Source organism: Chenopodium album, chromosome 5 (assembly GCF_948465745.1).
Source record: "Chenopodium album chromosome 5, dcCheAlbu1.1, whole genome shotgun sequence".
Taxonomy (NCBI): domain Eukaryota; kingdom Viridiplantae; phylum Streptophyta; class Magnoliopsida; order Caryophyllales; family Amaranthaceae; genus Chenopodium; species Chenopodium album.
The window spans coordinates 14,349,749-14,471,644 of record NC_137838.1 but is presented as its reverse complement, the minus strand read 5'-3'; the positions used below and the strand labels follow the sequence as shown (position 1 = coordinate 14,471,644).

The 121,896-nt window shown below is 35.5% G+C and overlaps 8 protein-coding genes across 10 annotated transcripts; 3 read left to right on the top strand and 5 right to left on the bottom strand.

The window, feature by feature from the left end:
- The first annotated feature begins 13,167 nt into the window (after positions 1-13,167).
- LOC145630494 (1-Cys peroxiredoxin-like) lies at positions 13,168-15,582 on the top strand. Its single transcript, XM_081682760.1, has 4 exons — positions 13,168-13,326; positions 13,850-13,998; positions 14,160-14,306; positions 15,035-15,582. Exons 1-4 carry the CDS (start codon positions 13,209-13,211, stop codon positions 15,278-15,280), a joined length of 660 nt encoding a protein of 219 aa, XP_081538886.1. The 5' UTR covers positions 13,168-13,208; the 3' UTR covers positions 15,281-15,582.
- A 5,563-nt stretch (positions 15,583-21,145) lies between these two features.
- Positions 21,146-22,190, bottom strand: LOC145630493 (uncharacterized). The gene is made up of 2 exons (XM_081682759.1): positions 21,808-22,190; positions 21,146-21,471 (listed from the first exon to the last, which is right to left on the bottom strand). The coding sequence occupies exons 1-2, from the start codon at positions 21,962-21,964 to the stop codon at positions 21,251-21,253; spliced, it is 378 nt and encodes a 125-aa protein (XP_081538885.1). The 5' UTR covers positions 21,965-22,190; the 3' UTR covers positions 21,146-21,250.
- Positions 22,191-24,194: 2,004 nt separating this feature from the next.
- Positions 24,195-30,587, bottom strand: LOC145630492 (uncharacterized). The gene is made up of 10 exons (XM_081682758.1): positions 30,325-30,587; positions 28,314-28,427; positions 28,045-28,113; positions 27,910-27,929; positions 27,787-27,839; positions 27,653-27,683; positions 27,266-27,344; positions 24,810-24,949; positions 24,675-24,728; positions 24,195-24,590 (listed from the first exon to the last, which is right to left on the bottom strand). Exons 1-10 carry the CDS (start codon positions 30,503-30,505, stop codon positions 24,543-24,545), a joined length of 789 nt encoding a protein of 262 aa, XP_081538884.1. The 5' UTR covers positions 30,506-30,587; the 3' UTR covers positions 24,195-24,542.
- Positions 30,588-32,762: 2,175 nt separating this feature from the next.
- LOC145631953 (ATP-citrate synthase alpha chain protein 2) lies at positions 32,763-36,896 on the top strand. The gene is made up of 12 exons (XM_081684190.1): positions 32,763-32,973; positions 33,688-33,864; positions 33,947-34,108; positions 34,208-34,288; positions 34,544-34,595; positions 34,899-35,013; positions 35,111-35,192; positions 35,556-35,651; positions 35,749-35,850; positions 35,949-36,065; positions 36,161-36,277; positions 36,546-36,896. The coding sequence occupies exons 1-12, from the start codon at positions 32,875-32,877 to the stop codon at positions 36,615-36,617; spliced, it is 1,272 nt and encodes a 423-aa protein (XP_081540316.1). The 5' UTR covers positions 32,763-32,874; the 3' UTR covers positions 36,618-36,896.
- Positions 36,897-50,046: 13,150 nt separating this feature from the next.
- LOC145631952 (protein GFS12-like) lies at positions 50,047-61,375 on the top strand. Of its 2 annotated transcripts, XM_081684188.1 has the most exons (16): positions 50,047-50,334; positions 50,439-50,524; positions 51,570-53,717; positions 53,865-54,192; positions 54,272-54,487; positions 54,579-54,651; positions 54,750-54,955; positions 55,046-55,108; positions 56,802-57,010; positions 57,112-57,223; positions 57,326-57,847; positions 58,796-59,103; positions 59,196-59,430; positions 59,499-59,572; positions 60,324-60,459; positions 60,824-61,375. In XM_081684188.1, exons 1-16 carry the CDS (start codon positions 50,209-50,211, stop codon positions 60,971-60,973), a joined length of 4,992 nt encoding a protein of 1,663 aa, XP_081540314.1. In that variant the 5' UTR covers positions 50,047-50,208; the 3' UTR covers positions 60,974-61,375. The 2 variants fall into 2 exon arrangements, with proteins under 2 accessions (XP_081540314.1, XP_081540315.1); XM_081684189.1 differs by lacking the exons at positions 50,047-50,334; positions 50,439-50,524 and having other exon boundaries at positions 51,628-51,766; positions 51,906-53,717.
- A 529-nt stretch (positions 61,376-61,904) lies between these two features.
- LOC145630491 (pentatricopeptide repeat-containing protein At3g06430, chloroplastic-like) lies at positions 61,905-64,269 on the bottom strand. The gene is made up of 2 exons (XM_081682757.1): positions 63,854-64,269; positions 61,905-63,458 (listed from the first exon to the last, which is right to left on the bottom strand). Exons 1-2 carry the CDS (start codon positions 64,208-64,210, stop codon positions 62,331-62,333), a joined length of 1,485 nt encoding a protein of 494 aa, XP_081538883.1. The 5' UTR covers positions 64,211-64,269; the 3' UTR covers positions 61,905-62,330.
- A 2,260-nt stretch (positions 64,270-66,529) lies between these two features.
- On the bottom strand, positions 66,530-74,070 carry LOC145631951 (squamosa promoter-binding-like protein 1). 2 transcript variants are annotated; one of them, XM_081684187.1, is made up of 11 exons: positions 73,907-74,070; positions 72,556-73,785; positions 71,566-71,717; positions 71,119-71,481; positions 70,466-70,540; positions 70,274-70,381; positions 70,073-70,190; positions 69,727-69,865; positions 69,366-69,513; positions 67,807-68,406; positions 66,530-67,231 (listed from the first exon to the last, which is right to left on the bottom strand). In XM_081684187.1, the coding sequence occupies exons 2-11, from the start codon at positions 73,328-73,330 to the stop codon at positions 66,788-66,790; spliced, it is 2,922 nt and encodes a 973-aa protein (XP_081540313.1). In that variant the 5' UTR covers positions 73,331-73,785; positions 73,907-74,070; the 3' UTR covers positions 66,530-66,787. The 2 variants fall into 2 exon arrangements, with proteins under 2 accessions (XP_081540313.1, XP_081540312.1); XM_081684186.1 differs by lacking the exon at positions 73,907-74,070 and having other exon boundaries at positions 72,556-73,882.
- Positions 74,071-103,882: 29,812 nt separating this feature from the next.
- LOC145631950 (squamosa promoter-binding-like protein 1) lies at positions 103,883-111,152 on the bottom strand. The gene is made up of 10 exons (XM_081684185.1): positions 109,737-111,152; positions 108,398-108,549; positions 107,951-108,313; positions 107,243-107,317; positions 107,042-107,149; positions 106,840-106,957; positions 106,526-106,664; positions 106,187-106,328; positions 104,932-105,549; positions 103,883-104,589 (listed from the first exon to the last, which is right to left on the bottom strand). Exons 1-10 carry the CDS (start codon positions 110,509-110,511, stop codon positions 104,146-104,148), a joined length of 2,934 nt encoding a protein of 977 aa, XP_081540311.1. The 5' UTR covers positions 110,512-111,152; the 3' UTR covers positions 103,883-104,145.
- Positions 111,153-121,896: the final 10,744 nt, after the last annotated feature.

Sequence of the window (121,896 nt, the reverse complement as noted above, 5' to 3'; positions counted from 1 at the left end):
AGACTTGGTGTTGACTCTCAAACCACAATCATTCAATCAACAACAAATATTCAATCAATCAAACACGCCAATTTAATTCTTGAATAATTAGTGACCCCACAATATTTAATGTTGAACCCTTTTTTAATTCTACCACAGTGTCAAAGACACCTTCAACGCATAAAGCGCCACAAGACAACAAATCATCACTTGTGCCACGAATTATGCCACGGGAATTGCAAATTCAATTCATGGCATAATTTCGATTAGCCACGGGAAAAAAAAAACTATGACACAAAACCTGAATAAGAAGAATAATTTATGCCACGAGTATTTATTTTCCCGTGGCAAACTTTACATTATTGCTGCGAGTTGTTTTTTTTTCGTGGCAAATTTTACACTCGTGTTATAGGTAATAATTTTTTCTTCACAAGAATACAATATTTTTTGACACAAGCATACAATATTTATGCCATGATTTTTGCTAAAAATATAAAAAAATTGTAACTTGATCTACTCATGACATGGAAAGGAGGAAATCATATCATATTATAACTAGTTTCTATAAAACCATAATACAAATTAGAGGTCAAATATATTTATATTTCTAATACAAACTTATATTTTCTTTATAAATAAGCTTGATTTATTTATTTTCGTGCAATAACGCAACAATTGTATATCACTAATCACTTGTAGAAATTTTTTAAAAGACTCCAAATAAATGCACTGGTTTATAAACTCCGGTCCCTATATTTAAAATAAAAAAATATTAATTATCATGATATAAAATGGGCAATAGTTTTTTTTAAAGAATTTTGCCTTTTAACATGACCTTTTTTTTTTTTTGAAAGATAACATGGATCTATTTCTAATACATGGTTAAATTATGTTTTTCAGCGTAATGGCAATCAACAAGTGCATATGACTAATAGAATTTTTTTTAAATTCACCTAAAGAATGCATTAGTTTTATAAAAACCTCAATTCCGATAATCTATATTATTAGCCATATCACCAGTCGCGTGATAAAGTCACTATAGAAAATTATATTTATTACTGGTACCAATCAAACTTAAAAAAGGGAATTGAGCTTCAATCAATACCAATTAAATAATACATTTTCATAAAATTTCAATAGAGAAAATATACTGTAAGAAATTTTAATATTGTTTCCGATTTTTAATTTATTCGTCTGCATTCACAAATGAATTCCCTTATTTCTATTTTTATATTTTTTTTAATCTGAAACCAAATGACTTCCCTTCTTTCTGTAAAAGTTTTATTAACAGTCAACTTGAGTAAATAAAAAACTACCCCAGTTTAACAACCCCCCAAATGATCCGTGCTCTTGCTGTATTTTCCCCTTCTTTCTCTCTCATTTTCCATTGAAACGCACCTATAGTTCTCCATTGAAGCAGTTTCTAAGGTAAAATTTTAATTTCTCTTTTTCATTATCCAGTTTCAATTTCTCTAGGGTTTTATATATCCTAAATTTAATTCACATTACACACAAATTGAGGGTTCTCCCAAGCTCCACGACATCCTCCATTTCTCGGCTTTCGATTCATCATCCTCCACCGTCGTCTACAAGTTCTGGATTCAATTTGTGCGATTTATAAGGTAGAATTCGTTGAACTTTCCTCAAGAACGAAAATATTCAGCCTTAATTCTGAAAATTCAAAAAATTCTAGACTAAATTTTGAGCCAATTTAAACGATTTTTCATGCAATAATTCAAGCTACAGCAAATTCAAATCAATTTCGAATCAAAAATCAGAAATTTGAGGTTAGGGTTTATGGGTTATTTAGCTTTGCAATATTTTTTGCCTTTTTGGTCCAATTATTCCTGTTAAATGCTTTGATTTCTTGGGTTTAATTTGATTTGATTTCACTGTAATGCTTATTTGATATCAAATTAGTTCCACTATTTGCAATTAAACTTACAATTATTTTTTAAGGGCAAAATTCCCTGTTTTTTCTTCTTAAATTGGGTTATTTTATTAGGTACTTGCTCAATTCTTATCTACTGGATTAATGTATACAATTCTAAGCATTTTTGTCTTCTTTTTTTTTTTTTAATTTATTTATTTATTTTTATACTTTTTTTATCTCTGTGATTTTTTTTTTATTTATTCAAATATCTAAGTTTCCTGAATTTGGTTGATGGATGTTTGTTATGTATACCTGCATATTGAATATAAATTATGGTCATTTGTGATATAAGTGGTTGTTGATGAGCAATTATTGTTGAAAACTAGAAATCATGCCTTCACATTGTACACTTTATGAGTTTGTGACATTAGTTTGATTGTAATGTATTCTGTAACAATATGTAAAAAGCTAGTTTGATACCTTAGTTTGATTATTATTATGTATTTGAAACCAAAATAAATTGTGGGTGAAGGGTGAATATTGAGAGTCACTGTGATCCTTGCTAATGCAAGATTGATGATTCGAGCTTTTAGTAAAACCAACTCCTTTTAATGAAATTGTTTGATGAGGAACATGTTAATTGAAAGGGGATGTGATCTTATGAGTACTAATAAGATAAGGAACTTAATTTTGTTGCTATAAAATTATGAGCTTAATTTGATGTTTGAATAAATTTAGTGGATGCAACTATGTAATTGGGGCTTTTGTTCTAAAAAATTATGAGCCTAGTTTGATAATTATATCAACTTTTATTGCTAATATGTTTCAGAACCCTTTAAAGTTAAGATCTGGGTACATGGTGAGTAATGCCCCTTCTGCCCTTTTGAAAAGTTGTTTAACTTGCATTAACTGGGGTATTGTTTGTGTTGTTAGTATATTAGCCATCTTAAAGTTGCAGTTGGGTAATGATGTGTCTAATTGTCAAATCTCAATCATGGTTCGTTGATGTGGATGTCCTATAGGTGTATTTCTGGCAGTATGACTGATTAATATGTATAATATTTTAATAGTTGTAAGCATATGTTAGTCAAGAACTCTGTTAGTACCTCAGTCCAATGTATATGTGATGGTTATGTGCATATTACTTCTGGTGTTAAGTTTTCATACCGTAATAGTACCAAGTATCTGACGGCAACTATTGTAAACAAGTTTATGGCCACTTAGGCCTCTAATATATCTCTTCGTAGTGTGTTAAATATAAAAGGGATTGTAATAGCCACTGTGACTCCACAACACCTTGTTCTGAATAGGAACTCTCTCTTCCAATGAGCCACATAACTACTATGTGCTTTCAAATCAGTATTGAATCAAAATATTAAAAAAAACTTCTTTTTTTGGGGGTGAGATTTTAGATAGGGTGTGTAGTTTTCTAAGACTAATCAGGTGAAGAAAATCCATGACGTTTGCTCTGATGTGTCTTTAACATGAATTCATGTCTTTTTCTCTATCTCTAGGTGGTCTGATTATACCTTTTGGTTGTACATGCTGGACAGACACTTGTTTCAGTTGTAAGTAGTGCGAGTAAAAAGTATTTTCTTGGGACTCGCAGTGCTCCTCATGAGAGGTGGAAGAAAGAAATGTTGTGGATATGCTAGAATCGTTGCTAAAATTGGGCGTTGCTGCTCTCTGTTGGAACACACTGCTACTGATTCTGCTTTGCTGATTGTTGCTGCTCCAATTTAGTGTATTCTAATTAATTAATTATTCTTTTTCAATTTTTGTTTGGATGAACATTGTAAATTTACAAGTTATTAATGAAAATATCTAAGTTTAATGCGTATATATGCACTATGTTTGTTGATCAATTTGGGTGAAAAAAAAATTCATATTCGTTGCCTTTAAACCATTTAGACACGATAATATTAATAGCAACAGATTTTATTAGCCAAGGTAGTATTTAGGTAAACAAGTAAATTAGCCACGGTAATATTTGTGGCAACAACGTTTATTAGCCACGGTAAAATTTGTGGCAAATAATTTGTTAGCCACGTTAATATTTGTGGCAAGTGAATTTGTTTGCCATGTGAATACCCGTGGCATAAAAATTAGAATTTGCCACGACATTCATATTCCCGTGGCAAATTCCTAGCCACGGCCTCTTGTGCCACGGGAGTAAAATTCAAAATTCCCTTGGCTAATTTTCATAGTCACGGGAATTTTAAACTTGGGAATTTTAAACTTGTGCCACGATTTTACTTGTGGCACAAAGGTCAATTTGTTGTAGTTAAGTCCTATCCCTCGGTGTTAAAAACACCTTAAGTGCACAAAGGCACCAACATACAATATATTTCTCGTATACATAGACACTTATATAGCTCCTTTCTTATGCTTAAAGCATCAATAAAAATTATATGAACCATAATAAAATTCCTTTTCAATATTCCAAGCCAAATTAAACATGTAGTTATTTTTTTTTTTTTGTGGAAAGAAACGGGGTTGTGGAATTTTATTAATATAGCAAAAATTACATAACATCAATCTCCGCCAAGGCTAACAGACCTTGCAGAATAGAGTCCATAAAAATCTGATCAACACCATTACTAGCCTCTAATCTAGCTGCTAAATGTGCCACATTATTCCCACATATCTTGACATGATAGCAATCGAAAGCATCAACACTGTTGCCAACTTCACGAACATCTTCAATTATAAGGTCGAGAGGAGCTCTTCCACCTGTTGCCTGCTTGATCAACTTAACCACTCCATTAGCATCACACTCAAGTTCAACTTTGTGATATCCTAGTGTCTTTTCCATGTTAACCCCAAATCTTGCTTCCATTGCTTCCCCTTCCTTCACCGAAAAACCACCAGCAACACGGTGTACACCTGCTGCCATGATCTTCCCCTCATCATTACGCATCACAACACCCAGCCCAATCATAGATTCCGATAAGACAGCCAAATCTGTGTTAACCCGCATCTATCCAGCACTTGGTTTTTGCCAGGAGCTATAGGAACCCACCTCTCTACACACACTCAAACCCCCTGTAGCAGCATTGTACATTTTATAATCTTCCACCAGCTTAACATAGCCCATAGTACTCACCACACAGCAGCTCCAAGGTTGATCAAACACAACGGAATTTCTATATGCCCACGCAATTGCTGCAAATTTGCACAAATCATTCTTGTCTATCTTCGATTTCATCCATAAGAGAAGCTCAGCAAAGGATGTAAGTGGTACATCCTTGAAAATTTCAGAGAAGGACGAGCAACTCCAGATTTTTTCGACATTGGGACATCCAATAATTGCGTGGCATATGGTTTCGGGGGCAGCATTGCATAAAGAGCAGCTATTATCATCACGGATATGCCTGCTGTACAATCTCTCTAGAGTAGCCAAGGAGCCAGAACAAGCTCTCTAAAGGAACTGACGCAACTTTGGGGGGCCTTCCATGTTCCACACCGTCTTCCAAACCTCCTCACCTTCCCCACCAAACCGTTCCTCCCAACCTCGAACATGGCCTAAGCGTCCTAACCAATACCCTGATTTTGTGTGTAGATACCATCTTCTGTAAGCCACCAGTATCGGATATCTTTCGGGCATCTGGAGCTAAGGGGAATCCCACCAATCCGGTTAGCATCCCCCTCGAATAATTGCAGACGGAACTTATCCCAGTCCCACTCCCCCTATTGATGTGCATTAAATCCGATACCCTCATATATAGACCCCGTACTCTCCAAATTAGGAGTAGGAACAGCCGTAGAGTAGCTTCCCGGTAGCCACGCATCATCCCAAATGTTGATACTCTCACCATTACCCACCCTCCATTTCAAGCCCTCGAGAAGAAGAGATTTTGCTCCCCAAACGCTTCTCCAAACATAGCTTGGATCGTGGCCTCTCAGAGAAGAAGAAAAATCACTATTTTTAAGATACTGAGCTTTCAAAATCTGGTGCGCCAGGGAGTTAGTGTCACAAAGCAACCTCCAACCTTGCTTGGAAAGTAGTGCTTGGTTGAAAATTTTGAGGTCCCGAAAGCCCATCCCCCAAGAGATTTAGGGAGACAAAGCTTCTCCCAACTTAGCCAATGCATCTTTCTCTTCTCCCCATTCGAACCCCACCAAAACCGAGCAAGCATCGAGTGAATTTCATCCAAAATTCCATCAGGAATTCTAAATACACCCATCATATACGTCGGTATTGCTTGAGCCACCGATTTAATCAACACCTCACGACCCGCTTGTGACAAAAGTTTCCCCTTCCACCCTTGCATTTTCTTCCAAATCCTCTCTTTAATGCAATTAAACACCACTCTCTTCGACCTTCCAATAATTGTCGGCAACCCTAGATATTTTTCATGTTTATCAACCTCTCGAACACCAAGAATATCCAAAATGTCATCACGTCGTCCTTGCTCCACACTCTTACTAAAAGCAACCTCAGATTTCTCAAAATTAATCTTTTGTCCCGATGCTCTCTCATAAGCGCTAATTATATTAGCAATTTTAGAGCATTCCTGAGTCGTCTCCCTAGCGAACAGAATACTATCATCCGCAAAAACCAAATGTGAAACCCGTTGAGCTTCTCTGCATACCCTAGCTCCATGAATCAACCACTCATCCGCAGCTTTCCTCAGAAGACTAGAAAAAGCCTCCGCACATAACAGAAACAAGTATGGGGAGATAGGATCTCCTTGTCTAAGCCCTCTAGTCGGCACAACACAACCATCAACAACCCCATTCCATTTAAAAGTGTATTCAACACTTGATAAACACATCATAATTCTCCTCACCCAGACATCACAAAAGCCAAACTTGCGCATCACCACATCAACAAAGCTCCACTCCACCCGATCATAGGCCTTGCTCATATCAAGTTTGAGTGCCAGTGTCCCCATTTTGCCTTCCCCTCTACGTTTCATGGTATGAAAAATTTCAAACGCAACAACATCATTATCTGTAATTAATCTACCCGGCACAAAAGCACTCTGGTGATGGGAAATAATATTTGGCAAAATTACTTTGAGCCTATTTGCAAGCATTTTAGAAATAATTTTATAAGCAACATTACAGAGACTAATGGGGCGGAACTCACTCATACGATGCGGTTCATTGCATTTGGGGATGAGAACTATGCAAGTCTTATTAATATTTGAGATGTCAACATTGCCATGCCACCATCCTTGCACAAATCTGACAACGTCCGGACCTACTATACTCCAACACTTTTGGTAGAAAAGTGCATGCATCCCATCGATCCCCGGTACCTTGTTTGGATGCATATTCGAAAGGGCCTCAAAAACTTCCTCAGAGCTAGGCACTCTAGTCAACTCGGCATTCATTTCATCTGACACAACTCGCACAATGCCAGAAAAAGCCTCATCAAAATCCGTGGGCAGGCTTGAAGTAAAAATATTCTGGAAATAGTCACAAATGACCCCTTGGATCTCATCATCATTATCCCACACCACCCCATCCGCGTCCTCCAGGCTATCTATCCGGTTTCGTTGCTTTCTCTGATTGGCTTTGTGCTAAAAATAGGATGTATTTTTATCGCCATCCTTTGCTCATTAGCTCTCGCACGGGCATGCCAAAAAGTCTCATCTAAACGGTGTAATTCATCTAGCTCAGCAACAATCTTCTTGCACGCACTAAGCATAGCCCTATCAGGTTCACAACATTGCCACTCACCAAGCTCCTTCTCTTTCTCACTGATCTTCTTTCGTATATCCCCAAAAGATTTTCTTGCCCACACACGCAAATTGGATGCACAACCCTCGATCCTATCTTCCATCATAAGACCCGCACGTTCCTCCCACACTTTCTTAATAACCGTATGGCACTCCGGCTTAGCTAACCATAAAGCTTCAAAGTGGAACCTTTTTTTCCTCCTCCTTCTACGAATTCGTCCCTCTCTTGCAACAAAATGGGAGTGTGATATGAAAGATACAACGGCAGGACCTGCACATAGTGACTGGGGAAGAGGTCCAACCATCCTTCGCAAGCAAAAAATCTGTCCAGCCTTTCTCTGATTACCCTTCCCGGGTCATTCCCTCGCTGCCATGTAAAAATACATCCTCTGTACCCCAAATCAAGAATATTACAAGCATCTACCACCTTACGAAATAAATCCATTTTTCTTTCACTTCAAACCGCACCACCATACTTCTCTTTCTCAGCCAATAACTCATTAAAATCACCAAAAAAAGTGATAGGCACATCAATACTTTCCTTCAACGACTGCATTAGCTCAAAATTAAGGGGTTTTTGTCCATTCTCCAGCCACCCATACACCCCCACCGCTGCCCAAAGAGGCACATCTAACTCATTTCGAATAACTACTGCAATGTGATTATTAGAATAGGAAAAAATATGAGCATTAACTCCTTGCCACCAAAGACCCACACCTCCCGAATTACCATTACTACTCACACATAAACTATCTTCAAAGCCACACCTTCCTCGTATAGTCTCAAGTCTATTCGAATCTATCATAGTTTCCATCACAAAAACTATATTTGGGCGGTCTCTCCAACACCATGATTGGAGTTTACGAACTTTCTGGGGGTTGACCAAACCCCGGCAGTTCCAACTTAGGATTTTCATTGTTGTTCGCGGGATTGGGTGTTTCCAACCTCCGCTACTTCAAGATTTGTGAGCATATCCGTACCACCTCCCTCCATCCTTGACCTCTTTCTTCCTTCTGACAACATCTCCATAACTTCCCCTTCTTCACCATCACCTTCCTTCCTTTTTTCCCCCACCCGAGCATAATTTGATACATCCCCAGTCATAGCATCATCATCATTGTGACGAATAGTCACTTTCTTCAACTTCCTCATCATTTTCCCCACCTCCTTACACTTTGTATTGCTCCCCTTCGCACCCACCACAAAGCTAACTGGTCCTCCCCCTTCATCGAGTTGGAAAGCACCACCTTGCTTAACTGAATCCAAAACAGGTTGTTCAGGCATATTCAACCCATCATCACATGCCACATTTCGCAACGTCCCTACATCCAGAGTCTCATCATTTGCCCCAGGGGATATCTGCTGATAGGCACCAACGTTAACAGCCACAGAGTTAGCTATTAGTTTCCTGCTTGTCGTGGTTTTTGCAATAAAAAGTTTTCGTGCACAGGTTTTACCTCTCCCATTACCCCTCTCACCCACTAAACCTTGCACCTTCCACGGAGAAACCACTCTCAGAGCATCACTAAACCTCCTCCGAGCAATCACATCACCCTCATTCTCATCACAATCCTTCTCGCCATGACCAACCTTACCACAACAATAACAGAAAAGTGGCAAATTTTCATATCTCACAATCACTTGCTCCTTAACTCCACCCCTAATCTTCAACAGAATTCTATCCTTCAGTGGCTTTCGGGCATCTAGCAACACCCTAAGCCTTAAGGATTTGGTAATACCTTCAGCAACATCATCACCTAGGCTCATAAACGTGCCTAATTTGTTTCCAGTAGCTTTTGCATTCTCAGCATTATTCCTCCCGCTAAAAGGCAGATCATAAATCCTAACCCAGAAGGGGATAAAAAATAGCGGTATCTCAGACGATTTTACATCCCCTTGCGCATCATTAAGGATAAGGGCATGTCTATCAAAGTGCCATGGTTGTGCATCCATGACCTATGCTTTGTCTCTCCAATGGTGAAATTGGAAAAAGAAAATATTTTTGTCAATACAATTCGCCTCCATACCATGCTTAGGGTTCCAAACTCGTTTCATCATGGTCATAAGGGCATTCGCATTCACATGTCTATCAGTCCAGACTCGGCTAATCACACCTAGCGCAACCTTTGCTTCCTCTTCATCCCCACCATCAACCACCCAATCGATCTCGTCTTCATCATCAGTAATTGGTGTCTCGTTAACAATTTTGTCACAATTATCATTGATTAGAGCCATAATCAATCTCGGAAACCGAGATCAAAAACCCCCTAAAGAGGAAGAAAAACCTAGCAAAAAACTAGAAGAACCCTCCCAAGAGTCGGCACTCTAGAGGGAAAAAGATACTCGTTAATTAGTAACAAGTTATCTAACAATTAAACATGTAGTTTAATTAAACATGCATTTTAACATGCCATAAATAAAAGTATGGTCCATATCATCATGCCAAAATATAATTTTCCAATCCATAAACCATCACAAATAAATCATGCTTCACAAATCACCAACACCAATGTTTCACAATTCTAAACATAGACCTTAGCATGATACTACTTGTAATTGATTTAAATCAAGCCTAGAATGATACTACATCACCAAAATATACTAAGTACGCGAACATGTACCTCAAATAAGCCCTTAAAGTACTCGATTACACTACAACAATTCCCGAATCAAGTCTCCTACTTAAAGGGACAATAATACTTTATTAATTCTCCTTGTATACACAATTTCCAGCAACTTAAATTTACTTTAGACTAGTTAAAATAATCTGAAAATTATTTAAAAACCCCTAATTAAACTCCTCTTTAATGGGTAATCACACCCTTTTATTAAAATCACAATTATACTACTCTAAATAAAATTCGTGTTATGCATCTTCATTATCTAGGGCTACACTCGCTCATTAGATTTCTAATGTTGAAGACGACAAAAGCCGGGTAGGAGGGGTAGTTTGAGGGAAGAGGAGGAGGGGGAGGTGGATGGACGTCATCACTGGCATTGGTGGCTGTAGGATGCAGACATGACATGGTGCGTGGACGGCTAGGCTATAGGATTGATTAGGGTTTTGAAAGAAGAAAGAAGAGAAACTCTGATCTAAAAAGAATCTGATACCATGTACTATTGTAATTCTCCTTGAGTGGAGGCTTCTCATTCATTGAATATATATAGGTATTTACAACCTAATCATGATCGAGATACATAACTAAATTACACAAAATATATCTTTACAAAATATTGACAAGATAATATAAACCTATTATCTATCATCGTTGCTAGTGGATGGGCACATCGTACACACGAAGAATGATACAATAGTGAATTGAATTAATATCTCAAATTTTAGTTGGCAAAAAAATGATAATTTCCACATATTACTTTTTATTTTCTATTAAGCTTGATTTCGAACCCACATAACTAAATTTCTGGATCTATCACTATAGACTAAGACCCTATTCTTTTGAGCTTCAGGTCAGAGCAGAGCAGATTTCAGCACCACCACCGCCACTACTACTACTACTACTATGAAATGATGCAGGCAATATAAAGAGCATCTCCAATGGCAAGCTACAATATATTGTAGCTTGTTTTGCAACATCAGATTTTAAAACCACAAAGGTTTAAGCTACAAAGTTCCACATTGGTTGGCTACATTACTTTGTAGCTTGCCTCATTAAATATTTGTTAATTTTTTTTTATATATGTTTAGTATTTTAGTCTTCAAATAATACTACCAAAAAAAAAATGCGATTTATGACTAAGAAAAATTAAAATGTTTAAAAAGATGATGATAAAGATAGACCCCTAAGAAAATGAAATACATCATACATATCATGATATCAAGTACTATATATTTCTATTTGGAAAAAAAAAAAGTACTGTATAATTTTATCTATTTATTAGCGTTTTGCATGCCAAGCTATTTCACACATAGTAGTATTTCAATTGGTGGAAATTGATTTGTAACACATAGTAGTGTTGTTCATCCAAGCAAGACTGTCAATGTTGTTCCAATGATGAACTTTCTGTTTTTATACTTTTTAAATTTGCAAGCAAGTCCTTTTAATAAATCATTGGAAATGCTCTAAAATGATACGAAAAAACAAAAACAAAAAAAAAATTTTAAAAAAAAAATACGTAGCTTTTTTTTTTTTTTTTAAATAAAGGATTGTAGGTTTTTTTTTTTTTTTTTTTATTGATGGAAGCTATTTTTTAGAAAAATGAAGGTAGGTTTTTTTTAAAAAAAAAATAATAATAAAGAAAATAAAAGATGAAAGGAGTATTTTGGGAAAGAAAAATTTATCACCCAAAACCTCCTTTCACTTTATATATTACTATAGATAATCATTAAATATTATTATTATAATAATTATTATTATAAAATAATATTTAATTATTATTTTTATTGAAAATTAATAATTAGTATTATCAATAAATATTAGTTATTATCTTTAAATATTAATTTTTATCATAAAAAATCAATTATTATTATTATTATAATTATTATAATAATTAATATTATTATTAATAAGTATTATTATTCCTATTATCATTACTATTATTATTAAATATTAGTTATTATTATTATAATTATTAAATATTAATTATTATTATTCATAATACTATAATTATTAAATGTTAAATATTTATTATTATTGTTATAATTCAATATTAATTATTATTTTAATAATTATTAAATATTAATTATTATTATTCATAATACTATAATTATTAAATGTTAAATATTTATTATTATTTTTATAATTCAATATTAATTATTATTTTTATAATTATTAAATATTAAATATTTATTATTATTAAATATTAATTTTTAATAATATTATTATTCTTAAATATAAATTATTTATTTATTATTATTATAAAATATTAATTTTTAATAATAATATTATTATTAAATATTAATTATTTATTATTATTAATATTAAATATTAATTTTTAATAATAATATTATTATTAAATATTAATTATTTATTATTATTATTATTAAATATTAATTTTTACTATTATTTTTATCATTAAATATTTATTATTTATTATTATTAAATATTAATTATTCATATATTCAATATTAAGTATTATTTTTAAGTAGAGCAGGGCAGAGAAGATTTCAGCAGAGCAGAGCAGCTCTAAAGAACGGGGCCTAAATTCTCATTAAATTGACAAAACCACGCAAATCTTTTTCTCTTTTGTTTCTTTGTATTTGTATTACTAAAGGCATGTTATCTTTAGATTATCTTCATTTCAGTTCAGTTCAGTTTTTAAATTCCTTCTCTCATAAAATATTCATTTCATCTTAATTCAATTCAATTCAATTCAATTGAGTCAATTAGAACAGGTCCCAAATCATCTTATATTCATCCATATGCATTTTCACATGCATAAACTAGTTTGATGATTATTATCTTCGGTCGGATAGAAAAAGTATTTTCGGAATGAGAAAAATAAAAAATCGACACTCAAGACCATGCAAAGGAGCCACCACACATCTACATCCGCCACGTTCCCTACATGCACCTAGCAATTTCTTAGCTTATACCACGTTATATAAATTTCTCTTTTACATATATATGTACACCAAACTCTTAGTTTGATCAACTACAATTTAAATTCAATAGTTTGGAGTACAACAAAATTAAAGAGAGAAAAAAATGCCAGGAATAACAATAGGAGATGCGGTGCCAAACCTTGAAGTGGAGACTACCACTGGCAAATTCAAGCTTCATGACTACTTTGCTGATAGCTGGACCATTCTCTTCTCTCATCCAGGTTTTTTTCTATTTCTTTGCTGTTTTACTAACTTATTACTAGTTGTTGTAGAGCTGATCAGATCATAAGTGAGATGGGGCCGGGCTAGGCTAGTCTAGGCGAGACGAGCACCCTAGCCCGGTTTCAGCCTAAATTTAGGTATACTCGAGAGTATAATAGATTATGTTGTTATCAGATAATTTACTACCTCTGTTTAATATTTTTTTGCTGCAAATAATAAAAAAGCAAGAGGTATGATACACTGATAGTAGACAATTTAGTTGAATAAAAGAAGTGCATGCATAGATTAGTAAGATCACATTAAAAAATTTTATGACCACTTGAAAAGTTGAAATAGAGGGTCATGGCTAGCGAGTAATAGATCAAATCTTGGTTTACGTAGCCAACAATATTTTTGGGATATGATTAAGGCTTTGATTGTTGTTGGTTCTTGCTCATGTATTTATTCAATTTGAGTCATTATTGTTATTTCTAAATAAACTAATTATGTATGTATGTACTTAAAATTGTGTATTTGAACTAGGTGACTTTACACCGGTTTGTACCACGGAACTAGGAATGATGGCAGCTTATGCTGATAAGTTCTCAAAGAGAGGGGCCAAGCTTTTGGGCTTATCTTGTGATGATATTTCCTCTCACAAAGAGTGGATCAAGGACGTCGAAGCCTATTCCGTATGATTTTTTTATCATTTATACTCTTATCGTCTACACGTGTTTTAATTTCCGTTTAAATTTATTTGTCACGTTATTCAGTTTAAACTACACTATCAACGTGTCTATTAATTTAATTTAATTTGGATTGAGTTGAGGGATTACGTTTTTCCATTGATTAGGGAGGACATAAGGTGACGTACCCAATAATAGCAGATCCAAAGAGAGAGATAATAAAGCAGCTGAACATGGTGGATCCTGACGAGAAAAGCTCCAATGGACAGCAACTTCCTTCTCGTGCTTTACATATTGTTGGTCCTGATAAGTTGGTAAATTTTTCTTACTTAGCTTTCTTAAATATTATGGATGAATAGAATTATTGTGTCTTTGGATTTTTGTACATGCATTATTATGATACGATATGTAACAATTGTTTGACGAATGGGGGTAACTAGGGGCAGAGGGGGCCTTCCACCGGAGTCCTTCTTATAAAATATTGGGGTATAGGATTAGTTTTGATATTGGGATATAGGATTAGTTTTGAGCAAGAGGCAAAATATTTGAAACCTGGCCCCCTAATATTTTCCGCCAAGATTCTCCACTGATGTGGGGTGTCAAAAGACTGCGACTTCATAAAATAAATTACATGTGAATGACGCTAAAATGCATCATTTTGTAAGTATAAATTGGTAAGACTGCGACTTCATAAAATAAATTACTTGTGAATGACGCTAAAATGCATCATTTTGTAAGTACAACTATAAGTACTTCATATTACTTTGCAAAAAAAAAAAAAAAAAAAAAAAAACACTTCATATTAAAATTCTTAAGAGTTTAGCTCAGGAAAAAACTCTTTAAACAAGGAAATTGGTGTTACAAATCTAACACTGTAATAAGTATATGTCGAGTATATGTCGATTAGTTTAGCCAGTTAATAGCCTAATAACTGGCAGTAGTCTGGTACCTATAATTTGGCCTTGAATGTCTTTTATGAGTACTCCCCTTTATCCTATAAGTCTATAACAATTGATTTTATTTGTGTTAAAAATGAGTGTAGGTTAAGTTAAGTTTCCTATACCCAGCAACAACAGGGAGGAACATGGACGAAGTGGTGAGGGTATTGGACTCGCTGCAGAAGGCAACAGAGCACAAGGTTGCCACCCCTGTTAACTGGAAACCCGGCGAGAAGGTTGTGATCTCTCCAAGTGTCAACAATGATCAAGCCAAGGAGATGTTTCCTCAAGGGTTTGAGACTACTGATCTTCCTTCCAAGAAGGGCTACCTTCGCTTCACTAAAGTCTAGCCGTACATCGTCTAGCATCGTCAAGAATACGCAAGCCACAACATCCTAGCATATATATATGCATGGAAGTGTGATGAATATCGGTCTATATGAATAATGTGTTCGTAGTAAGTTACTTTTGACGAGTATAGTATGGTGCTATATATATTATGTTTTTTTATAAACGGTAAAAAAAAAAAAAAAATGTATCTTAATGTCAACCAAACTACAAACGATTGTTGTAAGTTGTATGGTATGTACCTAAGAGGCCAAAGTAGTTGTCCTTCCTACCTTTTGTGCTACATATAATTATGAAATACGACCTTGGAAGTACTAAGTACTACTTTGTTAATGTGCTATGCTGTTATTTTTATTGTTATATACTTATACATAGTCGGATATATGGTGCAAGGTATTTATTTGCTCATTTAATAATAATACATGAGTAAATAATACCCTTAGGTACATGTACTTGGGGGTATATAATAATTTTTCTACTAAAAGAGACATTTTAAATGATCTGATTAGCACTTACAACAAAATCATTAATTTTGATAGTATAAACTTACATTATATTGCTGTAAAATTTCAAAAACATAGCTAAAGTTGATTAATTTTTGCTCTACGAGTAAAAAACAAGCTTATGCACGCATGTTCAGATCATTAGAACATTTAAGTTAAGGTTTGGGTGTGAATGGAACACATTAATTGTCAAAAATAAGTCAAAAAAGTGGGGAGAAATTGCGGAATTGCGTCCCTACCTTTACGAAGATAGCGTTGTCTTTTATCTTCTGTTTATTGCAGAGTTTAGATTGAAAATAGGGCACCTTTTTGGCTTCTAGTGTGGCGAGATAGTTCCCAAGCTTGTTTTTGGTTATATGTTCAGATGCAAATTCAGTTTAGGTATGGTTGAGTACTTGAGTTGAGTGGCTCATAGGGCATGCATTTGCTCACAAGATATGGGCCACTTGTTAAGAGTAATTTTGTAGTTGCGCTTAAAATGTTATTTCGTACATATTTTTTTATTTAGTGATCGTTTGGTTGCACTTAAGATGTTATTTCGTACCTATTTCTTATCTTTGCAATTTCTATGTGATTTCTTGATTGAATGAGTATTGCTTTCTTGAGCATTAGAAGTTGTAATTATTATGTCAAATCTATTCATCAACTCTTAAAGCATTACGAGAAAATCATAGCCACTTAATGTAAATGATGTGATAAGTGTTGTTTGTTTGAATGTAAATTTTTATTTTTATTAGAAATATAAACAAAGTTATAAAGAATAGTTTGAATCTAATATAAGATTGAAGTGAAAAAATTATATTCTTAAATTGAGAGAGAACAAAATAAATTACTTGTACTTTTTACAATATATTGATTCCTCCATGGCCATGGCCCATATATCAAAGTGGGTTGGGGACGAAAAGAATACACTCCATCAAAGAAACTTTCACAAAGCTCAACGCAACACATATTCATATTATTGCTGTTCTCCAATACCACGACAACCTATATACAAATTCAACACAAATCTATGTAATTTTTCAACTTTTCACCTCTTTTTACTAGTCTAGCTTAATCATACTAATCCCTTTGTATCATTTGTAATGGTTACACTTTAGTCGTTCACGCTTGGTTAATGTAAAAATCTTAAATCTATTAATTTGCTAAATTTAGGGCATATTCGGTAAAATATAGCCGTGAAGGTAGCTGTGAGTTGTCAACAAGTTGTTAGTTGTCAACAAGCTGTTAGCTGTGAAGATAAATAATTTCCATATGAGTATTCGGTAAAGTAACAGTTGACTAGCTGTTACATATAAAAATCAACATTTTATTTTTAAAAATATAGATTAAATTTTCAGCAGTTACCTTAAAAGCTACCTCCAATTTCAAAAGCTAATTTTTCTAACTTTTCATAAAAGCTACCTCCACCACTAAAAGTTATCTTAACCATTACTTTGCCAAACACCCACATTTTGTGTCAAGTAGTGATCTGACTTGGTCAAACCACTAAAAGCTACCTAAAAGCTACTCAAAAGCTAGCGCCGAACACGCTCTTAATGTACTAGTAAAAATAATGTAAAATTTATAGTATTTGAAAAATATATTATGAAACGAAACTAATAATTACACTTTATTTACATACGGAGTAAAATCACAAAGAATATTAATTACTCCCTCCGTTTTTAAATATTTGCTCCACTTTTCTTTTCCAATTGTTTTTTAATACTTGTTCTATTTTCTTATTTGAAAAGATTTTACAGTATTTAATTACTTTCCCTCACTTAGTGGACCCACCATGAATCATATTCTATTAATTCTATATTCTCTCTCCTTTAATTCTCCCCACTACTTTTGTTTTTTACAAAAAAATTTTCCAACTACCTTACTACCTTCATATTTTATTCCTTTCTCCAATTTCTCTTAAAACTTTTTTTTTTTTGACATAGAATTTCTCTTAAAACTTCGCTAAGGGAGAAATGAAGCAAGTATTTTAAAAACAGAGGGAGTAAAACTTAATAAAAAGTGTCAAATTCAAAATGCAACCATTATACCAAAACCAGGTTCATACATTGTAAGAACCACTAACTATTTTCAGCAATAAAAATTTGATTTCAACAATTTCAAATAGTGAAATATCCTTTCAAATTCAAAATCTGGTACTAAAAACAAACCCTTTTGATGAGTGGTGAACAATCTCTTTAACAAATACTCTTAACACTTTTCACACTTTTTAACATTACACTCTCAAACAAGCAATGCATAATCCTCTCCACCCCACATCTTCCCTCACCCTTCTCCTCACCCTCCTCCTCTTCCTCCAACTCCTCACCCCATCCTCCTCGGAATGCCGCTCGCAATGCGGCACGATCCCGATACACTACCCCTTCAGCATCGACGACGGGTGCGGTGCACCGCAGTTCCGCAACATGTTCACATGCAACACCTCGTCCACTTCCCTCTTCTTCATCACACCAAATGGTAATTACAAAGTTCAGTCCGTAGACTATAAGTCACAAACTCTTACGGTTTACGACCCGGATATGTCTACATGTACCGTACTACAACCTCATCATGATGTACGTCTTACGGATATTCAGTACGCTATTATCCCTCCTTCACCTGATACTGTGTTTGCTTTATTGAACTGCTCTATTGATTCCCCGATTCTTCATCGGTTTAGCTCTCTTTGTTTTGAGTTTGCTGGTCATAAGTGTCAGGAGTTGTACTCTTCTTGTAATTCGTTTCGTATTTTTACTACTGGTGGGTTGGTTAACCCTGGTGCAAGTAATAATACTGGTCCTGCAGGGTACTTTTATGGTGGTGGTGGTAATAATAATAATAATTTTGGTTCTAATAATAATACTGGCTTTGGTGGTAGTGGCGGCGGCTATGGTGGTGGTGGTGGTAATATGGGGCCAGGAGCGGGAGTGGGTGTGGGAACTGGGGTTGGGGCGGGGCCGGGGGTGGGGAAAACTGAGATGGAAGGAGAGCCGGGGGCATCGGTTGGGGAAGGTGGGATGGGGGCGGGACCAGAGGTAGGGACCGGAGCAACAATAATTGGGGGAGGCGGGATGGGAGCTGGACCCCCGGCACCAATTGGAGGAGGTGGGATGGGGGCAGGTCCGGGGGGAGGTGGGATGGGGGCAGGTCCGGGGGGAGGGACGGGGGCACCAATTGGGGGAGGTGGGATGGGGGTAGGGACAGGGACAGGGACAGGGACGGGGGCACCAGCTGGGGGAAATGGGGTGCCCCCGCCCCCATGTTGTTTTACGGGGTATAGTACCTTAAAGGTGATGAGTATGGATATACTAGATTGTACGCATTTTACAAGTTTTTATGACGTGGATAAATTAAAAGGAGCGTCGCCTATGGATTGGTCATACGGGTTGAAGTTTAGCTATAGTGTGCCGGATATGGGGTGTGAAAGGTGTACAAAATCAGGAGGGAATTGTGGGTTTGATGTTGAAACTGAAGCATTGCTCTGCCTCTGTCCTGATTCTAACAACTCTACTAGACAATGTGGTATGTATATATTATTGCTTACTCTTCTGTCCTAATTTTTCTCATTACTATATTGTTTTGTTGCCCTTCCCACTATTAACCTTTTGATTTTGAGTAATCACAATTGAAAATTTGAATTAGATACAATTGTTGCTACTTGCTACTGTTGTTAGTGAACTTTATCCGATCCTAGCTAGCGTGCCGGATTTTGATGATTATTGACTTTACTTTAAGAGAGAAAAGGGTTCCTAATAAAATGTCTTTTCTAAATCTCCTATTGTTTGTGCTTTTATCAATTCCTCATTCATTTGCCCTAACCAAAATTGATTTAAACTGATCTAATGAAGTATAAGCTTAATCTATGTAGTACCTCTATTATGCATTCGAGTATATCTGCCTATCTGAAGATAGGGTTATTTTAAATACAAACTTCGTATATTTTTGCACATTAGTAGATTTCAATTAAGCAAATGAAAAAAAAGGTTACTTTTTAAATACTAAATTAATCCTACCTTAAAAAAAAAAAGTTAACCTTGAATTTTTATATCAAACTTTTGAGAATCTAATACTTTATCGCAGTGGTGATTTACAATATAAAACTAATCTATTAATTATATACAAGTATGTATTAATGAAAACAATATTTTTCTTGACCAAAAATCTTTGTTTATTTTAGAAATCCACAAAGATGGACAGTTTCTTTCCCGGTGAAAGGATTATGTGTATGTGTGTGGGTGTGTGATATCAGATAATGTTTGATCTAGTAATAAGAATTGTACTATCTTACAAGGTTGTAGGATCAATCCCACTTTGCTTGCCAACTAGGTTGATCATGAAAAAGAAGTTAACTTCAGGAAAATTTAAGGGCTATACTAGTTCAATTTGAAGCTAAAATAGTTAAAGAAAATTCAAAATGAAACAATGAAATATTGAAAGGGTTTAGATACATTGTAAATTTGTGATTACTCCGTATTTGTTAATTAATTGATTTAAATTTGGATGGCGGGAACATTAAAAAATAATTAGATATTGAAAGGGTTGCCAGCAGGTTGGGGGCAACATAATGAAGAGGCCAACATCCAATGCACTTACTAATGCAATTTTACTAATATAATCAATCAAAAAAAAAAGTGCTAGATAACATGCACATATATTCTTAATATGAGTAATAATTTTGCTTTCTTGCTGGCTGGGTGCAGGTAACGATACGGGTGCTGCTGGTAGTAGTTGGGTGCCATCAATCATACTTCAGGCGATTATTATGTGTTTGGGAGTCCTGCTCCTCTGCTGATGCCCTGTATCAAATATTCAACTCATTATGCAGCTATGCTGTTCACGGTGGTCTAGTCGGATTTAAGTCCTGCTAAATTAGTGTGCCCACACGATCACTTTGGTTTAGGTTGGGTCTAACTAGGGTCGGGTCAGTTTTTGACATTTCTTTGTAAATGTACGGCATTAAAAAGTTCAAATGTAAACAATTTTGTTCTTAGGCTCTTAGCTAGTACTGTAAAATATAACTGCTATCTACTTTTTTGAACGTACGTTTGTTAACTTCAGGATGTTTCAAGATAATCATTGCTTCTTTCATTGTTAGGTAAGAAACTTGGACTAGATTTGATGCATAAGTAAACCAGACTAATTCATAATTCTAAATTATAGTACGAAATTGTTACATTTTTTATGAAGTGATTGAGTACTAATTCATGGTTGCTTAAAACGAAATATCTGATAATACCAATTATCACTAAATACTCCATAATTCATTGTGACTTATGTTTAAAGACTTTAATGGTCAAAAGTCACAAACTTTCAGAACATTTTTTACGATTTTGTATTGAATCTGTTTTATTTGCAGAGCACTATTTAACAACACCTACATCGTGATCAAAATTATAATAAATGGAATATAAAATTAGTATATTATGTACAATTTAATCATGCATCATCTAACAGTACTTGATGTCCATAGTTTACATAATCGTCGTTTTAGTAGATGAATGGTAAGGTCTCAGACATGATGTCCACGGTCCATCTCTCTGCCCCTTGTTCGAATGGTTGTGCTTGTGATGCTGCAGTTTGCTGGACTTCTGAATCAGGTGATACTGCTGGCTCTGCCAGTGGCACGTTTCGTCTATTGATTCCGTCAATCAGCACCAGCATTCTTCTGTACTGTCTTACTGTTGTTCCTTCTTCATCACTAGGCTTATCTGAAAAGAAATATTCAAACAATTTAGCACATCATATAATAACACATACCAACAAAAGTTAAATACATGTTAGCAAAATAAAGTTTTGGTAGAGTTTTGGGTTCACAACGCACATATTTTTATAGCAACTAACAAACAATAGAGTAATGCTCACCCCTTGTTAGCAACATAGAGTTTTGGTTCAAAACGCGCATATTTTTCATAGTGACAACCTATTATAGAGCTATGCATACTCTTTAATCTTTAGATATGTGTACACTATAACTTAAACTGAACCACATTATGCTGAAGATGAACAACACACTAACAAATTTTAAAGGGTCACTCCATATATACCTTCTATTGAGGGCGCGGTAGCCTGATTCTGAACTTGAGCCTGAGCCTGGGCATGAGCCTCGTCAGCAGCAACAAAGGACCATTGAACAAGAGTAGGGGTGACAATGGTGATGAAAGCCCAAACCAAGAATATGAGTACATATGCACCCTTCTTCATTTTTTGTAAGAAACAAGAGGAAAAATGTATGATTTTAGTTGAGAAACGTACGCAAAGGTTTGCAAGTAATAAGGGAAGTATAATTAGTTGGTAAAAAGAGAGAAGAAAAGAAGGTATCCTTAATGAATTAGCTGGCCATGTCTAAGGAGTATGTTGGTTAGAAAAATCAAGACTCCCTTGCATGATAAGGCAATAATTTTCATTTGTCATCACTAAAGTTTTTTCATTTAACAATTAATGTAGCAATCAATTATGTGGTCGTAGCAGCATAGCTCATAGGACTTTAATTATATACTACTCCGTATTAGAAAGAATCAAGTGAGGGTTTAATGGTAGAGCTCTCACCTTCCAACTGTGAGTTCAGGTTCAATTTCAATTTCATCATCCCAACTTTACAGTTGATGGATTATTTTTTATGGAAAATCACATAAATAGGTTTCAGTGTATATTATTAAAGTTTTCTTGAATTCTTGTTGCTTGAGAATTTGAGATCCCTTATAAAATTGTGTAAAGAAAAAAATAACATTCATCCCTAAATTCCCTTTTTACTCTTTTATCTTTTTTATTTTTAAGCTGTACATCCTAATTTTGACTCTGCTTTTATTTTAATATATATATATATACGATCCCGCTCTCTAATCTACTTATTTGTCACATTTCATTAAAAAAACAATTACCTAATTCTCAACGCATCCACTTAAACAACAATTAATAATCAAATACTCCGTATTAACTTATTTTCTAAAACTATGCTACATGATAAGTATCAAGAATAGTAATTATACATTTATACTATAGTCTATGAGACGAAAAGAGATAGACTATACACTTTTATATAGGACCATATGATACCCAACATCCCAACGTTTACATAAATGTCATATTATAATGGTTGGAGTTGGTGTGACATTTTTAGTGGGGATTGTCCGACCTTTTTCTTGTATTACATACATATCATTATCGTTACAGCCAAGATTCATCAATATAATGTTCCATCATTCATGATTACTTGATTAGTATTGGTAATTTGGTATTACGCTATTACTCTATAAGATTAGAGAATAAAGTGAAAACTTGACGACAATATTGTTTAACTTAAATAATTGGATACAATCATATATTTTTACTTCTCATCATTTATTTATTTTATATAATTTGCAATATGCTCTTTGTATTAATAAAATACGAAAAGCTCTAGTGCCAACCTTATTTTAGCTACTTTGGTTAAGATTCTTGTGATGCCTAAATTAGTAAAGCTGTTGACTTTTGTTAGAATTTATAAATAAACAATTGTACGGGAGAAATTTTAAATTACAGGTCTAAGATTACTTTCTCATTTCCTTTTTTTTTTTTATTTTTTTTTTTTATTACAACGTTCAGAATACCATTTTAAAAGAGACATTAACCATAGTATATATACCAATTTATAGAAAAAACATATTTGTATGAGATCATGTTAGATTTCTCTCAATATGTAGTTTCAAATAAGTAACCTTTCAACAATTGAAAATATTGCTCCGAATATCAATCCAATTGGTCTTATATGAACCCGGTCTACAATAAATTATTGTAGACCCAAAATTTGACACTTTCAAATAATATAATCACATTCTCGATGATATAATCGTTTTTTTAGATGATATAATTATCTTTTTATGAGTTATATTTTGAATTACATAATCTCATATTAAACCATTTAATGAGATTATATAATTATCTTTAGGATGATAAAATTTAAAAATCATGTTTTGAATGATGTAATTTACTATTTGATACTTTTTATAATGATAAATTCACTTTTTGAGTTATACATTTACGTAACAGTTTCAAAATGATATAATCACTTTTGTAATAATATAATCACATTCGTATGGTATACAACAAGGTTGGGTCTACAATAAGTTATTGTAGATCGGGTCTATTCTAGTCTTTGTAATATCCATATTATGCATAAAAAATTATGAAAACTCAAATGGGTTAAATATTATGGAATATAGAGTCTCTACCAGAAATTCAGAATCCCCCTAAACTAGTTTTTTTTTTTTTCTTTTCCTTCTTCGAAAGCCCTGTAAATCCTGTAATAAATCCACAATATCGCAAAAAATCATCGAGAATGAGCAAAAATACCAACTCCAAATATCGAATTTTCACTACACTACTCCAGAAGGTGAGAAATCACACTCCAAGACAACCAAATATTAAGGTGCAAGTGAGGAAGAAGGAATAGGCCTGCCATGCAAATCTACCAAGCCTTTATAAATATGATAATACAATATAATCTAACGCGAGTCAATAATTTCATACAAGTATTCAGCTTCACTCTCATCTAAGTCTGTGGAGGTCCTTTCTTCTCTATATACGAATTCAATATATGCATATGAAATTCGACATAAAAATCATCAGAAAAGATATAAAAATCAACTGCAAAAGCTCTAACAACACAGATAATCTCAGCTGTTTCTAGCTCTAATTCTTGCAACACATCAGTCAGGCAGATGTACATAACAGGTACAACTGGATGCTACCGTAGAGTTTTAGAGTATAGCTAAAGCGCTCCTGACTGAGCACAAAGATTGTTTCACCCATTTACTGACTCGTCTAATTGCCCATGTTCCAAAGAATCATCCTATTATAGAAAATTGTTAGAAATCGGAAGATGTAAAAACTGGATTATCATTAGAAAATCTCTGAGGCAGTGCTAAGAACTCACTTTAATACACCCATCTACTGAGTCGTCTAATTGTCCACGTTCCAAAGAATCATCCTATTGGAGAAAATTGTTAGAAATCAAATGTAGAAAATGAATTATCATTAGAAAATCTGTGAGGCAACTCTAAGAACTCACTTTAATACAAACATAAACGTAATGAACATCTGGACTGGCCCCAATGAAATCTTCCAAGTTTTTCCCCTTCTGATTTAGGGGAATAGGTTTTGTAAGCTCCCATTTCTGTTTTTCCTCTTTCACTCCAGGAATTGTTTTTTCTGCATACGCATGTTCGACAAGTGATGTAAAATAGTGAAAACAATAAACTTCTCAGGTAAGCGTAGCGAATAATAAACAACACTTTCTTACAACAGAATGCTCAAGGAAAATGTATATTCATAATTTAGCTACAAAACACGCTCCATATGGAATGCTCGACAGCAATGAAGTTACGGCTTCAACGTAACTTTTCTTTAAAACAATGTATTGTGTGGTTGAATGGATATCCAAATCTTTTATCTCTATGGACCAGCAGAAAACTAGCAGAAGCAGGGCAAATCCTTTCTATGCTGAAACTCAGTTCTTAAGATATACAGATACTCCCTCCGTCCCCTAATGATAGTCCCTTATGGGCAATTTTCACGGGATTAATAACTATAAATAAGAAGTAAAAGTACATAAGAAAGGTAAATTTACATTGGGTATGCAAAATAGTAGAGAGAGAAAGTAATAAAAGTATATGGAAAAACAAACTTTACATGGGAAAGTTAAATTTGCACAAATATTGCTGCAAATTGGAGGGAATCTTGATAAAAAATTAATATCAATGGTTGTTGGAAAAAACAAATGGGGTGAACATTTTGGGACTAAAATTTGGCCAAAAAGGACTATCAATAAGGGACGGAGGGAGTATTCTTAAACAGCTAAAACAGCAAAGTCATTATGAACAAACAATACGTAAATGCACTGGATTGATCAGTGAATCTTCACATCACAAAACACCAACAGAATTTAAGTTTTACAGATATCCCTCATGAGAAGTCCTCTATTGAATTAATCTTATTAATTGTGCTTATTTTAAGTGGAAATAATGTAAAAAAATCCTTATGCATTGATGCAGAGCATTGGAAAAGATAAAGAGGGGTGAAGAAGCCATTTTTTTGTCTTCACTCATTACTATATCTTATGTCTGTCGCGACTCATAAAAGTATTTTGGTACATGTATTAGCGTTAGTATGGTGTGTTATGCCCCAGCACACAGTCTATACTCTATAGAGCTTTGTTCATAAATATTTTTCTTATAGATACACTATTTTAATTGTATCAAAACACACTGCAAGGCAATGTGTAGTTATTAATGTTTCCGCGACTCATAGCCATCTTCTAGCTTAGCTAGTAACTGGCTGCATGAGCACCAAAGCCACCAAAAGCCCTTCAAGTAATTTCTTGAGTCAATAAACATTTTGGCTAGCTTCATATTTAGACACAAATTTTGGTACTTCGGATTGTTTTAGAAATTTTAGGAACATGTCCTAGTGGAAGATAGTTATTACATTTCCTTAGAGAACACAAATTTTTCTTATTGCCTAAGGAATAAGAATTTTCTGTTTTAAGGCTAATTTAAGATCCTTTTGCATGTAGGATTGCATTTTCAAAATTTCAGATTATCATCTAGTTCTAGAAGCTAGAACCCCCCCCCCCCCCCCCCCCAAAAAAAAAAAAAAAAACCCACCCTTTGGCTTAGTGTTGTGATTTCAATGTCTTTAGTTAGTTGATATTTTCAACTTGCCTTGGACTGGTGAGTGTAAAACCTTTACAATATGAGTTGAAGCTAAAGTCATTATTCCTTAGCTGGCGATTATTCTGTAAAGTATAGCCTTTCCAATTAACACATGTGTCTCACATTGATAAAAGAAGAGAGTTAATCACTTTATAAGGCTAAGGACTACTATGGTTATATGGTTTTGGGATGGAATCTTCTTTGGACTTATGAAGTAGATTCTCTCTCTCCGTTTGGGTTCTCTCTCTCCATATTTATATGCACTTCTTGGTAATATTGTCTTTTGAATAATTGTTAGACCTTGTAACATACTCCTATGCCATATGACTAACTTTTCTTATCAATGATATATGCAACTTCATAGAATGCACTATTATTCTTCAATACATAACAAAATACCAATACTAGTCCGTTTAAAAATCAATGCTTAACTTACTCCTTAGTCCCAAGCGAAACCATTAAGTTAATATCTTCAAGTATTATTCATTCAAGTACACAATTTACCAAGGTTTTGGCAGGTGAACACAATGGTAACTTCAAGTTTCTATAAATATCAAGCACAGATGTAACAAACCACATTTAATACAGCCTGGCTTAAAAAAAAATCAAAAAGAGAGAGATAGCTTTAAAAAATTAGACCAAAGTCTCATTTGAAGCAAATCTTACCAATAGATTCCAAAGACTAGATGAGCACATAACATATTTACACAAATAATACAATAAGTATGCAAATGAATATATAATGACCAATAACTGCAAATTTGCAACATAAGAAAGATAAATTTTAGAACATTTTGATAAAGATTCTGCCAACCTATCACATGGAGCTTTATCTTCCACTTGCACGAATTCTTCAGATAACATAAGCGGTATGAGGGTGCTCCATATGTAACCTACAACAGTAAAGAGAATGGTTAGGAGCCTAACAATAGGTATTGAGATAATAATGCTGTATTGATGTGAATGTTGACAAACGACAATAAGACAAATTTCAACTATAGGTACATCTAAAGGATACCGAAAGCAAGGGCTAGTTTGAAAGCCTATATGTGTACTTCCAACAAATTATATTCCAAGATTTTAATGAAGAAAACTTTTAAGAAATAAATCTAACTACAAACAAGAAACGAAAATTTAATATTCAAATAGCATTTAAATCTTTGGTTGAAGGGAAAGGAGAAAGTAAAGAAGACAAGATTACCAGTATATAAACCCCTTTATCCTTGAGGACCCTATAGTTTATCAAATAACTGCTTCAATATATGATCAATGTATACAAAACAAAATCAAACAGAGAACAACAATAGTTCTTTACAGCTTTGATAATATACGTACCGCCCAACTTCCTCAAGCATTTTAGCGGAGTTTGGTTTTGAGTTGTTTCCACACTGTTGAAAGAAAAGCTGTAAGAAACTGGCCCTTGATGAATAAAAAAATTACTTCTCAAACAACACTTACCAGAATAGTATCAAGTGTTCCTGGAAATGAAGTATCAATAAGCCAAATCAGAAGAAAGAAGAGACAAGTATTTCAGAGTTATTCATTTTTTATTTTTTGACAACTGTGATACTTTTCAGAAAGTAAAACAAATACCTTTGTCAATTACTGCATCAAAAGAGCCTGTTTTGAGGGCATCCATTTTTAAAACATCCATAGTAATGTCTGCCAAGTTGTTAAGTGATAGCCAAGTAAGACCCCTGAATTTACCTCACATATATCCTACCACACTTTGTTACACCATCAATAACAAATACCCCGAAAACTCGTACTGTTATTATTTTAAAATACTAAACAAAATAAATACAGTAAGTGTTTTTATTTATAAAAACTAAACAAAAATAAATATAACATAACAAGGATACACTTAAGTTGTGGGTGATCCGAGTATTTTTTCTGCATCTCTTCAATCACGACAGAAGATATATCAATGTTGACAATATCCTCATATCCATCAGCTGCCATTTTTTCACTAAATGCTGCAAAAACATAGAGAAAAATTTAAGAATACACTTCGTATATAATACCAGGCAAGTTCATAGGCAATTTCATGAAAGAGGTCTTTAAAAATACAGAAACGCGGGACAAAATGTGATTCACATAAACTAATGAGAGAATACATTCTTTAAGATTGTCAAATATTCTCCAAGCCCTAAGTCCTAATGTATATCTCTATAAATGGAAAAGACTTTACTGACAAAGAAAAAGTGGAGTAGGAGAAGCCAAGTACTTGAATGTCTCCAATAATGGGGATTCACTGACAAACAGCCTGTTTTGGATCATATATTGCGCTCTTGGATAATCAAGGAGATGGAATTTTCCTCCGTCACTCAATGAGAAAAGGATGACGACTGAAGAAGTGAATACCAACTTTCGAAATAAGTTTGATCGGGTGATAACACAACCATTATCTGTGATAAGTGATTTTAAAGAGGCTAAAAAGTGGAAGAAGAGGACCTTGAGTTAGAGGAGTCTTACACTGGTTTCATAAAAGGGTTTTTTTCCCATAAAGTGTTGTTTGGAAAGCCAAAAAAAAAAATTAAAAATAAAAAATCATCTTGCCTAGCCTAAAATGAGGAGGAAAATCTATGAAGAATAAGGGGGAGCTGATCATTGACCTAAGTAAATCAGTTATGTCTTAGGTACTCGGTAAGAATTACTGGGTACTCTCGGCAGCAAACTCAAATTTATGAGGTGTCTTTTCCATAATGTTGTCCTTTTCTAGTCATTTTATCATCATATCCATATGTTTGCCTCTCTCGTTTCTATCAAATATACGTTAGTTACCATCTATAATAGCTACCACAATGATTATGAACAGCCATATAAGTGTAACTTTTAAAGCAACTCTAAGGTTTTAGTCATTTGAGGAAAGCCTAGCCAGCAATAGCTCTATCAAGCTAGGATTATGGAACAATCGCTAACATATAGCAAATATATTTGGCTTTAGTAACACACATCACCTTACTTCAGCTAACAATACCAGCATTACAATGTTATATACTTGTACTGTTTTTCCTATTTCCTTGTTACCATTGATTTTTCCTATTCCAATAACGCCTTTTTTCTTTAGAAATAGGGAAGTCAATAAGCAAATGGAAAAATTTAGGTGAATTAAGGCTTCAAAATCCTTCAATGAACTAAAAGTTACAAATGACAGGTGAGTTAACTTTGCAACTTAAATCCTTTTAACCCCGGTATTTTTCTAATGGATAACTAGATCAAATTACACTATCAACGTGACTATAAATAACGAATGGATGGAGTAATAATCAACTTAAGCTATCACATGCTTTAGCATTGATTTTTGCAATAGTAATAAAATTAAGCTCTCACAAGCTTAACATTCATTATCATTCGGTCCTAAAATGAAAATATTCAAGCCTAAACATGAAAAACCGAAAATCATTTACCCAAAAAGGCATCATAATCCAATTAATTAAATGATAATCCAAACAAACAATAACAAAATTTGAAATGGGTGTAAATTTCAAACACTTACTACCTCTATTTCTTATTATTTATTTGCAACAAAATATAGGACATTATTTGCGAGACATAAAACATTCCTTTGTTTCAAATAATAAGAAATGGAGGTAGTATAAACAAAATCAATAAACCCACCATCATCAGAATTCTTACATCATACCAAACAACAAAAATTCAACAAAATTCATCAAAATTACAATCAATAAATCAAACCCTTAATCCCATAAGTGGGGTCGGCTACATAAACCAAAATTGATTATTCCGTATAGTCATCCACAAAAATCTTTCTCCTCCCTCCCTTACGATCAAATGTCTCACAACAAAAACAACAACAAAATTATACAATTACTGAAATTAAAATTGGATAAATGGGTGAAGAAGACATACAAGAGTTACCGCAACCGACGACAAGAAGACGGCGATGAGGAGGAGAACAATAGAGATGAAAAAGAGGAGCCAAAGAAGAGTAATTTTGGTACCAATCAAAAGGGGTTTTATCTTGTTTGTATCTTTTATCCCAATATGATGGATCACCATATTTATGTGTTTCTCCCATACCCATTGACATCTCTCTTTCTTCTCTCTAAAATTCAGATGAATTTCTCTCTCTAGAATTGAAAATGGTGGGATTGTTCAGGAAGAAGAAGCAAAGTTAGTTGAGTTGAGGTTGGCGACAAGACAGCCGACAAATGTTCTAATTTAACATGTTTCACTGTTTTGTCCTTTGATCTATTCAGGGCTCTTTGCTATTTATCGTTTTCCGAGGGTAATTTGGTCATTTAGTTGCTTTATACTTCGTACGAGTATGTTCTTTTGATTGAAAATAATTTCAGTATTTCACGTTATTGTTGAGTCTTTGGATCATTGGATGGACACGTTTGTGTAATCAGAAATTGAGGAGAATGAAGTTTTTTTTATATTGGGATTATCCCAAAATAGTTTGTAATTAATAAGCAAAATCAAATGAAAGTACTCCGTATTTGGTAGCGTTGATATTGTACTCCCTCCGTTCCTTTTTTTATAGTTCCTTATTGATAAATTTTAGTCCCAAAATATTTATCGTATTTACTTTTTCAACAACCATTAATATTAATTTTTTACTAAAATTCTCCCCAATTTGCAATAATATTCGTACAAATTTAACTTTTCCATGTAAATTTGTTTTCCCATGTACTTTTATTACTTTCTCTCTCTACTTTTTTGCATACCTAATGTCAATTTACTTTTTCAATGTACTTTAACTATTCTTATTTGTATTTATTAATTCTCGTGAAAAATGCCCATAAGAGACTATCAAAAGGAGACGGAGGGAGTACTAGTGTGGAAAAGTGTAGTCAAAATTCATAGTGTATTTTGAAGGATTTAAAAAGAAAATGTATTTATTTATTTACTCTCTCCGTATTTTTTTAAGTGTTACAGTTTGACCGACACATAGTTTTAGAAAGTTTTAATTGAATTAAATAAAATAAGAGGCGGGGTAGTTGGAGCTTTAAAAAATTGTAAAAAAAATAATGAGGTTAAAAATTTATTAAAAAGTAATGAATGTGAGAGAAAATATATAATTAAAAAAAAAAGTAGAATTGGGTTTGGGTGGGAACCATGAGAGGAGAGAGATTTAATATTTTATTGTAGCTTTTTGCCAAAAAATAAAGTGTAACACTTATTAAAACATGGCCGAATTTGATAAGTGTAACACTTACTAAAACACGAAGGGAGTAGGAAAAAAGGAATCAAAGAGAAGTCATCTAGATACAGATGATGTCAACGGCCTTTTATTTTTAAGTGCAAAAGTACTCTATAATAGTTATAAATACCAAGCCTCGAGTTTTAAATTTTACCATATCAATGCAAAAAAATGTACCAAAAGCCTTTATTGACGAATGTCTGTCAACTCCCAATTTAACTAACCCTAAATCTTCTTTTTATTTCTCAATAACCTCAATTAATTAAGAATTTTTTTTATATGGTATCTAGATATTTTAGTTTATCTAAATCAATCAAATATTCAAAGTAAGTGTTGGCTTAGTGGAATCTAAAGGATAGGGGATAGGGATAATGAGATGGCGAGAACACAAGTTTAATGTTGGTTTGGGGAGGGGGGGATTAGAGGAGGGATAAGGATTGGGAATTAAAAATACACACCATATATGCCTTTAATGAAGTAAGGAAAGGAAAGTAGAAAAGAATTAATAAGGGTATATTGGTAACTTTACTACATATCTCATTTTTTTTCCTAACTCGTAGGAATTTTCAAATATTAATAACGTGTCTATATCTTTTCACTTGCAACACTTTGATTCATTCGCATACTTTACTTTGGCCTGTTTCAATGATTTACACGTTGAGAAAAAACAGTCGTGTGGATCTTGTTAGATTCGTTCAGTTTATGTTTTTCTAATTTAACTTTTTTTTTTTTTTTTACTATATCATTTTTCTTTATTGGTAATTAAAGATATTTGTGATTGAAATAATGTATTGACAAATGTGAAATCAAATGTGAAATAATGTATTGACAAATGTGAAATAATATTTGTACATAGTATCTTTATCCCACATTAATTTCCTAACTTCAATTCATAATTTTATTTCTATCCATATCCTTCATGCCAAATACCAATAAAATGAATTGAATTTTGAAAGAAGGTGAAGAGAACAAGTCTACACTTTGTCAACACATCTCAGATGTAGATGGATCATGATTCATGGATCATGGATGGATGAGTGTGATGACCCAACTAACCAAATCTTATTTTAACACACAGCTAACAGCTTATAGCTCATCTACCTTGCTTCCTCGCAAATATATGGAGTAAACTTTGAATAATAAATCACTGCACCTAACAACTTCCGCCCGCTCAATCTTCACCCACAATTCCCATCTACCTCTCTCTATTTCTCTCTTTCTCTCTCCATTTTCCTGTAATTTGTGATTTGAAGATGGCAAGAAAGAAGATCAGAGAGTATGATTCCAAGAGACTTCTGAAGCAACATCTTAAACGAATTGCTGGCATTGATTTACCCATTTGCTCTGCTCAAGTATAATTCTTTCTCATTTTTTATTCTATTCTTATTATATTTGTGTTAAATTTTGATTAAAGATTGAACCTTTGATACCCTTTTGATGTTTTGTTAATGTGGGTAGATCAATATGTTCTTATGATTGTTTTGGTTGATGGGGTGGTTTGATTTGACTCATTTGATTTGATCTGTTGTTTTTTGCTTGAATGTTGTGGACGATTGTTGGTTTCAATAATTCAATTTGGATTGGGGTTTCATTAGGATTATATATATGCATAATTAGGAATCTATGCATGATTTGATCTGGTTAGAGTTAATTAACATTTTTCAATTTGGTGCTTGTTTGGTGAAGGAAAGTTCAGGAATTTGTTGACATTTTTATTTTCTTCAATTTGTGTAACTTGTAGATTTGATTGTATTAGATGTGTTATAATTCTGTAGTTGTCACTCTTTTTGAGAAGCATTGAATTGATGTTGAGTTATGAGCTTGAAATTGGCAACTGATGGATTCAAATTTTCAATTATTTGTGAACTTGTACTCTAATTATACTGCTAGAAGGTTTTTTATGGAGAACTGTAGAGATGGAAATGGAATGATCTGTAGGAAAATGCTTAAGGCTTACTTTGATTCATCAGTGTTAATTGGTGTAGAGATGGAAATGGAATGATCTGTAGGAAAACGCTTAAGGCTTACTTTGATGCATCAGTGTTAATTGGTTTGTGATTATCCAGGTAACAGGATCCACAGACTTCACTCAATTAGTGAATGACGAGACATGGCTTTCGTCTTCAAGATTGGTTGTGAAACCAGATATGCTTTTTGGTAAGCGTGGTAAGAGTGGTCTCGTGGCTTTGAATTTGGACTTGGCTCAAGTTGCCGAGTTTGTGAAAGAACGAATTGGGAAAGAGGTAAACTGCTACTTTTGTACATGCTCATTATTGCTTCATATGTAAGGTATTTTTCTGTAACACGGTCAGCAATTACTTTCAGGTTGAGGTTGGGGGTTGCAAGGCACCTGTTACCACCTTTATCGTTGAACCATTTATCCCTCACGAGCAAGAGTTTTATCTCTCCATAGTATCTGAAAGGCTCGGTTGCACTGTTAGCTTCTCTGAGTGTGGTGGTATTGAAATTGAAGAGAACTGGGACAAGGTACACTATAACCTGTTAAGCTAAACTTGGGCTCCTTAATCAATCACAGTATCCTCTACTAAGCATCTCATGTAAAATTATGGTGCTTGAAATGTGCAGGTTAAGACCATCTTTTTGCCAACAGAGAAACCCTTGACTAGTGAGACTTGTGCTCCACTGATTGCTACACTTCCTTTGGAGGTAGGCCGGTCCCTTCACATCAAGTTTCTGCCAATTTGAAAACTGGAAAGATATGATTTTATGTTTTGAAATAAATTTTTATTTTATGCCATCTGTGTAATCATGTTTTTGATACAATTGTGTCAATACTCTATATTTCTAGTGAGTTACATAACGAAGACTAAATTGTGCTTTTTAAGCTTTTGTATTGTGCTAGACTGTTTTTCATGTGTTGATTTACCTTATTTTGGCGCTTATTATCTTTATTTCTTACAGACACGAGGAAAAATTGGCGATTTCATCAAGGGTGTCTTTGAAGTTTTCCAAGGTATGATATGCATTCATATTTATCTTTGCTGAGTACTTCTACACAAATAATCAAATGTTATTTCATTATTTTTGAATTTTTATATAGTTTTGTGCTCTATGGTATGATATGCATTCATGTTTATCTTTGCTGAGTACTTCCACACAAATAATCAAATGTTATTTCATTATATCTTTGAATTTTTATATAGTTTGTGCTCTATCATTTGCTATAATTTTTACTGTTGTTGGATATCAATATTATGGGACTTTTCGTAAGAATCATTTATTTTTCCTTATTTTCATTCATTTATTTGACTTACAGATCTGGACTTTAGCTTCCTGGAGATGAATCCCTTTACATTGGTTAATGGGGAACCTTTACCATTGGACATGAGGGGAGAACTCGATGATACTGCTGCTTTCAAGAACTTTAAAAAGTAGGCTAAGTTTTCTTAATGTACATCAATCAAGAAATCCTGGGTTTTATCTTCAGAAAACATTTTTTTCATATGTTTACTTTCTTCCAACTTGTAGGTGGGGCGACATAGAGTTCCCATTACCTTTTGGCCGAGTCTTAAGCTCTACTGAAGACTATATCCATTCTTTGGATGAGAAGGTATGTTCCATGATATTTTATCTACATTTTACTGCTAGAATACTGTCTTTTGGAATGTCTGTGATAATACGTTATTTTCCCTGTACTTCCTTATTTCATTCATTTACTGCTAGAAATTAGGTTAATTTAACGACTTTTTACTAACAAACCCATGTTTAGAGTCATATGGCATATATAAGGTTAGGAAGTACATACCTTAAGCCATATGGTGGTTTGTTGCTAATGTTACCATCAGAATTGGTCTTATAATTGAGGACTCTAAAGGATTACATGTCCCCTTTTTCCGAGATGATATTCTTTTCACTGCCTTATTTTAGAACTGAAGTATCAATTTAAGTATATAATGCTTCCTTTACCTTGCAGACAAGTGCATCTTTGAAATTCACCATTTTGAACCCAAAAGGACGCATTTGGACTATGGTTGCTGGAGGTGGTGCAAGTGTTATATATGCTGACACCGTAAGTTCATAACTAAAATATCGTCTCTGCAACTTTCTTTGTCATTATTTTGTACTTTTGTATATGTCTAGGTGTTTATGCCTTTAAATTTTACCAGGTTGGAGACTTAGGTTATGCATCAGAACTTGGTAATTATGCCGAGTACAGTGGTGCTCCAAATGAAGAAGAGGTCCTAAACTATGCTCGAGTAGTTATTGATGTAAGAGTCTATCATAAATTGCTTTCATGCTAGTCGAATACTTTATCATTTTCTCTTGGTGTTCTGTCAAACAAATAAGAACAATCTCTATGCTGCAGTGTGCCACAGCAAACCCTGATGGTCGTAAAAGGGCTCTATTGATAGGAGGGGGTATTGCTAACTTTACTGATGTCGCTGCTACATTTAATGGAATCATTAGAGCCTTGAGAGAAAAGGTAATCCCAAATCTCATATCCCAAAATCGGAGCACTATGTCTTTGTTCTATAGTTCTTACAATCTGTCCCTTCTTTTCGGGGAACTATCTGACAGGAATCCAAACTTAAGGCAGCAAGAATGAATCTTTTTGTTAGAAGAGGTGGTCCAAACTATCAAACAGGTCTTAAAAAAATGCGTGCACTTGGTGAGGAGCTTGGGGTCCCTATCGAGGTAAGCTATTCATATCTACAGTTTACAGTGTTTTTCAGTCTCTGAGTTGTGAAATTCAACTTCTCTATACTGCAAAGGGAATGAATCTGGGTAACATTTTTGTTTTAAAAACTTAGGAATTTGCAGATGTTATAGATTTATTAGTTGAGCTTAGACCACATGACAATGGTCTGAACTATAGCCATTGTGTAGTACACTTTACACCTAGACCAGTAACATGATTCGATACTCTAAATTTTCTCTTTTCCTGAACGATCTATATGTGCAGGTATATGGCCCTGAGGCAACCATGACTGGCATTTGCAAGCAAGCAATTGATTGCATTATGGCTCAGGAATAAACAAGTGTTTGCTATGTTTAAATGAACAATTTTATACATCTTTTTTAAAAGGGATAAACCCGATACAAACTGAGAAATTGTTCGAGAACATGAGTTTTCTGTCAATAGACTTCATTACTCAAGTGTACTACTTCGGTTGTAACTAAGTGATGCTTCTATATTGGGAACTAGTTTTATGATTTTGTTGATTGATGGAGGAAAAGGCCTAGTCTATGAGCAAGCTTGGTTTTGTTATTTCAATCCAGTGCTTTCTTTGATTAAATTTCTCCATTTTTATTACTTGTACTGCATATTTCTTAAATTTAGGCTCTGGCTCATCTGATTTTGTCTGAAATTTTGTTATTTGAACTTATCTAAAATTATGTTGTACTATTTTGTATGAACTTATCTGAACTTATATTCTTTTGAATATAAGTTTAAATAGGATAACCCTTTTTTTTTTTTTTTTGACGGGATAAATAGGATAGCCCTTAGTACCATAATTTTGATTCATTCTCACCAACGTCTTTGCATTTTGTACAATATTCATATATAAACTTTACTCATATTTTTTACTAATATATAATTTATCTATAACTAATACTAAAGTAGCAACCGCTGACATAATTCATTTATCCATATTGTACAAGTGTCAACTTCTCCGTTAATTTTTTCCCACCAAAACTTTTTTTCTCTTTTACATTTTTTTATGGAAAAAACTAAATATTAACTCCAAAATAATTTAATACAGCATACTATACAAATAACTCTTCACAATTTTATTTTTTTGAACGGTTTCACAATTTTTTTTTTAATAAACCTTTTGACAACCATTTACCCAATGAAATATTAATTTATGTTTTTTTTAATGGATTATTGTTTTATATAGCTCTTTTTTCACTATATATGTGTATCGCACGGGAGCTAATCTAGTTAACAAATATTATTATGTATTATGTTGTTGGATTAATCACAATATCTACTTTTAAAAATAATTTTTTTTAATTAACAGTTTATTAAAAATATTGATGATTAACATTGTGTCTTGACAAATGTGCTACTTAAAATGATGCATTTAAGCGCAATACTACTTTCATCTCCCCCAAAGTTGATGGATGGTCGCTAAAGTGCTCATGCATATGATATGCTTGATCGCTAGAAAAAATGTTGGTCATGAGGAAAGAGAACTGCAGATTTGCATTAATATTTGAAAAGAAATAAAAATGGCCAAATTGGGCAATGACTAGGGCTTGCCCATGACTAAAATCAAGCTGTTAGGCAAAGTTTCCTAGAGCGCCACGTGGATGTTGAATGGCTTGCATCCCCAAGTTGTTAAGGGACTTTGTTGCTAAAAACAAAATAACGATAAAATGTATGGGGGTAAAAGTAAGAGAGAAACTTTATGACCAAACTTTTTGGGAGCAATTTGGCAAAAAGGCTACACATACAAAGCAAGTATGTGTAGGCCCACATACAAAGCTTGCTGGCAGCTTCTCATTGGGTTACTTAATGGGGCCCACTCTCACCCAAAAACCAAATTTCAGCCAAAAAATTCAGCTAAAAGTTCAAATTTCACCCAAATTTTCAACCTGCATATTTTGAAATTGAAATTTTTTTTTTTCCTTTTTTTTTTGTTCAATTTTTTTTTTTTTTTAGCATTTCAAAAAAAAAAAAAAAAAAAGGGTTTTGTTCTTCTCTGTCGCCGCCATCTTCTTCAATTACTCCAAATTTTTTTTTACAACTTCATCTTTTTTGCTCGGATGTGTAACCAATTGATCCTGTTGTTCATCCTTTCATATTGAAAGGCCTTTTTGTTGAATTTTTATGGAAGCTTTGATGGTGTTCACTCAGAATAATTGAATCTTTTTGGGTGTATAATCAACGAAATTTACATTCCAAATAATAGTTGTGTCTAGTCTTGAACACTGATTTATGGTCATGTTATTAATTTATAGTGGATTTGTGTGTTGTATCCATTAACAATCGACAAATTTTTCCCCCAATGTAAAAAGATAAATTTCCCCAAATGTAAAAACAAAAATTGTGAAATTTTACATTGTTGGAAAAAATAACATATGATTCGTCAATAATGGATAAGATTATAATTGACCTTAGTCATTCAATATTCAAGCTTGAAGGATCATTCCGGCGATTAAAATGGCTAAAATGTTGATTTGCAGGGAAGACGACGAAAAGGACAAGTCGAACGCCGTATTTTGAAAATTAATCAGTAACAAATACTGGAAACTTAGTAATACAATTCCTATACGTTGACAACTTATAAATTGTTACTAAATAATTTTTTAAACAAGTACATAAGTGTAACTTATAACGAAAATAATAACTACATAAGTACCGCTTGACCACTCACACATCGGTACGGCTTTATCGTTTAAGCATGGGATCGGAAAAAAAAAATTCAAATTCGCCAGCTCGAGCGGTTATGAGTTTGAGAGGGACCAAGGAACGCGGATGAATTTATGGTCATCGAGAAACACCTCCACGCGGTTTTCTTTTTTCCAATTAACGTCTGCGGTAGGATACGTGTGCCATTGTATTGAGTCTATGAAAAGTGCGGGGCAACCCCCCCCCCCCCCCCAAGTGTGGGCCAACCCCGTATCAATCTATATATGAGACTCGATCCCTACACAATTTATTGTATCAATCTGTGAATATTACGGTTGCATAAACTCAAATCTGTAATACCAAATCTTTAGCATCGGATTCAAGCCTATATATGATATGTATTCCACGCGGTTTTCTTTTTTCCAATCAATGTCTGCGACAGGTTACATATTCCTTTGTATGTTGCCGATAACAAGTGTGGGGCAACCCCACCCTCTGTTCGATATGTGCCATAACCGTCATGAGCGTTTAATCTATGCACATGTGTTTACTTCCTGATAATCTAGTGTAAGGCGTTTCATTCGGAGACTTATATCAATTTTATCTGTCGGTGCTTGCTTAGCCTAAGCTTTGAGTAATCATCTCAATACTTGTCTCCTTTATGACAAATAATTTTTCTTTTTTCTTGAAATTGTGATAGTTATAGCGCGAATTGAACAAGGTAGGGTTGGCCCACACTTATTATTGGCTGAGTGAAGAATATGTTTGAATTTCTCCAACATAGTACAGTACAAGATCCCATTAACAGGAATCACACCACCAGCCTCTCTCCGGCTGTGAGAAAATAAATTGGTGGGCACCGCTGTTTAATTTATTCTCTTTATTCAATATTTACAAGTAACAAAAAAAATGTTCAGCGAGACAGACGACATCATGTCGCTTATTTGTATAATAGTGTCCCTTGTGTAGTATTATTTGCACGTAAATGTCTATGCCAATGTTAAATTTTGTATTTTTTTTATTGCACCTAAAATATTTCCAGTTACTGGACTACAAGTATTTTTATCAATCTATAATGACTAGTTTCCGATTAAACCTTATTTTTACCTATTTTCATTTCCTTTATATATATATATATATATATATATATATATATATATATATATATATATATATATATATATATATATATATATATATATATATATATATATTTATTTATATATATATATATATATAGAAATGGACCTCATTTTAAAGAACTCTTTTTACCAATGATTTATATGACGGAAGTAACTACATAAGTACCGCTTGGTAAGGGAAATTTAATAGTTTTAGGCAGGTACCGAAAACCTTAGTGTGCCCAGCGGTGTGCATACAGTCCGCTGCACGTATTCCGTAGGGATAGTTTATATTCTGTGCCCTTTAGTTGGGAGTAGGTCTAATCACTTAAACGAGCGACGAAGCTGATTATCTTCAATTCCGTGCCATTTAGATGTGGTCACAATCACGAAAGCTTCGGGTTTAGTATCCCTTTCCCCGGAATTGGCTTAAAATTTTAGTCCGCGACCAAGTGAAATGGGTAGTTCGGCAACAACATATGCTTTAGCGGTAACATCATAAGTGTCGCTTGGTAAGGGACATGTAATCGTTTCATGCAGGAGCGACAATGAATTCAAAAAAGCAGTGTATTCCGAAGTTCTAACCTATTCTAGAGGGTCGCCACAGCTGGGCCCGGAGGCGTAGGGAAGGTCGTGAAACACCACATCCGCTTATTTCCGGCATACTACATTAACGAGCGATGCAGGCCCGGCTGCCAAACTAGCCTTCTCACATCCACCCCTAAGTGAGTGTCGAGTTTCTTGGAACATTTAAGGAATGCCGAAAGCAGTCGAAATCGCTGAGAGGGGTGCTTGGGAACGTGTTCACTCCGTCTACCTTGAAATCCCACCGACCCCCTAACTAAATGCGATCAAGACTCAGCGTAACAACTTCGTTCGAAAATGAAGATGTACCGTGGAAACTCCTATTTTTAGCCAAACACACATCGGTACGGCATCATGTCGCCTATTTGTAACTAGTATGCATCATGTCGCTTATTTGTATAATAGTGCTTTCAATATTTCTCACGTTTGCAGAGGAGAAACCACTGTTGCTCAACTATTAGCAAGGTGGCGGGATACTCGTCACAGTTCAGAAATTATTTATGTTCACTCTATTCCGCAAGGTGTCTTAACCTTGGCGAATGGCAAGGATCTATTTAGAATAAAATGTCATGCTTCCCTCACATACCTCAAATTAAAATATTTACCTCGGACATGGGCAATTGTGATGGTGGTGATACTACAAAATACATATTTGTTACTAATGAAATATTAAACGTTCCACTGTTTTCAAGGATTATGGAATAATGCATACTAAAATTATTTTTTCAATTACAAACTTGATAATCAAAATACATGAGGATTTCTTGATTTCATGAATACCAAAACTTAATTTCACAGAATGTTGCTGTGAACAATCCTTGAAAACAATCCTAATTGGGAAGCTATGTACTAAAAGAAATTACAACGATGATGCTTTCAAAAGAACTATGCAATAGGTGTAGGCGCTGACTCATAATTTGATTATTCGCTCAATTGGACCAAATCTCCATGCCTTTCAATTCTTCCATTGTAGGGTAGGGATAAGGAGAAAGCTCTTAATGGACTACCATGGTGTTGGGAGAACCACCTTCTGATGTTGAAGGAAATTACAGGAGACAAACAACCCAAAAGTATTCCCTTAACGCACTTGCCTTTCTGGATTAGAGTCTTCAATTTGCTTTTTAATTGTGCATCGGAAGATATAAAATCCCTAAGAACGGATTAGGGGAATATCTGGAAATCGAAGACGATTTTTTGGGTTAAATCGTTTCCGAAAAGTTTGAATCATGATTGATGTTCGTAAACCTCTTAGACAACATCAATGGATTAAAGATAAACAGGGAAAGGAAGTGAAGGTGGAATTTAAGTATGAAATATTGCCATATTTTTGTTTTGCTTGTGGTATAATTCACGAAATAACAAAATGTAACATGAATTGCAGATTTAGATATTGAAAAAAAAAAAATTAAACATGAAACAAGAGAATCCATCATTTAAATAAGGTGAAACACATGAATAATTGTCGAGATGATGATACTACAAAAGTCGGTGTGGTTACTAATAAATTATAAAACTTTACAAAGGAAGAGCTGCGCCAATTTAGGAGGGAAGTCTCCTGCCTCCAACGCTTGAGGGCGCCAAATTTCCCTCCTCTTTTCCCCCTCTTTTACCTGTTTTCCCTCTCTTATTTCCCCCTCTTTTTTTTTCTTCACTTTTGACATGGCACACACCCATTGGTTTTGTATGTGGGCCTTATCTTGTACACTGGCTTCCCATTGGTTGAAAGGGATTTTTTTTTTTTGTGGGTCACCCTCATTTTCATTTGAATTTCAAACCTTGTTTCTAAAATTTTAAATTTTGAAATTCAAACTTATTAAACCTTTCAACTACCCAAATTAATATAGTATATAATCCCAAAAAAATTATCTCTGGTTTTTTTCCCCTCATTTTTTTTCTCTCTCCTAAATTTTTTTCTCTCTCCTAATTTTTTTCTCTGTCCAAGTTTTTCTTTCTCCATAACGAATGAAGAACACTGAAAAAATCTTATATTCTTAGTTTCTTCATGCAATAATTTGACTCCGGTGCAATTTTTATTGATTTCTTCGGTGAATATTGGAACGTCATCGGTGAATTTTATTTTTGCTTCTTGTTATTTCCGGTCGTACTCGCAGTTGGTTACAATTATTAAAATGAACTAGCTTTTTGGCCCGTTCAATGCACGGGTTGTTACTTGGGTTAATTATTTTCATATGTAGGAAGATTGTTTCATTTCTAAACTTAAAAGAAAAAAAAAAAAAAAAGAGGGTAGAACCGTGAAAGAAGATGAATGAATATAGTTAGATATATACACATGAAGATTGTGGGATATAAAATGACATATTATTTTAAATTATATTTAAAGTCTAGGAGATGGAAAGACAATTTTTATTATAATTTATATGTTTATGTAATGTGTATTAATTAAAACATTATTTTATTATGGCGGAAATGAAAAGCTTCATTTTCTTACTTGAATTTTCAAGTTGTATAATGCATGAAGACTTAAACATAAATATTAAGGAAGATGCATGATGTGTGGCATATGGGGTGAGTAGTGACTTGTGAATTGTGATGCCATGTGTCATAAGAAAAATTTGTGATTTGTGTTTTTAAATACTAAGTATAGAGTATAGATATAGATTTTAATAATAATACTTATGAAAAATAAACTTACTTGAATACAAGTTTGGTTGATGTTTCAGAAAAAAAAAAATAATAAATTGGAACTACATGCTGTAAGTAAATTACTCCCTCTGTCCTAGTTTACTTGCAACATTTTGACTAAACACGCTTGCCGATGCACATATTTGATCGTTGATATCTTTTATTATATAGTTATATAAGTTATAAAAAGTTTATATTAAGTAACTATACTATAAAATAGACCTAACAACATCTTACATGATTACATTGACTTTCATATAATAGTTAAAAAAAATGGTCAAAGGGACGGAGATGTGTGAATAGTGCAAAAAGTCAAACCGTTACAAGTAATTTGGGACGGAGAGAGTAATTTGGTTAATGCTGATATTGTAAAATTTTCGTAGAAATTAATCCTGGAAATCGGTTTAATGTTTGCTGCCGGAAATTGAAATTGGACACACAAAAATTTGCCGGAATTGTAATTGACATCAAAGTTTCGCCGGAATTGTAGTGAGAGACACCAAAGTTTCATCGGAATTGCCATAGATACATTTTAATAAATAAATTTCTTTTCACATAATAAATGTGTTGATACCTCTTAGTCCAATGGTTTAGAATACAAGCTTCGTGTGTATATGTCTACAAGATACCACAGTTCGAAGGTACATATTTTTGGTTTAACTTTTCAATTTTACAGAATCATATCTAATTTTAAAATATCAAAATAACAAAAACATAGTTTTTATTTTTTTTATTTTATTTCTGTGAAGGAAACAAACTTATACTTTTACATTTAACTTTTTTATATTTAATAACTATTTTTTTTTTCTAACAAAAATTTTAAAAAGTAAAATTTTTCAAATTTGAGAAATGTAAAAAGAGAACCTATTCATTTATTAATATAAATTAATATGTAATCAAATGAATGTGCTGATACCCCCTTAGTCCAATGGTCTAAACATTATCAAAATAGCGTATTATACAAAGCCATTCAGTGTTCGAACCTTGCAACCTTGAAACCCCCCCCCCCTTTTTTTATTTTATTTTTTTTACAATTTTACGAAATCATATTGTATTTTAAAATATCTAACATAGCAAAACATACTTTTTTTTTTTTTTCTTTGAAGGGAACAAAGATATACTTTTAGATGTGTAACTAATCTTTAATAACTATTTTTTTCTAAAAAAAAAATATTTTCCAATGGTCTAATAAAAAAAACTCCTTGAGTTATGATGGATAGTCATCTTGTGTTCGAATCTTGTGGAGGTACAAAAGAAACACATCTTGCTTTTTTATTTTTTTTTATAAATTTTCATTATCAGTGTCTTTTTTGTATATAAAAAATCACAAATAATTGTTATCAATATAATTTTAAAGGAATCATATTTGTATATATAAAGTCAAAACATACACCATATTTCGAAGTGAAAAAAAAAAAATCAAATAACTCTTTTTATTTTAAATGTTTTGCATGTAAATTATTTGTATAACGTGTCCAATCAATTATTTTTGGGCATAATTTTTTCTAGAAAATAGAATAAAATAATAAGCCATGAAATTTAGTCTAATGGATACACTATAAAAATTAATTTGTTTTCATTCAATGTATGTGTTGATAACCCTTAGTCTTGTAATAAACAAACCCCTTGAATGACTATGGATAGTTGTCCTGTGTTCGAATCTTATGGAGGTATACAGAAACACGTTTGATCTTTTATTTTTTATAAATTTTCATTTTAAGTATCATTTTGGTATTTAAAAACTCAAACAGAATTAATATCAATTTTAAAGGAATCATATTTGTATTTGTAAAATCAAAATTACACCGTATTACAAAGTCATGAAACTTATTGGAACTTTGTAACACCTTATCAAACTTATTATACCTTATTGAACTTCTCAAACCTTACTAAACTTATTTGAACTTATTGTTCCATATTGGACCTTATTAGTACGGGTATCCATCATTCGGATTAAAATTCGAAATTTAATCAAATCAAAACTGAATTATTAATTCGGATCGGATCCGAACTTTAAATCGAATTGGATCAGATTGAATTTTTTTTAAAATTCGGACGTTTGAATTAGATTGGATTGACCTTGTTTGAATAAAAAAAACGAAATAAATTAAATATGAAATCGTTAGTTTATGAATAAGTATTGTTAATATAATCATGCTAAACTATTATTATAATTATTACTATTTATCATGTAACTTACCTACGTTTTCAATACTTCTATTAATCGTGTACAACTATACTTTTAAGAATTAATTTTTATTATTGCATTTTAATTTTTATTTTCGCATTAGGCCCAAAATATTTGTAACGTATTTTAATTTGCACTTTCGTATCGAATCCAAATAACCAAATTTTAAATCGGTTTGAATCAGAGTGGATTTGGTGAGGAATTCATATCGGGTTGGATTTTATAATTGAAAATCAAAATTTATTTCGGAGCGGATTTGATTTGGGCTAAATTCAAACCAAAAACCGAATGGACACCCCTACTAATTAGACCTTATTATTAGACTTGATTAGAATTTATTAAAATTTATTAGACCTTATTTAATTTAATGTAACTTATTAGACCTTATTTAACTTATTGGACCTTATTATAACTGATCTGAACTTATTAGACCTAAAACTTATTTTTATAAGGTAAAGAGAACAAACCCTTAGTGAATGACGGTGTACAATTGAAATAGTTTTAAATTTGACCGCCTATAAAAATATCTCACTTTGATTAATATATTTAAGATTGACCGCCCACTTGATTATACTCATAACAACTTTTTAACCCCATTTTAAGTGTATTACGTAGTATAACACGTGAGGTTCAAATTTCTTAAATAGCGTGATAAAGTGCGTGTTGCAACTATAAAGAAAAGGATGAAGTAATACTTATATATTCAAATATAAGATGCACCCAACTTATAATAAATATAACCCATGTTTATGGATATGAATCCAGCAATACAAAAACGATTATATTAATTACCAAATGATTAATATACGTAGGTCACTTTAGTGGATGTGTTTTGAATATGATGAATTTAATACATGTATGATTTCAAACCAAACTTAAATAAATGAAAACTAACTTAGTAATTAGTAACATAGAATTTATATAAGGAATACTTACAATTTACCTCTCTGTTAATACTTATTATTATTATTATTATTATTAAAAAAAAAAAAAAAAAAAAAAAAAAAAAAAAAAAAAACCTTTCAATTTGAACTCCGTGGTAATAAAACGTACAATTATAAGTTACTAAACGAATAACACATTTTTTTAAAAAAAAAATTTAAACAATAGAAGAAATAGACTAGAATTAACATATCAAATAGAAGAAATCATTACAATCTATAAAAGCAACTGATACATCTGTTAACTAATCCATTTAGAAAGTGATGCACATAAGTGACCTAACACAACAAGTATTGTAAAAAACTTCTTGCTAACACATATTCTTGTTGAAACACATAATTAAATTAAACAACAACATACAATACCATTATCCTAACATTTATAACCCAATAAAATTTTATCTCTAAACCCTTAACCCAACCCTAAGAACATTTATATGCAACAGTAATCATCATAATATATTAATAAGCGTCCTATTAACATTTAAGGAATCATATTGTCTTTAATATAATCATCCAATATATTTGACATAAATATAAATAGTACAAATAAATAAATAATACAATAACATACGTGCTGATACCCTTTGGTGTAGTTGGTGAATGCTTTCCTATTATGTATGAGTGATCCGTGTTCGAATCCAAACTACACTTAGACTTTAAATACTAATGATACTAATTATCAATAAAACAATTTGAGTCATGATTGATTTAAATTCAACGTACCAATTATTATTATTTTTGTTTGCATTTTATTTTTCATTCGCCTATTACCCATAAATAGTAATGTCCTAATAAAAATTAGTACTTTTACATACATACTAATGTTACCAATCGTCAATAAAACAATTCGAGGTCTGATTTCTTTAAATCCGAAATTATGAGACTCTCACTACAAAACCAAAATCTTTCCGTATTTTCAAGCATCAAATTCCATAAAACAACATCTTTTCAAATTTAAACAGCATCAAAATGGTATTATTAACATAATCAATATAAATATTTGCTTACTGATTCATATCTAATTCATATAAATACAAATTTTTTCTCAAAGGCATACATATGGCAAAACCTTGTAAATTCTTCACCGCTTGCAAAATACATACCCACAGCCGGAGTACGATTGGCTTGTTCTTCTCCGTTTGACCGATTATGAGAATCATCATGGTCATTTATATTGTTATTAACCTCAACCTCAACCACTCTTCATTACCAATGTTATTAACCTCAGCTTCTTCATTAAGATCGAATGACATTGCTACTTCTTCTTTTGTTACATCGTTCGTTTCTGCATCTCTAACTGAGCTAATCATATCGTTTATCACTTCATTAAGATCAATGTTCAAACAAGGGGACAAGTCTTCGCTTTCCATTCACTGCCACAATGTCAAACACACTACTGTATTTTATTTCAGATTCTACAAAATAAAAAAAGATACTATAAAATTATGTTTTAATTTAATATTGAAAAAATGATCCTACGTATAAAAAACATTTCCTATAAAATTATTGACAACAAATAAACCTCAATTCCATTTAACAATTGCTTCCATTACAATGGAACCCAGAAAACTTCTTCAATTAAATAAAATCTCACAAGAAACAAAACCAAAGGCAACATACAAATCAATTTAATAATCAAACGAATAACCCTTTCAATTACATCTTTACATAAACCTAATTTTTACCCAAAAATCATTTACTTCAAAATCATACAATCAAAACCCTAAATTATCATTGTCATATAATTAGGAATTTCAAACAAATTAATTAAACAACTAACAAGATTACCTGCAAATACTAGTACGTGATTGACGAAATTTATGTCCACACTTGAATAATTTCTTCACAATTCATTCCCTTAATCAAATTGGATGTGTTCTTCACCAAGGAATTTTGGGGGAAAAGATGAAATTTTGGGGAAAAAGAGGGGAAGTTTTGATGATTAATTGGGAAATTAATGGTGTATTACCCATTAATCGAAGCATTAATTGTTGCCGCCTACCCAATACTTTGCCGCCCATCTTCCTCACTTAGCACCCAGCCTGAAAATAATACCGCCCAAGTTTCCCTCTTCTTTTTTTTTTTTATCCTTTCCCTCTTCTTTTTTTAGTTTCCATTATTACATTGATGAGTTGTCGTTTTTTTATTAGTGGTGTACAAAAGGGCTTTGTACACTTAGTGTACCCCTACCCTTTTACAAACTTTCTTGAGCAACCATTGGGGCCTTGGGAGTATTAAAATGATAGTGGTCATAGATATTTTTGGTCATTCAAAGGTGGAATAGATAATAATTATACTTTGTAAATAATTTCATGACCAAAATAATTTGGTCAGTCAATGGTCTTGCTCTAAAATTATTTATGGAATAAATCATGAGTTTTAATAATACATATAAATTAAAAATTAAAAAAAAAATCACACAGGTGCATTAATAATTATACATTTAACAAACAACCTCATGAATCTTTTCAAAACACAAAAATCGATCAAATTTAATTCATCAACCATTATGCTCATGTAAGACTTCTTCCCATAATGCACAAGCTGCTTAAAGAAGGAGGAAAAACAATTTACTCAATTGCATTTTTTTTAGACAGTGGCTACAAAGAAACAAAGAAACAAGCTATCCTCTCCTCATTTGTACTACAGCAACATGGGCTGGCTAAACTATTTCTCGTTGTACTTTGATGCAAAAGAAGAAATCTATCCTTCCTGCCATTGTTCTAATTTCTTCTGCTATGCTTCTTATTGAATCGCCTTAACCACCCTTTCGCAATCTGTTTTGATAACTATTTCTCGTTGTACTCAATTGCATTGTCACTACTATAAATCTTTAACAACATGTGCCCTTTTACTTTAAGAGGAAATTTTAAATTTTAAATGACATGAGTAAATTAATAGATAAATATATCTAATAATGGATAAATTATCTCAACAAATAGCTTATCTTACACTCCTTCTATTTTGAAACAGTTTTCACTCTTCTTTCTTTTGATTGTTTTATTAAACTAATTGACATACTATTAGAGTAAGGGATAGCTCAAGTGGTTAAAGCTTCTCTCTCAATCTCAAGAGATTTTGGGATCGATTCTCATCACCTATTGTTGTGGCTTTCTAAACACAAAAATAAACTAATTGACATATTATCATAAATGGTAAGAAGTTGACCATCTGACCATCACTTTTTTTTAATTATGTATACTATGACCCATTAACTTTTCATACTCTCACTCTCACTCTCACATGTATATATTTTCAACATTAAAAAAATCGCTAATTTTACTTATGCTCTTTACGAAATATTAAAGAACTAATATATATAGTTCCCACTAATTAATTTCTTAAACTATAGACGTCCAAGAAAGTGTGTCAATTATTCTGAAACACAACATATAGCGTTAGCTTCAATATGTAAAATTGCATATTGGTTACTTTGTTCAAATAAGTTACGGAGTACTTTAACTATAGTGATAAGTTATTCGATTTGGGACAATTTGGTTCGGAGTATATTTACGGAGTTCCATTTATCTAATTTTGGTTACTATTTAGGTCTAAGTCCACTATTTCAACACCAACTTGGTTAATCGACCCGAGCCGTCATGGCTCATTGGACAAATCCGGCACCTTCCCAAACTAACCGGTACATCAATTTCAGTTCTTATTTTTACAACGGATCCCAACGCAAGTAAAACTTCAAAACAATGCCCAAAACTATGAACAAGCACACGAACTAAGAGGTCAATTGCCCAAGAAAGAAACCAAAAATCTCATAAAATTACAGAAAAATGGAAGAACAAATGTGCATAGATTGCTTAAAAAATCGAATTCAATCAGATTTTTCCGATAAATTATTCTTCTCTTACGCCATCTCTGATTCCGCTCTTCCCTTAGCTTCTAGGGCTGTTGTTCAAGTAAAATTTCAATTTTCCAACAATTTCACCTTTTTTTTTTTTTATTTATTTATTAATTTGTGTTTTGGGTGCTAATTTTTTTTTTGTAATTTGTGGTTTTATAGATGTCGAATTCAAGTGGGGAGGAATCATCTAAATTTATGCTGGTGTATTTACCTCGGCAAGAAGATGACTGCATCACTAAATACGTGTAATTCTCGATTATGTACATTTTTATACATATATTAATGTGTTTTTGCCATTCGTCCAGAATTAATTGTTATGTCGATAGTGTAATTTGAACTAGTAATTTGATTGCGAATCAGGACGGAGTTAGTATGAAAGTTGGAGGACAAAAAATATTAAGCATTTTTTCTTATCTAGTTATGCTTTACTGCTTTAGATGGTTGGATGATCATAATAACTTATGTTAAAGATTATACTTTGATAGCTATAAAATGTGGGATTTAACTTGAATGTGATCATGGGTTTTTGGCTATATTAATTGTATGTTGTAATAAGTTTGATGTTAGGTGAATTGGGCTTTTGTCAAAAGGAATTTATTTCTATTTTTTATCTTTGTTTTTGTGTGTCTGGGATACTCCCTTTGTCCCAGAATACTGCCTTTGTCCCAATATTTAATTTTGACCATTGATATATTATTATATTTAAATATATATTAGTAAAAATTAAAAAAAGTTAATATTTGGAAAATATACATTAAAATGGATCCAATAACACATTACATACATTTGCTTTCATATATATAGAAAAAAAAATGGTCAAATTGAGGTGTGTGAGAACTGCAAAAAGTCATAACGATGCCAAGATTATGGGATAGAGGGAGTATATTATAGTTATGATGAAAGAATTATTTCTATTTCTGTCTATACTCAAAAACTTTATGGGGATGAAGGTTTGAATGGCTTGTGATGAAGGGAGTATATTATTGTTATGATGAAAGTAATAGGGTGCTTATTTTATATAGTACAAAGTAGAAGTAATATATTGTGTCTGTGTGTGGAATGGAGCCTTTTTGTTTTGGGGGGTGGGTGGGTGGGTGGGGTGTGTTGATCTAGCTCAAGGGCTGATTCCCACTTAATGAGAAGCTTGGTGAAGGCATTGAAATTTACTTGGTTGATATATGATGCCCAAGCTATGGGTTTACTCAAATTCTTGTCACAGCCAAACATTATTTTATTTTACTTATATTTTTTTTTTCCTTGTGTCTCATCTCATGTGAAGTCTTGATATAGGGATGATTGTATTTTGGATGACGGTGAATGCATTGAAAACGGAAACAATGATCAAAGTAATGACATAGAAGTCTCCGGCAACAACAGCTTTTCGCTGTCTTCTCCTATGTGGAAAATGTCCACCCCATTGTTAAGGACTGGAATGAAGACTGGAGTCTGCAGTCTTTATTGTGAGAACTCTTCTTGTCACTATTCTGGTAGGTTTTCTTGCTTAAGAACAATAACTGCAATTGCACCATGCGCTTTTGTTGGACATTGTACCTTCTCTGCATTTGAGAATATAGCTTCCAATTTTTCATCTGGATGGTTGGAAGATGACATATTGTGTTCTGTCAGTGTCATGATTGAAGGTAAAGCAACATGTCGTGCTAGTCAAAATTTTCTTAGGTTACTTGGAATCCCTTCATTTAGTGATGATCAAGTCCCTGGTTGTTTGAGGCATCCAAATCTGGTACCAGTGTTGGGAATGCTAAAGGCGCCTGGATATACCATTGGAGTTTACCCTAAGGCTCCTCACACGCTGGAAAACATTCTCCACTACAGTCCTGAAGCATTGAATTCTGAGTGGCATACAAGATTTATGATATACCAGCTACTCTCAGCCCTCTGTTATATCCATGGTTTAGGGCTTACCCATGGCAACATCCGTCCCTCTACGGTGATGTTCTCAAGTTTTTCATGGACCTGGTTAAGCATATGTGATATACCTCATGTAAAGTATGTATTAGGTGAAGATGATGAAGAATCCTTGGCCTCACCCCTCATAGGAAAAAGTTGTTCCACTCCTGATTGTCTTTCTAAAAGCCTTTATGCTGATCTGAATCTTTCCTCATCAGTAGATTGGCCCACAGAATTTTATAAGTGGTGGAGGGGAGAGCTAAGTAACTTTGAGTATCTACTTGTCTTAAACAAACTAGCTGGAAGAAGATGGGGAGACCACACATTTCATACAGTAATGCCGTGGGTAATAGATTTCAGTGTCAAGCCTGATGAAAATTATGCTGTAGGGTGGAGGGATTTAAGCAAAAGCAAGTGGCGTCTGGCAAAAGGTGATGAACAGCTGGATTTTACATATTCAACATCTGAAATTCCACATCATGTTTCAGATGAGTGCCTTTCTGAATTGGCTGTTTGCAGCTACAAAGCAAGGAGGTTACCTCTGAGTGTCCTGCGTTTGGCTGTACGTGCAGTTTATGAACCTAATGAATATCCTTCCACTATGCAAAGACTATACCAATGGACTCCTGATGAGTGCATTCCAGAGTTTTATTGTGATCACCAAATCTTTTATTCTCTTCACCCTGGTATGAGTGATTTAGCAGTGCCTTCATGGGCTGGAAGTCCGCAAGAGTTCATAAAATTTCATCGTGATGCACTTGAGAGTGAGCAGGTTTCACGTGAAATTCATAACTGGATTGATATCACCTTTGGATACAAAATGTCAGGTCAGCCAGCTGTAGCTGCCAAGAATGTCATGCTGCCGTCATCACAACCCACAATGCCAAGGCCAATAGGGCGTCGTCAACTATTTACTCAACCACACCCTGTTTGCTGGGGCAATACCAAGAGAAATAGAGTCAGTGCTAATGTTGGGGGGGCTGTCTCTATACATCATGAGAACTTAGTTGATAGCAAGAAACCTTTATTCGATGGAACTGATTACTTGAGAAAGATAGAAGAAGCTGCTGCATTTTGCCAACATTCCAGGCATTTACATCCCATATACTCAGAGAAAGTTGTGAAGAGTTTCTCTGCTGACCTAGAGTCCTCTAATCAGGATAGCAAGTGTCATGTAAGTGATGATGTTACTAAAGCAACTGATAACAAATTCAGCTTTTGTATTTTGCCTAAAGTGGATTCCAATAATATCCTTGAGTATCTTGAGGAAGATGATAGTTCTAGAGGATATCAAGAGTTGTTGCTTTGGGCTCAACAATCTTCCTGTCAGAACAAACTCTCAACATCTGTTGCAAAGGATATCTTTTCTCTGGGCTGTGTTGTTGCAGAAGTTTACTTGAGGAAACCTCTATTTGATTCAGTTTCTTTATCCACATACGTGGACAGTGGTGCTTTACCTGGAATTTTGAGAGAACTTCCTCCACATGTGAAGATTTTTGTTGAAGCATGTGTCCAGAAGAATTGGAGAAGGTACACTTAATTTATGTTCTCAAATACAACTTAGAGCTAATTAGAGAATGACCTTATTGTCTCTCTCCGCTCTGCAAATCATTTATATTATTCTAGCGCAAATATCTCTTTTATTTATCTAATTGTCTTTTATTTTTTATTTTTCAGGAGGCCTTCTGCCAAGAGTCTTCTGGAGTCTCCATTCTTTCCAGTAACAGTCAAGTCCTCGTATATTTTTATTGCTCCCCTTCAGCTTTTGGCAAAGGATGGATCACGTCTACATTATGCTGCTAATTTTGCCAAGAAAGGGGCCTTGAGATCCATGGGGACGTTTGCTGCTGAAATATGTGCTACTTATTGCTTACCTCTAATGCAAAACTCTTTATCAGATGTTGAAGCTGAATGGGCTTGTGTACTTTTTAAAGAATTTCTAAGATGTCTGAAACCTGAAGCAATCAAGAGATTGGTGTTGCCTTCCATTCAGAAGATTTTACAGGCTAGTTGTATAATTTAGTTTATTTGATTTTGCAATTTTCCGGCATTTTATTCTTCTGCTACTGATATGCTTATTTCAGGCAACAGGCTATTCACATTTGAAAGTTTCCCTTCTGCAAGATTCATTTGTGCGTGAGGTATGGAACCACGTTGGGAAGCAAATATACCTTGAAACAATTCACCCTTTGATCATATCAAACCTGCTTAATTCTCCTCATAAAAACTCTGCATCTGCTGCGTCTGTGCTATTAATTGGGTCCAGTGAAGAGCTTGGTGTTCCTATTTCCATTCAGCAGGTTAGCTATAGGATCGTATTGCTAATCTTCTCATTTTATGGACATTTTATTATTTAGTTATGTAGAACTGAGCAATGGCTGGTTACTGCAGACAATCTTACCTCTGATGTCTTGTTTTGGCAAAGGACTTTGTGCTGATGGAATTGATGCTCTAGTTAGAATTGGTATAAAATTTTATTTAAACTTTGGAAAGAAGTGCTTGATTATGTTAACTGATAATGGTGCCTTGACTTCTGAGCTTGAGATGTCCTCTGATTTTCAGGTGCTGTTTTGGGTGAGAGTTTTATTGTCTCACAGATTCTTCCGTTGCTGAAAAATTTTGTTCGTTCCTGCGTTGATACATCTTTTATCAATAAGCCTGAGCCTGTGCAGAGTTGGAACTCTTTAGCTCTTGTTGATTGTCTCTTTGTGTTAGATGGTTTGATCGCATTGTTGCAGAAAGAAGTGGTGGTCAAGGAGTTGCTTGAAGTACTGGCCCTTTCTTTATAAGTACTTCTATGTTCTCTCTCAAATTTATTTTTCTTTCCTTATTAATCGTGTTTGCGTGCTAACATGCAGGGCCAAAGTTGCTTGTTTGTTGTGATTCTGATGCGAGGCAACCTGGAACTTCCAGTACTTCAGGTTTTTAATCTGCAATTTTACTTCAATTCTAAGATTTTTGCACGAGCAGAATGGGAAGATAATGGTTTTGTGAGTGTTTTTAATGTCAGAGAGTGGCAAATTAGTTGTTTTTTGGAGATGAGAACCCAATAATCTTGTTTGTATAACAATTAAGGTTACCACTATACTATACTTGCAGCAGCCTTGATTGTCAAGGAATCTGAGAGCTAAAGTGTTCGGTTAATTATCACGGCCTTATGTACAGAATATTTCAATGATAGAACTTATGCATGAGGTTTTTGGAAATTAGGATCCTGTTAGAGAGGAACTTGAAAGTTTAGCATGGTACAAAGAAACATTGCATAGAGAGTGCTTGGCTATGTGGCGCACAGCATATTTTCCTTGATAGTCATCCCTTGAACCCTACACAATCCCATACTGGATATGATACACCAATTTACTTCATAGCTTGTTGTGCCCATTGTTCTGTCACTATTCCTGTTTCCTTTTTTTTACCCTGTCCCTGACTTGGTACAACGTACATGCAAGGGCTTGAGTGGGGGGAAAAAATCTGTTTATCTGTATAATTTTCTGACGATGCGTGATAAGGATACAGAACTCCAATGACATGGAAACGGAACTAATCCAATGGTTAACAAAGCACATGCTCAGTGCCTGTTTTTCTTTGATCCTTATGTTACCTTGTAGCAAGTGTTTTTACTGTATCATATATAAAAGTCAACTCTTTTTTTGTTTTTCTTTTCAAGCAGCTCTTCCAAATATTTAGTGGAAAAATTACCCTGGGTCTTGGGTCTCTTGTTATAATTTTTTTTTTCCTTCCGCTTTTGGGGAAAAGCGATATATTTATTAAAGCGAATTCCTGTATTTCCTTATGGTACCGGCCTTCCATAAGATATAATAACCTTGTTTTTATTGATAATTTCTGCCTGCCTTTTCTTCAAATGTTAATTGCCTGGACAAAGGCTATGCCAAACACAAGGCCTTTGCCTACTTCTTAAACCTTGGTAAATGGCAGGATTGTAAAAAACAAATTGATAAGATTGAGGTTTCCTTATTTTACTAATTAACCCTTGTGGTGGAATATGGGCCAAAAGATTTTTTATTTTTATTTTCAAAAGTTTGTATTATTCTGTAGCTTTTGTCAAAAAAAAAAAAAAAAAAAAAAAAAAAAACTATTGGGAGCTGCTGAGTCTTTGTCCTTGTTACTCTAGCAATTTGAATGATATGCCTTTTTTGACGTTGTTTCATAGTGTCACACTTACACCAATAAATTAATATGTCTCGTGCGTTGTTGAGGCATTGAGGAGTTCCAGTGGCTTGCCAATCATATTATTGAATGGGTTCAGGGCTTACTTCTAAGCCCTCTTTGAGATGCTCTTTATTTGATAGCTTATGGTATTGATACAACCAGTGCAGTTAATCCTGAAAATTTTCAATTCCTAAACCTTTACGTCTCTTTTTGTAAACATATGCATTTAAATACGCATGCTCCTCAGCTTCTCCATCTAAATTCTCATACTTTTCAGGCTTTGTGTGGCCTGTATTTCATTTTTTATGTAAGAGAAATAATCCTTATTTTATTTCGCCACTATTGTAGTATTGTGTTCCTTTTTTTTTTTTTCCTGAAGTCTTGTATGCATTATGAGTGGCAAACTTCTTGTTTATGTGATGAATTGTTCTATTCTGTTTCCAGGCTGCTGCTGCTACTCTCATCACTATTTGTCAGCAGATTGGTCCAGATTTAACTGCTTTGCATATCATACCTCAGCTGAAAGAGCTGTTTGATGAGCTTGCTTTTGCTCGTGAATCATCTAGTTCACCCCTCTCTCTGGGAAAAAGCTATAAGATCTCCAAACACAGCTCAGACAAGGAGGCAGAAATTGAAAGCCGCATGGATCTAGCGTGGGTGTTGAGCACTTCTCCATTCAACACTTGTGCTATTTTTAGATATTGGAATTGTGGTCTGCTTATCGTTGTTTTAAGAATTACTTTGATGTCTGCAGGTTGCTTTTATATCCTTTTCTTGCAACTCTTCTCGGCATAGAGAGACTGCGGCAATGTTGTGCTACATGGCTTCTGCTTGAAAAATATCTCCTTAAGCATTATAACTGGAAGGTGGGGTTATTTTTTCCTTGTATGTTTGTATTTCCTTTGTCAAGTTGATACTGATTTCATGGTATACTTACATTCCGTTTCTCTAAATTCGTTATGATTTAGTGGGAATTTACAGGAGATTCATCTAGGAGCAGTTCAGGAAACTGTGATTCTAGAAAGGCCTTGATCAAAGAAAGCGTTAAGTCTAAGTACAATCCAACCAAACTGCTAATGAACGGAGTTGGATGGGCAGTACCACAATCTCAGGGAAGTAAAGGAAGCAATGATATGGTACTTCATAAACGCTTTTATGAAACTCATCAAAACTCAGCCGAAATTAACTCAGAAACATTTAAAGTTGGCAAATGTGAACCATGGTTCTGGTTCCCTACTCCTGCTACTACTTGGGAAGGGCCAGATTTTCTTGCCCGTGTTGGCACTTCAAAAGATGAGAGTCCGTGGAAGATTAAGGCATCAGTAATACACTCTGTCCGTGCTCATCATGGAGCATTGAGGTCTTTGGCTGTAGATCAAGATGAGTGTACTGTATTTACTGCAGGAGTTGGTCCTGGTTTTAAGGGAATGGTTCAAAGATGGGACTTGTCAACTGTTGATTGCGTGTCTGGTTACTATGGTCACGAGGAGGTTTGCTTCCTATCAAACTTTTGCGTCATTAGTGGTTTTCCTGTATTTTTCACTGTTCTATTCAACAGCTCATTGGTAGAAAGTGATGCCCATCTTGATAACTTGAGAAGGATATATGATACATTCAAACAATGATGTTGATGTAGAATTTATATGTCTAGAATAACACATTCTGTGAAGCTCATATTTGGTGTTCTCTGGTCAGTGGAGAACTTGAGTATCAAATTTTGTCCATTGTCCTAGATTTATTTGATTAATCAAAATGAAAGAACTGATAACCGGGATAATGCGGCTTGATTTTTTCTTTTTAAATGGTATATACGTTCCCTTGCTCACAATGAGAGCATAATTTTAAAGGATTTACATCAAACATGAACATCTTGGACAGACTTATCAGTTGTACAGAGTAGTTTAAGCTGTTTGACTGAATAAGAAACAAACAAGGATTTGACAAAATCTCAAGCAATTTGGCTGATGATGTACCTGTAAATAAGAATATGCATGATCTATACTTGTAAAATAGAATTATGCATATTATTTTTGCCATTTTACACAGCTGGACTTGTGGATATATTAAGTAAATTTATAAGCATCAATAAGTGCAAGAGCTTAATCACATTGCAATTTTAAAATGTTCTTACAAGGCATCCGTAAGATCTATTTCAAGCTTGGAATCTTTCAGTTTGCCTTATTAGGAAGCAGTGAAACACTGGAATAATATCAGCACTTTTTCTTAGGATGTCATCCAAGAGAGTTATTGACTTATTGTTGTTGAATATTTTTTTGGTGTATTTTTTTTCTTTAATCATTGTCTTTCCTGCTCTTTCTTCCTTGTGTAAATTAAGGCGGGTATTCTTTATCTACTCTCTATACACTGTACGTGACTTGTCAGCTGTTTCACTGAAGCTTGATGAACTTGGATGTCTGATTGATATTTTTTACTTCCAGGTGGTGAATGACATATGTATCCTTCCTTACAGTGGGAGGGTGGCGTCTTGTGATGGGACCATACATGTTTGGAATAGCCAAACTGGAAAAGCAATAACACTAATTTCTGAATCATCTGCCACTATGACTCAAACTTCTGGACCTCCATCTTCCGCAATGAGGGTCAACACTGACCAAGCTAGTATGCTGAACTCATACCCACATTCTGGTGGAATTTTTACCAGCATTGATAGTACTTTGTATACCTGCATGCATTTCTTAGAATCTGTGGAAAAGCTTGTAGTTGGTACTGGAAATGGTTCTCTCAGGTATAGGGAAAGTGGAAGTAGTTTTCATCTTTATCAAATTTCTGGACTGATTACTTTTTACTGGTTATTGAGAGTCTTTTGCTCATATGCAGATTCATTGATCCTGCTGTCGGTGAGAAGCTTCATATGTGGAACAGTGAATATGCAGATTATGGATTCCCTTCCCTTGTTTCTGCCATATGCTCTTGTGGTTCTGACAAAATGGAATATACTTCTTCTCACTCTTGGATTGCAGTGGGACTGGGTTCTGGTAATTGCAGGCTGCTTGATGCCAGAAGTGGCAATGTCATTGCCTCCTGGCGTGCTCATGATGGATATGTGACAAAGGTATTTCTTGGTAGAAAATATGTTTCTTTAGATTGCAAATTACTTATGTGAAGGACTTATTCCTGCAGCTGGCTGCACCAGAGGATCATTATCTTGTTTCCAGCTCTCTGGACAAAACCTTACGAATCTGGGACCTCAGAAAGTAAGTCTTGAGTTGGGTGGTCTGTGTTGTATTACATTTAAGTGCTATGATGCCTTCATGTCGTTCATGATATATAATTAGCTGCACTTGCTTTATTTGCTTTTTTTGGGGAGTCCGGTTGTACCTTTCTCTAATATAGGCTGCTCAATTTATTTTTATTTATTTTTAATTTTTTAATTTATTTATTTTTTTTGTTTTTGTATTTTTATCTTGGGCTTGTGTCATCTGTAAATTTTTCAACTGAGGTGAAAGCTGTATAAATATAACTTTGCTCATGAAATTATAATTTCAATAAGTACCTAGGCACAAGTAGGAAATTATGCATCAAAATAATGTCTACCAAACATATTTTTTAAAATCTTGTATTTCAATTCTTAGGAACTAATAATAGGACTACCAAATCTTCCTCTAGCTAAGACAGCAGTTCTCCTATGCTAGCACTTCAGTGTGAGATGAAATCATACCTTTTCAATTTGCTTCCCCTCCTCTTGTCACTCCGTTCTGCTCTCTACCTCTCTTTCCATTTTCATGGCTGATTCTGTAGGGTAAGTGCTAAATGTTGTGTGATTAGGCTTTGCTTCTATCCTAAAAGAATCCAACTAGTTTTCAAATTGTACAAGCACTGCATGGTCAGCTCGCCTTGAAATGTTCATCTAAAAGCATTACTCTAGTTTTGTGGACATTTTAAGTGCTGCATTTTACTGAATAGCAGCTGATTTATTAATTGCTGGATTTGCTTTCTGTTTTGCAGGAGTTTGCCGCCACAATCCATTGTCTACAAAGGTCACAGTGATAGTATATTAGATTTTTCTGTTTGGGGCCAAGATATAGTTTCAATCGCCAAAAATAAAATTGGACTTTCCTCTCTGGCTGGAACTATGGATGAAGTAAGTACTAAAACTGTTTAATTATTGACATACAATACAGACTAAGGAATATATATTCAGAGTAGGAGACTGGACTGTAGGCTGTAATTTCCTTGTATGTATAATGTGTATACTGTAGAGTGTATTAAACCCAGCTTGGTGAAGTTGGTGAGAAATTCACCTTGTGACTTTGAGGTCACAAGTTCAAACCCCACCAACTACATTTGCTTGGGAGTAAGGGGTTCTCTTACCTCCCCCCTTTACTGTCTCAAGCATTGACCAATGTAGCTGAGTTGGTTTAACTTGTGATAGGTGGCTGGTTCAATAGGGTCCTTAGCAAAAATAAAATAGTGTAATTCAATTGTTGTATTTTTCTTTTCTGCAGTATGGCCAGCATCGTATTGTTCGTCAGGCTCTACATACAGCAGACCGAGGGTTCCAAAACATGTCTGTGTTGTCGAGCATAGCTATTCTTCCATTTTCACGACTTTTTCTCGTCGGAACAGAGGATGGTCAGCTGAAAATCTGTTCTTGAATTGCTGTTTATGACACAGCTAGTTTTACACAATCATTGACTTAGATTCATTGAGGACGAATACACCATGAACGACACACGGGATAGGAATTTGTAAATTTACACCTAGAGCGAAGTTTGCATAATTCTTTTCAATTATTATTTTTTTGTATAGCTTATATCATACATTTGTTTGTTGTTTCCCTCTCCATTTTGTTGTTTTGTGAGTTTTTAGGGGTGGGAGAATGGGGTAGATGGTTTTTGTTTCATCAACATTGTTGGTGTGTTTTAGTTTATTATTTTTATACTTTAGAGGAAATTTACTGTGACACGTGTATCCTTACTTTTTTATCTACTGTATAATTTGTAATCTAATTATATCATTCTTACATCTAATAAAAATTTAAACTGTCTTTATGTTAAGATTTGTTTTGAGTTGTCTGCATGATACTCGAGTTTCCTCCCTAAACCTGTGAATGCAGAGATGAACATATTCCTTAGCTGCTCTGTCTGAATTAGCGTAACCACCCTGGGGTGGAGGTTTCTCGTTGCATAGACCTAGGCTTGTGAAGAACCTCACTGAGTCCACCGATTGCGGTTGAAGAAAATCTCCAATGTTCATTTTCTATCCTCTCAAAAACACACTTTGCCTTTATTTTTCACTAGGTTCAGTCTTCTTACCACATCTCCTGCACTGTGACTCCTTCAATCTCTGGAGTTTGATCTTTTAACAGAATAAACGCATACTTTGTTCAAGGTAAATATATCATTACTTGCCTTTTAACAGCATCCTTTGTTCTAGGTGATATGTTATCACTTGCCGTATCACCATCCTTTATTCTCCCCTTGTCTTTAAATAGTAGAATTTTTACTGAAACATAGTTACTAACTGAAACACTGTTTTCTGCACTGAAATATCCCTGTAAGTACATTCTCGAAAAACCATGCAAAATGATGATAATTACGCATAATACATAGAGCATAACACTCAACTATGCACAATGTAAGAACTTGACCAACTAATTCCTACACTACCCCATTTTACTAACAATTGTTAAAATCTACCTATTAATATAAAGACCATATATGTCATCTTGCTCTTCTTCAAGAAACAAAACTGCAAGTTAGTTCAACAACCGTAGAAGATACACCACTAGGAGTACTAGCTTCCAGAAGTGTGTAGGCTTCATTACTTCATCTGTTCAACCTCATAGGCATTTTCTGCATGATTGAAGGACCTCCTGCATCGCTGCAGTGACTGAAGAGATTTTTTTTTATGGTCATGAAAACAGGATGACAACAGAAGGAATTCCTTTACTTGGGAAGTATTGCAAAGGCCAAAACCACATTTTGCATATCAATCATATACAGTCGTCAATCAGACATCACCCACGGGGTCCATCACTTCACTTGAGTCAGTGACCATCTTCTCTCTTTCCTGCTCCAAGTCATATATCTTGTCGCTCATACCTTCCTTCCCGTAAGCCTCTATCATGACAGTGAAAGTATCGTCATCTGGCTGGCAGTGTTTCTCCTTCATCCTCTTATAAACCCTCTCCATTTCCATTAAATCCTCGGCCTTTGCACATGCAAAAATAACAGCATTGAAAAACGATGTATTTTCTGGTATTTCCAATCTTCCAGCCAACTGAGCAGTACTCACAACTTTATGAAACACACCTGCATTAGCATATCCCCGAACAAGACAACAGATGGTCTTAGTGTCTGCTTTCATGCCCTCAGCACGCATTTGATCGAATGCAAATTCCATGTTTTTCATATCCCCTACATCAGAAAATGCCTCAATCACATTATTGTAAGTGGAAGTAGTCCAAGGAAATTCAAGCTTGCGCATGTATTCCATCACCGTAGACATTTTATCATACATGCGCTTCTTCCCATAAGCACCAATTAGGATGTTGAAAGTCCTAGTTTCTGGTTCAATCCCAAAATCCCTAAACTTCTCGTACCACCTTTCCATCATCTCAATTTGACCCATATTTCCAAACAAGGCAATTATAGTGTTCATAGTCCACACATCAGGTTTGCAAGTGGGATTATGAAGCATTTCAGACAAAATCTTCTCCATTAGGTCATATCTCCCAGCTTTACCATATCCACCGAGTATAATGTTCTGAGTGACTGTATTGGGAGTAATTCCTCGGTCATTCATCTCCTTATAGAGGGACTCAACTAAATCAAATTCAGTAGCATCAATACAAGCCTTAATCAAAGTACTGTATGTGAAAACATCAGGCTGACAAAGGGGAAGCTCCTTCATCTTATTAAGAATCGCAAACGCCTCATCAATCAAGAAACTGCGGCAATAAGCAGCAAGCAAGGCAGTATATAGCTCAACTGTAGGTTCTAGCCCTTCCTCTATCATAGTATCAAAAAGTTCCTGGGCTCGTCGCGGTTGTCCTGATTTTCCAAGCAGCACAAGGAGTTTCATGTAAGTTCCTTCTTTTGGTTGATAGAATGATTGTTCTCTCAGCATCTCAAACACCTAATCCAAATCCAAATTTCAAACCACCACTATAAATTTCCATTTACAAATATGATATCATTCCTTTCCTATTGCTCATCAATAACAATCATTCATGCAGCACAATTATAAAACAATTCAACCAAAAAAGTTAAAAAATCAACTAGACTTCTTCTTAGTTACAATAATAATACACATTACTCAAATCAAAATTCAAGCAATAAGCATTAATAAACACAATGTTAACTGTCAAATGTGAAGCTAAAGTGACAAATAGAGTATTCCGGTCGGGTCATGTCAGGTCAATTAACTAATTAGTCATGTGGGGTTATTTCAAGTCGGGTCAGTTTTTAACACCTCTAATTACTCGTGCTCGAAAGTCAGAAAAGCAGTAAAAGTAGAGCAGAGAAAAGAACCTGAAGAGCTTGAAGCCATTGTTTCTTAAGGATAAGGTCAGAAAGAGCTTCAGTAACAGTATTAACCCAAGCCTTAGCTTTAGCCTTACGATCAAGCCTCTTCTTGACATTCTTAATCTGGGTTCTTCTCTTTGGAATTGAACCCTGAGAAATTGCTGGGAATTCCCCTTCTCTCCAAATTTTCTTCTTGTTTTTAGGTTCGGATAATCTTGAGTTGCGAGAGGTAGATGAAGCAATTGCACAGCGGATTATTGTTGGGTATTTGGTTGATAAGTTAGTGGGGTAAATGGGTTTTTGTTGAGGATGTAAGGGAGTGAGAATGAGGGAAGATATTGAGGAGAGAGAAGTTGTCGCCATTGCTGCTCTTGTACAAAATGTACAATGTTAAATTCTTTTCCTTTGTGGATTTTAGTATTTTTATGGGATGGTAATGCTCCACTAGTCGGGGGTTGATTGTTCGATTTGACTCGATTCGACTCAACTGAACTGAACTCGAGATAGTTGGGTTTCAAAGATTAGAATTATCATATATTTATATGAATTTGTTATTTGGGAATTTAAAATGTTTTATCATTTTTTGACAATTAGGGTACATTTGGCAAAATTAGTTGTTATAATAGCTAGCGAGGGAGCTCCAGTCAATCTTCATGATAAACAAAAAGTATTTATTTAGTGACATTTCTGTAGTGATTATTAAAAGTAGTTCTTTGATAAAGGTGTTCAACACCATTAATTGTTGAAATAGTAATATAAATTTAAATATTATTATTTTAAAGTCAATTTGGTAACTTTTGACAAACACTGCTCTAATTTAGTTTTTGTGAAACACTACCTTTAAAGCTAAAAACTATCATCTATTCATCTAGCACTACTTTGTGGAATGATATTATATGAGTTTAAGTAGTGATTTGGTTTAGTCAAAACAATAAAAACTACTCCAAAAATTGTTAAACACGCCTTAGGCATAACAAAACGAGATGTCAATGATACATTGTGTCATAAGTTTCTATGATGTTTCACTTAACTTTTCTTCGGTTTTTGTAGGATTGGTTAGCCTTTTAAGTTCATGTGTAATTTGGTATATTTTTAATTAGTGGTTTTGGTTTCTTATTTTTATGTATATTCAATTAACTTTTCATGGCCTTTTGAAACTTCAACTTTGTTAGTTTTAATTAGGAAAATTTCACATTTGCTACCAGGAAAAGCACCCGTGTTCACATTTGCTACCCCTTTAAATTTTTATTTTTATTTACTACCACACAAACACACCTACTGTTAAAATCACTACCACTTAACGGAATCCTAATGGATTCCGTTAAGTTTATTAAAAAAATAAAAATAATAAATTAAAAAATTAAAAATAAAAAAATAAAAAACAAAAAATAAAAACCAACCACCCAAAAAACCCTAGCCCTCCCCGTCAGCCACCCTCCTCACTCCCCGTGCCGGCGGCCAGCGCCCAAAGATGCGGCGACCGGCATCGGAATCGGACCCCTCCCCTTCCCCACCCAAAACCGACAACCCTAACCCTTATTTCCTTGCCCGAAACCACCCTAAACGAGTTTTAGGGTTTCGCTTAGGGTGGTTTTGGGTGGCAGGGAATTCCTTCGTCGCGGCCAGAAAAGGGAATGGGGGACGAGGAGGGGCTGGGATTGGGTTTTCGAGGGGAGAGGGGCTGGGAACGAGGGGGTTTTCGAGGGGAAAGGGGCTGGGATCGAGGAGGTTTTCGAGGGGAAAGGGGCTGGGATCGAGGAGGCTTTCGAGGGAGGAGAGGGGGCTGGAAACGCGACGTCGGCGCCGACGGGGTGGGTGGTTGGAGTCGCGGGTCGGGGCTGCGAGAACGGGGAAAGGGATGGGGGGTTCGTTGTGGTGGCTGGTCGGCAGCAAGAAAGGGGTTCGATGGTGGTTGGTTTGGTCGGAGTGACGGGAAGGGAGTCACGGAGGAGTGGCTGGACGGTGAGTGGTGGTTGCGGTGGTTTGATGTTGAACAACGGCGGTGGATTGACAACCGGTGAGTGAGAAGAAGTGGTGGGTGGGAAGGAGTGGTGGCTGGACGGTGGTTGGGTGGTGGTAACGGGAATAGTAACGGTGTCTGTCAAGTGGTAGTGATTTTTATAAAACTCTGATTTAGGTGGTAGCAATTTAAAATAAAATATTAAAGGGGTAGCAAATGTGAACACAGGTGCTTTCCCTGGTAGTAAATGTGAAATTTTCCTTTTAATTAATCAAGTTCAAATCAGAACAATGTACATCCTGGTTCAATTCTAACGAGAACAATGATACAAAAACTTTTGAAAAATTTAGCTATAGTTTTGTCTGACGTTGAATCAGTGCTATCAGTGGCAATGGTTGAAGTGAGGGAGAACATGGAGAGAGTTAATGGGAAATTGTTTAAGGTGGGATATGTTGCAATTGAGGCTTAAACTCATTTTCTCCAATTTTGTATGCCATTTCCATGATCATAATCCCAGCCAACACCAAGCTCAAAGCTTGTATTGATCTCTTCAATCAACTAATACGATTTTGAACCAACACATCAACAATTACGGCAAGCCTCTCAGCCTCGTCTCTTCTCTTTTCTACAAAAATCATTCAGTCTGAAATTCTGAATCAACCATCTCCTAATCAACTGAACCAACAAAATAACTGAAGCAAGATCCAAAGAGCTATTACGACTAGGCAACAGTTCATTTATAAATAATTGTCTTTTACATTACAATTTTTGGTTAATTAGACGTTTGAATTCTATCTTCACTTTATAAATACAGGGCGAAAGATAAGATTACATGTACAAGGAGTGTAATGCTCATACAAGAATATATCAGAACAAACTACTAATTAGTCAGCTACACCCTCTTCTTTAGAAACAGGCAGTCCCCCAGTCCAAACATTTTTCACAAACCTCTTAACACTATACAGCCGAATGTAAGTAAACTACACTGCTCCATATTTCAGTGTGTCCCACCTGAATGGCACGAAGACATAACAAACTCGAGGCATACTCTTGAAAAACAGAGCTGTACAAACACAAACTACGGCAATGGTAACAAGAGACATCACTACTGGCCTACATGTTAGTGATGTTCCTCTGAATCCATAACTTGGCCTCTGCTCGCAAAGTTTGCAGTTTTGACTGATTTGCCACTTCTCAGTGTATAAGCTATTGAGCTTTGCAGATTTGAGTTCATCAGACTGCTTTTGCTTGGATTTTAAGTTCGAGAGTCCAAGGATATCCACAATTACATGTTTGCCAGATGAATTTTGGTTAACTTTACTCTGGAATAGATCGATGTAATGGTTATGACCTCTAAGGTAAGCATAATCTTTTGGGGTCAATCCTGTGCTGTCTCGAGCGTTTTCCCAAGCTCCAATACCAACCTAAACAAGAGAAACATATTAGAGTCTAGAATGATCATTAGTAAACACAATCACTATTTAATAAGCCACAAAAGCACACAGCTTATTTGGTATTTAGAATGGTGATGAAATTAGAGCAATTCTTACCTGCAATATCCAATTATCGAGTGATCAAGGTAGAGAGATTGTTGTATACACCCGGGTGTACGGTCTACGGTGCACCCAAGGGTATTTGTTTGCTCATTTGATGATATAATGAGCACTAATTGTCGAAATGAGCAAACAATACTCTTGGGTGCACCGTGCACCTGGGTGCAAAACAATTTCTAATCAGGGCAATTTCGATAATAGTACAACACTTCCAATTAACATATACTTTCATTTCCGCTCATACTCACATCTATAGATGGTAACACATAATGATAATAATGAAATAATGAATGAAGAGAAGGTAAAATAATGGTAATTCACAAAATCACATGAGAACTTCATTACCAATTCCTTAAAATTTATTACCTAATAATAAAGAGCTTTCTCAAAAAATATACTTAGAATTATTGTGAATAAATCAAAGCAAGCATCAATAATTTCATTACCATTCCAGGATCTTCAAGCAAGGCATCCAAAATATTCTCGAAACCAGCACAACTGGCAGCTAAGTGCAAAGGGGTCAACCCATTGGAACCAGTGACATCAGGTCTAAATAAGAAGCTGCTGGGTGATTCATCTGAGACTTTTGTATTCTTAGCTTTTCTGGGTATGTATCTTAACAAAAATTCCACCATTGACCTGCTATTTCTTTGGACGGCAGTGTGAAGGAGAGGCATCTCTGACAATGCATTTTCAACAGAAGCATGATGTCCAGTATCTACAATTCCACTGAACAGCAAATCCAGGAGTTTTCTTAAAACAGCACACCAATCATGGTCCATTGAAAAATCTATTAGCCACTTTAGTCGTACAAAAGAGAAGAGGTCCAACTGGATATTAGTTTGGCCTGACATTGAGCTTACACGATTCGTATGTAGCAGCCAACCCATCTCATGTATAAACTCTAAGGCATCATTCCTTCTATCAATACCCTCATCTGTACCGACAATCTCCATTACTCTTTCAAGCATGCAAATCTCAGAACAAATTTCAGGCTCTGCAACAATAAATGGAAAGAAGCAACCACTGAGGCCATAATCTTCCACCTGCATGAAAATAATTACCAGAAGTATCTCAGGGGACAAAAAGTAACAGGCTAATCCAGACACATTGAGCAGATTAATTTTAATTTCTAATACTCTGAATTACCAAGTAGAAACTGAGTGTACTGTGTACCTAAGTACATATCTGAAGTCTTAAACACATGGCTCAAAATTCAGGGTAAGAATACTTTTTCTTAAAACTGGATATACGAGGGAAACACATGTAATTTTGGAATTTAATAAAAAGTGACATGAAGGATATACGAGGGAAACACATCCTTCATGTCACTTTTTATTAAATTCCAAATCCTAGAATCTTTGGCAAGCCCCTTTTCATGTAATTTTTAATGCCGAAACAAACACAATTATGTAAGATTCTTTCACTTGTTTGCAAATGAGTTAAGAGTATACATAATTTTGATCTCAAATCGAAGCAAGCATATCATGCACATATCTTTATATCCCCTGTCCCACTTTCTTTATTTGTTTCTCTACCATTTCAGGGTACAAGATAACATCAAATTAAACTGTAAAAAAGTGCAATATATGGATTCGACACCCATATCCAAGTGCGTCTCCAACACTTGTACTTGTGATAAAATGAAATAAGGGTTAAGTAGCCTATTGATAGACCATAATGCCAACATACAACCAGAACCAACCAACTCACTTAAGACCAGAACTAAAATAACATTCGTGTCAGCACCAATTACTAATTTCAAGTAGGAAAGCTTCAAACGTTGCAGCCATCAGATTGGATCGCAAGACATTAAAAGAAAACTCTAAACCAAAATTTTATTTGGACACCGAAAGAACTAGATAACAATAGATTCCTACATATTGTGAAAAGATATGATAGTAGAATGTATTAGTAGTTTGTATCCATCATTTTACACAAGAGTGAGACACCGGAAGGAAAGCAACGACTGAGTAATCAACCAAGAAGCATGAGATAGCATTACCTCAATAAATCCTCTCCCAACAACATCTGGAATAGAGCAATGAAAGCTAAGAGACTGAACCTCATCCTGCTCGGCAGCAGTACTATCTACCAAGCTATAACAGCAGCTATCTTGGACCAGATACTTCCCTTCTATGGCACAAAGTAACCTATACATAGTAAATTGAGGTATACAAAGTTATCAACTGCTAACCAAAGTCTCAAATGTAAGCCTCAAATATTTTACAGAAATTACAAATAAATAAATTAATTAATTAAAAATGTAATTGATGTATGCATTCCAGAAGGAAAGATAACAATCAGAAGTTAACTTTCAAAAATGACAACTGAAGTAGCTTACATGAACATGATGGTTAAAGTACCTAGAAGTTGGCCCAGAGAGATTAGAACCCTTAACAACTAACTGCACTGTCTGAGCAGCAGGAACCGCAATGGGACTGATGCTTGAAATTCGACTGCCCCGGCTTTTGAAAGGTAGAGGAGTATCTAGAACAACCCGACCTTCAGCACAAGAAAAAAGAGCTGAATTAACAAGGGTAAAAAAAATACTGACAGCTATATGACCCTTAAAAACAGATCATGATACTCTAAGTGATGAATCTGGTAATAAACTAATGTATGATATTTCAAACATTAATCTAATATATATATATATATATATTAAAAAAAAAAAAAAAAAAAAACTGGTGAGGCGGTGTGAAAACCAACCATCACATATAAATGCTGCACTTTGCTGCACTCTGGTATAGATCCATCCTGTCTTCCAAAATGGATCATCAGACAGACTCAGGAGCCTACTCAAACTGGAGCTCATGTCATAGCAGAGCTGAAAGAATAATAGAAAAAAAAGTCTCAGCATGTAGCCTTCGTAGAATAGGAAAACAACCAAGTCAAGGATAAGAAGAAAACCTCTTCCCATAAGAACTTGTTCAAACGAAGATATATTGTCAAAACAATGCAACCAGGCCTGATGTACCCTTCAATGTCCGAAGGTTTGTGGGACAACCAATCAAGAATCTGGAATGCACAACCTCAACATTTTGAGCACGAGACAATTGATCAAACAATGGCCTAATCATAATAAGGGAGGAATACCATTACCTGTGTTCGCAATTGATGAGGCAAGTCATCTGGATCCTTACCAAAAAGCTTGAAAACAATCCGATCAGTTCGGCCCTAAAAAGTTTTAGAATAATAAGGACAAAAGAAAAGACAAAGTGACAGAAACAAGAATGACAAAAGGTCCAAGCAAGTTTTCTGAATGGCCAAAGATATTCCTAACGGATGGAACCAGACATTGCCAGCTGAATCATGTATAGCACTATAGCCCACCCCCTTCTCTCAGTACAAGAATGTAGTATGAGAAATACCCTCCCCTTTACACAAAACCTTGAAATGTTGATGATAAGGCAGATAACAGCATTATTTAAGAAGAATATAATCAAGGAATAATTAAACGCGTGTCCACAAATTCTTGATGACATGCATGCAGCTTTTCCCAACTTAAAGACGCTGACTAATCTTGGGATCAATGTCCCAGTGTCATGTTCTCAGTCAAAGTCAATGTTAGAAACTAAGGAGGGGGGACCTCATCTGATTCTCTTATAGGCATAACAGCAGTTAGAAAGTTGAAATGAAAAGCATCTATCCATGATGCCAATGCAAATATGTGTGGGTAAAAGGAAGAGGGGGTGTTCCAACCAAATAAATTCTAGTAAATTGTAAGAATAGGCTCTGCATGAAGAGGAATGTACCTGTGAATCACTGCCACTAGAACTAGAATGACCAGAATTTGAATCGGAGATTCCACTTGTTTGAGGTGGACTTGATTTATGTAAATGTTCTGGCCAATATGCACAAGCAATAGAACCATGTCCATTTCCTGGAATATCTACACATTCTTGAGAGTCATCATAAACATTATTCAAGTCAATGCCAAGGTAAGCCCCAGGTAAACTTCCTTTTGTAGCTATGGAACCATCAGCTGGATGGAAAATGCCCGGTTGTGAAGCATATTGTGTTTTTTCTTTCTGATGCTGATTTTCTCTGGTCAGTAATCCTATATGTGCTTCTGCTGAAGGCACAGCTTGACATAGTTCTTGTGCGCTAGAAGGGTTCTGAATACCAGAAAAAGGATTTTAGAGGCTTCATGAAAAAGAAAGCTAATTTGCAAATAAACCATCAGCGATAAGATCTGACACCTTTTCTGGAATTCCGACAGATATTCCTGCATTGAGTACCCTCTGAAATCCTTGCTGTAGTTCAGGCAAGTTGCTTCCACTAACTTGACTAGCAAGATTTCTCAAAAGATGAGAAATCAGATCTTGATCTTTTGTCTCGTCAGAACCATTTGCTGCAATTCACATAGAACTTTATAAAATCAAGCAAGAAGGATCAATTCCACAGAAACAAGATAGGACAGCTTGATTACATAACCAACTTCTCTAGGACCCTAGGCAACAAAATTAAAAAGCAACGTAGCTTGTACCATATCTCCAACTATTATTTTGCTAGTCTAAATAATTACTTCTAAACTTGCCAGTGTCCACATTACTATAACAATAAGGCGGGATGAAACTTTAAATCAAGATTGCAATCACTTAAAGCAACATTATGTTAAGCTTCTCTCTCTAACTTATTGTGAAGTAACATACATATGTCGCATATTGTTTTAAAGTATATTGAAAACAGCCTTATAACTAACGAAAGATTGCATACATCCAACTTTCTGTTTCCCTGCACTGCAAAAACCACCTTAAAGGTGTTGGTTGATGTTTAAATGAAAGTATGAATCAGAGGGATTATGTCTGTCAGAAACAGCTTAGAGTTGATGTACAAGGGATCCAGCTCTTATCAAGATGACAGAAGTGAGAACGACTACACTGTTTTTAAGATAAGATAATGACAATAAATAAACATAACAAAGGTCTTTTCGGATTCTACAATTGAGATTATATTACCAAATGCAACAATAGATTTTCTTTATTCAACATGTTTGACTACAAACATACGCTGAACTGAAGATAACAACATTGAGAGGTGATGGATGAGAAGAAGTGGACAAGTAAACCAATGCAGTAATGGTCCAAATTCCAAAGTCCAATTTGATTAAAGAAACACATAGCAATCAACAATGTCCATCATTAGCATCCAATTTGCATTTACAAGACAAAAAAATATTAGTAACTTACAGTGCAGATTGGACAAAATTCTCAGCAGACTAACAAGTAGGTAGCCTGCACTGTTTTCATCAGTCAAGGAACCACCATTAGGTAAAGTTTCAGAAACTGTTTTTCTTCTCCTCTTGTTATGCCCAGCCAGACGTCTACGACAGCTTCTCTTCCCTTCATCAAATTCTGGCAGATTATGGAACCTGCTACACTGCTGACAGAACCGTTGCATAAAATTTCCCACGAAAGCTTCACTGACTTTGGAGTGCACTTCACAAACTTTATGACGTCTATGGTAATCCTTAGCATTACTAAGATCAGCCGTACAACCTTCTACCTGACAGGCAGGTTGGGAAGTTCCAGTTCCAAGAGACTTACTCTTCTTCACACTCTTCCCTTCCAACTTATCAGCTTCATCTTCTGCTATAGGATAAACCTGCTCACCCAACTTCATATTCAATGGTCTACCTTCTTCATTCACCTCCTCATGAGGAACAACCACAAACCTCCTTCTCTTCTCCATTTCCCTCTTTCCTTTCTCATTAGTTTTACTGATCTCTTCGGAACCTACATTAATGTTCGTTGCAAGTTCCGGTCCAAGGGGAAAAAGCTGTATACTTCTACAATCTACAGGTGTACAAGTAGTATTCAATGGAGTGGCAAGAAAAAGATCACCATCCCATTTCCAATCATTCAAATCCCATTCCAAAGTCTTCTTTCCTACTGCTTTCAGGTCAGACACCGGCATCACTGCCGAACTATAAACATCGGCTTTCCCTCCCATCTCAGCCTCCATTGTTTACAAATTAAACCCTCTAAACAGCACAATTTCCAATTATATGTTCAACTTTTATCTTAAACCCTGATTTACCTACCCAATTCCATCAGATAGAGAATGCACCAATTAAACTAAGCTCCCTTGAAAACATATAACAAGAATTGCTCAATAAACCCCTCAAAAACAACTAACCAGCTTCTATGCACGAGCAAGAATTAAAATTTATAATAACAAAGCTACCAAATTACCAGTTCAACGAATCAAATCCTTCACAAATAAACTTAAATCGAAAACCCACAACACATTTCACAACAACATCAATAAAAATCACATCTTTCACAATACCCAGTTCTTTCTGTGAGTAAATTCAACAAACAGTTGAAGTGCAAATATACATACATAAAAAAAATACACTCTTTAACTCAAAACATTGAATCTAACCTTGATTCTGGCTTGCGAACCAAACGCAAGATCTGAAAACAAAAATTTAAATTAAAAAAACAAATAAACGAAAACCCCAAAATGTAGAGAGAGGAATATTGGAGGACGATGTTGAATTTGTAAAGTGAGATAAATTCAGCTCCTGTTGTGTACCTTCCTTTAGGTGCACCTGGGGTATTGTCGTAATTTCAGTGAATAATTATTGTTGCTATCAATGATATGGAAACTGGGAAGTATAGAACACATGAGTTGGTATTTTGTAGTAAACAACTAAACATGGGAGATTTTTACAATACAGACTGCAAGTTTGAGTTGGAGTTTATTTGGTTTTCAAGCATTTGTACAATCCGTTGTCTTGTTTGCCTTTTTATATTATTACTAGTTTAATGCTCCGCGCTCACCATTTTGCTAATTAAAATTAAGGCGCTAACAAGGAAACACTATATATATATATATATATATATATGTATATATATATATATATATATGTATATATATATATATATATATGTATATATATATATATATATATATGTATATATATATATATATATATGTATATATATATATATTTTTGAAAAAAGTCCTAAAAGAACACTAAATTTCATTAATGTAAGCCATACGACATCTACAATTGACAATGAACGATAATGAAAACGAATTTAACAAAATCAAACAAGAATTAATCGGGGAAGGGGTAAGAATCCAAATACATAAATATAACAATTCGGCATATTCTCGTTTCGTTGTCTTATACAACTTTTTGAGTGGATCCGTCGTCACTTCGCAATTTTGTGAGAAAGTAAATTCTTGTGTTGATTCCGTAACCCGAATCCGAGCCACAATCAATAGTAGCCCCGCACAATCGGAGACCAAATTAAGCACAAATAAAACCTTGTCTTTCGAAGGAGTACGAAAAACCTTGTCTTTCGAAGGAAATCGAAAAAACCTTGTCTTTCGAAGGAGATAAACCCTTTCTATCGAGGGAGGCATTATTGTGACCTAAAACAAATTTAAAAGCTTAAAAGAAAATAAAGATTGGGGCTTTCCACCGGTGAAATCCGATGGAAGCCCCTTAAAATTAACAATGGAGACTAGGTTTAGGAGAGAGAAGAGAGAAAAGGAGGCTAGGGTTTTTTTTTCCTAAATAAATATATTTGGATTACTTATTACTTCGTATTATTTTGTGTTTGAATATACAAGATACATATGTAAAACAAATCGTTTAAAATTGAAATATGTTTGACATTGCTTCCTTTGCACACGTGGATTGTAATCACATGTGTTCAAGTAAGTCAACAATTTAGATAACCATTATTTCATAGTTTTCAATACGTATTGTTGACTTACATGTATCTTATAAGTTTGTGTTGTTGTAACTGTCAAAAAAAGGATTGCATGTTTTATATGTCTATATGATTTGATTTACTTATTATTTTGAATCTCATTGAATATAGAGTAACAATTTATAAGTAGCTATCTATTATGTTGTTTAAGAAGGAATGTTATACATAGACATTAATGTATTACTTTAAATTAGCATCTGTATAGAATGTCATTAATGACCATGAATGGATAAAGTTCATTAGTTAAGTAATAGTAGAGATTGACTAATACATAGCTTGGATAGTCAATTCAGTTCTGAGAAAGATGACTCAATCTAAATTAGCTAGCAATTACCAGTGAGCATTACACATGTAGTTTTGCATAGCATATTGGAGATAAATAAGTTGCATTTGTAAGTTATTTGTAATGTATCAAGAGGAATGTAAGTTAATATAATGTTGTATCCATATAGACTATTATACCTCTTTTGAACATACTTGACTTGTCATTATAGCTAGTATGACTCTTGGGAAAGAATCTTGAATTTGAGTTCAGTTTCAGTTTCTGAAAACAGAATATTGCTTAAGTCTTTTCTTGTCAAAGCTATATTTAATTGCATTTAATGTGATACACATTTCTAGCAATGTTTTAGTTCTATAAATAAATAGCATTGTTTGTTATCATATACAAATCAGCCACTGAATTATGATTATAAGCTAAGTATAAGCATATACATTAGTAGTATGTTTAGGCATTTTGGATGGCTAATTTTGCACCTACGTTTACAATTTGTTATGAAGGAAATCAGGAAGATAAGTTGGTATGAAATATACATTTTTAAGTTGTTGTTGTTGTTATGCATGTAAGAGATGTAGCTATATGTATGTGATTTGGTTTGTCTAATTTCTGCATGCTTCTGTTTGCTCCTTGCTAATTTAATATGTTGGGTTGGCCTGGTGTTTTGTTAGTGCATTTCCATTTACAGCGTAATCCTGATGAATTCAGCAACATTTTATATGATGGCTCCAAAGGCGTTGGCCTGCAAGTGCATGGTCACTCTAAGATTTGGCAAGCTACTATGGCACATGAAGAGGACAAAGATGATTCGGTTATTGTAGACACCCAAATGTGCCTCCCCAAAACCAAAATAAACCTGGTGATGAGTACCTTTCACGTCAAATCATAATCGAATGAAGTGAAAGTGTGGAAAGTCTAGTGTTGCGGTTAGTTTTCTTTCTCTCTGTTTTTGAAAACCTATTTTAAGAAAACAGCCAATCCAGTTTGGTTTGGTCTATAGCAAGGGTCCAATAATAGTGTAGTTGGGTTGGGTTCGAAAAGACCTTTCCAACTAGGGTTGTTCAAAAATATCCGGTCCGAAATATCCGATCCGAAATTTCGATTATCCGATCCGGATTTTAAGGTTTCGGATATTTCGGATCGGATATCCGAAAAAATTTCGGATTTTCGGATCGGATTTTGTCCGAAAATTTTAACTACCCGATCTGAAAACCCGACTATCCGATACGAATATTCGGATATCCAATCGGATCGGATTCGGATCGCAATTTCTCCGATCCGAAAATTTCGGATATCCGAATTTTCGGATCAGATCGGATATCCGAAATTGAACAGCCCTAATTCCAACGATATATTATAAGCCCAGTTCCGATGAATAATGAGGAAGTTATGGCCAAATTACTAAACTGGGCCCAGTTTGATATTTATGTGTGGCCCAATGATCTAGAGGAGGGTCTAATATTGATTTATCATTCCTAATGCGATTAGAATTGATTTTAGTATTCTAGAAGATTCTTTTCATTCCTAATTCAATTAGCATTGATAAATTGACTTTGGTTGACTTTTTAGAGTTTTAATCAGAATAAAAGAAGTGTTTTTAAGGAAAATACGATTTTGCCCTTCTCTACGGCTAAATTTTATCAAAATTAAGAAAACGCGTGAAAACGACTATTAGCGCCTGACGCCAGTTATTAGCGCTTGGCGCCTGGCGCTAACCAGCGCCTGGCGCCAATAGTGTTTTATTCTCATTGAACCTCTGATTCGTTTTTCTATCCGTGCGGCTGATTTTCTCTATAAATAGCCTCCTAAAATCTCCGTTTTCGATCATCAACAACAATTATTTACTTATTCTCTCTAGTTTTCAAGATTTTTCTCTCTCTCTAGCTCTTTGCATACAAAATTCCGCATTCACAAGATCTAGAAACACCTAGCCAAGTTCAAAGTTGTCTTCGCCCTAAACGTGAAAGGTTTTAATTTCTGAGGGTTTGGTCCCAAATATCTCTTTCAATTATTTAATTTAATTCTTTGATTTTATTATTTTCCTTGAAGTTACTAACGTGTGTATTTTGTTATTAGAAAGAGATATGAGGCATCCAAGTAAGTGCTTTAATTGATTTATTGATATTATGATGTAGAAATCATGTTAGGATGTTTTATTGCTTCCTAGTATCATGTTTAGGGTAACAACTATAATTTATAATATCAAATATGCTTATTATGATTCCTGCGATGCTTCCTACTTTCTTTCCTAATAGCATATTAGTATCATGTTAGGGTTAAAGCTATGATCTTTGATGTTTAGTGACATGCTAGGGTTTGTTATTAATCTTGTTAGTATCATGCCTAGGATCTTGCTATTATGCTTTAACATGATTATTTTATGATGATGATTATAATTATTATGATGATTATTATTATGTTGCTTGATATTTATTTATTGCTTGATCACCCCTTTTATGCATGTTTAAAGGGAATTGATACTTGTAATCACGCTTAATAAGATAATTAATAATCTTGTTTAGGGTTAATATGATTATAATTCAAGTGATCGCCAATAATAGTTTTATTTGTGCATTAATATTCAACCAACATAGATATAAACAGGTTTATGGTTAAACCTATTGATTGCATGTTAGTCAGAAAGCGCACATGAATACGATCCGAATAAAGTAGATGCCTATTATTAGGGAAGGTTCAATCTCTTTTAGGTTGAATTTTTACCTTCATCCCCGAACTACCAGTCATGGTTCCAGACCTATTGGAGTTGACGATCTCCTGGATCGTTAAGGGGTGTAACCTTCACCCTGTGAACGTTTTACAAGTTCCTAAAACTTGTTGGCGACACTTTTGCTCTAGCTTCTTTCCCTTTGGACGTCACCGTACTTAAGTGTATGATCACAGTGGGGTTGAAGTTTGGGGTAATGCTTGAAATATTCCCGACAGTTACTGTGTTAGAAGATGGTTAGATCAATTTTGTTAGAGGTAATGGGATAAGTGATGGTGACGGTTTAAAATTTACATGTATAAGGAATAGCTCTTTCACTATGCAGATTCTAAGGCTATCAAGAAGCAAGAAAACAGGTGGTTTTGGAGCTAGCAAGAGCAATAGTGGATCAGGTAAGAGGCGTGGGAGTACACCTGCTTACTATGGCAATTCAGCAAATATGATTGAGACCAATGAGTGGATCGATAACCTTGCACGTAGCTGTCTCGAGCCACATTTCAAATTCATCTTCACTGCAGCTTACCTTAAGAAAGGGCAAGTTGTATGTGCGAGTATCAATTGTATTAATATATATGTTGTGTGCTGTTAAGCCTTTTAACTGAGGAAGAAACCCTATTTACTTTGCTGCCTTTGTTTGCAGAATATTCCTGTTGACTTTGACAATTACTGGTTTAGTGAATTTGTTGAATCAACTAATGTCCTGCTTTAGAATTTTGATGAACAATTTCCTGCTATAAACTGAAGGTTGTGAAGAAGGATGGCCCGGTGACTAAGTGTGAGTTAGTAAGTGGTGTTAAGGAATTCACTGCTCAGTATATGTTCAGACAGATGAAGGTGCACTAATCAAGTATCGTAGAGGGCATCCTGTAGTTTTTGATATAGACCTTGTGCTAGGATAAGGCATCAAAGATATTTTATTGTTTAAGGTTAATGTAATTGGTCCTAATAATGCACTTAAGAAGGACACAATAAGAGTACTGTAATGGTTAAAATTCAATGTAGGTGCCTGCATTGATAACTTGGCTATGATTTTCGATTTACTATGTTGTATCATATTAAACATCTTCTTACATTTCAGGTTTATTTATTATCTTGCTAATTTAATCATAATTCTTGGAATCAATTATCTTAGCTTAAATGTGCCTTGGTAGTATGCTGTTTAAGCACCTTATATATAGATAAATAAATTTGATAATGAAAGGTTGTAATGAATGATTTATATGCTACATATATATAAGTTGTATAATGCTGTCACTTGTGAATAAGAAGAGTGCAAACTGTTGTACATGAGTTTTTATAATGAATCTTTTAATATTGTGTTATTGTGAAAGTTATTTTAAGACACATCCAATTGGCCTCTAGGTAATATACTGTAACACTATTGGCTTCTATAAAAGGAGATTAGAGTGCTAGAAATGTCACTTTCCACTTGCATTCATTACCCAAAATACTACTTTGTTGTGAAAGAATAAACTCATTGACTATGGCAAGTAAGGGTAAAGAGAAAGTTGATAGCAGTGTCTAGTGTGAAGTAGACAAACATATCATTTTAGAAGTGGTGGAGAAACGTGTTAGCTATCTTGAACATAAGGTAGAAGAGCTAGAAGCTATTGTTGCTGCTCTTTGTTTTAGTGAACCAGAAGACAAGACACCTAGTCTTGAGAGAGGTTCTACTAAACTTGCTGAAAATGAAGCAAAATAGAAATTTGAAGGAGGAACCAGCACCTACACTGCCAAACCTAGTCTCCTAGTATTGAGATTTATCACCATTCTAGTCCATCATACTCACCTGGAAGTGATGCCTCATATGGTAGTTCATTTAAATTAAAAGTTCCTCTACAAGCTACAATCATCAATAATATGGACTGTGTTGCTTGTATGTATGTGTAAGGCCTACTTACTTTTCTTAATGCACCTGCCTAGCTTGGTGTAATCTAGTAGTAAAATTTCATGACTGTAAGATTTGCTAGTTACCGTGGTGTGTTGTTTCTTAAGTGTTTAGTTAGTATGAGCAAATGAGATGTGCTGCTTATGTTATTGGCTATCTATGAACTTTGATGTATCCTTGAAGAATGTATTAAAGGAAATTACATGGTGAGTTTGAAACTGTGATGTTTGCAAGAAAGTGTCTCGTTCGATCATTAAGGAGAATGCTAACCTCATAATAGTTTCTATCAAGTTAACAAATAGTAAAAGTGAAAATGAATCCATTGTAGTTCATTATAGTAGCTGACTTTCTTAAGATTTTTGTATACATGCTTCTTGGATTTCTGAATTCTACTTGAACATTCAAATCAGGGTTGCTTTGTAACACCAACACTATTTATAGGATGTAGGCTTCCTCAACAGGCTGCTATCACGGCCTCTTTCCACTACAACAATGTGAAGATAGTTAAATCAAGGCTAATTATAAGAGTAAGCATATTCACCAAGCTCCATTTGTTCTTTTACCTAAGATGTAAATAATAAATACGCTCACACCATCCCATATAGATAAATAAATCCACCAAATAACATTTACAAAAGCAAGGGCAAAGCCGTTAATTTACTGCTCATTAGGAAGAACAACCAAAAAATAAGGCATGATGCAAGGGTAAATTCGGAATTAAACTTTTCATTAGGAGATAGGACAAAAAAATGCTACCTTATGAACACTAATTCAGTAAATTTTGCATAACAATAAGATTTGTGATATAATGTTGGCCACTTTTAATAAACACAATTAATATTAATTGATTTATAGTATAAATAGTGATAGTATATTTGTTATGTATATTTATAAAGTTAAGTTGTAGTATAATAAGCATAATGTGATACCGCTTTTGCCCTTAATCTATGCCTATATTTTTTGCTGTTTTTTTTTTTTTGAAAAAATTGTAAATTCGTGTTTTTACCCTTGTCTTTTTCTCTTTGTTTATGTTTTATCTTTATCTTTGTTTTTGTTTTTCCTTTTTATTTTACGGCCTATTACCCTTTAGTCGGTGCCTTTTCTTATGTGGTCACTTCCACTCCAATAATCACTTTTAAGTTTTAGAGATCAACACCCTTTAACTAAAATTTCTTTTTTTTTTTTTTAAATAATAACATTGGTTTTTGAGTTAACATTTGGTGTATTAAAGTTTTGTGGGTCACCTTAGCCATATGGTTTTAATTTGGGGTTAGCATTTTTTATATTTAAAGTATTTAAAATGCATTTTTTTTTGTGTTCTACCCGGTTCACCCTTTGGGTTAATCCGGATTCGGGGATCAGTTGTGGGTGGTTAGGTTCCAGTCCCCTCCCAATTAATGACATTCGAAAAGACAATAATAAAAGTGACGGTTTGATTTGCATAAAAATAGGAAGTTACTTTCAATTGAGAAAATCTAAAAATCTTTCTCTGAAATCTTATTGCAACTTTGAAACCCTTTCCTCTTTCGTTCATAGTTAATCATCTAAGTTTTTCTATGGCTGGAAATGGTGATAAACCTCAGTCTCAGCTAGATACTAGAATTTTTTGGTCAAAATGAAGAAGAATCTTCAGGGTTGTAGACACCCATTTGTGTCTCCCCAAAAACCAAACCCAGTGATGAGTACCTTTCACGTTGAATCATAATCGAATGAAACGAAAGTGTGGAAAGGTCTAGTGTTGCGGAAAGTTTTATTTCTTTTCTTTTCTCTTCTCCCTGTTTTTGAAAACTTTATTTTTAAGAAAACAGCCAATCCAGTTTGGTTGGTCCATAATATGGGTCCAATAGTGGTGTAGTTGGATGGGGCTTGCAAAGACCTTTCCAACGATATATTATAAGCCCAATTCCGATGAATATTGAGGAATTTATGGCCAATTTACTAAACTGGGCCCGGTTTGAGTTTTAAGTACGGCCCAATGATCTAGGGGAGGGCCTAATATGATTTATCATTCCTAATGTAATTAGGAATGGTTTTGGTCTTCTAGAACATTCTAGAAGGTTTTATCATTTTTAATTCAATTAGGATTCTTCAGAGTTTTAATTAGATCAAATAGTATTTTCGACCGAAAATATACTATTTTATCTTCCAGTACGGTAAAATTATCAGATTTTCGAAAACGCGTTAAAATCCGGTTTGGCGTCCAACCCCAGGCCTTGGCGCCTGGAATCAAGATTAGCGCCAGACGCCAGAATTGTCGCCTGGCGCTAGCCACAGTTCTTGGCGCCAATGAGCCAGGTCTGGCGCCAAGGTGGATTTGTGGTCTTCATACTCTGTTTTGATAAATAATCTTTTTTGGATGATTTTCTCTATAAATATCGTATCAAAAACTCCGTTTTGATTCACGAATTCTCCTTATTCTTAAGTCTTCATCAACTATCTTCATCATCTACATCTATCATTCACCAACTCTCATCAAGATTTTCTTGATTATTCACTCTCTCTCTTTTTCTAAACTAGCCTTTTCTCAAATACAAAATTCCGCATTCATTAGATCTAGAAACACCTAGCCATATTCGAAGTTGCCTTCGCCCTAGACGTGAAAGGTTTTAATTTCTGAGGGTTTGGTCCCAAATCTCTATTTAAATTATTTAATTTAATTATTTTGATTATTATTTTCCTTGAAGTTACTAACGTGTGTATTTTGTTATTAGAAAGAGGTACGAGGCATCCAAGTAAGTACTATATTGATTTATTGATTTTATGATGTAGATATCATGTTTACATTGTTATTATGATATTCCTAGTATCATGTCTAGGATATTTTTAATATTAAATATGATTGTTACGATGCTTCCTATCCTCTTCCTAATATTAATTCATGTTAGTATCATGTTAGGACTAAAGATTTGATTTTTATTGCTTAGTGACATGCTAGGGTTTGTTATTAATCTTGTTAGTATCATGCCTAGGATCTTGCTATGCTTTAACATGATTATGATGATTATGATTATGATTAATGTTATTATTAATGATGTTGATTATTTATTATGTTGCTTGATACATATTATATTTATTCTTTATTGCTTGATCACACCTTTTATTACATGTTAAAGGGAATTGGTACTTGTAATCACGCTTAATAAGATAATTAATAATCTTGTTTAGGGTTAATTGTGATTATAATTCAAGTGATCGCCTATAATAGTTTATTTGTGCATTATATTCAACCAACATAGATTAATCAGGTTTAGGGTTAACATATTGATTGCATGTTAGTCAGAAAGCGCACATGAATACGAGCAGAATAAAGTAGAGGCCTATTATTAGGGCAGGTTCAATCTCTTTTAGGTTGGATTTGTACCATCATCCCCGAACCCTTATTTGGTTCATGACCTTATGGAGTTGTCGGTCTCTTGGATCGTTAAGGGGTGTAACCTTCACCTCGTGAACGGTTTACAAGTTCCTTAAAAACTTGTTGGCGACTCTTTTGCTCTATCTTCTTCCCTTTTGGACGCCACCGTACTTTAGTGTATGATCACAGTGGGGTTCAAGCTAGTGGGATTTTAAAGGCTTGAAATTATTCCCTACAGTTTTTTGGCGACTCCGCTGGGGAGGATTTCTATTTTAATTCCTGAATTTGTTTCGGCAATGATTTAGAATGAGTGGATGAGACTCGAAAAGTTCTAAGTATTTCATGTGCGTAATTTTGATTAACATTGTGGCATATGCATAAAAAGGTTCTCATTGGAAAGACCATCCGTAATGAGTCAAAAACATAAGGATTTTACACATAGGAAATTTGAGAAATGCCTTTCACAACTAGGACTGAAATAACACCGCGCGAAACTGAATGATTTTATTGAGCACAGAAAGCTGCTGAGGCATGTGGGAAGTAGCGTCAGGGGCCAGAGCTTGGCACCATACTTTTAGCCGTAGCGCCAGACGCCAGTATTGGCGCTAGGCGCTACAGTTAAAAGTTGGCGCCAGTCTCTGTTTGCTGGCGCCAATTTCCCCCAATACCGAGCCAGAAATATGCGTTCTAGCTAATTTCGACCGGTTTTTCGTATTGTTTGCTCGATCCTACTTCCTGATTGAATTTTTTTCTCACTTTTCTGAAACCCATATGTGTTCTACATATGGACATAACCCTCTGGGAATTCATGCTCTATCTACCTGATTGAACGCTCCTGGCAACAAAGGGTACATCTGAGAGGTTGAATTCACCAAACCATGGAAGTGAGTTTTTTCTAAAAACTTGCGGTGTCCTATCCACACTCGTTAACCCTTCACGGTTAGGCTTCTACGCGGTGCATCTGGACAATTAACCATGGACCCTATTTGACTAAACCATATCCCGAACTTTAGAGAACTAGAGCCATGGTTAGGTTGCAAACTCATTGCATCATATTGTGCCTACTTGACTAATTGTGCATTATTTGTTGTGCATACTCTATGTGATTTTTCCTAACCGTTTGTTTGACTTGTGTTAAGACTAAATAAACTGATTAATGACAAAAGGACTTTGTTTAATTAATTAATTAATTAATTTGAGCTAATAAATAAACATAAAATCGAGTCAAAGTTCCTTTAAGTCAACCCGGATTTTTATTCCCGTATACTGCACAAACGTCAACTTGTTTTGGTCATAGATGGAGTTCTAGAAAGAACTACGAGTAGTACAACCTATGGATCTGTAGCCCCGAGTTTTATCTTTAATTTGGAGTTGGTTTCATCCCAATCAGAGTCGCAGATCAAAAGTTATGACTAAAATACTACAGTCTATCCAGTTTAATGCATATACGTGAAGTCTTAACTTAGTCTTTGCTTGAGTCTAGTCACATAGTCTAGCCACATGGTCATGACACGAGCCTTAACATGTCATCTACACTCACTAATCTTAGCACACACTTTGAGTACACGTCACCATGATCATGTCGTAGGTCCATGCATGAGTCGATCTTTCCGTCATTTGAGTTGGGGGGTACATTCTATTCCTAATTCTTCATATCCCTCCATCTAAATCTTCTTTCACATTTTATTCCAATTTTCCTTCATCCCTCCATCCATTGCATGTTGAATAAAGTTTGAGTTAAATAATTAATGATAAGTATCCCCAAATTCCTTTCCCACAGTACTTGGTCGAGGAGAGAAGGGCGATTAATCAAGGACAACCTCTTTATTCAAGTCTCGCTTTTTGATAAACCGATTCGTAAAAAAGGGAAGGCTAAGAAGATAATGGCAACTCAAGAAGAAGTCAATGAGCTTAGGAACCAATTGGTTACCATGACTGAAACACTGAAGCTACTCACCCTCAAGGTTGATGATCCCGTGAAGCAACAACAGATGGATCTCATGCAAGAGAGTCTAAGCAAGCTATCTAGTGACTACAAATTTCAGGGCATAAGCTCGCAAGGGGTCTCGCTAGATAAAGAACTTCTTCCACATAAGTTCAACGCCACTGACATCCCTAAATTCAAGGCAACAGATAACCCTTACTTCCATCTAAGAGCTTTTGAAACAATAATGAATATTAAGGGTATCGATAAGAAGGTTTTTCCCTCTCTGTTCCCACTATCTCTCGAGACCGTTTGTCAACAATGGTTCTTTTCTCTCGACAAAGAAAAAACCTCTTCTTGGGAGTCGATAAAAAACACTTTCATAGATAGATATAAGTGCAACATCCAAGATGAAACAGACCACAGACAACTTGAGATGTTAAAACAAAAGGAAAACGAAGGGTTCACTTCCTTCTTCAATAAATGGAGGGAAGCTTCTGCTAATATGGTCAAGGCTCCTACCGAAAAAGAATCTGTGAGGATGTTTATCAAGAATCTCCAAGGGAAGTATTCAAAGCACTTAAAGTACCAACACAACTTGAATACTTTCAAAGCTGTTTATAATATAGGCATTGACATTGAAGATGACCTTCTGAAAGATAATAGTGCGAGAGGAAAGAAGAGCGACCATCCTTCTTCTTCCTCTAATGAGGTACATGCTACAAACATCTCTAAACCACGAATCCAAAGATCAAAAAGGGTGTTCACTCCACTTGGTATAAGTTATGAAACGGCTTTTGAGAAGCTACATCACAAAGGACTAGTCATGCCCATAGGGCCCATCAAAGATCCGGTTCCAGAAGCTAGACCACCTAAGTGGGACCCTAATAAGCACTGTAAATATCATCAAGGAAAGGGTCACGACACTGAAGAGTGTTGGAAACTCAAAGAAGCTATTCAAGATCTGATCGATGACAATGAAACTTCCGAGATTCTAGCCATCGAAGATGACCAAGCATCCTTTGACCCATCACTTCTTATCACACCTGTAGGAGAGCCTATGATCGAGACAGCTTATATGAACTCTCTCGATGAAGTGGCCATAATCGAGGAGGATGAAAGTCTTTTCTTAGATAATACCAACGAAGACTCGTCAGGTCTAAAAGAGGACATTCGAAAACTGCAAGATGTCATTGCCATGCTCTTGAATGTGGTAGAAGGATTAGCAAATCGGGTGATGGCCATCGAACAAAATTCTCGCCAAGAGTTTAATGAAGAACTCAATGCTCCTAAGCCACAAACAAAACGGACTATTGAAGAATACACACCAATAGGAATGACTTACAATGAAGCTTTTGACTGTCTTCACGATCAAGGTCTCATTCACTCCATTGGTCCTAGTCAAGACCCTCCATCTGAAAAACGTTCTCCTAATTGGGATCCAAATTCCTATTGTCGATATCATAAAGGTCGCGGTCACACTACTGAAAAGTGTCTCGCCCTCAAGGATCGTGTTCAAGATTTCATTGATTCAAATCTCCTTCATGTTCCTCCACGCGACAAGAAGGCCAAGATTAGCAACAATGGTAACAGTGGCTGTAAAAGGAAGAAGAACGACTATCCTTCTTCTTCCAAAAACACCTACTCTAGTAAGAGCGTTGGTACTTTCGACCTTACTGAGATCCTAGCCATGGATAATCGAAAACAACCGAAAAGGGAATTTACCCCTATTGGAATTAGCTACGATGATGCTTTCGATCGACTCCATGCCAAGGGAATCATTACTCCCATTGGACCTACCAAAGATCCCCCACTTAAGAAAAGATCGCCTAGTTGGAATCCAGACGAACACTGCAAATACCACCAAGGTAGGGGTCATACTACTGAGAGCTGTTGGAAGCTAAAGGAGGCCATTCAGTATTTGATTGATAACAACAAGGTTCCCATACCTCCAGTTAACAAGAAAAGCGAGTAATGATAAGGGAAGAAATACAAGACAAGAGGCGAGCTTCAACGAAAAGATTTCATGACCTTTTTTTTTTATTTTTTTTTTTTATTTCATCTTCATTTTTTCCTTTCCCCAATAAGTCTAGCATAGGCACCTTTTCTTTTCTTTTAGATTAATTTTATAGGATTTTTTCCTTTTTCTTTTTTAATAAAATGAGCATTTATTTCCTTGCATATGATCATTTCATTACATTGCATTTTTTTAAAAAAATAATAATAATAATAAAAAAAATTATTAGAAAAAAAAAACATGTCGAATTAAGCACAAGGTATACCAATGATTTGAGGCACCTCTTGTAGCCACATCATATCTCCTTTCGCCCTTCAATTATACGATCCTTTCTTCATAAACCCTTTGAGCCTCGTCTAACGATAGACCTTTCTTTTTTCAACCTAAATCTATCTAACCTAGGGATGGGATGGTGTGCAACTTATGCCATTCTAAAGAAAGCTTGAGCAAATTCAAAAGAAAGCAATAGCAAAAATAAGCAAAAAATAAATAAATAAAAGTGTACGAAAGGGCAAGTGTTCCAATGTCTTTGATATGAAAATATCTTCGATAAGAACACGTCTCAGATTGCGTCTCTTATCGAGTGCTCGGTACCGTGCCTGAGAAACATGAATGCCAAGTGAGTGATAGACCGCATGATCGAGATTGCTCACACTTATAAAAATAAAATAAATGCTAAAGCAAAAAGAGCTAAAAAGAGTAGAAACTCAAGCATAAAAGCAAGGTTGCATACCTTGGGGGCTTATCTAGGGTGTTGAGCCTTTATCCCCTTCTTCTTTAAACCTTTAGCCTAACCACGTTACAACCCTTAAAAAGACCTTTTTGAGGTATACACACTTGTGCGAGGTTTGGCTAGAGCTACGTTTGGCCTGATTCCTTACGGATACGTAGGCAACCTCCCATCGAGGTGCGGCCGTAATAAACATGCATTCATATTCACATTCACACACTTACACCATGATCATATCAAGGGATTCCCTATGCTCATCCCTTTTCATTTAGAGCTAGACTTGGGGGCTTGATCCCTATATTATTAGCTTACCTAGCCTAAGAGTCACCACCATTTGACTCTTTTCAATATATTTTTCCACACACTTAGCTCTTGCGGCCTAGCCTTAGTGTCACTATCACACAACTGCACAGATACATGACCAAATATATTTCCCTTAGGAACCCTTTGTCATGAAATCTTAACATAACGATGAAGCATGCCTTGTCACATCACTCATCACTCATCACTCATAATTGTCATTACATAGAAGTATGAAGTGCTTAGCCTCCGTGCCTAAGTTACCCAAATACTTTCATCATGGAGTCAACCATTGAGATAGCCTAGGATGAATTAATCCTTGAACCTTGAGAGATAGTATCAAACAACATTTGACTAAGCTCATTCAACATGCATCTTCAAACTTTCGATTTTCTTTTTCACGTCTTTCTTTTTCGGGAGAAAGTTGGTACCCTCCACAAAATTGACGGAAAATGTTTGCTTTTTTGCATTTTTCGAGTCGCACGATCACATTACAATGCACACACGAGTCATGTACACATTGAGTCATGTCGTGTCATATCACTTTGATTTGAGTCTAACACATGTGTCAAACACTTCGAGTCGAGTCAACCTCGAGTCAGTCATATCGAGTCAAGTTTATACCTTGAGTCGTGTCAAGTCGATGAGTCAAGCAACATTAAACCTTAGGTCAACCCTAAGATAATTCTAAACCTTAGGTCAACCCTAAGATAATTAAAAAAATTATCAAAGTTCTATAGTCAAAAATAAATACAGGTGCAGCAGAACAGGGAAGACCCTATCACAGCGTTCGGCAACAGAGTCAATTCTTGGCGCCAGAAATATCTCAACAACAACAGCGCTCGAAGCCTCTCAGAAAGGTGATTTCGACTTCATACAGCAATTTCGGGTTCCTTGGTGCGCCAGTTAGCCCCTATAAACAATTTGACATGATTAAGTAGTCAGTTTGATTACAATTGCAATAAGTGATCGACCTGATGAAAGATCGTCTCACTTAGCTTAAAGCGCCTAAGATATGGCTCATTACGGAAACACCGACATACTGGTTTTAGCGGAATAAAGTTCAGGCGAGCTTCAGAGATCGACAAACGTTGGTCTTTGGAAATTTTTCTTCAGAACATTATCGCAACAAACATTCAAGCACCGAAGCTCTATTGTTCAGAGACGCGTGAACATTTCCATCAAAAGCTCTTTTGCTCCAGAGACGCGTGGGCATATCATCAAAGCTCTTTTGTTCAGAGACGCGTGGGCATATCATCAAAGCTCTTTTGTTCAGAGACGCGTGGACATTTCTCAAAAGCTCTATTGTTCAGAGACGCGTGAACATTTCCATCAAAAGCTATTTTGCTCCAGAGACGCGTGGACATATCATCAAAGATTTCCTATTTTCAAGCTCTTTTGTTCAGAGACGCGTGGACATATCATCAAAGATTTCCTATTTTCAAGCTCTTTTGTTCAGAGACGCGTGGACATATCATCAAAGATTTCCTATTATCAAGCTCTTCGTTCAGAGACGCGTGGACACATTATTCAGAAGATCATATAAAAAAAGCTCTTTGTTCAGAGACGAGTGAACATCGAAACAGCAAGGTGGCGTTCCTTGGATTATGGAGAGTGTCACAAAAACCTGAGGATTGTTTCAACAGAAGCAATCTTCGATAATGTTCCCTAGGATGTGGAATATTATCAATGCGGAGGAGGATCGTTTCAGTCAAAGCAATCTTCTAATTTGGAAGCAGTTACAAGGCGTAGCGGTTTTCAAGCGGGATGACATTCTCTAGCTTGCAGGAGGTCATCAAAACAGTAAAGCAACAACAATCGGTTACTTTCAGAGACGTGTGCTCGACGGTGCAAGATACGCGTTTCTTAACTCTTCTATCTGTTTAGCTAATGCTAGTTTTGCAGGTATCGGTGTTATAAGATTGGTTTAGGATCGCAGAACGTTCTGAATCATTCACCGTCCCTATCGCTACTTTGACTTTCGTTTTCGAAACTTGCGTTTCTCCAAACTCAGTCAAAGTGGGGGCTTCTGTAGACACCCATTTGTGTCTCCCCAAAAACCAAACCCAGTGATGAGTACCTTTCACGTTGAATCATAATCGAATGAAACGAAAGTGTGGAAAGGTCTAGTGTTGCGGAAAGTTTTATTTCTTTTCTTTTCTCTTCTCCCTGTTTTTGAAAACTTTATTTTTAAGAAAACAGCCAATCCAGTTTGGTTGGTCCATAATATGGGTCCAATAGTGGTGTAGTTGGATGGGGCTTGCAAAGACCTTTCCAACGATATATTATAAGCCCAATTCCGATGAATATTGAGGAATTTATGGCCAATTTACTAAACTGGGCCCGGTTTGAGTTTTAAGTACGGCCCAATGATCTAGGGGAGGGCCTAATATGATTTATCATTCCTAATGTAATTAGGAATGGTTTTGTTCTTCTAGAACATTCTAGAAGGTTTTATCATTTTTAATTCAATTAGGATTCTTCAGAGTTTTAATTAGATCAAATAGCATTTTCGACCGAAATTATATTATTTTATCTTCCAGTACGGTAAAGTTATCAGATTTTCGAAAACGCGTTAAAATCCGGTTTGGCGTCCAACCCCAGGCCTTGGCGCCTGGAATCAAGATTAGCGCCAGACGCCAGAATTGGCGCCTGGCGCTAGCCACAGTTCCTGGCGCCAATGAGCCAGGTCTGGCGCCAAGGTGGATTTGTGGTCTTCATACTCTGTTTTGATAAATTATCTTTTTTGGATGATTTTCTCTATAAATATCTTATCAAAAACTCCGTTTTGATTCACGAATTCTCCTTATTCTTAAGTCTTCATCAACTATCTTCATCATCTACATCTATCATTCACCAACTCTCATCAAGATTTTCTTGATTATTCACTCTCTCTCTTTTTCTAAACTAGCCTTTTCTCAAATACAAAATTCCGCATTCATTAGATCTAGAAACACCTAGCCATATTCGAAGTTGCCTTCGCCCTAGACGTGAAAGGTTTTAATTTCTGAGGGTTTGGTCCCAAATCTCTATTTAAATTATTTAATTTAATTATTTTGATTATTATTTTCCTTGAAGTTACTAACGTGTGTATTTTGTTATTAGAAAGAGGTACGAGGCATCCAAGTAAGTACTTTATTGATTTATTGATTTTATGATGTAGATATCATGTTTACATTGTTATTATGATATTCCTAGTATCATGTCTAGGGTATTTTTAATATTAAATATGATTGTTACGATGCTTCCTATCCTCTTCCTAATATTAATTCATGTTAGTATCATGTTAGGACTAAAGATTTGATTTTTATTGCTTAGTGACATGCTAGGGTTTGTTATTAATCTTGTTAGTATCATGCCTAGGATCTTGCTATGCTTTAACATGATTATGATGATTATGATTATGATTAATGTTATTATTAATGATGTTGATTATTTATTATGTTGCTTGATACATATTATATTTATTCTTTATTGCTTGATCACACCTTTTATTACATGTTAAAGGGAATTGGTACTTGTAATCACGCTTAATAAGATAATTAATAATCTTGTTTAGGGTTAATTGTGATTATAATTCAAGTGATCGCCTATAATAGTTTATTTGTGCATTATATTCAACCAACATAGATTAATCAGGTTTAGGGTTAACATATTGATTGCATGTTAGTCAGAAAGCGCACATGAATACGAGCAGAATAAAGTAGAGGCCTATTATTAGGGCAGGTTCAATCTCTTTTAGGTTGGATTTGTACCATCATCCCCGAACCCTTATTTGGTTCATGACTTTATGGAGTTGACGATCTCTTGGATCGTTAAGGGGTGTAACCTTCACCTCGTGAACGGTTTACAAGTTCCTTAAAAACTTGTTGGCGACTCTTTTGCTCTATCTTCTTCCCTTTTGGACGCCACCGTACTTTAGTGTATGATCACAGTGGGGTTCAAGCTAGTGGGATTTTAAAGGCTTGAAATTATTCCCTACAAGGGTCAATTCACAGCCTTCGCCGACGTCCATCTAGATGCTACACGAAAGATGGACATGATGATGAAAAAGATGGAAGAGGTAGATAAGCAATTGGAAAAGTGTGAGGAGGTTGAGTAGGTCAAAAGGAAAAGAAAGTGGCCTCGAATTGGTAGCAATTGCGATACTGCTATTCAAGTTGATAGTGATAATGACGCTGATGAACCAATTGATGTGTCTATTTTATATAGTATTTTACCCCCGTCCCTTGGTCATAATTAGTAGTGTTTTTGGCTCTTTACAGCCACTTTCATTACTAATTGGTGTTTTCTAGTGTTTTCGTAGAGTTGGTTGACTTTTTCAGGGATTTGCACTTTTGGAGCATTTTCCCGCGATATTATGGAGCAATTACGAGCGTTGGAGAAGCACGACCAGTTTCTGTAGCCTAGGGCCGGTTAGAGCCATCAAACCGGTGATTAAGGGCTCGGTATATGTGATACCGGGGCATTTGGACCGAGTATTCTAGACCCGAAGAGGAAACCCAGATTGGCCCGAAGAATTAGAGCCCAATCGAAGTCCAAATAGTGGCCCAAGAGAGCCGCCCGGCCAAAGAGGCTGGCGCCCGGAGGCGCGCCCGGCCGGGCGAGGGAAGCAAGGCCTGGCGCGAGAAATGTACCTGATGAAGAAAAGGCGCGCCCGATTGGGCGCGTGTTATTATTAAGAGACGATTAGCGTCGTTTAAGTTTGTTTTAGTTTAGGATTCTTGCTTAGTATAAATACTTTTTCGTAAAACGAGTTTGGGATCATATTTTACTCTTTTCTTAATTCTTTCTTAGATTTTCTCTCTCTACTTAGCTTTTAGATTAGTTTCTCTCTCTTATACTTTGTTCTTAACTTTATTCTTAATTCCATATTTCTTTGGTAACGATTTCTCCTCTCTTAATCTTAGTTATTTATTTTATTCCTTTGATCATGTCTTGTTTTATTGCTTTGATTAGTTTAGTTTTTATTATGTGTGAGTAGTTTTATTTCTAGGGTTTGTGGGGATCCATAAATAATATGAAGGGGTAATTTATTGTTGTTAATTGTCAATTCTAGATTAATTTCCTATTGATTGATTTAATGCTCTGTGACTAGATTTGCGCAGATCTTTTATGCATGAGTTTAACAATTTTGATTCGAGATTCGACAGATGAGAATTGATGTTTAGGTCTAGTTTCAATAGGCAGGTTAATTTATAAATGGTTAAGTCGAGATTCGAGAGATGAGATTTAATACCGGTAAATTAATTGTGTGATTGTAATACGTAGCGAAAGCACTTTATGACCTGATTAATGTATGCATTGATGATTGATTATTATGTTTTACCCTGGAATATTATTTATTGGTGAACCTATGCTCTAGGCCTTTTATTCATTGTTTTTCCTCCTACTTTTATTCTTTCCCACTTTTACTCTTCGTAGTTTAGTTTCCTTCGATCATTATATTTTGGTTACTTTATAATCTAGATTATATTAATTAATTAGGAATAGAAGGACTCGTTTCTCTTTGGATTCGACCCTACTTCCCTATCTACATTAGTTAGAGGATTTAGGAATTACTTTTGATTTGGGGATTCGACCCTACTTCCTATGAGTGCCAAGCATATTTGCACTACATCTTCCTACGCTTAAACACTGCTTCTAAGTTATTAGGGACTGGAACAATTAAACCATCAAGAGCTGGAACAGAACGCTAAACAGCATGTTCACCAAACGAAGATGAAGCCTTAGGCTTACGAGGAGCTGCTGGAGGTAATGCAGGAGTTGAAATCTTATGATAACCAGAGCGAGGTGTCAAGCAATCATCCCCACAATATAGGGAGCTAGATGCAAATCTCCTTGCTTCCCAATGACACGCTCCCTAACCGACATGTTGTTCTCCCTAGATAATGCACACTTGATACTAGCATACACCCCTTTGCCATAGTTCAGATCAATTATGTCTACATTGTAGCAAACACGCAAGAACTGAATAACTCGCTTCGTAGCATCTTGCTTTGTAGACTTGAAAGTACTGACCACCTGGCTATAAGTACACTCCATCCCAATGCTACCAGGAGGATACACTGTTGTAGGCGTCGTTCGAAGTGCGCCTACGTTTAGGCATGTGCAAATATGCTTGGCACTCATAGGAAGTAGAAATTGACATAATACGATTAGGGACAAGGAAAGTAGGGAGCCGCCAACAAGTTTTTAAGGAACTTGTATACCGTTCACGGATCATAAAAGGCAACCACGAATAAGGGACAACGATAGGCAACAACGATTGACTTGTGAAGGTTACACCCCATTCATAATCCATGATATTAATAACTCTATATGGTTCGGAAACACGAAAGGAGGATCGGGGATGATGGTACGAAGTGAGTCATGGAGTCACATCCGCCCGTATTGGCCTCTACTCGATTCTTATAGTGAAAAGTAATTCCTGCGATCTCAAAGGCATGCAAACAAAGATTCAATTTGCTCCAAACTACTATTATGCTAAATTGGTTGAATATCAATGCAACATATAATTCTAAAATATTTGTGATCACTTGATTAAATAACAAGATTAAAAGGGAACCTACACCGGTTGTCCAAATTATCTTATTAAGCGTGATTTTCAATTACATATTCCCTTTAAACATGCAATATGGTGATAAAATATAATAAACATCAATATTGGAAGCAATTCAACAATAATAGCATTAGTCATATCAAATATAAAATAACCTAATCATGATACTAGCAATATTAAAATAAAATAAGAGTAATTAAATTAATTAATTACTCACATTCTGCGCGTTCCTTTAAATTGATACATCATGAATAAACTGTTAGTAACTTCAATAAAAAATATAAAGCAAATAGAAATTAAATTAAATAAAAAGTAGAGTTAATTTGGTCCAAACCCTCAGTTATTTGTACCTTTCACGCCTTGGTTTAAGGACGGAATCTCGGGTGTTGTATGGACTCCTTGGAGTGCTTAGGGGAAGAATGATGTAATTAGGAATATAGGTTTAAAGCTTAGAATATGAGAGAAAGAGAAGAGAATAATTTTTGGTGTAAAATAGAGAAATAAAGAAGGATTTGATGCCCCAAACTGCAGAAAGGGGGGTCCTATTTATAGGAAAAATGAGCAGAGGGAACACACGGAACCCTAAAAAGATAAAACCCCTAAAAAATAACACCGCGACACGACAGAGAACACCGTGACACGGTGCCAGGCACCGTCAGACGGGGGAAGGCACCGTCAGCCGAGGGAAAATCCCGTGACGCGGTGGACAACTGGAGTGACGCGGGAAATATTTGACCTACGGGAAGTGAAAACGCGTGAAGGGTTTACGCGAAAAAGACACGAGAAAATTCCGTGACACGACAGTTTCCACCGTGGCACAGTACAGTATGTCGTGTCACGGTATGGGAAAACATGGAAATTACACGGAAAAAGCACCGTGACACGGTGGGAAAATACCGTGTCACGACAGCAGGTACCGTGTCACGACAATAGGTACCGTGCCACGGTGGAATTTAATGCGAAAGAGTTTCAAAAATAGCACCATGACACGATGTACAATATCGTGTCATGGCACCAGGCACCGTCGGACAGGGGAAGGCACCGTCAGACGGGGCACACTCCCGTGACACGGTGCTTTTGCAATGTGCGCGGTGATTCCAGTTTTTTATCCGTTTTTAAATTCATCATAACTTTTGATCCGTAACTTGGAATAAGGCATATAATATATCATTGGAAATCTTATCAAGTATAATTTCCAAACCAATTAGAATCAGGTCAAAATTATTTTTATATTTTAAGATATGGCCGTTTTAGTGGAAGGGTGTCGATTTTGGGCTGAGTTTAGTGTTTTGCTCATATCTTTTTCGTTATAGCTCGGAATTGGGTTTATGATATATGGTTGGAAAGCTTATTTCAAGGCCTATTCAATCAAATAATATTTGGATCAAAATTATAAGACCAAAAAATTAGTTTCTCTCGGTTTTGCGATGTGGACACGAAAAGTTGATAACAAGCTATGGTTTAGGGAAATGAGCTAGGAAATGGATTGGTTTATGAAATATATTGGATAGAACATGGATTTAAGCACTCCAAATATTAAATACTTAACCCGACCAATAATGGCGGTGAAAGGTGTTCATCATCGGGTTTGGTTTTGGGGAGACATTTTTAGGCGTCTACAACTGTCAACCAAGCAACCCACTTTGCTGCAGCAAGCTCAGCCACTTCAATTAAAGAAACCCTTGCCTTAGTTGCAACAACTACACGCATCACATTAATGTAATCAATGCATATGTATTTGTCACCCTGTGGCCCAACTGGTGGGACAGGCCATTTGTTCTTTTTTGGAGGCGAGGCTTATTTAATGAGTCAACAGCTTTGCACTTCATCTCATAAAGGAAAGCATAGAGATCAAGCCTATACATGATCTCTGAACTCAAATCATGTATTTGCAGTCCATATTCTGCTCACAAAAGGCGAGTAGCTTGTTCAGCAGCACTCTCACAAGAAGCATCAAGAGTAGGGATGGCAATAGATACATATCCGACCCGGATCCGCGGATCCATATCCGTTTTCACGGATATGGATCTTGTAAAATTGGACCCGACGGATCCGGGTCGGATACGGATCCTGTCCTGAAAAACGGATCTGGATACGGGTCTAACCCCAATACCCGTATCTGAATCCGTTTATCCGTTTTTTATATAAAGAAAAATAATTTTTAAAATACAAGCCCAGCCCACATCTAACTTTAACTCTACCAAACCCTGAAATCTCACACTGTCACACACTCTCTGACTCTCTCTCCTCTTTCCCTGACTCCTTGTCTTCCACCTTCACTCTGCAAATCTCAAGTAACTCCATCAGCCTAACTTCGGCGACCGTTAGTCCAACACTCCGGCATCCATCCCATCCTCTCCAACAACTTCAAGTACTTACAGTTCGTGAATTCTAGTTTAATTATCTTCAAATTCTTTACTTTATGTTTGGTTTTATTAAACCAATTGTTTTTATCTTAATGCTTGATGATTTGTAACTAGCTGCAGTTTTCTGCATGTTTTAATTTTCATTTTGTCATTTAGTTATTGTAAATTGTGGTTATTTTGTGTTGGTTAATTATGTCGTGTAGTTGTTTGTATTGTTATTCATAACTTCATAAGACAAGTATTTATGGATTGTTGAGATTTATGTAAGCTTTCTTGATTATTGGAGTAGTTGTAGAATTGGGATTCAAATATTGAACGAAACAGTTGAGGGAGGTTTGAAAATTGAAAGTAAAACCATGGTTTTAATTGAAAACTAGATTTTTTTGCTAAAAAAATAGGTATAATGTACAGGATCCGTTTTGGACCCATTTTGGACCTGGATCCGTAGGATCCAACGGATATGGATATGGATCCTCCTTCTCCATACCCGACGGATCCGGATCGGATCTGGATCCAGGGTGCAAAAACGGATTTGGATCTGGATCCATTCAGATCCGGTCCAGATCTGACCCGTTGCCATCCCTAATCAAGAGTAACAACAGGACCGCCCTAATAAATGTAAGGGGAAAGAACACAGACAGTAATCAAAGTAAGATTAACAACATTCCCAGTAACACCAGCCAAGTTGTAAGTAAGGGCTGCCAGCTTCAGGAAGACAATAACCTGATTCAGCAAGCACTGAAACGAAATGGTAACTTTTAACGATTCTGGCCTCATTACCTGTGTGCATAACCAATATATACCATCAGAACCTAAGTAACTACAACACACCACGATAGCAAGCTACGAAACCCGCCTATCACCCCTAACATCCTACCAGGCCTTACAAATGTACTAAATCCATGACAAAAGCTATTTCTACTGTGACCCCAAAACAACTTCAAAGCAAGCAAAAATATAAATTAAACTAACAACAGACTGAATACACCCTCCTAACACCCTTAAAGCATCAACCACCACAGCTCTACCCAACAATTAACACCAAAAGTCCAACACAAACATGCAACAAGCAAAGTGTAAAGCACACAACAACAGCATAGAAAATCAGCACACTCAGCCACAACAACACATGCATGAACCAAACAATAGTATTTCAAACAAAAATCTCCTAGTAATACAACAAAAAAAAATAAAGAAATGATCTTGAACACTTACAGCAGATTCTACAGCACAAGCAATCAGCAACACTTGTTTACAACCTACAACAGAAATCAGAACAAAGTCAAAATTAAAATAAACTAATCACCAAAAAATTATCAACACCATTAATCACCACCCACAAACATTAACAACAATTCATCAACAAATATCCAATTAATCTGAGACCAAAATTAAATTACATTTTATCCATATTTGGCCACAATAATAATATTTATCTCAAGCCTTTGATCAACACAGCTAATAAGATAGAAAACACATTCAATCCAAACACAAACATTAAAATTTGTTAATTCATAATATTACATTATCTAATTTTGTCTTTCTTCTTCGTTTTTTTTTTTTTTTTTTTTTTTTTTTTTGTTTCTTGACTGTATTAAGACCATTCCTAAACAGAATAATGTTATTTTAAGCAAACCATTATCATCAAATCATGGTACTCAAAATTATAACAACATTGACATTAAATTCCAAGCACCAAAACACGAAAAACAATTTAAAGATATGACTGCAATAATTTCAGCCACAAAATTACCCCCATCAATCTAACCAAGAATCCATTTTATCGGTCCAAACAATACAATCCATGGGCTATCAATAAATGTGTCCTGATCTTTATATATAATGTCCAATGTTTTTTTGTCAAGGTTTAGTACAATATTTTGGTTATACAATCCATTGCAAGTATGCATAGAAATGAGGCAGATCATATATTTATCTCTGAAGATTTAATAAGATTTAAACCAGGAAACCACTTAAATAATATAAGCTGATAAGTTTCTCACCTATTCCAATTCCCCTCCCCCTGTGTTTCTAGCTCAATTGCCTTTCTTTTGTTGATTAAGAATCAATCCTACAAGACCCTTTATATAGTCCTAAATTGCACACCTAAATTTGCCAACCAAAGAGTTCTTTAAGAGGTATTAAGCATCATTACCCACACCGTCAAACACAACATTGAATAGCATGCGCACTCACTATTAAATCGCTTGGATAATAGATTGAGCCGAGCTGATCATTGTAATATCCAAGTAACAACCTTTTTTTTACCACCAGACAATATATTGCAATCCAATTGGCACAACAATTTTCACACTAACAAATTCCATTATCTAATTCCAAACTATAATCAACATTAAGTCTATATAATTTCAATCTTACTTATCAACTAACATTAAGTGAAACTAAGGTAATTAATTTCCCTTACCATAAAATAACTAGTGTAGATTGAAATTACAGCTAATATTAAGCCTTACAAAATACCACAACTAACAACATACCAATTTAATATATTAAAGCAGCCACGAATTTTAAACCATCATAATATATTTAAAATTAGCCACAAATTCTTATTACAATGTATTACAATAATCCAAAATTAAGAATCACAACAACAAATTATAAAAAATCTAATTACATTAACTACCTAACACTAATTGAATTAAAATTAGCAACACTTTTTAATAACCAATCACACATCCTTATTAGAATGCATGTCACTAATTACAACCCAAATTTCAGGATTACATTAGCTACTTAACACTATCCTCTTCATAACAATTTACATGGTGCCTCTCTTTATGGGATGATGTGTACATCTGTAGAATATGGCAGCTCATCAAATACATCAACCAACAGCTCCATGTGCAACCTACATTTAAAAAAAAAAAAAAACGAAAAACATAATCAGAAAATAAAGAACAAAAAAAATCGAAAAGAAAACAAAAAGAAGAAGGGTAGGGTCGCCAAATCACTGTTCATAAGGATTTTCGGCAAAAAAAAAATAGGCATGAAGTAAGGGTAAAACTGGTACTTTACTGTTCATAAGGAAAAGAAAAAAATATGCTACCTTCACCCTTGAATTTGGCTTTTAAGGGTTATGGATTACTACGGACTACGGAGTAGTATATTCACCGTGTATTGCACGGTTTGATAGTTCAAATATTAAATTTCAAAAGATCAAAACCAAAGTTAGTTTAATGCATAGTAGTGATATATATAAACTTTATTTGATTATTCATTTACAATAATGTGTATCATGATATTGCATATGAAGAATTGACAAAAATAATCCCAACTTTTACCCGTTCGCTCAAAATAATAACAACTTTGGATTTTTTTAAATAATCCGAACTTAATGGGTCATTCGCTCAAATTAGTCCAAAGTGATCGGTAACCCGTTAAAAAGGTTATATATATATTTTTTAAAGATTTAAGTGACACGTGTCACCACTAGATTAGTAGAAAGTTTTTTAAAAAACTAAAAAAAAATTAGCCTCACCCACGAAACTCAACAACCACCCACAATTCCGACAACCATCCTACCCAACCAAGCCAGGTACCTCCCCCGCCCCTGTCCTACGCCACACCAAGATCCCTTATCCTATGTTGTCGGTGACACCTTGACCCCCAACCCTCAGCTCGATCCTCCCGAAACTACCACCGAACCACCTCTAAAACTCAATCTCAATATCTCTTTAAAAAAACCCCTCTCCCACCGTATAAACCCTCAACCGCTACTCCCCCAACCTCAAATTCCCTACCCGGTAGGGTCCCAAGGGTCAGGGACTCAGGGAGGGGTGGCTAGGGGTTTATACGGTGGAGGTCTTTTGTTTTTAGGTTTTAATTAAGGTGAGGATGGGTGGTTTTAATAATTTCCGAATCATCTGCCAGTATGACTCAAACTTCTTGACCTCCATCTTCTGCAATGAGGGTCAAAATTAACCCGCAAGCTAGTATACTAAACTCATACCCATATTCTTGTGGAATTTTCACCAGTAATAGTACTTTGTATACCTGCATGCATTTCTTAGAATCTATAGAAAGGCTAGTAGTTGGTACTGAAAATGGTTTTCTTAGGTATAGGGAAAGTAGAAGTAGTTTATGAAGAATTTATGTCTTCGTCAAGTGCAATAATTACTAGATATATAATGGATCAAATTATGGAGATATAAGTTCGTTCTTTTGGGTCGTCGTATTATCATAATTAGAGGTACTTACGATCTTTGGGCTAGTAAAATAGCCTAAAGCCAATTGAACGGATCCTATAAGGTCACACAAAAGGCCTAGCTTGAGCATAAGAGGAAGAAGCCCTTAATGGGCCTTCTCCCTCTATGTGGCCGGCCATATGGAGGAGTATAGGTGAATCGGGCTTGCTTCCTAGTCTAGTTATAACATGATTATAAATAGACTAGGTGCCTAGGGTTGAATTAGAACATTTAGTGATCATTAGATCAAACCCTAATTAGCAAACACAAGCCAACCCCTCACAAACTCTCTCACTCTCGTCCGTCCTCCTTGGTGTGCGCCGGTGCGGTGGTGTGTGCACAGTGGTGGTGGTTCGTGGTGGTGGCCAGTTGTCCGCAAATGTGGTGATCGTGATATTCCTCCTTTACTCAACCAATCTATTATTGGTGGACCGCTCATTCGAATTCTGTGAACTAAGTAGAGGAGCAACACTTGGGGCTATATTCTCTCCCTAATTGGTAGTTAATCACAACGTGGAAATCACGTGTCAAAGGTATGTATTATGTGATTCTTTATGTGTATTGCTTGTACATCCTATATAGATACGAACGAACATGATTCGTGAAATTCCGCATTATAGTACCTAATAAAGTTCTACAGTTTTCACCTTTACCAAATCTCTAGACTGATTACTTTTTCCTTGTTATTGAGAGTCTTTTGCTAATATGCAAATTCATTGATCCTGCTATCGTTGAGAACCTTCATATGTGGAACAATGAATGTGCGGATTATGGATTCCCTTCCCTTGTTTCTGCCATATGCTCTTGTGGTTCTGACAAAATGGAATATACATCTTCTCATTCTTAGATTGAATTGTAGTGGGACTGGATTCTGGTAATTGCAGGCTACTTAATGCCAGACTTGGCAATGTCATTGCCTCATGGAGCGCTCATGATGGATATGTGACAAAGGTGTAGAATACAACGGTGAAAAATACAAGAAAACCATTCCCCCTCCTCCTTCCTCCTCTAACCCCAAAAACCACCAGTCATCCCAAAACCAACAATCGACAGGCCTCCTAACCCCCCAAAACCACCAGCCACCGACACAACAACTATTGCTCCTCTCGCAGTCCCGCATTGCCAGCGATGACCCTCCCTACCCCCAAAACCACTAGCCTGCAATTCCACCTTCAATAACCACCCCTCCTTTCCTTTCCTCGCCGGAAAATCGAAAAACCTTAGTGGGAGAATTTCGCTAACAGATAATAGGACAAGGAGGGATCGGAGGCTGGGGTGGTTTCGCGAGCGAGGTGGTTGTTTTTGGTGGAGTTGAAGGGGAAAGGAGAGGTTTTCAGCGACGCGGTGTTGGAATCCGATTGGACTAGGGGGATGGGGGTGGTTGGTAGGGAGGAGAGTTTTTTTTTTTATTTTTAATTTTTTTTTAACCGCTTACGTGATGCCACGTGTCAAAGCAACCTATTATATTAGGTTGATAATAACTAGCTGGGTCTACTCTAGGAAAACTGGTGCATAGTAGATTTATTAAAATATAAACCTTAGTTGGGATTATAATAGATAAGTCAGCAATATTTGGGACTATTAAGGTGTTATTTTCCTAAAAGTTTTTGGAAATTTATAAAGCCTTGTTATGTGAAAATTAAAATGTGTTCAGTAAAATTAGTTGTTGTAATAGTTAATAGATATGTGAATTGATGATAGTTGTGACTTGTGAGAGCAAAATTATTTAGCTAATAGGGTTAGAAGTAGTTCTTTGATAAAGGTTTCAACACCGTAAATTGTTGAAATACTAATACAAATTTTAATATGATAACTTTAAAGTAGATTTGGTTGACAAACACTACTCTAGATTAGCTTTTGTGCTTTTTACTTTAAAAGCTAAAAGCTATCATCTACCACTAGTTATTCATACAATATTATACGATTACTTTGTATGAGTTAAGTTATGTTTTGGCTTCGTCAAAACATTAAAAGCTACTCCAAAAGTTAATGAGCACACCCTTAGACCTAACAAAACGAGATGCTAAGTAGTGGTATGTTATCAATTTTTTCCGTGAGTAAATTCTAATGAGAACAATGATTCAAGTTTTTTTATGACGACATTAGCTAGTTTTGATGATGATAATCAACTGAGGGAGAGCATGGAGAGAGTTAGAGGGAGAATGTTTGCGATGGGATGTGGCAATTGAGGCTTAAACTCGTTTTCTCCAATTTTTGTATTTCCATGATCAAATCCCAGCCAACACCAAGCTCAATGCTTGTATTGATCTCTTCAATCAACTCAAAACGATTTTGAACCAATACATCAACAATTACAGCAAGCTTCTCAGCCTCATCGCTTCTCTTTTCTACGAAATTCAGTCTGAAACTCTGAATCAATCATTTCCTAATCAACTGAACCAACAAAATGACAACTGAAGCAAGATCCAAAGAGCTATTACGACTAGGCAACAGTTCATTTATAAATAATTGTCTTTTACATTACAATTTTTGGTTAATTAGACGTTTGAATTCTATCTTCACTCTATAAATACAGGGCAAAAGATAAGATTACATGTACAAGGAGTAATGCTCATACAAGAAAATATCTGAACAAACTACTAATTAGTCTGCTACACCCTCTTCTTTAGAAACAGGCAGTCCCCCACTCCCAACTTTTTTCACAAACCTCTTAACACTATACAGGCGAATGTAAGTAAACTACACTGCTCCATATTTCAGTGAGTCCCACCTGAATGGCACAAAGATATAACAAACTCGAGGCATACTCTTGAAAAGCAGAGCTGTACAAACACAAACTACAGCAATGGTAACAAGAGACATCACTACTGGCCTACATGTTAGTGATGTTCCTCTGAATCCATAATTTGGCCTCTGCACGCAAAGTTTGCAGTTTTGACTGATTTGCCGCTTCTCAGTGTATAAGCTATTGAACTTTGCAGATTTGAGTTCATCAGACTGCTTTTGCTTGGAATTTAAGTTCGAGAGTCCAAGGATATCCACAACTACATGTTTGCCAGATGAAATTTTGTTAACTTTACTCTGGAATAGATTAATGTAATGGTTATGACCTCTAAGGTAAGCATAATCTTTTGGGGTCAATCCTGTGCTGTCTCGGGCGTTTTCCCAAGCTCCAATACCAACCTATACAAGAGAAACATATTAGAATCCAGAATGATCACTAGTAAACACAATCACTATTCATAAAGCCACAAACGGACACAGCTTATTTGGTAATTTAGGTAATAGTGCAACACTTCCAATTAACATAAATATTCATTTCCGCTCATACTCACGTCTTTAAATGGTAAAACGTAATGATGATAATGAATGAAGAGAAGGTTCAATAATGGGGATCCACACACTTACACAAGAACTTCATAAACAATACCTTAATCTATTACCTAATAACTAAAGAACATTTTCAAAAATATACTTGAAGTATTATAATTAATAAATCAAAGCAAGCATCAATAATTTCATTACCATTCCAGGATCTTCAAGCAAGGCATCCAAAATATTCTCAAAACCAGCACAACTGGCAGCCAAGTGCAAAGGGGTCAACCCATTGGAACCAGTGACATCAGGTCTAAATAAGAAGCTGATGGGTGGTTCATAATGTGACTGCTTCTGTTCCGAGCCTTTAGTATTTTTAACTTTTTTGGGTATGTATCTTAACAAAAATTCCACCATTGACCTGCTATTTCTCTGGACAGCAGTGTGGAGGAGAGGCATCTCTGACAATGCATTTTTGACAGAAGCATGATTTCCAGTATCAACAATTCCACTGAACAGCAAATCCAGAAGTTTTCTTAAAACAGCACTCCAATCATGGTCCATTGAAAAATCTATTAGCCACTTTAGTCGTACAAAGGGGAAGAGGTCCAACTGGATATTAGGTTGGCCAGACATTGAGCTTAAACGATCCGCGTGTAGCAGCCAACCCATCTCATGTATAAACTCTAAGGCGTCATTCCTTCTATTAATACCCTCATCTGTACCGACAGTCTCCATTACTCTTTCAAGCATGCAAATCTCAGAACAAATTTCAGGTTCTGCAACTATGAATGGAAAGAAGCAACCACTGAGGCCATAGTCTTCCACCTGCACGTAAATAATTACCAGAAGTATCTCAGTGAACAAAAAGTAACAGGCTAATCCTGACACATTGAGCAGATTATTCTAATACTCTGAATTACCAAGTAGAAACTGTGTGTACCCAAGTACATATCTGAATGTCTTAAACACATGGCTCAGAATTCAGGGTAAGAATAATTTATCTAAAAACTGGATATACGAGGGAAACACATCCTTCATGTCACTTTTTATTATATTCCAAATCCTAGAAGTCTTTGGCAAGCACCTTTCATGACAATTTTTAATGCAGAGACAAACACAATTATGTCAGATTCTTTCACTTGTTTGCAAATGAGTTTTGAGTATACATAATTTTGATCTCAAATCGAAGCAAGCATATCAAGTAGGAAAGCTTCAAACGTTGCAGGCATATGATTGGATCGCAAGATATTTAAACAAAACTCTTTACCAAAATTGTATTTGAACACCAAAAGAACTAGATAGCAATACATTCCTACAAATTGTGAAAAGATATGACAGTAGAATACTAGAATGTATTAGTAGTTTGTATTCATCCTTTATGTACAAGAAATTAGCTTACACTAAAGTGAGACACTGGAGGGAAAGCCCGAGTAATTAACCAAGAAGCATAAGATAGCATTACCTCAATAAATCCTCTCCCAACAACATTTGGTATAGAGCAATGAAAGCTAAGAGACTGAACCTCATCCTGCTCGGCAGTACTCTCTACCAGGCTATAACAGCTATCTTGGACCAAATACCTCCCTTCTATAGCACAAAGTAACCTATACATAGTAAATTGAGATACACAAAAGTTATCAACTGCTAACCAAATCTCAAATGTAAGCCTCAAAATTATTTTACAAAAATGTTAAAATAAAAAATAAAAATGTATCTATTCTGTACGGAAGGGGAACAATCTGAAGTTAACTCTCAAAAATGACAACTGAAGTAGCTTACATGAACATGATGGTTAAAGTACCTAGAAGTTGGCCCAGAGAGATTAGAACCCTTAACAACTAACTGCACTGTCTGAGCAACAGGAACCGCAATGGGACTGATGCTTGAAATTTGACTGCCACGGCTTTTGAAAGGTAGAGGAGTATCTAGAACAACCCGACCTTCAGCACAAGAAAAAAGAGCTGAATTAGCAAGGGTAAAAAAGAATACTGACAGCTATAACAGATCATGATACTCTAAGTGATGAATTTGGTAATAAACTAATGTATGATATTTCAAACATTAATCTAATAAAAATAAAAATAAAAAAACTGGTGAGGGGGTGTGAAAACCAACCATCACAAATAAATGCTGCACTTTGCTGCACTCTGGTATAGATCCATCCTGTCTTCCAAAATGGATCATCAGACAGACTCAGGAGCCTACTCAAACTGGAGCTCATGTCATAGCAGAGCTGAAAGAATAATAGAAAAAAAAAGTCTCAGCATGTAGCCTTCATAGAATAGGAAAACTACCAAGTCAAGAATAAGAAGAAAACCTCTTCCCATAAGGACTTGTTCAAACGAAGATATATTGTCAAAACAATGCAACCAGGCCTGATGTACCCTTCAATGTCCGAAGGTTTGTGGGACAACCAATCAAGAATCTGGAATGCACAGATTTAAATACCTCAACATTTTGAGCACGAGACAATTAATCAAACAATGGCCTAATCATAATAAGGGAGGAATACCATTACCTGTGTTCGCAATTGATGAGGCAAGTCATCTGGATCCTTACCAAAAAGCTTGAAAACAATCCGATCAGTTCGGCCCTAAAAAGTTTTAGAATAATAAGGATGAGAGAAAAGACAAAGTGACAGAAACAAGAATGGCAAAAGGTCCAAAGGATATTTTCTGAATGGCCAAAAAGATTCCTAACGGGTGGAACAAGGCGTTGCCAGCTAAAGCGTACATAGCCCATCCCAATCATCACCCCCACCCCCACCCCCCAAACCCCCCTTTCTCTCCGTAAAAGAATATAGTGTGAAAAATACCCTCCCCTTTACACAAAACCTTGAAATGCTGATGACAAGGCAGATAACAGCATTATAGCCATTATTCAAGAAGAATACAATCACAGAATAATTAAACGCATGTCCAAAAATTCTTGATGACATGCATGCAGCTTTTCCCAACTTAAAGACGCTGACTAATCTTGGATCAATGTTCCAGCGTCATGTTCTCAGTCAAAGTGAATGCTAGAAACTAAGGAACGGGTGGGGGGGGGGGGGGGGACCTCATCTGATTCTATGATAGGCATAACAGCAGTTAGAAAGTTGAAGTGCCAAGCATCTATACATGATGCCAATAAAAAAATGTTTGTGTAAAAGGAAGAGGGGGTGTTCCAACCAAATAAGTTCTAGTAAATTGTAAGCTCTAGAGGATCTGCATGAAGAGGAATGTACCTGTGAATCACTGCCACTAGAACTAGAATGACCAGAATTTGAATCGGAGATTCCACTTGTTTGAGGTGGACTTGATTTCTGTAAATGTTCTGGCCAATATGCACAAGCAATAGAACCATGTCCATTTCCTGGAATATCTACACATTCTTGAGAGTCATCATAAACATTATTCAAGTCAATGCCAAGATAAGCCCTAGGTACACTTCCTTTTGTAGCTATGGAACCATCAGCTGGATGGAAAATGCCCGGTTGTGAAGCATATTGTGTTTTTTCTTTCTGATGCTGATTTTCTCTTGTCAGTAATCCTATATGTGCTTCTGCTGAAGGCACAGCTTGACATAGTTCTTGTGCGCTAGAAGGGTTCTGAATACCAGAAAAAGGATTTTAGAGGCTTCATGAAAAAGAAAGCTAATTTGCATATAAACCATCAACGATAAGATCTGACACCTTTTCTGGAATTCCGACAGATATTCCTGCATTGAGTAACCTCTGAGATCCTTGCTGTAGTTCAGGCAAGTTGCTTCCACTAACTTGACTAGCAAGATTTCTCAAAAGATGAGAAATTAGATCTTGATCTTTTGTCTCATCAGAACCATTTGCTGCAATTCACATAGAACTTTATAAAATCAAGCAAGAAGGATCGATTCCACAGAGACAAGATGGGACAACTTGATTACATAACCAACTCCTCTAGGACCCTAGGCAACAAAATTAAAAAGCAACGTAGCTTGTAACATATCTCCAACTATTATTTTGCTAGTCTAAATAATTACTTCTAAACTTGCCAGTGTCCACATTACTATAACAGTAAGGCGGGATGAAACTTTAAATTAAGATTGCAATCACTTAAAGCAACATTATTTTAAACTTCTGGTGGAATGAAAGCTCTATAATACTTGGTGTATGGGGGCAACCACAGGCATCTAGTTAAAACGGTACAGATTTAAATAGATATAGACAAGAAAGAAGAATCTCAGAAAAGATGATATGCCTTAAAGGCTTAAAGTACATCTATAAATACCCCTATTCAAGCCCTAATGGGTCTTGCCATCTCGGTCTGACATTTTTGGTACTTTACAGTTACACTCGGCTAGGCACTGACTTAAGCATCAGAGGGAGTTTTCCTCAGTCAACCCCTAAGGGTAGCAAATCTTGGTTTTTGTTGTTTAATGAACTAGTTATATCTTTAATCAAAGATTTAGCACTTTTAATTTATTGTAAAGTAACATGCATATGTTGCATATCGATTTAGAGTATATTGGAAACAACCTGTCCATTTTTACCAAAGAAAGATTGCATACATCCAACTTTCTGTTTCCCTGCAGGGCAAAAACCACTTTAAAGGTGTTGGTGCAAATGCATTGTTGATGTTGAAATGAAAGTATGATCAGAGGGATTATGTCTGTCAGAAACGGCGTAGAGTTGATGTAAAGGGATCCAGCACTTATCAAAATGACAGAAGTGAAAATATATACACTGTTTTAAAATAAGATAATGACAATAAGTAAATACACCAAAGGCCTTTTCAAATTCTACAATTGAGATCATTCGCTAAATATATTACTGAATGCAACAAAAGATTTCCTTTATTCAACATGTTTGACTACAAACACATGGTGAACTGAAGACAACAACTTTAAGAGGTGATGGATGAGAAGCAGACAAAAAAACCACTGCAGTAACAGTCCAATTTAATTAAAAAAAACACATAGCAATCAACAATGTCCATAATCAGCATCCAACTTGCATTAAAAAAGACACAAAATGTAAGTAAACAAATACTTACAGTGCAGATTGGACAAAATTCTCAGCAGACTAACTAGTAGGTAGCCTGCACTCTTTTCATCAGTCAAGGAACCAACATTAGGTGAAGTTTCAGGAAGTGTTTTTCTTCTCCTCTTGTTATGCCCTGCAAGACGTCTACGACAGCTTCTCTTCCCTTCATCAAATTCTGGCAGAGCATGGAACCTGCTACACTGCTGACAGAACCGTTGCATAACATTTCCCACAAAAGCTTCACTGACCTTGGAGTGCACTTCACAAACTTTATGACGTCTATGGTAATCCTTGGCATTACTAAGATTGGCCATACAACCTTCTACCTGACAGGCAGGTTGGGAAGTTCCAGTTCCAGCGGACCTACTCTTTTTCACACTCTTCCCTTCCAATTTATCAGCTTCATCTTCTGCTATAGGATAGACCTGCTCACCCAACTTCAAATTCAGTGGTCTACCTTCTTCATTCAGCTCCTCATGAGGAACAACCACAACCCTCCTTCTCTTCTCCATTTCCCTCTTTCCTTTCTCATTAGTTTTACTGATCTCTTCGGAGCCTACATTATTGTTCATTGCAAGTTCCGGTCCAAGGGGAAAAAGCTGTTTACTTCTACAATCTAAAGGTGTATGAGTAGTATTCAATGGAGTGGCAAGAAAAAGATCACCATCCCATTTCCAATCATTCAAATCCCATTCCAAAGTCTTCTTTCCTACTGCTTTCGGGTCAGACACCGGCATCACCGCTGAACTATAAACATCGGTTATCCCTCCCATCCCAGCCTCCATTGTTTACAGATATAACCCTCAAAACAGCTCAATTTCCAATTATGTATGCAACTTAAATCTTAAACCCAGATTTCCCTACACAATTCCATCAGATAGAGGATGCACCGATTGAACTAAGCTCCCTTGAAAACATACAAGAAATTCTCAATAAACCCCTCAAAAACAACTAACCAGCTTCTATTCATGAGCAAGAATCAAAATTTATACTAACAAAGCTACCAAATTACCAGTTCAACGAATCAATACCTTCACAGAAAAACTTGAACCGAAAACCCACAATACAGTTCACAACAACATCAATAAAAATCACATCTTTTACAATACCCAGTTCTTTCTTTGAGTAAAATTCAACAAACAGTTGAAGTGCAAATCTATATACATAAAAAAAAAAAAAAATACACTGTATAACTCAAAACATTGAATCTAACCTTGATTCTGGCTTGCGAACCAACCGCAAGATCTGAAAACAAAAATTAAGATCTAAAAAAAAAAAAAACACCCAAAACCCCAAAATGTAGAGAGAGGAATATTGGAGGACGATGTTGAATTTGTCAAAAAGTGAGATAAATTGAACCCAAATTGAAGGAAGACATGAAAAAACCCACTTTAGAAAACAACAAAAAAAAACCGAGTAATCGTACAAAAATGTTATCTTTATTTTTATTTTTTTAAAATAGGGGTCTTCTTTTGTAATTATATTTAATTTTTATTTATTTATTTTTTTTTTTTTTTGAAAAAAGTCCTAAAAGGACACTAAATTTCATTAATGTAAGCCAGACGGCATCTACAATTGACAATGAATGATAATGAAAACGAATTTAACAAAATCAAACAAGAATTAATCGAGTAAGGGCTAAGAATCCAAATACATAAATATAACAATTCGGCATATTCTCGATTCGTTGTCTCATACAACTTTTTGAGTGGATCCGTCGTCACTTCGCAATTTTGTGAGAAAGTAAATTCTTGTGTTGATTTCGTAACCCGAATCCGAGCCACAATCAATAGTAGCCCCGCACAACCGGAGACCAAATTAAGCACAAATAAAACCTTGTCTTTCGAAAGAGTACGAAAAACCTTATCTTTCGAAGGAGATCGAAAAAACCTTGTCTTTCGACGGAGATAAACTCTTTTTTTCGAGGGAGACATTATTGTGACCTAAAACAAATTAAAAAGCTTAAAAGAAAATAAAGATTGGGGTTTTCCACCGGTAAAATCCGATTAAAAAAAAAAAAAATAATCTTGGACTATTGGGTATTGCAGTACAAAAAATTGATTAAAGTAATATGAAAACCACTATCTAAATCTATGGAAGTTAGGCGAATCTACCAAAACAGGGCCACAATTATGGGCAATTGATTCTCTCTCATCAAAAAAATTGTTTGGAAGTCTAAACAACTAAAATAAGAAGATTGATTTTTGCACACAAATTTTGCTCCCAACCAGATACATAGTACTGCTCAAATGGAGTGGACTGTGGACCCTATTGTGCAACGAAAAGTTTGTGGGATGTATGTCAGCATCATTTTAGTTAGGTTATTCTTCTTTTTTATTCTTTTTTCAAAAAAATTAACTTCTTGTAATACTTGGGCTGAGCATGTGTCTAATTTGATTTTTTTTTTTTTTTTTTCTAAAAAAAAAAATTGTGAACCTTGAAGAAAATAAAAGGCTTAGGAGAATCTAAGAAAACAAAATAACCGCTAATCGGTTAATCAATCCACTGCTTAATTTGCTACCTAATAATAATAGTTAAAAGCTTAACTTTTGTACACTTAGTAAAAGGCACAATACAAGGCTAACATCTTATGAAGCTCTCTACCGCTATCTTAAAGCAAGCCACTTGCCCTTCTAGGTTACCCTTTGATGCACCATTTGTGTTTAATCGCATTCACCCAATCAGAGAGATCAACCGTTTAATATTTAGTGTTGGATATGTGGAGGCCGATGCTACATCCACATTTGAAACTCAATAAGTTCTTATGTAAGGGAGCGTGATAGAGAATAAAAACCAATCTTGGACTTCAACTCTGAAGTTAAACTTTGGTCGAGTTGGTCCCCCGACACTTAGTAAAAATTTATATCACATTAAGTGAGCTGTTTTCTAAGTCAAATAAATTCACATTCCGATTCAAAACAAATCAAACCCTCTTATTGTATCTTGAAACCTAATGGTACAAATTAAACCAAACAAATATCTAAACGACATAAACTAGTTTGGACTTTTTTGTTGTTAGTTTTCAAATATATGATAATTATAATAAATTAGACTAATTTAGTTGACTTTATGTCAAAAATTTAGTTGTTAGCAGCATTAATCAGAAAGAATATGTAAACAAATATTTATATGGATATAAATGTCCGTACACTATTTATTTATTAGGGGTACAAAAGAGACAATTAACATTAATGAAGGTCGATGAGTACACAAACATTATTTTTAAGGGTATAAATGTTCGCACAATATTTATAAGTGTTTGTTTGAGCGTTTTAAGAGATAAGGGTATATCATATGATTTCAAAATTTATAATAAAATAAAATAAAAAAAAATAAAAATCAATAATTAAAAACCATATGGATGTTGAACGAGCCCTAGCTAAATTCAATAAACCAAAAAATCAAATAATGTACAAATAACTTTCATCACTCAATCCCAATATGTTATTGTAGACACCTAAAAATGTCTCCCCGAAACCAAACCCGATGATGAACAACCTTTCACCGCCATTATTGATCTGGTTTAGCATTTAATCCCGGGAGTGCTTAAAATTCATATTCAATCAAACTCTGTTCATAAAATCAGTCCTAATGTTTAGTCAAAGCATAGTCCAATTTTGGCCCAAACCTTTTTATTCATTTCATATTATTTGTTATTTAGCCCAATTAATAAATAATAAACTGAAATAGCCCGAAATTATGAAACTACACTTAAAAATGTTGAGCGTAATTAGGGTAAAAGTGAATATCGACGCAAAAATGGAAATAAATTCCACCGTGTCACGGAAACAGGTGCCGTGCCATGGGAAATATTGTCGCGTCACGGGGTATTTTCCCGTGTCACGATGCCCCTGTCGTGACACGGGGCCATTCCGTATTTTCTCCGCGTAAATCCTCCACGTGCTTTTATCCTCTATAGGTTAATTCTTTCCCGCGTCACATCGGTTTTCCCCACGTCACACTAAAGTGTACCGTGTCACGACATACTTTGTCGTGTCGTGGCATGCTTTGCCGTGTCGCGTCATTAATTTTTAGGGTTTTTTTTATCTTTTTTAGGGTTCCGTGTGTTCCTTCTGCTCATTTTCCATATAAATACCCCCTCATTTATGTTGTTCGGGGCATGAATTAACATTCTCTTCTCTCTTCTATGCTCTATCCTAAACACTAGCCTATCTTATTCTTTCAGAACACCTTCCTTAAGCACTCCAAGGAATCCGTACTTTACCCGAGGTTCTGTCCTTAAACCAAGGGATGAGAGGTAGAACTGTTTGAGGGTTTGGCCCCCAAATCAACTCTATTTAATTTAATTTTAATTATTGTTTTATTTATTTCCTTGAAGTTACTAACTCGTATATTGTTTTATAGTTGCAAGCAAGCAAAATCAAAGTAAGGAATCATGTTCCTTTTATTTCTATTATTTTTCTAACGATTTTATATTGTTGGATTTATTGCTAAATTGCTTCCAATATTAATGTCGATTTTATTATATTTATTGATCACCATATTTCATGTTTAAAGGGAATATGTAATTGAAAATCACGTCTGCCTAATAAGATAATTTGGACAACTGATTTAGGTTCCTTTTTAATCTTGCTGTTTAATCAAGTGATCACTAATATTTTAGAATTATGTGTTGCATTAATATTAAACCAATTTAGCATAATAATAGTTTGAAGCAAATTGAATATTTTGTTTGCATGCCTTTGAGATTGCAGGAATCATTTTTCAATAAGAATCGAGTAGAGGCCAATAGGGGCGAGTATGACTCCATGACTCACTTCGTACCATCATCCCTGATCCTCCTTTCGTGGTTCCGAACCATATGGAGTTAGTAATCTCATGGATTATGAATGGGGTGTAACCTTCACGGGTCAATCGTTGTTGCCTGTCGTTGTCCCTTAATCGCGGTTGCCTTTTATGATCCGTGAACGGTTTACAAGTTCCTTAAAAACTTGTTAGCGGCTCCCTACTTTCCTTGTTCCTAATCGTGTCCCTAATCGTATGTCAATTTCCACTTCCTATGAGTGTCAAGCATATTCACCACATGCTTTAAAGTAGGCGCACTTCAAACGGCGCCTACAATGTGGCGACTCCACTGGGGAGGATTATTGGTTATTTATTGGTTTGAGTGATCGGTATTTAATTAAGATGAGTGGATGAGACTTGAAAAATTCTTGAAAAGTATTCCTGTGATTAATTTAGCATTTTTTGCATATGCATAGAGGTTTTAACGTCGCATTTAGGTCTGTCCCATAGGAAAAATTGAATAACCTGATTGCGAACGAAGGAAAAAAGGCACCAGTCATATTTTTTGACTGCCGCGCCACGGTAGATCTTGTTGTGTCACGACGCTGGGCACCGTTTTGCTGTGTACAACATCGTGACACGGTACATTTTTCTGTGTCGCGGCAGTCCTGAAATCTTTCCAGTGGCTTTATTTCTCTTCTCACAGTCAGCTTCCTTCAGTTTTTCTGAAAAAACGTGTGTGTTCTACATGCTTCTTAGCCCCGGGGGATTTAAGCTCTATTAACCCCAAAACGCTCATGGAAATAAGGGATCATTCGAGTATTTAAATCCACCCAGACCATGGAGTCGAGTTTGATTTCATCACGAACTCGCGGAGCCGCCCGTTGGAATACACCCTCAAGGGAGACTACCTTGCTAACGTGTCCAAACTCTTAACCATGGTACCCTTTGACACCAAAAGCTTGACCATAGTTGAACATAGATCTTGACCTTAGGTTGTGAACTTTTTTTGTATCATCGTGACTAAGTGCTACATGGTTTATTTGGTGCTAACCCCACATGTATTTGTTCATTTTGTTCTTTGGACTAACCTATGACCGAAGGTTTTTATTTCCACATAGTAATTAGTACGGAATTAAAATTGAATAAAACTTGGAAAATTCACAAAACCAGACTTGGAACTGTGCACCGTGTCACGGCAGCTCTGCCGCAACACGGTGTGTAGTGTCGTGATACGGAGCTTTGTACCGTCTGACGATGCATTGTACTGTATCACGACAGTCAGCACCGTGACACGGTGCCTAGGAAAAAGGACCAGTCAGTCTTTTTTTGGTTTTTGTGCATGCTTATGTGGTTCGTATGTCCGGTTTAATGTCATGTCTAGTTGTACGGTCATAACACGCGTTCATAACCTCACTTAATCACTCACAAGTCATGTCGAGTTCACACACTTTTCCTTGAGTCATGCACAATTTTATTTATAACCGTACTTTAGGATGGTCTTGTGTCTTTTTTTACGTTTTTTTTGGAGTAAGTCGGATGGTATCCTCCCATACATACTTTTATTTTTCTAAAAAAAAATTTCAAAAAAATTTCTTGCCTTTTCTTTTTCGGATGGGTCAAGGTTAAGTCTAGTCATTAAAGGTGTGTTTGTTTCAATGTCACAACACTTGGTCAAGAAGCAGGGGTAGATTGTTACGGTTCGAGTCACTACCTCAACAACCTCTTAAACTAAGGGTCTGTTCTCATTGACTGAACTGAGCTGAACTGAATTGAACTGAGTTGAACTGAACTGAACTGAACTGAACTGAACTGAAATGAATATTTTATAAGAGAAGTAAATTAGGAGCTAAACTGAACTGAATTTCAACGTATGAGAACAGGCCCTAAGAGTCGTACAAGAAAACAATTGCAATAATCTCCACAGAATCCACCTTCATCTCCAGTTCATTTTGAACTCATTCCAATGGCCACTAAGGAAGAAGTTGAGAGTCTCGACAAAACCATCGAGAAACTTTCTGCTATGGTGAAAACACTCACCACTAAGGTCCGCACCATGGAGCAAACTAATGTCACTACGGCTGCGATGGACAAGATCAAGGAACAAGTGAGCAAAATTTTTGAGGACTTCACCTACGTGGAGCAACCTGCCACTTCTTTGGCTGTTAAGGACAAGCTTCCTGAGAAGTTTTCCACTGTTGACATCCCAAAATTTAAGCCTACTGATAACCCTATGTTTCGTTTAAAAGCTTTTTATGCAACTATGGCTCTCAAGGGAGTAGATGTAGTACTGTTCCTGTAGACACCCAAATGTGTCTCCCCAAAACCAAACCCAGTGATGAGTGCCTTTCACGTCGAATCATAATCGAATGAAACGAAAGTGTGGAAAGGTCTAGTGTTGCGGGAAGTTTTATTTCTTTTCTTTTCTCTTCTCCCTGTTTTTGAAAACTTTATTTTAAGAAAATAGCCAATCCAGTTTGGTTGGTCCATGATATGGGTCCAATAGTGGTGTAGTTGGATGGGGTTTGCAAAGACCTTTCTAACGATATATTATAAGCCCAATTCCGATGAATATTGAGGAATTTATGGCCAATTTACTAAACTGGGCCTGGTTTGAGTTTTAAGTACGGCCCAATGATCTAGGGGAGGGCCTAATATGATTTATCATTCCTAATGTAATTAGGAATGGTTTTGGTCTTCTAGAACATTCTAGAAGGTCTTATCATTCTTAATTCAATTAGGATTCTTCAGAGTTTTAATTAGATCAAATAGCATTTTCGACTGAAATTATATTATTTTATCTTCCAGTACGGGAAATTTATCAGATTTTCGAAAATGCGTTGAAAGCCGGTTTAGCGTCCAACCCCAGGCCTTGGCGCCTGGAATCAGGATTGGCGCTAGACGCCAGCATTGGCGCCTGGCGCTAGCCACTGGTCCTGGCGCCAATGAGCCAGGGCTGGCGCCAATGTGTTTTTGCGGTCTTCAGACTCTGTTTTGATAAATTATCTTTTTTGGATGATTTTCTCTATAAATATCGTATCGAAAACTCCGTTTTCAATGATCAAGGGTCACCAATTCTCTTTATTCTTAAGTTTTGATCAACTATCTTCATCATCGATCATCAACTCTCTTCATTCCCAATATTCAATAACATTCATTCATTCATGCATTCTTTCTTCTTTGCTTTTTAATACAAAATTCCGCATTCACAAGATCTAGAAACACCTAGCCATATTCGAAGTTGCCTTCGTCCTAGACGTGAAAGGTTTTAATTTCTGAGGGTTTGGTCCCAAATTTCTATTTCAATTATTTAATTTGATTGTTTTGATTATTATTTTCCTTGAAGTTACTAACGTGTGTATTTTGTAATTAGAAAGAGGTACGAGGCATCCAAGTAAGTGCTTTAATTGATTAATTGATATTATGATGTAGATATCATGCTTAGATTGTTATTTTGATTCCTAGTATCATGTCTAGGGTAATTCTAATATTAAGTATGATTAAAAGTACGATGCTTCTTATTCTCTTCCTAATATTTAATTCATTGTTAGTATCATGTTAGGGTTAAAGATTTGATTTTTATTGTTTAGTGACATGCTAGGGTTTGTTATTAATCTTGTTAGTATCATGCCTAGGATCTTGCTATGCTTTAACATGATTATGATTATCATGATTATGATTGATATTATGATGATTAATATTATTATTCATGATATTGATTATTTATTTATTATGTTGCTTGATACATTATTTATTTATTGCTTGATCACCTTTTATTGCATGTTAAAGGGAATTTGGTACTTGCAATCACGCTTGATAAGATAATTAATAATCTTGTTAGGTTAATTGTGATTATAATTTCAAGTGATCGCCAATAATAGATTTATTTGTGCATTAAATTCAACCAACATAGATTAAACAGGTTTAGGGTTAATCCTATTGATTGTATGTTAATCAGAAAGCGCACATGAATACGAGCAGAATAAAGTAGAGGCCTATTATTAGGGCAGGTTCAATCTCTTTTAGGTTGGATTTGTACCATCATCCCCGAACCCTTTTTTGGTTCATGACCTTATGGAGTTGACGATCTCTTGGATCGTTAAGGGGTGTAACCTTCACCTCGTGAACGGTTTACAAGTTCCTTAAAAACTTGTCGGCGACTCTTTTGCTCTATCTTCTTCCCTTTTGGACGCCACCGTACTTTAGTGTATGATCACAGTGGGGTTCAAGCTAGTGGGATTTTAAAGGCTTGAAACTATTCCCTGATTTTCAACGCGTTTTCGAAAATCTGATAAATTTCCTGTACTGGAAGATAAAATAATATAATTCCATCGAAAATGCTATTTGATCTTGATTAAAACTCTGAAGAGTCCTAATTGAATTAGGAATGAAAAGAACCTTCTAGAATGTTCTAGAAGACTAAAACCATTCCTAATAGCATTAGGAATGATAAATTATATTAGGCCCTCCCCTAGATCATTAGGCCGTACATAAAGCTCAAACCGGACCCAGTTTAGTAAATTGGCCATAATTTCCTCAATATTCATCGGAATTGGGCTTATAATATATCGTTGGAAAGGCCTTTGCAAGACCCATCCAACTACACCACTATTGGACCCATATCATGGACCAACCAAACTGGATTGACTGTTTTCTTAAAATAAGTTTTCAAAATCAGGGAGAAGAGAAAAGAAATAAAACTTTCCGCTACACTAGACCTTTCCATACTTTCGTTTCATTCGATTATGATTCGACGTGAAAGGCACTCATCACTGGGTTTGGATTTGGGGAGACACAAATGGGTGTCTACAGAAGCCCCCACTTTGACTGAGTTTGAAGAAACGCGAGTTTCGAAAACGAAAGTCGATAGGGACGGAGAATGATTCAGAACGTTCTGCGATCCTAAATCAATCTTATAACGCCGATACCTGCAAAACTAGCGTTAGTTAAACAGATAAAAGAGTTAAGAAACGCGTATCTTGCACCGTCGAGCACACGTCTCTGAAAGTAACAGATTGTTGCTGTACTGTTGTTTTGATGACCTCCTGCAAGCTAGAGAATGACATCCCGCTTGAAAACCGCTACGCCTTGTAACTGCTTCCAAATTAGAAGATTGCTTCGCCCGAAACTATCCTCCCCGCTGTGATAACATTCCACGTCCAAGGGAACATCATCGAAAATCATTTCTCTCGAAACAATTCTCATCCGCATTGATAATATTCCACGTCCAAGGGAATACTATCGAAAATTATTTCTCTTGAAATAATTCTCATCCGCATTATGATCATCTTCCATGCTTAAGGGACTATGATCGAAGACAACTTCGCCCGAAATTACCTTCAGTTGTTTGTGATAACTTTCCGCAAGCTAGGGAATGATGCCGAAGATATCTTCTCTTGAAGTCATCCTCATTTGATGCGATAATTTTCCCAAGGAAATTACCGAAGATCCACGCCTGTCGATCTTTAAAAGTTCGCCTGAACTTTGCCCTTGCTATGCCTGTACGTCGGCGCTCTTTTGCTTTGAACCTGTACGTCGGTGCCCTTTGCTCTTGAACCTATATGTCGGTGCCTTTTGCTAATGAGCCAATGCTTAGGCGCTTTAAGCCAAGTGAGACGATCTTTTCATCAGGTCGATCACTTTACGTAATCAAGCCGATTACTTAATCATGTCAAATTGCTTAGAAGGGCTAACTGGCGTACCAAGGAACCCAAAATATATTGCAGGAGGTTAGCACAACCCCAACAGGTGGCTGGCTGCTTTGGCGTCGCTGAAGATACATCAGCGCCAGCCTAATGGCATTAGCGCCAGGCGCTGGCGTTGGCGTCAGGCGCCAAGCACAAAAAGTGACGCCAATGCCTAGGGAATGGCGCCAACACGGGAATCTATTTAAATTCCCATTTTCAGTTCATTTCGTGCTCTGGTTTGTCGCGAACGCTGCTCGAAGAAACCGAAAGCTTCAATTGATCGTTGCTCATTCGTTTCTCAACCGAATTCGCTCAAATTTGTTGCAAATCAAAGCTCTTTTCATCCATATTCCCGATCTATGTAAGTTTCCCTCAAACTCACATCGGTTTTTATGAATTCTTAGCATGTATATTCACGAATTTCATGAAAATTCGAAATTTATAATGCTCAATTTGCTTTGTTTATCAAGTTTTATGCCATGAAATTGCTTGTTTATGTTTGTATATTGCCTTGGGAGTAATTTGAGACTTGTTTGACTCAATTTGGTGAAGAAATGAGCAATCTGCCATTGTTGGACCTCTTAAGGTCGTGAAGAACAATGTGGCTTGTTCTTGATGTTTTTGCTAGCAATTCTTGTTCAATTTGTCACAATAATCACTATAGTGTTGCAAGAGATTGTTTGATTGCTTGAAAAAATGCTGTCATGCTCAATTTGATTTTGTGCTCTGTTTTAGTACTACGTACTCTGTTTTTGCGAACATAGTATCATGCGGCTAGGCGAACCTTAGATACTATAGAACCTTAGTTTATGATGATTCTGCACAATGTAGCATGGCTAGACAGCGAGGCTCAGGTTCACGGTCCCGAAACACTAGACGGGAGCATGAGCCCGTGGAGGACGACACCACACCGTCCACTTTGCTTGGTCGGCTCCCAGAGTGGGACGAGCAGACTTTGTTCTTTGCCCCTGTCCACCACATTTCTGAGAGGGTGAGACGGGAAACCGAGCCTGGGAGGACACGACATCATGGCTCTGGCTGCGATGGTCTAGGCGATTTGTACAGGATGCACATCGCCAGAGACCGTGAGACGAGACTCCTATGGGAGTCCTGCGGACTAGTTGCTCTGTTTGAGACCTCTGAGGCCATGGTCGCCTCCAGCGGGGGTCACCACGTAGTACGCGCTTTGGTGGAGTTCTTCTGGGACACCACCAACACCTTCCATTTTCCCTGGGGTGAGATGATGGTCACCCCTACAGACTTCAGTCTCATCACAGGACTGGAGTTTACTTCTGTGCCACTGCCGTTCGACGGCGGGATCGACGTCTTTTCTCCAGAGGTCGAGGAGTTGTTGGGGCCGATTGCTGTTCGGGCCCGAGCTGAGGTCGAGACGACTCAGTTCAGTGCTAGAGGGATTCGCCGCTCGACGCTGGCGGCGACTCTTGATGATGATGCGACCACCCGAGAGCAGCGGGTGCGCATCTTTGTGCTGATGTTGTTGTTAGGGACATTCTCCTCTGACAGGGGTAGTAGGGCATTGCTTTACTACCTCCCTGCTGTCCGTGATCTCCAGCGGATCGGGACTTATGACTGGGTCAGCTTGGCCTACACTGATTTCGTTCGCGCGCTGAGGGACTCGTGTCGCCACCGGTCCTTTAGGACGAACGTCGCTTTGTTTGCTTTCTGGAAGGTCGTAGAGGTAAACATTATTCCCTATAAAGTTTAGCGCTACATGTT

Excerpts from the sequence above, each read along its gene's own strand:
- LOC145630494 (XM_081682760.1), top strand. The coding sequence starts at position 13,209 with ATGCCAGGAATAACAATAGGAGATGCGGTGCCAAACCTTGAAGTGGAG. Across the intron at positions 13,999-14,159 it reads AGGACGTCGAAGCCTATTCC|GGAGGACATAAGGTGACGTA; the intron begins GTATGATTTTTT and ends TCCATTGATTAG. Across the intron at positions 14,307-15,034 it reads TTGTTGGTCCTGATAAGTTG|GTTAAGTTAAGTTTCCTATA; the intron begins GTAAATTTTTCT and ends AAATGAGTGTAG.
- LOC145630493 (XM_081682759.1), bottom strand. The coding sequence starts at position 21,964 with ATGAAGAAGGGTGCATATGTACTCATATTCTTGGTTTGGGCTTTCATC. Across the intron at positions 21,472-21,807 it reads TACCGCGCCCTCAATAGAAG|ATAAGCCTAGTGATGAAGAA; the intron begins GTATATATGGAG and ends ATTTCTTTTCAG.
- LOC145630492 (XM_081682758.1), bottom strand. The coding sequence starts at position 30,505 with ATGTCAATGGGTATGGGAGAAACACATAAATATGGTGATCCATCATAT. Across the intron at positions 28,428-30,324 it reads CGTCGGTTGCGGTAACTCTT|CATTTAGTGAAAAAATGGCA; the intron begins GTATGTCTTCTT and ends ATGTTTTTGCAG. Across the intron at positions 27,684-27,786 it reads ATGCTTGAGGAAGTTGGGCG|GGTCCTCAAGGATAAAGGGG; the intron begins GTACGTATATTA and ends GATAAACTATAG.
- LOC145631953 (XM_081684190.1), top strand. The coding sequence starts at position 32,875 with ATGGCAAGAAAGAAGATCAGAGAGTATGATTCCAAGAGACTTCTGAAG. Across the intron at positions 32,974-33,687 it reads TACCCATTTGCTCTGCTCAA|GTAACAGGATCCACAGACTT; the intron begins GTATAATTCTTT and ends GTGATTATCCAG. Across the intron at positions 34,596-34,898 it reads TGTCTTTGAAGTTTTCCAAG|ATCTGGACTTTAGCTTCCTG; the intron begins GTATGATATGCA and ends TTTGACTTACAG.
- LOC145631952 (XM_081684188.1), top strand. The coding sequence starts at position 50,209 with ATGGAAGAACAAATGTGCATAGATTGCTTAAAAAATCGAATTCAATCA. Across the intron at positions 54,488-54,578 it reads TTCCTATTTCCATTCAGCAG|ACAATCTTACCTCTGATGTC; the intron begins GTTAGCTATAGG and ends TGGTTACTGCAG. Across the intron at positions 59,104-59,195 it reads ACTGGAAATGGTTCTCTCAG|ATTCATTGATCCTGCTGTCG; the intron begins GTATAGGGAAAG and ends GCTCATATGCAG.
- LOC145630491 (XM_081682757.1), bottom strand. The coding sequence starts at position 64,210 with ATGGCGACAACTTCTCTCTCCTCAATATCTTCCCTCATTCTCACTCCC. Across the intron at positions 63,459-63,853 it reads AATGGCTTCAAGCTCTTCAG|GTGTTTGAGATGCTGAGAGA; the intron begins GTTCTTTTCTCT and ends GATTTGGATTAG.
- LOC145631951 (XM_081684187.1), bottom strand. The coding sequence starts at position 73,330 with ATGGAGGCTGAGATGGGAGGGAAAGCCGATGTTTATAGTTCGGCAGTG. Across the intron at positions 71,482-71,565 it reads CTGTCGGAATTCCAGAAAAG|AACCCTTCTAGCGCACAAGA; the intron begins GTGTCAGATCTT and ends TCTGGTATTCAG. Across the intron at positions 67,232-67,806 it reads TGCTTGAAGATCCTGGAATG|GTTGGTATTGGAGCTTGGGA; the intron begins GTAATGAAATTA and ends TCTCTTGTTTAG.
- LOC145631950 (XM_081684185.1), bottom strand. The coding sequence starts at position 110,511 with ATGGAGGCTGGGATGGGAGGGATAACCGATGTTTATAGTTCAGCGGTG. Across the intron at positions 108,550-109,736 it reads AATTTTGTCCAATCTGCACT|CAAATGGTTCTGATGAGACA; the intron begins GTAAGTATTTGT and ends TGTGAATTGCAG. Across the intron at positions 104,590-104,931 it reads TGCTTGAAGATCCTGGAATG|GTTGGTATTGGAGCTTGGGA; the intron begins GTAATGAAATTA and ends TCTCTTGTATAG.